At 40.0% G+C, this 115,302-nt stretch overlaps 1 protein-coding gene across 1 annotated transcript; it reads left to right on the forward strand.

Moving 5' to 3' along the window:
* The first annotated feature begins 5,355 nt into the window (after nucleotides 1–5,355).
* On the forward strand, nucleotides 5,356–91,501 carry SNX31 (sorting nexin 31). The gene is made up of 14 exons (XM_036741895.1): nucleotides 5,356–5,421; nucleotides 5,539–5,613; nucleotides 12,542–12,656; nucleotides 15,041–15,105; nucleotides 30,634–30,744; nucleotides 42,577–42,667; nucleotides 52,649–52,736; nucleotides 59,605–59,674; nucleotides 64,802–64,894; nucleotides 69,518–69,721; nucleotides 74,828–74,947; nucleotides 79,754–79,831; nucleotides 89,197–89,256; nucleotides 91,394–91,501. Exons 1-14 carry the CDS (start codon nucleotides 5,356–5,358, stop codon nucleotides 91,490–91,492), a joined length of 1,335 nt encoding a protein of 444 aa, XP_036597790.1. The 3' UTR covers nucleotides 91,493–91,501.
* The last annotated feature ends 23,801 nt before the right edge of the window (nucleotides 91,502–115,302 follow it).

Here is a 115,302-nt window from a genome sequence, read left to right on the forward strand (position 1 = left end):
GACAACAGATTTCTTCCAATTTTACAAGGGCAGCTAGTGGTAGAGAGACAACAGTTTTCTTTCAATTAAAGTGATTTATAGGGAAGCTTAACTTTTAAACATAACAGAGAGGAAAGTTAATCTTCAGGACTCATGAACGTCTGAACTTAACTCAGAGACAAAAACCATGGCTCGGGCAGTTACAGAATAGAATCAAATATCAAATCTAAGATCAATATTTGATTTTCTCATAATGCCTTATGAATCAGTCCTTTGATGCCTTTCCAATTGTATTGTCTTCAGCACAAATCTCCATTATATAGACTTCATCCAAGCTGACTTTTCTTTTGTTGTCTTTGAAGGGCCTTTTATTTGGTTGTCTTCAATGTCATTCCTATTTCCATTATAAGCCCCTCTGGGACTGTGAGGTCAGGGTGCAAGTATAGTGGTTCCACTATCCTTGAGAGACAAAATGGTTTGTTGTAAGTGTTTTTGCAAATTGTTTCCATTTTTTCTTTTCTTTTTAGTCTTCTCTCCATTTTCATCCTTGAATGCCCTTCAGATAGCTTTGCTTAGTTGAATATCTTGCCAAGTTTTCTTTATTTTTTTCCCCAGATGGTAGTTTGACATTTTATTTAACACAAATAAAAATGTGCAAAACAGTTTACTCATTTTCTTCACTCCTCAGTCAAACATTTGGATTAGTGATCTTGAAGGCTAGCTGAGCAGAGCTGGAGGAATTCCTATTCCAATTCCTAGAGGAAACATTGTAAGCAATATAAGATTTGTTGCACATTAAGAGTATTTCTAGCTCTTTTGACATTGCTTACCAAAAATTTCTTGTAATCTACTGGGCTGGGTGAAATGTGTCTTTTCTCCTTCTTGCTTCCATAATGAATGTTGGAAGGGCATAAAGAGCTGGCTCTTGAATGGTCTTCACATCCTATCTTGATTCTTCTTGTTTTCATCAGTGTCATTTGATCATGACATACAGATTTGACTGGCTTGAGATACACTTTTTAAATCCTTGACTTTTTTTAGGCTTCATGAAGGGTTCGCAGGTAACACTGAATAAGAAAAAAATGGGTGGGGTAAGTTTTCTTTAGACTGGTTTTATTCTTCACTGCTTTTCTGTGCTTGATGAGACAATTTTGCTTATGACCATCCAACATTCTTCTTTTTAAGATTTTACATACAAATTTATATTCTAAGCCAATGTTGCCTTTGGCAGACATCTTTCCCTTTTTGCCAAGTTAGTCAGATGTTTGTTGACTAAGGCTTTTTGGGAGCTTCTTTTTTTCCTTTAAATTTCTTTGGTATAACAATTTATACTTCTGGATGAAATTATGGTCAGTGTCAATATAATTTCTGTTATCCATTTCCCATTTTTGATAATTTGTTTCAATAGAAAAAGGATGTGTCCTTAAAATTAGAGGCCAATCCTGTTGCAGTTCTATATTGGGGGTACCACAGTAAAAGATGGCTTTAGCAACATTGTCCACTCTGAAAATGGTGCAAAACCTCTGGGTTCCCTTTGTTTTCCTCCCCAAGGCTGGTCAAGAAGTGATTCTCACTTTAGACAAATAAGCAGAAATATCTCCACTATGTCCTGTGATTTTCTGGACTAATTGAAGAGGTCCATTGCTAGTATTATTCTCTAATTCCTCAATTCATTTAAGACTGGGTCTCTGTATTGTATATGTATTTTCAAATTTCCAGTTAAAATCCACACACATGGGATCCCCCTGCCCCTCAAACAGAGGCAGCATGGCATGGTGGTTAGAGATCTGGATGGTGGATAGAGACTCCCCCCAACTCACATTCACAGTCTGGATCCACCAGAACAATGACTATTCCCTCAAGTTCTAAAGATAGTCTCTAGATTTATACATCCCCCAAACTATCATTTATGACCTCTCCCCCATGAGCTTACCTTTAAAATTGAGCCAGTAGATATATATATATATGTATATATATATTATGCATATATATATATTTCACACACACACACACACACACATTGACTATGTAACCCTAGACAAGTCACTTAATCAATCAATGTTCTAGGCAATTTGTCAAGACTCTAAGTTCCAAAGAAGGCATCCACCTGCAGGAGAATGAGTTTTCTCATTGAGCATTTTTCCCTCCATCAAGTTTCACTCACCCACCTACCTCCAACATTTAGCATTCTTCCATCATAGATATTATAGCTAAAAGAATCTTAGAGGGATGCCCCTTACTTGAGGTCTCCAAGTAAATTCTGAGTGACCACTCGTTAGGGAGGTTGTAGAAGAGACTCCTGTTTAGGAACCCATGAGACCAGATGGTCTCAGGGATTCCTTCCAATTTTGAGATTGTACAATCTAGTCCAACTCCATGAGGATTCTGAATCTAGAGAGGTTAAGTGACGCAGCTATTTGGTGGGAAGAATCTTCTTCTAATTTCCATTCTAGAACCTCAGCCCAGATTCTAGAGGTAAAGAACTTTTCAATTAGGTAGAATAAATTTTGGAATATAGACAGTTTTAACAGTGCCCCCCCGCCCCCCAAGCCCCATTGTATTTCAATTCAGTTCAGAAAGCAGTGCAAAGCACTGCACTAAGCTCTAAGAACAGGAAGATACAAACAAAAAGCAAAACAGAATCTGAATCAGCCACTCTCTCAAGGAGATTGAATTCTAGTGACCACCAGTTAAGTCTATGGCCAACAGTACACTGGCCCCACACAAAAAATAAGAAAATGGGGCAGATCATAGCCTGTAGTAACTAGAAAGGAAACTGTCTGGCAATATGATCTACTCCCAATCAGGTCCTTTTAGAGACCCTGACCAAGCACCGGGGGTAAGTGGAACTAGACCCAGCCTGATTCCTGGAGACTTCAAAACAAAGTAAGCTCCCTGGGACAGTAAGTAATTGTTATGGTTTTTGTTTTCTTGTTTGTTTTGACAACTAGTTTATCTAGGCCTTTAATAAATGCTTGTGGAACAAAGCCAAGGCAACCAAGATTAGAAGGGAAGAGGAAAGCTGGGAAACAATTTTTACAGCCAGTGTCTCTGATAAAGGTCTTGTTTCTAAAATATATAGAGAACTGAGTCAAATTTATAGGACTATAAGTCATTCCCCAATTGATAAATGGTCAAAGGATATGAACAGGCAGTTTACAGATGAAGAAATTAAAGCTATCTATAGTCATATGAAAAAATGCTCTAAATCACTATTGATTAGAGAAATGCAAAAGGCTAATATTAAAAAACAGAAAAATGATAAATGTTGGAGAAAATGTGGGAAAATTGGAACACTAATGCATTGTTGGGTGGATTTGTGAACTGATCCAACCATTCTGGAGAGCAATTTGGAACTATGCCCAAAGGGCTATAAAACTCTGCATTTCTTTTGATCCAGCAATACTGCTACTAGGTCTGTATCCCAAAGAGATCATAAAAATGGGAAAAGGACCCACACATACAAAAATATTTATAGCAGCACTTTTTGTGGTGGCAAAGAATTGGAAATGGAGGAGATGCCCATCAATTAGGGAATGGCTGAACAAGCTGGAGTATATGAATATAATGGAATACTATTGTGCCAAAAGAAATGATGAGCAGGTGGATTTCAGAAAAACCTGGAAAGACTTACATGAACTGATCCTGAGTGAAGAGAGCAGAACCAGGAGAACATTGTACACAGTTAACAGTAATATTGTTGACCAATTTTGATAGACTTAGCTCTCTCTGCAATACAACGACCTAAGACAATTCCAGAAGACTCATGATGGAAAATGCTCTCAACATCTGCAGAAAGAACTATGGAGTTTGAATGCAGATCGAAGCACACTATTTTTTTTCTTTCTTGTGGTTTTTCCCTTTTGCTCTGATTCTTCTTTCACAACATGACTAATGCGGAAATATGTTTAATATGATTGTACATGTATAGCCTATATCAGATTGCTTGCTGTCTTAGGGAGGCAGGCAGGGAGGGAAAGAGAAAAAAAATTGGAACTCAAAATGTTCTAAAAGTGAATGTTGAAAACAATAAATTGATTCATTTTAAAAAATTGTAATTGGACAAGTGGAAGCTAATGACTTCAGGACACGTTATGAAACAATAAAATAAATGCAAAAGATTTTTTAAAAAATGTTTGTTGATTGCATTGGACCTTGCTTGGGTTCAGGGGCAGTGTCTTTTCAGCAGCTCAACCCTAAGAACGGTAGAGAGATGAGGACTGTGTGGGTCAAAAGACCACTGACTCATGTGAAAAAAAACCAGAGGTGTCTCAGTTTCTCAAGGCAGGAAAAAAAAAACAAAAACAAACCAGAAGCTTTATTTGATCAAGTCTCCTGAGAATTGGGCATCTCTCACTACCAGGGCAGAGACAGCAGTGAAGAGAGGCAAGGGGTAGAAGACAAGCAGGGAGAACTATACCCGTGTACAAACAAGTCTAAGAAATCCCACCCCAGAGGCTGGACCCCGTCCCCTCCCCCCCCCATTTGCAGAGCCAAGGGGGCCTCACAGTCTAACCACGAATAAGTTTTTACCCAACACAAGCACAGAAACTACAGAATTACCTTATAGGGAAACTTTAATGCCAAGATGGCAGTTTGTAAGTAGGCTAGGAGACAGGGAAGAGGGGAATAGCATCCAGTTTCCCTAAAATCATATTATTTACAGGAAAATGAAACTTAGGCCTGGTGAGGTTCACATCCTAACTAAATTTGTACTATTTCTATTTGAATATTGCCTTGCCTGAGTTATTCATAGGGAAGTTTTCACAATCTTGTATTCCACTCATAGCTGAGGCAACATCTATAAATCTAAAGAAGGAGGGGGAGAAAGGCATTCCTAAAGGCTAAATAATCAGATTCCCACAGACTCAAATTTATCCAATTTCCCTTTTCTCTAAATATTGATTCTCAAACATTTCAGATATAAATACATATATATATGTATGTGTATATATATATACACACATATTCCCTGTGAAGCCTTCACACTTTATTCTCTCACTACCTCACACAGGATGGAAATCAGCATGCTCTCCACTTCTTTGCCCTGAACAACTGCCCAAACTGGTCCCTGGAGTTCTGATTTTTCAGGGGACAGGCACAACAGTCTTGCCAGTCTCAGACTCAGATCCCACCCCACCCTTTCCTTCCCAAACGCCCCTGGGACCGAGCCCAGAGAAGGAGGCGGTGCTTCAGTCTTGCCCGGTTTTCATCACCTGGGGCGTACGAAGGAGAATAAAGGTCCGTCCCGCCCTCCCACGGGCATGCAAAGCTTGCAGCTGGCGCCCAGGCTCCCGTGCAGCGCAAGGTCCCAGAGAAGAGAAAGAACTAGAGCCCCAGCCACTGCACCACAGCGGGCCAACTCCGCCAAGCACCATGAAGATGCACTTCAGCATCCCAGTGTCCCAGCAGCGGCTGGATACACTGGGGGGTCGCTACATGGTACGTAGATCCTGGGGCGAGGGTGAGACGGAAGCAATTTGGACGAGGTTGCCTGACTTCTTTTTCACCGCTAACGTGTCTGTCTGTCTATCTATCTGTGTGTCTGTGTGATTTCAGCTGTACTCGGTGTACCTGGAAGGGTTCCTCTTCTGCAAGGTGCGCTACAGCCAACTGCATCGCTGGAACGAGCAGGTGAGCGCTCGTAGGGAGCCACGGGGCTCGCGAACCAAGGGTATCGCCCCAAGGGCTAGCATCCAGTGTCCCAGAACACCTTCCTATAGTCCAGGAATCTTCAAGCAGTTTGGGACTGGAATTTGTCTAAGGGTATAGGACTCCCCTTAACGCCTTGGTGTGGGGAGTGGGGAGTTCTAGATGGGGAGAGAGGATATAGAGAGGATACCCAAGGAGCTCAAGAACTAAGGTGGATCACCAGCGGCTGGCATCCAGTGGGTCAGGGCAGCATCTCTTGGACCAGCAATCTTTGTGAGGATTAAACTCAATTACTAAAATATAGAACTCCTGCCTTCCCTCAGGGGAAGCAAGGGGTGGGTCGGGAAGGGGAAGCTTGGGGCTGGGATTGTCATAACCCAGCCGGCACGGTCAATTTACATTTACTGATACGGATACTAAGACCTAACAGTTCACCTTACTGCCTACTTTATCTGTGTGACCTGAAGAAAACCATAACTTCCCCAGGTCTCAGTTTCCTCATATGTAAAAGAGTGGCATGATCACAGATCGAGAATAGGAGACCTCAGAAGCCATTAATCCAATCTGGCTATTTTACAGATGAAGAAACAGAGGCAGGAGGAGGTTGTGACTTGCCCAAGGTCGTTTGCAGTAAATGGCAGAGGGAGATTTCAGTCTAGGTCCTCTAACATTCATTGACATTTATGTAACACTTTCAAGATGTACAAAGCACTTATATCCGCTTTTCCTCATTTAATAGTGTGAATGGCCTGGATGACCTCTCAAACCCACTCGGGTTCATCCTGGCCATCTTCTCCTGTCCAGTAAGTGAGTGTAAAGGGGTGTACAGGATTGTTCTATCTGGGTTAGTTAGGAAGTATTTGCATTAGGAAGAGAACTCAAGATTTCTGACTCTCAGGCCTGTGCTCTACTCCTGGGACACACCTCATTTTAAAGGCTTAGATTTCCCATCCCACCCACATCACCCCTGGAAGATATGCCCCTTCTTTAATTGAGCAGACTTCCTTCACTGAATTCTCTCCACCCAGATAATACAACCCAAAGCTGGCACCTTGTATACTTTGGTGTTTATCTTCCCTCTAAGAGTTCCTTAAGCTGGTTCCTATTAAACAGGTGTGTCCTTATTTTTTGTTTTCCAGTGGTCATATTCATAGTATACAAGTACTGGCAAGTATGAAAGCCCAAGCCAAAAAGAATGACTGATCCGGATGACATTTAGGCTCTTCACAATTACCTTACTTTGTTGTAAGGATGTTTATTTCTAGGATTAGGATTGCCCATCTGTCATTTTGTTTAAAAAAAAAACTGAATAAATTGAGGTAATTGATTAAAGGGAAGCATTTATTTTATTCTTGTATTTTGGAAGTCAATTTTAAATGCATTAGTATGAAATGTATTTGGTGATGAGAATAGTGGTGCTGTCCTTTGTGGTAAGCAATTTATAAATTGTGGATTCAGAAAATTGAAATATAGTTAGGTGCTTTTGACTAAGATGTGTATGACTGGTTCTAGGAATGTTTTGATGCCAATAATGTGAAAACCATATAGTCACTGAGAATGTGGGGTCAGATCAGTTCTCTACACATAGTAGGTGCTCAATGGTGTTTGTTGACAGAGATTTGGGTCACATAGTAAGGCAACATCCAAGTGTATGCCTGTAACGAGTTAATAGGATAATATGATGAGATAGGTTACCTTCAAGGCAGCAGAAAGGAAGCAGCTTGAAGAATTTCTGATTAGGTCTCTGCATAACCAGTAGCTTTAGATAAAAATTACTTGGGGGGTGGTTGTGAGGTCCCTCTTCTCCCATATGGAATCAAAAGAAAAGAGAGATGGTGAGTAAACCTTTACCCCACTATCTTTTCTAGCTTTTTCTGCTTTAGAAGCTCCAAATTAGGGATCTCTGGAATATTTAAATGGCCTTTAATGAATGATATTGGCCATGCTCCTTGTGGAGACTAAATGGATGTTAAGAGGTACCTAACGGTGGAGCCCAATTTTTCCAAGTGCTAAAGTGACAATATTCTTTGCAACATCCATCTTCCTTGTGTCTTGCTGGTATAAATTTCACCTCTTTCTATTCCTTCAGGATGCATGGTTCTTAAGTGGTATTTCAGAGTCGGCAAAACTGTCAGCACAAGAAATAAAAATTCAAATGATTCTTCCCTTAACATGAGATTTTAAAATGCCTTTCATTTTTACATAACAGTCATTTCTGAATATACCTCCAAGCGCTGGATGTGGACTCAGGAAAACATGAAAATTCTGTCTCAGACACCTGTTGACTGTGTGACCCTGAGCAAGTCACTGAACTTTTTTTTCAGTCTCAGTTTTTTCATCTGTAAAATGGGGAGTGATAATAATAGCACCTACTTCACAGGGTTGTTATGAGGGTCTACTAAAAATGTCCTGTAAACCTAAAAGTTCCACATAACTCTTTGGAAGTGACCATAGTATTTAGACACCTAACTAAATTGTTCCACCGATATGTACACATTTCTTTATTTGAGCCGGGGGAGTTCCATGCCTTTTCTTGAGATGGAGTTTTCTTAAGAAGTTATATTTTGGGGGTAAACAATAACTTCCCTTTTAACATTCAACATTAGTAATGGTTTCCTATTTGAGAATTGATACAGATGCTGATGTTATGTCAATCCTGCAGTTTGTAAAAGCAGAGGCAGCTTTTCCATAGCGTAATGGAAAAAACACTGGCCTAGGAATTAGAAGATCTGGGTTTCAGCCCCAGTTTAGCTAGTAACTAGCTGCATGACTTTAGACAAGTAACCTAATGTCTCTGAACTGCAGTTTCTTTCCTCATTTCCCTTCTTTTGTAAAAAGGATAATCTAATAGATATTGTCATTGAGTCATTTTTCAGTCATGTCTGATTCTTCATGACCCCATTTGGGGTTTTCATGGCAAAGATACTGGTTTGCCATTTCCTTTTCCAGCTCATTAGTAGGTATTTTACAAGGTCTCTTCTAGCACTAAAATCCAATGAAATTGACAAAATGAATTGACTTCAAAAATTACATGTAGAGAAGTGACAAGCAAAAAGATCCTAAGTTAATTGTGAACCATGAATCCAAGATGAGCATCTAATATTGTGACTGGTGTGTGTGTGCGTGTGTGTGTGTGTTAAGAGCAAGCATAATATTGATGATATTGGCTTATAGAAACAGGAGCATAATTCATGGGACATTTGGGGAAGCCTTCTCTCTAAATTTAGTTTTAGGTCTGTCTTTTTGTGAGTACTAGGTCTAGTTTTAGTCCCCCACAATCAAGTAAGATATTGACACTTCCAGCAGATGATGCTTTTTTTTTTTTAAGCATATGATGTTGATTGGTAGGAGGGTCATAATCCTCATACAAGATAGTTGGCTTAGCAATTGGACCCTACCTTCTCCCTTGCATAGCTAGACCCTCTATGTCATCCAAATTTGCCCATTTCTTTTTCTCTGAACAAGTCAAGAGAATTTCTATCCCTCTACCTTTGCTCAAGCTTTTCCAAACCCTTCTCAAAAATATCCCTCTCTCAATATATGTGCTTGTCTAAACCTTACTCCTCCTTACAGAACCACCTACTCTCGGAGATCTCCTTCAATACTGCCCCAACTCTTGGTAATTGATTCTCGTTCTCTTTGCCACTTGATGTCTGGACCAGTCATTCAGTATACACTACGTGTAATGTTATTTATCCTTTTATGTCTACATTCTATCTCAATTAAGCTTGCAAGTCTCTTTAGGATAGGAATCATGTCTTATGCTTCCTTGTGTTCCCAGCCCAAAATCCTATTATAAGAGAGATCATTTGATCATAGATGTAGACCCTAGTGGGGGCCTCAGGGGCCATCTGCTTTAATCCCCTCCTTTTATAGGAGAGGAAACCAAGGCCTAGAGACATTAAGTGACTTGTCTGAGGTCACATAGGTAGGAAGCATCAGAGGCAGAATTTAAACACAGGTCCTCTGTTTCCACTGTCCTGTGCCGCTTCTCCAATAAACTCAATAAATATTTGCTGATGATGACAGTGAAAAACTCTGTTTTCAGATGACGTGTTTTTCTGCAGTTAGCTCTCTCTCAGAAATGTGCTTCTGGTTACAAGGGGCGTGAGGTGAGCTGGTATGGATGGCTCAGGTGTTAGGAAATATAGAATGTAGGTTTGACATATTCCAATCCTTAATGATTTAACAATTGTGCTGCAGACAGAAAATGAGACATAGCATGATCCATCTCTGGTGCCAGATGGATGGTCAATAGGACACTCATAGCACATGTCCTTTTGATGTCAGGTCAATAGTACTATCTTCATACAAACAGCACAGCATCATATTATGGTTATTGAGCAGTGAGCCTAAGGTATTATAATGAGATTTCAGTATCCACATCTTTGTTCTTGAAAACCTTGCAGTAGAGACTGAGTTATATTGACAAATGTAACAAAAATGGTTTTCAAATGGTGAAAGAGCAGCTGTTTTCAGGGATCTTCTCAGTTTTGAAAGAGAGAATTTAAACTGAGTTCTGAAGCTAACTGATTCTTAGCTGAATATTGAAGGCAAAACCAAGGGTTCTTTTGAAACCCCTGAAAAATTTCCAGTTTTGAAAACCTGAAGAACTTGTAAAGTTAATGATTGACTTTTGACAAAGTGAACTGCCCAGGTATTTATAGCATGTTTGTCTTCCCACTCAGACCAATACAGTATTGGTAGTGGAGAGTGGTGCTTGGGAATCCTTTGATCAGCTAACCTAAGCAGTAAGACTGACTAGAAGGGATTTCAGGTTGGAACCAGTACCGGAATTTGAATGATTGTCGACTTAGCATCTGACCTCTCTGTCCCCCATGATGTGCCTTTGGCAGCCTTGCTCTATACCAGCCTGACAACAAGGCTGAATTTGCTGACGCATGCCCTATGTGCTGCTCATTAGATTAGAGTCAATTTGGGAAACATCTGTGGCTTTTATGAACAGATGCTAAGGCAGACAATTACCTTTTAAATATCAGTTAATCAAGAAATAATGGGATGCAAATAAGATGAGGATTTTTTTAAAATTTCTATTTGAATCATATTAGAAGGGTTCTTAATCCAGAAATTTCTAATCGTTTCCCCAGATGACCCTTGCCTCAAGTATGCAACTTTGGTCAGTTTTACTCCTTTCGCCTTTCATTTCCTTGAGTGTTCCTATAAAATGTGCTTCATTTTTATTTGTTTAATAGAAACAAAACCACCATCATGAAATCTGTATTTTGTATATTTAAGCCCAGAAGAAGTTGCAGGAGCCCTGCAGATAGGTTTAGCAAAAGTCATTCAAAATATCAGATCTCCTGAAATGGGGCACTGAGAGGTCAAGTGACTTGCCCAGGGTCACCTAGAGCAGGACTTGAATCCGGGTCTCCAAGGACACCCTGCTATCCATCATGCCAGGCTGTCTCGCTGACAGTTTTTTTTAATACCGTAGGCTTCTGTCTGATGACAGAGCATGGGGGCACTGTACATATGATACATAGGTCATATTTTTTCCATTTTAGTTCAAATTCTTGCCTGCATGCAGCCTAAATTATTTTATATCTGGCTTAAAATTTTGTTCAGTGAGACAGAAGTAGAAAAGATTTGAATAGGGGCAGTAGCAGCGGCACCACTTATTACCTGTGTGATCTCAGGGCAAATTACTTAACTTTTCTGGGCCTCAGTTTTCTTATCTGTAAAAGGAGGTGGGACTAGACAGCCTCTAAGGTATGACCTTCTGAGGTCTAGACTTTTGATCTTATGATCCATCCAGATCTAAATCTATGATTCTGTAATTCTACTCCAAGTTTGGTGTCATATCTCAGAGGTGACAGGCTGGGACCCTTCTCCTTCTCCTCCTCCTCTTCCCTAGGCATTTTGTGCATTTTTTCCTTTATTAAAAAAAATACAAATGCTACTTGTATCTAAGCTTTTATCAATAAATAAGAAAATGAATAAAGATGCAATTTCAGTTATTTTTATTTCTTTTTGGGATCCAAGTCCCTACATGATGCCATGGAGCTTTGTCGATGAGGGCCCACCAAGGAAAGCATTGATTGGATTTTGTTGTTCAGCTGTATCCAACTCTTTGTGACCCCATTTGGGATTTTCTTGGCAAAGATACTGGAGCGGTTTGCCATTTCCTTCTCTAGCTCATTTTACAGTTGAGGAAATTGAGGTGAACAGGGTTAAGTGACTTGCCCAGGGTCACACAGCTAGCTAGTAACTGTCTGAGACCAGATTTGAACTCATGAACAATAGTCTTCCTGATTCAGAAGCCAGTGCTCTATCCACTGTGCCACCTAGCCACCCTGTTTATTGGGTTTAGTAAAAATTATATTAGAGCACTTGTGCTTTTTTAGCTGCCTTGTAAGTGTTCTATTAGGCTGGGATGGGGGGAATTAAACTTTTGACCCCAGGTATACTTATGTGATCTGATGATCTTAAAAAAAAAACGAAAAGAAAAAATGAACTTGAGGAAGTCCAAACACCATCACTTTAATTTTTTCATCTAATAAAGGCTGTTTGTACATAAGGAACTTGCTGAGAAGTAACTAGGGTGAGGCAATGGTGTGTTGACTCAGGGCACTGAAATTTGGAAATTGTGAGAGCTTTTCTTGGTCATTTGCTAGCCTATGGCCCACCTGCCCCTCTGCTTCCCAAGAAGCAGCTAATCCTTCTGCACTGTAGAAACCATGCAATAACTAACCTAGGGCACTCTTATCTTCCTGGTAGCAGCAAATGATTTCCTCCTCCTTTTCCTGCCCCAGGCATAAGAATTACTAGTTATGACTCGGTGCTTGGATGAATTTTGCCCTGAGCTTATGTGTACTATTTTGTGTGGGTTTTTTTAAAACCTGGCTCGGAAGTGTACTAAATTTGAAGTCTTATTTGTCTGACCTTCCAGCTGAGAAGGGTCTTTGGGAATCGCCTGCCGCCTTTTCCACCAAAGTATTACCTTGCAATGACCACATCTATGGCTGATGAGAGGAGGGATCAGCTGGAACAGTATCTACAAAGTGGTATGTGTATGGATTTTTAAAAAGTTTTCCTTTGTGGTTGTTAAAATTCTTGCAAAGATGCTGTTTCCTCTCATGTGTGACCTGTTTGCCTATTAGAACATGAGTTTATTGATAGTACATACTGCTTCATTCTTTTCTTTGAATCCCTAGCATTTAGCACAATGCTTGACACATGGTAATTGCTTTGGAAGTGCTTACTCCTTCCTTCCTTCCTTCCTTCCTTCCTTCCTTCCTTCCTTCCTTCCTTCCTTCTTCCTTCTTCCTTCCCTCCTTCCTTCTCTCCTCCCTTCCTTCTCCATTCCTTTCTTTCTTCTTTCCCTCCTTCTTTCTCTTCTTCCTTCCTTCCTTGTCCCTTCTTTTATTTCTCCTTTCTTCCTTCCTTCCTTCCTTTCTTCTTCCCTCCCTCCCTCCCTTCCTCCCTTCCTTCCTTCCTTCCGCTTTCCAGGTGAGAGCCAGAGCAATGGAATTCACAGTAAATTTTAGTGAGGAAGAAAAAAGAAGGCTTTATACTTGCTTGTATTAATTATATTACAGAAGACCCCTGGAAAGCGATAGAGAAGTTGGATGGAGAAACAAGGAGCAACAACTTGAGCTTATCATTATCTCCAATAAAAATTTCTAAAGAACCTCCTGTGTGCAAGAAATACCTGCTGTGTGCTAGAAGCTATGCTAGGCACTTGGGAGGGATTCGCTGAATGATGAAATACAATCCCTCCTCTTCAAGCAGATTATAGTCTCTCTGGGGAGACGGCACAGACACAGAAAGATAAAGAACACCGTGAGCTAGCATATATCAAATTCAAGATCTGTAGTACCGATGTCAAGAGTAGCATGGTTTGTTGCTGTTCTTTAGTCATGTCTGACTCTTCCTGATCCCATTTGGAGTTGGCAAAGATACTAGAGTGGTTTGCCATTTACTTCTCCAGCTCATTTTATAGACAAGAAAACTGAGGCAAATAGGGTTAAGTGACTTGCCCAGGGTCACAGAGCTAGTACACGTCTACAGTGGGATTTGAACTTGGGTCATCCTGACTGTAAGGCTGTCAGGCTATCCACTGTACCATCTGGCTGCCCCTGGCATAGAATAGAGGAAAACTAATCACTGAGAGTGACAGGGGAAAGCCTCGCAGAGGAACTAGGACTAAGCTGGACCTTGAATGAAGGAGAGACATTAGACCAGTAGAGAAGAGTAGGGAGAACATTCTGGGGTTGTGGAGGTGGCTGGGGAAAGGTAAGTGTGGACGGTGGCATGTTTGGCAGTTCTATTCAAGTCACCAGTTTATCAGTTATCTATTATATGCCAGGCACTAAGGTAGGTGCTAGGGGTCCAAAGGCAAAAATAAAACAGTCCCTGCCCTCAAGGAGTTTATATTCTACTGAAGCAAAGAGAAATAGGGGGCAAAATTTGTCTGTCTGGACTGAAGATTTCCAGATAGTCATGGGAGATGGCATGGGATAACTCGGTAGGGGTTTCTTCTTGTTGTTCAGTCGTTTCAGTTGCATCCAACTCTTTGTGACCCCATTTGGGGTTTTCTTCGCAGAGCTACTGGCGTGGTTTGCCATTTCCTTCTCCAGCTCATTTTACTGATGAAGAAATGGAGGCAAACGGGATTAAATGACTTGCCCAGGCTCATACAGCTAATGAGTGTCTGAGGCCAAATTTGAACTCAGGACTTCCTGACTCCAGGGCTGGTGCTCTATCTGCTGCACCACCTTGTAGAATCAGTAATAACTGACGTGTGCAGCGCCTTGCATGTAGTAGATACTGAAGTATTTGTTGAGTTGAATAGAACATTGTAAGGTTCACAGAGGAACCAGGATGGTCCAGTGGAAATAACCCTGGCTCTGGATACAGATCCTTTCAGTAAGCTGTGCTTACTATCTGTGTGACTGGAGATTTTAGTTGACTTTCAGGCCAAACTTTCTTCATTGATAAAATGAAAGGATTGGACTAGAATGGTCTCTGGGGTCCTTGCCAGGTTTAGATTTGTGGTTTTAAGTGTCCTGTCAATACCCCTGAGGTAGGTAGTGTGTTATAATTCCCATTTTACAGATGGGAAAACTGATACTTGGAGAACTGAATTGGCTTGTTCAAGTGAGTGTTATAGACAGTGTGTGATTTCTCAGGTTTATCATTCCGGGAGACCTTCCTGGAATAGGAGGGCCTTGTACTTATATTTAGACAAATGGGATTGGGCTTAGCTGGCTGCCATGCTGGAGGTGACCCCATTCCTGCCAGAGCACCTGAGTAAAGGTTCAAAGCCTACATTGGAGTGAGATATCTAGGCTAGGATACAGTGTGAAATGAGAGCATTGTGGCCGGGCAGACCCAGGCTTCTCCCATCTTCCCATGCTAACCCCAATTGATGTCCATTATTTTCCAGTTCCCACGGATCCGGACATCTTGAGAAGTGAAGTCTTCATCCGCTTTTTTACAACACTCCAGCAGGTAAGTTGGACCTTCCTTAGGGAGGTAGCCAATTGCCTATGGATGTTGCCAATGATATGCTAGATCAGGGAGAGAGCTAGTTGTTAAATTTTCAGTGTGAGCATTTTGGAAATTAGGAAATACTATCGATCAGAGCTTGATTATCTAACTTTGATCAATTGGTCAATATTCATTAAGCATCTACTTTGTGTCAGGCACTATGCTAAGTGCTGGGGATACAAAAAGAAGCAAAAGACAATCCTTGCTAAAAGACGCTTACAGTCTAAAGCTGGAGACTCTGCAAATAAATACATGCAAAGATACGTATGTATATCTATATATCTATATACACAAAGATATACGTATATATACAAAACATATATATATATACATACACAAAGATATATATATATGTATTATATATGATAAATAAGAAATAATTAACAAAGGGAAGAAATTAAGAAAGGTTGTAGAAGGTAGCACTTAAGAAAATGGTAGAGAAAATAATAATGCTAGCTAATATTTATATGGTGTTTATTATGTGTCTGGCATTGCTCTTCACAATCATCATCTTATTTGATCCTCATGACAATCCTGGGAGGTAGGTGCTATTATTGGCCACATTTTACAGGTGAGGAAACTGAGGCAAATGGGTAAGGTGACTTGTCCAGGGTCATACAGCTAATGTCTGAGATCAAATTTGAACTCATTTCTTCCTAACCCTAGGCCTAGGCCTCTATCCACTGCACCACCTCGCTGTTTATAACGTAGATTAAACTTGAATAATGTTGTGATTACTTTTTTTTTGAGAGCCGGTTGTTAAACATTTACCCGCACATCATTGCGCTGAATCCTTTTTTTAAGCTGTCAGTTGTCTGTTTTCCTGGCCTGAAGAATCTCAACCCTTTGACGTACTTTATTTAGATTGGGAGAGAACTGAGTTTTTCTCATCTTTTTCCTCTTTGGAGCTGGAGATGATTGTTAGAAATAAAGAAATTTCACATAGTAGGAAGAGTGCTGGGGTGGGAGTTCAGAAACCTGGCTTCCAGGGCTGCTTCTGCTCTAACAGGCTGTGTGACTGTATACAATTCACTTTATTTTTCTGGGCCTCAGCTTTCTCCCCTGTGAAGTGAAGTGAAGGAGTTCCACTGAATGACCTCTAACATCCCTTCTCAACTCCTAACACTCTCTAATTCTCTGATCCTGAGAAAGGAAGGGATTCCAACTTGCCTGTTCTCTCTTCTCGAGTTGGCAGAGATCTTGTTCTGCCATCTCAATCTTTTACATCTCAAAGCTGTAGCACGATGAGAGCAAGTGTAATAGTGGAGGCAGTGTGGTTCAGGAGCCCTGGGTTTGAGATAGAGGACCTGAGCTCAAATCCTGCCTCTGCAACCTACTTTGGGCCACCACTGAACTTTTCTGGGATTCTGTTGATTCATCTCAAAATTTGAGAGTGGGGGGATGGAGGACTGGATTTGTTGTTGATTGTTGAGTCATTTCAGTCATGTCCAACCCTCTGTGACCACATTTTGGGGGGTTTTCTTGGCAGAGATACTGGAGTGGTTTGCCGTTTCCTTTTCCAGCTCACTTTACAGAGGAAGAAATGGAGGCAAATGGGGTTAAGTGATTTGCCTAGGGTCACACAGCTAGTAAGTGTCTGAGGCTGGGTTTGAGTCCAGGACCAGCACTCTATTCATTGTGCCACATTAGATTAGATGATTTCTAAATTACCTTCCAGCTCAAAGTCTATGATTTTATGTGAGAATTTCTGTTTTAGATGACCTATAACAATTAATATGGCCTTAGGGCTGTATCTGAGGCTGTTTCTACTGCCTCCCAGCTCCTCCTGCCTTTCTTTTGAAATTATCTACCATTTATACTGTATACCTCTTGTATGTACATAGTTATTTACATGTTGTCTGTCATTAGAATGTGAGCTCCCAGAGAACAGGGACTGTGGATTTGTCTCTCCTCGTATCCCTAGAGAGCTTAGTGCAGTGCTTGGCAACAGGGCTGAGGCATTGCCTCAGTCAAACTGAGACCTGGGAAGGACCTTCGCTTGAAAAGGCCAAGGTCCCCCACTGCATCCTGGGTCATCTCCAATCATCCTGGTCTATATTTGGCCACTGGACCTCGATGGCTCCAGAGGAGAGAGTGAGGCTGGTGACTTTGCACGGCCCTCCCTCACTTAAATCCACTTCACTTACACGTCATGGCATCACCTTCCTGATGTCATGGTCCTCTTTGAGAACGAAGAGCAAACAACCAGTGATTAGTAAATGCGGATTGAGTAAGTGAGTATACCCAAACTTAGATATTTAAAAACTGCCATTTCTAGGATCTGAAGGTTTTGAGAGGTGAAGTCTTCATAAGCTTTTTTTCGTGGCAATGTCTTGGCCCCATGATGGGCAGCCTTGTCATCAGACAGAAGGTGAGTTCCAGTTGAAAGGCATTTCATTTCCTCTCTGGGCTTGAGCAGCAGACAACACCACTCTCTTCATCCTTGGCTTCTGGCTCTCTCAGTAGGTCCAGACTCCACCAACTCTGCAGGCTGAGCACATTAGTCATTCGGATGGTATGTAAGGGAATGTTTTTCTGCCGGCCTCCGTGTGCTTGTCTGAATAGCAAAGAACTGAACTGACTACCACTACACAAAAAGCACAATTTGTCAGTGAGCTTGGGCCTCAGATTCAGGGTGGGGCAGGAGAAGAGGCCAGAGACACTAGGGAAGACAAGTGGGAGGTGTAGATAGCCACTCTACTTCCATGGCCAATGCTTCACTCCTGTCATTCCTCAAATGAGTTAATAAGCTAGGCCATGAACCCAGCTTTTAATTTATTAATTAGCTTATTAACCAGTCTTAGCCCAAATGAGACCAGGGAAAGCTTAAAGGGTTTGAGGAGCTGCTTTCGGTGAGGATTTCAAAAAGGATAAAGATCAGGAGGAGGGCAAGGGAGAAGGAAAGCATCCATTGAGTACTTTGTGCCCATGGGGTGATTTGTCATATAAGAGAAACACTACACATTTGTTTTCATCACTAGGAAAAAAACAAAAGGAGATAACAGCTGAGATTATAGAAAGCTGTGGGGAAGACATGGCTAAAGCTAGGCTGGAGTAGAATGGGGTAGTCACTTAGGGATGCTGGTGGGAGCTGGGAGCTAGCCCTGAGGCTCATCCTTGGGTATCATCAGAGGTAGTTCTAAACTCTGGGGGTGAGTGATTGGACATAGTAAGTGCTTAATAGGCTCCTAGATGGACAGCTGGGAGGGAATTCAGAGACCTTCCTCATTTTACAGAGGAGGAAACTGAAATCCAAATGCTTATTGGGTTGGATGGAGGTAGCTGTCAGTCTTTTTTTTTTTCAGTCTTAACAAGAATTTATTATGTGCTTACCATGGGCTTTATACTATGCTAGGCATTATACAATGACAAAAATGAAATGGCCCCTGCCTCCAAGGAGCTTACATTATTTTGAAGGAGATACATATGAAGGAGATATATACACAATATAGATCAGAAAGAAGAAAAAAAGTGTTACAGAGACAACTGCAATCTTACTACAGGAACTGTTAGGACCTGGGGCTGGGATTAGAAGAACTTGATTTCTTAGATTCAGTGATCTTGACTCAGTGTCACATGCCTTTGAGTTTGATAACCATTCTGGTCAAAGCTTTGAGATTTACTCCCTTCCTTCCTTCCTTCCTCCCTCCCTCCCTCCCTCCCTTCCTTTACAAAACCACAACAAGATGAAGAATCAAAGGAATTTTTAAAAATGAATAGGTAAGGGTTGGTGAACTTTGCCCAACATTGAAATGCAAGATAAGGTGGCTGTCGGTCTTAAGCAATCAACTGTTAGGTCCAGGGGTGGGTTAGGTAATATAAACAACACCAACACCAACATCTCCACCACCAAGAGCATTTATGTATCACTTACTATGGCCAGGCACTGTGCTAAGCACTTTAGAAATATCATCTCATTGGATTCTCACAACAACCCTCTGAGGTATAGGCTACTATTATCTCCATTTTACAGATGCGGAAACTGAAGCAAACAGAGTTTAAGTGACTTGACCAAAGACACACAGCTAGTAAGCATCTGTGGCTGGATTTGAATTTAGGTCTTCCTGATTCCAGACCCAGCACAGCATCCACCGAATCCTCTACCTGCCTAGGTGCTTAGGTGGCTATCACCCCGTGGGAATGGCTATTTAGAGAGGACAGGCAGGACTAAGTTTGGAAAAGCAAGATCCTGCAAGGCCTTAGGTAGCTGAATCAAGCCCATGGTGGATGAGAAGGAGCCTATGCTGGGGTCAGAGTGATAGTAGACAGTGGGTAGGACTTACATAGCAGTATGTTGGTAAATGTTTAACAGTTAGCTCTCCGGAGCGGGGGAATGTACATTGACATGCTTTTATCTTCATTAACATTTTCTCCTTCACTCTCTTAATTTTAGACAGTCAATAAAACAATAAATCAAGCCCTGATATGTAGCATTTACCAATTGCCAAGATATAAATGTTAGCACTGAAATTTTAACAATCTGTTCTCATGAGCTAGTTCAAGCTAGGTCCAGCATACCACTGAATTCATGATTTGTGTAAGGGGATACACTGAACAGAGAGTCACCAATCTCAGCTCCACTGGTTCTACTTTCATATTTTTGGCATGTTTGGTACATGGAAATATATGGTCTTTACTAAATAAGTGTTTGTTTGCCAAATAATTATAGGTCTGGCATGGGGAGCAGTTTTAGGGAGAGGGGGTTCTTAACCATTTGTGTGTATGTCTGGGACACTTTGGCAATCCGATGAAGCTGATGGACCCTTTATCAAAATAATGTTCTTAAATAATTGAAGGAAATGCAAATTTTAGTTAGAGGCAAATAATGATAAAGTTGTGATCATTTTTTCTCATCCAATTTAACGGACTCATTGAAATCTATCTCACAGACCCTAGGACATAGTTTCTAGGGCCCAAGCGATTGTCTTGTCTGTTTACGATGCTATCATTGATTTGGATAAAGGTACAGATGACATTCTTATCAAATTTTCAGATGGAACCAAGTCAACAAGCATTTACTGTGTCCCAGGGCTTGTATAATGTGCTGAGAATACAAATTCTAACAAAAAGTTCCTGCCCTCAAGGAGCTTACATTCTAATGGGGCAAGATAACACCCAGAAAGGCACTAGGGCATGGTGGTGAAATCCAGAGAATGATGGATGACTTGTGTGGATCTTTCCTCAAAATAGAGGAGGAAATCAGTAATGGGAAAGGGGAGTCTCTGGGGCAGAGGGAGAAAGGCATGTGTTCTGGTGCAGAAGTCCAGAGGATGAAGGATGGGAGAGATAAGTAGCAAACACAAAAAGACCTTAACAAACTATGACATGGGGCCAAATTGAATAAGATGAAATCTGATAGGATAAATGTTAAAACAAGTATAAACTTGAGTTCGAAAAATCAGCTTTGGGAAAGGAATGGCTAGACAGATGTTCATTAGAGAAAGAGCTGGAGGTTTTAGTAGATTGCAAAATTAATATTGAGAGTAAATAGTATGAGGCAGCTAGATGACATAGTGGATAGAATGTAGAACTTGGAGTCAGGATGAACTGAGTTCAAATCCTACCTCTGATATTTATTAGCTATGTGACCCTGAGGGCAGGTAGGTGGGGCAATGCATAGAGCTCCCAGCCTGGAGTCAGGAAGATTCATCTTCATGAGTTCAAATCCATCTTCAGACACTTACTAGCTGTATGACCCTGGGCATTTAACCCTGCTGTCCTCAGTTTCTTTATCTGAAAAATCAGCTGGAGAAGGAAATGGCAAACCACTCCAGTATTTTTGCCAAGAAAACCCCAAATGGGGTCACAAGGAGTTGGACATGACTGAACAACAACCACATGCATGCCCTTGTTTCTTTGCTCAATATGAGTATTTCCGTATGTTCAGGGCCCCTAGTTTCAAGGCCAGCAAATTTCCAGGATTAATCATGTCTAGGGTGAATGGGATTTAGAAGAGACACCGGTCAAGTCAGAGAGAATCACGTGTTTCTGTCTAGCTTGGTTAGATTAGCCTTTTCCTTAAGGTAAAATTCCCATTCTAACTAACCACAAACTCCTTTGAAACTTAAAGACAGAGGTCCCTACCCCTCTTTCTTCCTCCCTTTCCCCTTCCCCTTCCCTTCTTTCTTTTCTTCCATCCCTCCCTCTTTTTCTCTTTCTCTTTCTTCAGAGAAACAAATCTCATTTGCAAAGCATCTTCTTTGCTGGGGCCACATTTGTGTTTTGTTTTCTTTAGACTAAGTTTCTTTGGGGGCTCAGAATATTTAGTCTCTAGCTTATTGTTACATTTGTGTGTGTATATATGTGTATGTAATTCTGTTCATTTCATAAAGCACCTCAGGGTAAATGGAACCAGTGATCTCATTTTTAATGATTCCCTTTTTTGGGAGGGTGGAGGATGGGAGAGTAGAGGGGTGGATAGGAATCTGCCTATGATTTCATCAATGTTGGGACCTGCTGGTGAGGAACTCTCTCCAGTGCTTCAGCAATTATCTTATAACAGGATTTTCAAGCAAAGCCTTGCTGGGGGGCACTTTGAGGTTGATTGACTTGTATCAGAGATGGGATTTGAACTTGGGTCTTTCTGAGTCCCAAGTCCAGCCTTTAGTTACTACGCCACTTTTTTTTTAATTAGATTTTTTATTTTTATTTTACAGCACTCAGTTCTACATGTTCTTGAGTTTCAAATTTTCTTCCCTTCTCTCCCCTTCCCCCCTCTCCCCCAAGACATCATGTAGTCTGATATAGATTCTATATAAACCTTTACATTAAACTTATTTACACAATAATCAAATTGTAAGGAAGAATTATGACCAATGGAATGAATCATGAGAGAGAAGAAACAAAACCAAAGAAGAAGAGAAAAAAAAAGAGAGCAAATAGGTTGCCTCAGTCTGCATTCAGACTCCACAGTTCTTTTTCTGGAGATAGCTTTTTCCATCATGAGTCCTTTGGAGCTGTCTTTGAGCCTTGTATTGCTGAGGAGAGCCAAGTCTATCAAGGTTAGTCATCTCGGAATCAATATGTCTGTGGATGTGTACAATGTTCTCCTGGTTCTGCTCCTCTTGCTCAGCATCGTATCGTGAAGGTCTTTCCAGGTTATTATGATGTTCATATCTTCCCTATTTCTTACAGCACAATAGTATTCCATCACATTCATAACTGCACCACTTTTTAAATGAAAATATCCAGAATTTTCTGCAGTTCTCTTCCTTTCTTTCATCCCCTTTTCTGAATATAGTTCCTATTGAATTACTGCACCCAGAGTCTTTGCCCAAGGAAAGTTTAAAATCCTAAAATATTAAAGCTAAGGCTATAGACAGCATCTAGTCCAATATGTTTATTTGATAATTGAGAAAATTGTTAAGTGACTTGCTTAATCAGACAACAAGTTATTGGCAGAATTGACACTACAACCTAGTTTTCCTGACTCAGGGCTGGGTGCTCTGTCTACTTCTTGGAATCTATTTAATTTCCAATGCAAGTGAATATATAGTATTTGGACTGTCAAACTAAGGTGATTACTCCGACAGATAGGTGGGGCAGTGGAGTTCAAATCTGCCCTCAGACCCTAGCTGTATGACCCTGGGCAAGTCACTTCACCCTGTTTGCCTCAGTTTCTTCATCTGTAAAATGAGCTGGAATAGGAAATGGCAAACCACTCCAGTATCTATGCGAAGAAAACCCAAAATGGGGTCATGAACAGCCAGACACAACTTAACAACAACAAAACAACAAATTACTCTGATTGGAGGCTTTAACCACTATCTATGAATGAAGGAATGAAAAGCCAGAAGCAAAGAGAGAGAGAAAGGGGGGGGGAGAGAGAGAGAGAGAGAGAGAGAGAGAAGAGAGAGAGAGAGTGAGTGTGTTTAGAGGGAGAGTTGGAGTCTGAGCCTTTTTTTTAAGGCAATTAGAGTGAAGTGACTTGCTCAAGATCACACAGCTAGTAAGTGCCTGAAGCTGAATTTGAACTCAGCACCTCCTGACTCTAACCATGGTGCCACCTTGCTGCCCCTCTGAACCTGTTTATTAAGCTATTGTCTACTGTGAATTTTCTTTTGGGTTTTGAGTCACTGGGCAAAGTGAAACCATTAGCCTTGGAAAGTGACAAATTCTCCTCCATTTCAGTCAGTCAGTCTACAAAACACGTATTAGGTGCTCATTATGTGCCAGGCACTGTACTAAGCACTGGAGATCCAAAGAAAAGCAAAAACATTTCTCTTGAACTCAAGGAGCTCACATTTGAATGGGAGTGGACAACACACAAATAACAAGGTACATACAAGATATTCAGAATGGGTGGAGAGTAATCTGAGTGGCGGAGGCTCTGAAAGGTGATGTGTCCAGGAATTTTAGCTGAGTCTTGAATGAAGCTACAGAACTAAGAGGTTGAGGTGAGGAGGGAGAGGATTCCAGGCATCAGACAGGAGATAGAATATCTTTTGTGAGGAACGGCAAGTGGACCAGTGCAGCTTTGTGGAAGGGAGTACAGCATAAGAAGATTGGAAGGGCAGGGAGGGGCTTTAAAAGCCAACAGGATTTTTTTATTTGATGCTGGAGGTAATTGGTGCCACTGCAGTTTATTGAGTAGGAGAGTGATATGGTCGTGTAACAACAATGCTGCTTGCAGCTGCTGCAGGGGTGTGAGACCCAACAAGACCAGCAACAAGAGCTGCCAGCACTGGTTCTTTGATCTGCTTTTCTAAGGAAAGTAACTGTAAGGGGTTAACAATCTCACTTTAATCAAACATACATATGTCATTCACTTAGTTCAGGGGGAAAAGCCAGCACCCTGAATTTCAGAGAGAATGCAAGCAGAAATTACAAATAGAGACAATATAAACAGAGCAAACAACACAAACCAGTCTATCCATAGATACGTAATTACCAGAGAAGCACCAACATCTGGGTTTCAAGCCTGAGGGCTCCTAACAACCTAGTCGAATCACACACACTCTTCCAGTGAGTGAGACCCCTCCAAAAAATGCTAACCTCTGGGTTTCTACACCCTTTTTAGGGCCCTAAGGATTCACACCTAATCAGCAAAAGGGTATGGGCTTGGGGCTTAGCACCTAGCAAGACTTAATCAAAGGCATTTGATAACTTTAGCATTCTAAAACAGAAAACAGTAAAAAAAAAAAAGTCCTACCTTAATTAATATTACAGTTCAGACCTACCCTTTAGAAAAATCACAATGGTAGCTATGTGGGGGATGGATTGGAGAAGGGAGAAATTTGAGGCAGGAGACCAAGTTAAAGGCTATTGTAATATTTCAACTGAGAGGTGACGAGGGCCTTCTACACTATTAAGAAAATACCTTTTTTACGTAGAGAAATGTTATTAAGTTGTTTCAGCCATGCCTGATTCTTTGTTACCCCATTTGCGGTTTTCTTGGCCGAGATACTAGAGTGGTTTGCTATTTCCTTCTCCAGTTCATTTTAACAGATGAGGAAACGGAGGTAAACAGGGTTAAGCGACTTGACCCTGGGTCACACAGCTAGTAAGTGTCTGAGGCCAGATTTGAACTCACAAAGATGAGTCTTCCTAACTCCAGGCCCAGAGCTCTATGCACCAAATCATCTGGCTGCCCACAATGAAGAATACTTACATCCACATTACAGCTTCATCAAGGGTTTAAGGTTTTTCCTGTCTTTTCACAATCCTTCCAACATTAACGGATCCCATCTTTTACAATCTGCTGGGTATGAGGTGAAACTCCAGAGTTGTTTTGATTTACGTTTCTCTGGTTATTAGTGAGCTGGAGCATTGTTTCATATGGTTGTTAGTAGTTGGCAATTCTTTTTATTTTGATTTGCATTTCTTTTACAACTAGTGAGTTGTTGTTCAGTCATCTTTTCAGTCATGCCTGACTCTTTGTTCCCCCATTTGGGTTTTCTTGGCAAAGATGCTGGAATGGTTTGCTGTTCCCTTCTCCATCTCATTTTACAGATGAAGAACTGAGGCAAATAGGGCCCCAGGGTCTCACAGCTAGTAAGTGACTGAGACCAGATTTGAACTCATGAAGATGAGTTTCCTGACTCCAGGCTTGGTACTCTGTGCAGAGCACCACCCAGCTGTCCCTATGATTAGTGAGCTGAAGCATTATTTCCTATGGTTGCTAATAATTTGCAATTCTCCTGAGAACTCTTGAGATCTGTTCATTCACATGACATCATTTGACTGTTGGGGAATGGCTTTTGGTCATCTATGGTTCTGTTAGTTGCCTACATATCTTGGATATCAGATACTTATCAGAGATAATGAATCTAAGTATTTTTCTGTACAAGACAACTTTTCTTCTATATCCTAGTTGCATTAATTTTGTTTCTGCAAAAACTTTTCAATTCATGTAACTGAAATGATCTGTTCTATTTTTTACAATCACCTCTTTCCCCTGTTTGGTTAATAATTCACCTTCTAGCCCTTTCTATGAAAGGCACCTAATCTTGTTTCCTTCTGTTTTTTTAATAGTATGATTGTAAATATTCAGGTAACATTTATGTTTGAATATATCATGTCATAAATTGTAAGCTCTTAGCCTAAACCTAATTTCTGCCAGACTGTTTTCCAGTTCTCACAACAGTTCTTATTAATTGGGGAGTTCTTTTTAAGGTCATTTATATTTTTGAGTTTAATGAATATGAGGTTATATTGAGTTCAGTTGTTTCTGATTCTTTCTTGCCTAGACTGTTCTATTGATCTTTTCTATTTTTTTACTAGCATTAAATAATCTTGTTAGTGTTTCATAATATAATTTGAAGTCTAGAAGTGCTCTTCCCCCTTCGTTCCTACTCTTTTTTCATTATTTACCTTGATAGCCCAGCTCTTTTGTTCCTCCAAATGAATTTTATTGTTATGTTGTCTAGCTCTGTAAAGTAGTTAAATTGGCATTCCACTAAATCTGTAAATCTGCAAATTAATTAGGTGGTGTTGTCATATTTATTTTATCAGTGTGGTCCAGCCGTCAGCCCGGAATATCCCTCCAATTACTTGATTTCTTTAATTATTATTTTGTAATTAGAGCTATATAGGTATTGAGTAATTGACTTCCACATAGTTTATATATTTTGTAGTTATTTTGACAGGGACTTCCCTTTCAATTATTTTCTCTTGCTATAAAGAAATACTATTGATTTGTGCACGTTTATTTTGTAAGCTATTACCTTACTGAAGCTATTGTCACATTTTTTATTTTAGCAGTTGATTCCTTGCTCACTCACATTCTCTCCCTCTCTCTCCCTCTCTCCTTCTCTCCTTCCCTTCCTCCCCTCCCCCACTTTCTCTCTCTCCCCCTCCCTTTCATTTCCACATTGGTTTCCTTAGAAACTTACCCTGTTCCACACTTCAGTTTCTTTCTGTGTCCTCTATCAGTTTTGACTTCCCCTGGGGCTGACTTCCCCTGTAGAATCTTAATTCATGGGATCCTATCTATCTTGTGTCCTTAACCCTTTGAAATCTGCTCTTTGAAAATCCACATTATATGTCAAATTATGTCCAGCTTTCCTTTTTTCCCACTTAACAGAAATTCTAAGGTAAAATAATCATTTCTCCTCAAAGTTCCTGTCATCTCTACTTCAAAGACCCCTGACATATAGGCTTGGTTCTAGTCATGTTTCTTTGCATTCTCCAGACTCTATCTCCACCTCACCCTCCCTTTCTAGCTCTGGAACCATAATCAAATCTGCTCTGTCATGATCCCTGGGGGAGGGGGAAGGGAAGACACATTTATTAAGAATCTATTATATGCCAGGCACTGTGCTAAATGCTTACAAATATTTTCTTATTTGAGCCTTACAACAACCCTGAGGGGTAGATATTATTATGGGGGGTGTGTGTGTGTGTATGTGTGTGTGTGTGTGTGTGTATGTATACACACATACACATACATATACACAAATACACACATATATACATAATATACTGTTCCTTTTTATTTTCACATTATATATATTTTAAAAATTAATAATTATTAACAAATAATTTAATAATTAAAAATAAAATTAACATATTTTTAAAAACAGCTATACACACACAGCACACATTGCTTTTTTATTTGTCTCCCAGGCTCTTAGCACAGTACTTGGCATATAGTAAGGAATTAAGAAAGGCTTTTTCTTTCATTCATTCAAAGGGTAATTGTGTAACATCTACTATGTTAAAATACGACAGTGTTTCCCAAACCAAAGTATACTGTGGACCAATAAAATATCTAATTTTTCTATTTTAGACCTCTTGCCTTGACTAGGTTCTCTGTGTTCAAGGGTCAGGGAGGGAGGAGCTACAGGGGAAAGAGGCGGGTCTGGAGGAATAGAGATAGGAAACAGTCTGTTTTTAAAGTTTTGTGGGTTTTTAAGACATAATGTGAGTTTTGCTGAACAGCAAAAATCAGTGGTCTGCAGCCAGGAATTTGGAAATTATTTCAGAGGTGATGAGAAAGGACATTATATTTATAGTATGTATGTATTTGTCTGTATGTGTAACATAGGCCTGAATATATATATATGTGTGTCTGTGTGTGTGTGTGTGTGTGTGTGTGTGTGTATGTATGTATCTCTATAGAATGTTTTTATTTTTGGCCAACTCTTTAAGTTTAAAGGCCAGGAGATTCTGGCTCTAATAGTAGGAATATGACCCTGGGCAGGTTGCTTCACTCCTTGAAGCCTCAGTTTCCTCATCTGTAAAATGTATATAATACTATTTGTAAGGGTAAATTCAAAAACCTGTTCTGGCTTTGAAGCTAAGAATGCGGCAAGGCAGGTAGCAAAGACAATGACCTTGTTTCCTGGGCTTTGCTTTGTCTCAGTCTACAGTGGAGAAAAGAAGAGTTTTGGAGTTGAAAAATTGGAGAACCCTAGAGCTCTTGGGCAGTTATTGGGTGAAGAGCCCTTCTCCTTCAGCTATTTAAATAAGGAAGCATAGAGAATGTTTACCATAAACTAAGGTCTTTTCGATATCTCCCTGTCCACTGGCTACTCACCTACTGCCTACAAACACAATGTCTTCTCTACTCTCAAAAATACCCTCACTTGATCCTTCCATTCCTGCTAAATATTGTCCTAAATCTCTCTTCCCTTTCATGGCGAAACTCTTTGAGAAGTCCGTCTGCTTCCTTCCCCCTAATTCTCTGCAGCCTGGCTTCTGCCCTCTTCATTCAGCTGCACCTGCTCTATGCAGGGTTACCAATGATCTCTCTTTTGCCAAACCCGATGACCTTTTCTTAATCCTCATCCCTTGACCCCTCTGTAGCCTTTGGCCCTACTGATCACTTTCTCGGTATTCTTCTCTCTCTACATTTTCGTGATACTTATTTTCTCCTGATTCTCCTACCTGTCTGACTGATCCTGTTCAGTCCCATTTGTTGGATGTTCATCCAAGTCCTGCCGGCTGGTCACAGGCGTTCCCCTGAGGCTCTGTTCTAGGCTCTCCTCTTCTCTTTCTCTATTATTTCACTTGGTGATCAAGTCAGCTCCCATGGATTCTTCTCAGATCTACTTATCCAGCCCTAACCTCTCTCCTGACCTCCAGTCTCACATCTCCAACTGCTTATTGGACAGCTGAGACTGGGTATTCCATAGATATCTTAACCTCAACTTATCCAAAACTGATCTCGTTTCTTCCCAAACCCTCCCTTCTTCTTAACTTCCCTATTACTATCAAGGGCACCATGATTCCCCAGTCACTCAGGCTTGGGATCTAGCTGTCACTCTCCACTCACTGTCACCAGCCATATCCAATCGGTTGCCAAGGCCTTTTGATTTTTCTCCGCACAGCATCTCTCACATATGTTCCCTTCACTCCTTGGACACTGGCACCACTCTAGCATAGGCCCTTATTCTCACCTGGACTATTGCAATAGGTTGCTGGTTGGGTCTGCCTGCCTTTGGTCTCTCTCCCCAGTCCATCTTCCACTCAGCTGTCAAACAGATCTTCCTAAAGTGAGGTCTGACTCCGTCACCCTCCTATTCAGTAAACTCCAGTGACTCTCCAGGGTTAAATACAGATTACCTTTAGAGTCCAATATAAATTCTTCTGGTTAGCTTTTAGAGCCCCTTCATGACCTGGTCCCTCCTCTCCATTTTAATCTTCTACCACTCAATGACTCAGGGCTCCTTGCTGTGTCTTGTATAAGACACTCAATCTCCCTACCCCAGACATTTTCATTGACTGTTCCCCATGCCTGCAATTCTCTCCCTATGTGTCCTGGCTTTCTTCAAGGACCAGATAGAATTCCAGCTTCTATAAGCACCCTTTTCCTGAGCTCTATTCATGGTAGTGCTTCACCTCATCATTTCCAATTTATTCTGTATATATCTTGTTTTTGCATTGTTGCTTACGTGCTGCCCTACTCGCTAGATTGTTAATTAGCCTTTTTTTTATAATATCCCTAGCTTAGCACAGTGTCTGATACATAGTAGGCGCTGAAATGCTTGTCAATTTATCAATGGCTTAACTCAACAGAAAACAAGTCTGAGGGCATGATATAATGTGAATTAATTGTAATATCATTATTATCTTATGACAGAAGGAAGGAAACAAGTATTTATTCAGTGTCTGCCATGTTCCAGGCACTGGGCTACGCGCTACACAAATATCTCATTTGAACCTCACAACAACCCTGGGAAGCAGGTGCTATTATTAACCCTATTTTACAGTTAAGGGAACTTAGGTAGAAGTTAAGGGACTTGCCCAGGGTCACACAGCTAAGCATCTGAGGTGGAATTTGAACTTTGAGTCTTCCTGACTTCAAGGCTCTGTTTGTTTATTCCTAAAAGGCATTTCTTTCTTGTACTCAAGACTATTAGTAGTGATTAATTAAATAAAATCTAAGGACATTTTGTCTGGGATATTCTAAAAGGGATTTATGCGTCAAGGTAGGAGTTACATTAGGTCCTTTCTCATGTCAAGATTTTTTGAGGACTCATCCATGGTTTTCTCTGTTGCATGAGAGGGTTCATTGTGGAACTGAAGGGGAAGGTATGATGGGAAATACCTGCTGTGAAAACAAAAGGCAACGATAAAACTTCAATTTTAAAAATCAACAATGTAGCCCTTTTAGGAAACTAATGATCTTTATGCAATTTTCTGAATTTTTTCATTCTTGGTGCATAAAGATATTATCATTTTAGATTTATAAGTTTCCAGAAGGGAGAGTTTTGTGAATATTTATTTTGTCCTGTTCAGCACTTATTTGAAAATGTCATACACAGGCAGCCACTTAATAAATACTATTTGATGACAAAGACAAAAAAAATAACTTTTATGTAAAACACAAGAAGAAAAAAACCCCTAGAATCATCTATATCCTGTCATCCCTTACACCCATCACATAGAGTAAAACACAGCCAACAACCAGGCACCGAGCTTGTTTGCTTCCCACATGCCTACAGATGTGTCCTAGCTTGTGAAAGATGAGGGCAGGGGAAACTTAGGCACACAAAATGAGGGGAAGACTTTGTGAAGCTTATTTTAGTTCCTTTTTGGTTACAGGACACATTTAAAATCACCACCAAGAAAGTCTTTCTGGATGTATTTCTGCCCGATGGAAGGAGTATCAGAATTGAAATTCTAACCTCCGACACCGCGGAAAGGGTCCTAGAGGTAACTTGTTGCTACCAGGTACCACAGACTCATAATTTTGTAGAGGAAACCAAGTTTAGAAATAATCTGGTTGAGATGATATATTCAGTCATAATTTGTTCATGGACCTTTACTATATTATTTTTTCCCCCTCAGTGAGATATTTATTTCTGTTGGAAAGTCTGGATTGTCTGAGAGATTTGTGGTTATGGTCCATCACTAGGGAAATTTTCAGATTCAGTATTTGTGTCAAGCTCAGTTTTAGGGTCTTTTCCTTGATCCTCCCTCGAGCTGTTGTTGTTAGCCTGAAACTGGAACAGCCGATAAAGTGTCCTGAAAACAGCTAAAAGAAGAAGGAAGACTAGCTTCTCTATGCGCACACAAATGATGGAGTAATACTTGAAATAGATGTGGGAAGGGCTTGAGAAATCATAATCAGTATGTATGTGTACTGATATATGGATACGGAAAAAATAACTCAGAAAGATGGTTAACAGAGAAGAGTATGTGCTTTGGCTTGGATAGTAATGCACCAACCCTGACCATTGGATTTGACCACGATTTTGTCGCCTCTCTCTATGGTGACTTCGCATTGTTCTAGTAACTGTGTATAATGTCCTGTCTTTGCTCTTCTTTCTTTTTTTCTTTCTTTCTTTCTTTCTTTCTTTCTTTCTTTCTTTCTTTCTTTCTTTCTTTCTTTCTTTCTTTCTTTCCCTCTTTCCTTCCTTCCTTCTTTCCTTCTTTCTTTCTTCCCTTCCTTTTCTTTCTTTCCTTCTTTTTTTCTTTCCTTCTTCCTTTCTTCCTTCTTTCCTTCCTTTTTAACACTAATGATTAGAGTTTATTATAGCAATTAATGTTCCTATCATTTGAACTTACAACCAAAAACACATTTTATGACACGTAGAATCATTTGGATCAATATTATAATTAAGCATAAATGACAAGAGGCTCAAATAGCTATGATCGGTATTTTCTAACATGACCATGACATAGTTTTAGAGTTTTCTCTATTTTCTAGGATTCATAGTTAGTGCCAATGGTTTTAAAATTTTAATTTAACATTTTTCAATATACAAAAATCTATTTTCTTTCACTTGTGATTTTTTCGGTTAACACTTTCCACCTCCATCCCTCTCACCCATGGGGAAAAAAAGAAAAAAAAAACCAAAACCCTTGTAACAAATATGCATAGTTAAGTAAGACAAATTCCCATGTTAGCCATCATTTAAGTCTTATCATGTTCTTCTGAATTCTTCATATTTGTCATTCCATACACCTCGATAATATTCCATCAGATTCATAGACCATAATATGTTTAACCATTCTCCAATTGTTGGGGCTGTATTTTGTTTTCAGCATTAGCATGAATATTGCTCTGAAAGTTCACTTAGGTCTTTCTTGCAGTCAGTACCTCCTTGGTTTAATGGCCCAGTAATGGATTAAGGAAATATGAATGACTACATAACTTTCCTTGCATAATTCCACATTGTTTTCTAGAACGGTCAAACTAATTCTCAGCTTCACCAGCAGTGAACGTCTGCCTTTCTTCCTATAACCTCTCCATCTACGAGTTTTCTCATCTCTTAGCATCATTGCTAGTTCTAAGGGCATTGTTAAATATTATTTTGCATAAATGCACTTATTTTAATGGCAGAAAGTACTATTCTATGTGTTGTTCAAGTATTTATTTTGTGATGTCTCTTGAGTCACAATGAATGGTAAAGTCCTCTAGTGGTAGAGGACAGAGGAAAAACACATTAGATTTGTAGTCTAGAGACCTAGGTTCAAATCTTGGCTTTGCTTTGTTTGATCTGTGTATAAGTTTTTTCATTTCAAATCCATCATTTATAAACTGAGTTAGAGTAGGTAATCTCTCAGCTTCCTTAGAGCTGTAAATCCATTGATGCTATGTTAATAACCCACGGTGGGCACCATGAAGGGGACAGGAGGGAGGCAGTTTTGAGACTGTGCCTTCCTTGGGTGCACAAATGCTGAGTTCCAGCCAGGAGTGAGATGTGAAGTGCTGAAGAAACATTTAAGAATATAGACTGGTGTATGCAATTCTAAGGAAAAGACAGTACGTGTAAGTAGCATGGGGCATTCTGTAACTGTTTAGGTCAGGGGTGGGGAACCTACAGCCTTGAGGCCATATGTGGCCTTCTAGATCCTTGGGTGCAGCCTTTTTTTTTTTTTTTAATTTTATTTTATTTTAGACTCCAGGGCCAGAACACAAATACAGAATAAAGGAACAAAACATATCATAAACTTAAATACTGAAACTTAAATACAAGGTAAGAAAGAAAAAAAAGCATGTTGTGTGCATAGCAGAACGTAAGAGAGGATTCAAAATATATAACAATAGATTTTCATTTAAAGAAAGCCTATATGATAAATAATACACGTTGTGTTGAGAATTGTCCATCCTTTCTTTGCTTCCTTGTGAGTTTCCTTTTGTTCTGTGCTGTGTACTTTGTTCTTTTTTTCCCTCCCCCTTACCCCACCAAGGCTACAGTAAAGTTTAGATATGTTTCTCTATAGTTATAGATATATACATACACATATACATATATGCATGCATATATAGACATATGCTTTCCCAAGCATATTCTACTCTTCATCTTTGTTTTTATATTTGTGCATATCTCTTGTTTTCTATCCCTCCTGATTCCTCTACTTTACTTCTACCAAGTACTTTGCCCTCCTATTACTCGACTACCCCACTCCAAGGATCCCTCCCCTAACCTCCCATTCCCATAAATCTAAACACCCTTCTATACCCCCCTTTTACCTATTCCCTCATTCTCCCATCTAAAAATCCCTCTCTTGTCCTTTCCCCCATCTCTATACTCCTACCATTTTATTTCTTCTAAATTTAGACTTTTATACTCTTCTAAATATATATGTATTGTTCCCTCCTAAACCCATTCCCGATGAAAGTAGGTTACTAGAACTACCAACCCTCCTCCCCCATCTAATTCCTCTGTATTCTTTTTTCCTCTTGTACCTCGTTTGTATAAAATAGTTATTCTTTTTAGCTGTTTCTAAGTGGTTTTACTTTTTAAATTCATATCTTAGTCAGGTTTACCCCCCTCTTTCTTATGAGCTCACCAATTATTAATAAGAATATTAGACATACATTTTACATTATATAAAAGGTAAACAGTCTGTCCTTATGAATCCCTTATAGTCAGTCTTTGGTATGTACCTTATGTTTTCTCTTGGTTCTTGTATGTAGAATCTTCTATTAAGTTCAGGATTTTTTTTTTTTTTTAACAAAGCCTTGAAAGCCTGAGAGTTTGTCAAATGTCCATTTTTTTCATTCAATATAATACTTAAATTTGCAGGATATGATATTTTTGGCCAGAGCCCCAAGTCTTTTGCTCTTTGATATATTTTGATCCAATACCTGCAGTCCTTTAATGTCTCTGCTGCTAGGTCTTGCGTAATTCTAACTGTGGCACCATCATATTTAAATTGTTTTTTTGTTTTTGTTTTTGTTTTGGCAGGGCAATTGGGGTTAAGTGACTTGCCCAAGGTCACACAGCTAGTAAGTGTGTTTGAGGCTGGATGTAAACTCAGGTCCTCCTGACTCCAGGGCCGGTGCTCTACTCACTGTGCCACCTAGCTGCCCCTTTAAATTGTTTTAATCTTGATGCTTTTAATATTTTATCCTTGAGCTGGGGGTTTAGGAATTTGACTGTGATATTCCTGAGTTTTCCTCATAGGATCTCTTTTAAGTGGTGTTTGATGGATTTTTTCTATTTCTACTTCACTGCTTTGTTCTAATGCTTCAGGACAATTTTCTTTAATTATTTCTTGTATTACAGTGTCAAGATTCTTTTTTTGGTCATGAATTTCAGTTCCTCCAATTATTCTTATGTTTTCTCTTCTTGATCTATTCTCCAAATCTGTTGTTTTTTCTTATAAGATGTTTCACTTTCTCTTCTATTTTTTTATTATTCATGCTTTGTTTAATTATTTCTTGATCTCTTATAATTTCGCTGGCTTCACTTTGCCCAATTCTAATTTTCAAGGTGTCATTTTCCTCCTTAAGATTCTGGATCTCCTTTTTTAATTGGTTGACTTTCCTTTCATAACCTTCTTGTTTTTCTTGGATTATTTTTATTTATTTATTTTAGTTTTTCCTCCATCTCTGTCATTTGATTTTTAAAATCTTTTTTAAGATCTTCTATAAATTCTTTTTCTGCAGGTGACCATTTGATGTTACTCTTTGGGGGTTTCTTTACTTCAACATCCTCCTCTGAAGATGAACCTTGGTCATCTCTGTTCTGTAATAGCTTTCTGTGGTTGGCTTCTTTCTCCTTTGCCTGTGCATTTCTTCATGGTAATAGCTTGATTTTTGTAATCACCTCTAGCCCTGGGGTATGGGAAATGGTGCCTCTTGCCTCAGATCTTCAGTTCTGCCCTCTTGCCTGGAACCAAAGTCAAACCTCCAACTTCCTGTAAGTGCCCGTAGCCAGAGACTTTCTGCCCCACTGCGTCTGTGCATTTATCAGGTGTATGCTGGTTCCTTCTTGTCCCCATGGCTCTTTGCAGCACAGCTGGGCCTGGGATTCCTCATCAGCAGAGGTTCTCTCAATCTTCCTGGGCTCAAACACACGACTCCCCTCACCATCCTGGGATGAAAAGTTCCAGTGGCTGGGGCTGAGGCAGCCTCTCAAACCAACTAACTCCAGGACTTGCTGCTTGTTGTTTAAGCGACTTGTTGTTAAAATGGAACCTAGCCTGGAGGTTTTATTCTTGACAAGGACCAAACCTGGTTCTGCGGTTTTTCTTCAGATTTTCTCCAACTGTCCCAGAAAGATCCTGGTTGTGCCCTTGTTCTTCTTTGTCTCCACCCACACTTTGTTCACCCTAAGGTGCTATTTTAACTCTTTTTGTGGGGAGAAAATCTTAAGAGCGTGGAATTTTCTGACCTACTCTGCCATCTTCCTGGAATCCTCTCAGGTATGGGGTTTTGACTGAGACCAAGTTTTACAGAACAAGTCCTTTTCTTAAGGGGATTTGTTCTGTGAAGTTTGGATTCAGTCAAAGGATTGTATTTGAGGACCTAGAGAGCCACATGTAGCCTTGAGACCCAAGGTTCTCCACCCCTGGTTTAGATAGAAATGACACAAAAGTTATTGAAAGTTCATTTGTAACTGTTTTGGGCTATAATCAAAATGATTATCTGATAGTTTTCAGGGAGTTAATGTGGTACATGGAAAGAATATTGGATTTGAGGTCAGAAATTCAGAGTTCAAATCCAGGCTCTGCTATAAACTTTCTTGGTGACCTTGGACAAACTCGTAGCCTTTATGAACCTCAGTTTCCTCATCTCCAAAATGGCAGGGTTGAACTAAATATTTCTGGGTTCCCACCAATGGTGAGAATGGGGTGTTCCCACTTACTCAGTCATTCAAAAAATATTAATCAGGCATCTGCTATGTGAATAACATTGTGCTAGGAGCCTGGGAATTGAATAAGACCAGGACACTATCATCAAGGAATTTTTATCTCATTGAGGAAATAAGAAATATACACATGAAATGCTAAATAACAATATGTTTCTTTTTTTAAATTGTTTCTCTAAATGCTTATCCTCCCATGTATATACAAACAAGATATATTCAGGATAAATTGGGAGTGGTGGGGCAGGAGGAAGTAGGCCATGATAAGATATCTTTCTTTCTTTCTTTCTATCTATCCATCTATCCATTCATCCATCCGTCCATCCATCCATCCATCTATCCATCCTACTTGCCTTATAGGGTTATTATGAGGCTTAAAGGAGATATAATATATTTAAATCACTTTGTAATCCCTAAAACACCTTATAAACTCTCCCGCCTTCTTCCCCTATTACTGTAGAGGAGATCATCATCCTGCCATTTCCTGAGGCTCACAACCTAGGAGTCATCCTGGACTCCTCATTTTCTCTCAGCCCCTGTATCCAAGCTGTTGCCAAGGCCTATTGATTTTACCTTTTCAGCATCTCTAAAATATGTCTTCTCTCCTCTGACACTGCCACCACTCTAGGGCAGGCCCTCCTCACCTAACTCTTGCATTATCGAAATAGTCTGCTTGTGGGTCCACCTGCCTCAATTCTCTGCCCACACCAATCCATTCTCCATTCAGCCACTAAAGGGATTTTCCTAAAACATGGGTCTGATCATGTCAGTCCCCCTTCTCCTTCAACTCCAGTGGCTTCCTATTGCCTCCAGGATCAAATCCAAAATTCTTTTGCATTCAAAGCCCTTCATAAACTAGCCCCCTCCTATCTTCCCAGTTCTTTTTTCCTACATAAAAATTTTAAAATTTATTTTATTAAATATTTCCTAATTACAAGTAAAAATAATTTAACATTGATTTTTTAAAACTTTTAGTTCCAAATGTTCTCTCTCCTGTCCCTTCCCCACCCCTTGAGAAGGCAAACGTTATGATATTGGTAATACATGGGAAATCATGCAAAACATATTTCCATATTAGCCATGTTGCCAAAGAAAACTCAGACAAAAAACAAAAACAAGAAAATTAAAGAAGACAAGAAAGTATGCTTCAATCTGCATTCAGGTTTCATCAGTTCTCTTCCTGGAGGTGTATAGCATTTTTCATCATGGGTCCTTTGGAATTATCTTGGGTCATTGTATTGATCAGAGTAGTTAAGTCTTTCACAGTTGATCATTATTACAGTATTGTTACTGTGTACAGTGTTCTCTTGGTTCTGTTCACTTTGCATCAGTTCATGTAAGTCTTCCCAGGTTTTTCTGAAACCATCCTGCTCATCATTTCTTACAGCATAATCGTATTCCATCACAATCATATACCATAGTTTGTTCAACCATTCCCCAACTGATCTTCCCAGTCTTCTTACACCTTACTTCCCAAAATGTACTCTTCAATCCAGTGACACTGGCCTCCTGGCTGTTCTACAAACAAGACACTCCATCTCTTGGCTCCAGGCATTCTCTCTGGCTGAATGTCTGGGTCTTATTTCTGAGATAAAAATATTTTTCCTTTTTAAAGGTCATTTTTAGATCATTCAATCAGCAAGCATATATTGCATTTTATTAAGCATTTACTATGGGCCAGGAGTTGACCATATGAAGGCAGAAAGGAAATAGTTTTTGCCCTCGAAAATCCTATAATCTATCATGGGAGGTAATATACAAATAGAGAAGCATAGACAAAATAAATAGAAGGTAATTTGAAGGGGGGGGGCAGAGGGAAAGCACAAGGAGCTTGGGAGAGATCCAGTAAGGCTTCATGTAGAAGGTGATGCTGAAGTTTGAGTTGTGAAGGAAACTTGGGATTTTACAAGGCAGAAGTAAGGAAGCTATGCATTACAGGCATGGAGAAAGCTAGTAAAAGAAGTAAAGTGTGTGTGTGTGTGTGTGTGTGTGTAAAAACAGCAAGAAGGAGAGTTTGGATTTTAGAATGCACAGAGGGGAGTCATGTCGTAATAAGACTGGCAAGGAAGGCTGGGACTAGGTTTTTAAGGACTTTAAATCCCAGAGAGAGGAGTCACTTAGCTCCATACCACCACTAGGCCAGACCAATTTAAACAGACACAGCAGTCCTCATCCTTATAGGACCTTATAGTCTACATTCATAGAGACAGATAGGAAGGGTACTTAGGCATTCTAGCTCACTATGACTAAGAATGATGCCACAGTGGATAGAGCACTGGCCCTGTAGGACCTGAGTTCAGATGCTTGACACTTACTAGCTGTGTGACCCTGGGCAAGTCACTTAACCCCGATTGTCTTACAAAAAAAAAAAGAGAGAGAGACTGAATGGTGCCACATTACGTTAACTCTGTGTACAAGCAAAGAAGGATGTACAAGCAATTTGGGGGAGGAAGCTGAATCAGGACTGACCTAGAAGGAGGCCCCAGCATATCATCTGTGAACCCTTATGGGATCTTGGATTATCCTTTTCTCAAGGAAAATGAGAAATCACAACTTCAATGGAAATTTGAAATCTCCACCCCAAGAAAACACACTCACACCAAGACAAGTACTTTATCAATGAACAGCCCTGGATGTTCTAACATTGAAAACAACTTACTAGGGCAGATAAAAAAGGGATTAGATTGTTTCTGTTTGGCTCCAACATTGTGGCCAGATCTTCTTAAGAGCAGAGCTATAACTAGGGTGGGACTTTATTCCAGAGCACAGAAATTTAGAATCACTCATAGCACTTATACTTCTTGAGTAGCCCAAGAATAATTGAATATATCACCGAGTTGGCTGGAATAATTAGCCCAAAGGTGGACTGTACTTTTTCTTCGCTGGCTGTAACACCTCATATGAATCCTCTCCTTCACCTTACTCCTACCCAATGCTGCACATGATGCGATGGCCTCAGGTCTCTCCACTCATGGGGGTTGGTGCCTTTTGGGTCTCTTTCTCCCAACTGGCCCAACTAAATTGGTCTTAAAAAGTGGATTTTTGGATTCTTTTTGCTCCCTGTCCCAGGCCATATTTTGTAAAACTTGCCTTAGGTATGAAAAATGTTAGCTACAGCTCTAAGTGAGGCAACAGTTGCTGATTCAACACCAACAGCAGAACTAAAATGTTCCATTTAGGTATTTTTACTTTGGGGTAACTTTCTTAGTAATGTTTGTGCTCTGAAATACTAGCCAATATTTCTTTTTGAAGTAAGGCATTTAATGGCAATGTGTTGAGTTTGAAATGTAAGAATACTGAATAATCATTAGTGCTTATTGAAAATTATTGGCAAGCATTTATTTTCAAGGCTGTGCAGGGTATACCTATTCCCTCCAAGCTCCCTACTAAGATGGTTTTCAGATTAGGGGAACCTTCGAAACAACAACAACAAACAAAAATGATGACATTTATCATTACTATGAGTTTCTATTTATATAAAGCAGGAGTCTGCCCTATGGCCCTTAGGCCAGATCTGACCAGCCTCCTGCTTTTGCATGCCCCAGAGAAGAATAATTACATTTTAAAATAAAAGTTTTACATTTTTAAATAAAATGGAAAAAAGCATTCTTAGTTCTCTAGCATAGTCAACTACATTTGGCTCTCATTGCTGACCCCTGCTATCTAGCTTTACATTTTTCAAAGCTCTCTACAAATATTATCTTATTTGGTCCTTATTGTTATAATATAATATAACATAATATAATACCCTGACAGGTAAGTGCTTTGTTATCATTTTACAGATGAGGAAACTGAGGCTGAGAGAAGTTAAATAACTTGCCCAAAGTTACACAATGAGTAAGTATCTGAGGCAGAATTCAAACTCAGGCCTGGCTGACCCCAAGTGCAGCACTCTAACCACTTTGCTACCTAGCTGCCTGATGTGATAAGGATCCCCTTTAAAAGTTCGGCCTATTCAAAGAAGCTATGATCCTGAGAACTCAGAGCAAGCTGACAAAGTCACCAGCACTTTACTAGAAACCAAGGAGAATAACCCTGGTGTCAAAATATGCCAAAGATTTTGCTGCTAAAGACAATGGAGAGAAAGAAATATCCAAAGACTCTACCAAAGAAAAGGGAGAAATAAATGGAGGAACATTTTATGGCAGCATGAATAGTAACTGCTGAGAGAAGGCATCTGATGTATATTCTGAGTCCTATTGACATCATTCAAGCTCTTTCTGTTGGTTTTAGAGTAATTGAACACAAAGGACAAACAGTAATTTAGGTTGAGTGTCACCCATCTGTCTGGTGTCATGGGTTTTAAGTGAGGAAATACAGTTGATAAATGCTCTATTACTGAGCTCTTAAGAGTGCCAAAAGCTGGCCAATAGCAAATTTATTTAAAATGGCAGCCACTTGGGGGGAAAGGAGAATCACAGAATTTAGAACTGAAAGGCACCCCAGGAGTTTTTAAGCTTAGGCCCATGGACCTCCGGGGGAGGTCAGTAGATAGATTTCAGGGGGTCTATGAATTTGGACAGGAAAAAAATACATTTTTGTTTTCACTAATGTCAGACTGAAAATTTATCATTTCCTTCAATGATTTTAAAACATTCTAAGAAGGGGTCTGTAGGTTTCAGCAGACTGCCAGAGGGGTCCATGATGTAAAAAATAAAAGAACCCTAATCTAGTTGAACCTTCTCATTTTACAGAAGAGGAGATTGAAGCCTAAAGAGGTAAGTGCTTTGCCCAGGATCATGCAGGTAGCAGGTTGCAAAATCAGGATTTGAACCCAGTTTAGTATAAAGTCAGCACTCTTTTTACAACTCTGTCTTTTGCTGGTTATCTGTTAACCCTAGCTGCACATGGGTGAGAGTGCGCATGTGTGTGTGTGTGTGTGTGTGTGTGTGTATGTGTGTGTGTGTGTAGTCTTATGATTTCATCACTGTAGGCGACAGACAATAAGCCTTTATTAAGGTACTATGTGTTAGGCACACTGTTTAGCACTGGGGATACAAATACAAGTACACAAGGTGCTTACATTCTGATTGAAGAAAACAGCACACGGAAGGGAGCTGAAAATGAGAGTGAGAGGTGGTAGTGAAGTCAGGAGAGTCAGAAGCAGAGCCAAGAAGGGAGACAAGAATGGCTGGCCCGAGCCCCTCCCCAGAATGGAGTCCCAGGGAGGAGCTCAGCTCACCAAAGGAAGAAGGGGATTAGAGGGGCAGAGAGCTGTACTAGGGAGAGAAGAAACTAGGCATGGAGGAAGTTCCAGGATGAGGAGGCAGCTGAGGCAAGGTGGCAAAGTCCAGAGAATCAGAAACAAAGTTGGGATGGGAGCTCCAGTGAGAAGCACACTACCAATAACTTCTGTCCTGCCACTAGACTCTGGAAGACAGAGTAAGGCTGACCAACTCACTCAGAAATCAAGATACCACTCATACCTCAATATCATGATGTCATTGGTCTTCTTCAAAAATGAAGGACAAACAACAACCAATGAACCAGATTTGTAGCTTAACAGAATTGCCTGAGGCACTCATAGCCTAAATTCCTTGTCCTCAGTTACACAGCCACTTAGAGTCAGGACATGAACTCTGAGGACAGCTCTAATATAGCATTCTGCTTTTCACCAGTCTTTCTTTCTTTTTTTAAATTAAGTTTATTTATTTTTAGTTTTCAACATTTACTTCCATAAGTTTTAAATCTTCTCCCACTCCCTCCTCTCCCCCTCCCCAAGACAGCATGCAATCTGATATAGGCTCTACATATACATTTCTATTAAATATATTTTCACATGAGTCATGTTGTATAGAAGAATTAGAGTGAATGAAAGTAACCATGAGAAAGAAAAACATAAAGCAAAGCAAAACAAAAAAAATAATCTGCTTCAATCTGCATTCAGACTCTATATTTCTTTTTCTGGATGTGGATGCCATTTTCCATCATGAGTCTTTTGGAATTATTTTAGGTCCTTGCATTGCTGAGAAGAGCTAAGTCTATCAAAGTCAGCATCACACACTGTGGCTGTTACTCTGTACAGTGTTCTTCAGGTTCTGCTCTCTTCACTCAGCATCAGTTCATATAAATCTTTGCAGGTTTTTCTGAAGCCTGCCTGTTCATCATTTCTTATAGCACAATAGTATTCCATTACATTCAAATACCACAACTTGTTCAGCCCTTCCCCAGTTGATGGGCATCCCCTCAATTTCCAGTTCTTGGCCACCACAAAAAGAACTGCTATAAATATTTTTGTACACATTCACCAGTCTTTCAAAGGTAGATTTTCACAGGGAATGGGTGCTATTCTATACTGGAAAGTATGGATGACACATGAGTAATAAAGTTGATTAAGTGTGGTATTTGCCTACTGAATTTATCAGTAGCTGAAACTATGTATTAGTCTGTAAGTACTCGTTATTGGCAGGAAGCTCCCAAACATGGTATTCTTCTTTTTCAGATTGTATCATACAAGACAGGACTGTCTCGGGAGCTTATTGGGCATTTCAGCTTGTTCCTGATCCAGTTCCATAGTGATGGTGCCTTATCTGGTAAGACATAGACAGAGATAGGATACAGGGTCTCTTAGGAAAACAACAGCATTCAAACTCAGTTCATTCAAATGTAAGCTCCATATGTGTGGGGATTGTTTTACTCTTTGTAAGTGTTATTCCCATTGCCTAGGACAATGCCTGGCACATAATAAGTATTTGTCCGTTAATTAACATGGTAGTAGTGGGGTGGGCAATCAGTGTCAGTGTCTTGACACCCTCTCCGACCTCTTTTCTCAGCCCATAGAATTAAAAGAAGTTAAGAGTGATATGGGAACTACCAATGTGGATTAGTCGGGACTTAGGATACCACATCATCCCCATGGCTACAAGTTCATTAAAATCTTAACCACTGACCCCAATGATCAATTTGCTAATAAACATTTATTTAGCACCTTCTGTGTGATAGGTTCTAGAGATACAAAGACAAAAATGCAACAGTCTTTGGGAACACTACAGATGCTTTTTTTTTGTCTCTAGCCCGTCCATTGTTCTACCCTGGTATGGGAATATGTAATGTGTTTTTTCTCTTTTATCAAGGTCCCTATCATATATAATAGAGCACTAGACCAGATGCAAACTGGTCTTTATTCTCTTCAGCTGATTTCACAGGATCTGAGCTGGGAGGGACCTCAGAGGTAATCTAGTTCTCCCAAAGCAGGAACTGGCTCTGCAACATCTCCAGCAAGTTACCATACAATTTCTGCTTTGTGGAGACAGAAACAGAGAAAGTGTGCATTTGTTAAGTATTTACTATATTCCAGGCACTAAACTAAGTGCTGGGAATACAAATTCACGAGAGAGAGAGAGAGAGAGAGAGAGAGAGGGAGAGAGGGAGAGAGAGAGAGAGAGAGAGAGATGGGGGGGAGGGGGGAGGAAGGAGAGAGAGGGAGCCAGCAATACATTTCCCATCACTAAGAAATCAAACCTTTATATTCTCCTTCCTAATTCCCTTATGTGTTTCCTCCTTCTATCCAGGTAGTCTATATTATACTTCCACAACAATACCACTTCACAATCTGCCTTCACCTTCCATTCTCTGTCTTTGCTTTCCATTTCTATGTCTTTTAAAACTCTAAGTTGGTCAAAGAAGTCCTTGTCCATTGATCATCATTCAATTCCTATTCACAGTATTTTCCCCCCATCAGGTCACAGGTTTCCTCATATAAATGTATTTTATTTGTATAAAATACTGGTCCATTACTTCTGTGGTCTTTTCTGTTTCTTTGGAATGAGTATGGCCTTTCAGAACCATATTCTATTCCTAAATCTCATAGGGAGTGTCAGTGATACTTATCCTTTACTTCTTGACAGCTCACCTTGTTCATGATCAATACTTTGGATAGTAGATATAGACATTATGAAACCATGGCTTTTATTGCTGGCACTCTCGGGCCCTGTATCCTGTGCCTTATTGGTGTTCTTTCTTGATTTTACTTTGTCATCTGGTTTGGGAGATATACCTTGGCAATTGTTTGATCATCTTCCCACTTCGGTTTAAAGTCATTTCGATTAGATTCACAGCTCCAGGAAAAATCTTGTTAACTATCTCTGATTGGGTTGACTCCGTTCTGACCCAAGAAGCTATCATTCCTTTATCCATTTATGAAGAAAGCTTGGTCATGTCATTGAATTACACCATGTTATAGTTTCTGCTTGTTTGTAAACCAATGATGAGAGGCAGTATGGCGTAGGAGGCAGGTGGCCAGCATGAGAGGTAGAAAGACATGAATTCAAGCCTTTACTTGGACACATCCTGGCTGTGTGACTGACCATGTACAAGGCTTCCTACGTCTTGAAGCCATTGGCATCTCTCTTTGACTAGAAGGTGCTGATCTGGGGCAATGAGTACTGAGCAGGTATGAGTTTCAGAGTTATTGTCATCTTGCAGGAGCATGAGTTTCTGGACATCATGAAGTCCAGGGGAACAGCTGGGTAGTAAACCTTTTATTTTCTTTTGGGTGTTTAAATTTTTAAAGTTGATATGGAGGGAATTTTCTTACCCAAACCATCAAAATCATAGGTCTGGGCCAAAAAAAAAAGTATTTGGGGGAGGAAGAGAAAGGTTAGTGGAAATAATACTTATTTAACCTTTTGAATTTTGGTGAGATGTCCTATGTCAAGGGCTTTATGAAAGGATGCCCAGTAACAAAGAATAATTAATGTAGTGATTTTTAATAGTATTATAATAAGTGTAGACCCCTGCTTTTTGTTCAACTGTGTGTTCGGGAAATGTATCACAAAAAAATTTCAAAGAGCAAATTAATACCCCTGTATACCATTTTTGTTACCTCAAAGCTTGCAGCTACCCCTTTGTTGTGGGTGTTAATTAATGCAGCTATGCAAAGCTGGAAGGAAGTCTGCTGTGAAGTGCCACAGAGATATCCTCATGTAGCCAGGTTCTGTTCAACATTTTTATCATTCACCCAAGTCTGGGCTGGAAAAGGCACAACTAAGTATCTACATGGACACTATGCCTGGTCTCTAAGTGAGAGCCAGCTGTTAGCTGTGTTGCTAACAGTGTATGGCTCTGTGGTCTGAGTAAAGTCATTTAGTCATGCAAGGCTTCAGCTTCATCTATAAAGTAGGTAGGACACCATCTCACTTACACAAATTCTAGGCTTTCATTGAGGATCGAGGGATTAGAGGTTATGATTTCGGGTTTGATTTGAGGTTACAAAGAAGAAAGAGAAGGAGAGTAACAATAGATTGGGATCAGTTGAGGGAATTGCAGAATTCACAAACATGGAAGTGTTGCATTTGTAGGTGATGGCAAGATTGAGGGTATGACAGTCTTTGTGTGGCTGAAGTAGAGTAGAGGAACAGTCATGTAAAATGAGTAAGTTGAATTGTGAGCAAAAAGTCTTTGAGAGAGTATCAATATATATGCAGTCAATCCTCACCATTTGCCCATTTAACTTTGGAGACTTCAAGCATTTGCATGATTTTTTTTTAGTAACCTCATTTTCACTTTCCTGTTGGCAGCCCAGCACATTTGGGGCTATTTGCAATAGAGAAAAAAATGAGAGGCATGGTGTGTGCAAGTTTGTGGAGCAGCTGGTGTCCTACTAGGCACTTCAATGGTCTTGTTCACTTACAGTTGTAGAATAAAGAGCTCCCGGCCTATTCGTTGCATATTTTCATTGTTTACCTTTAAAACTCAAGTTTTGTGTTGCAGTTATGCCCTGAAGCATAGTGCAAGTCCTTTGGGCTCTAAGGTGATATTGAGACCTCACCAGTTAAAACATCTTTTGACAGCAGTGACTAAAGTCCCAGCAATCTCTCCCTTGGTTTTCAGAGGAGGGCTAAGGTAGAGAGGTTTACAGCATTATAATATTATAATAATGGCCTCACATCACCATTTGACACAGTTGAAGGTAATAAGTTAAAAAATGTTTTAGTTTTAAGAATTTTATTTACTGTACAGTACTAGGTGCTAGGGACAGCTAGATGGCACGGTGGATAGAGTGCTGGGCCTATAGTCAGGAAGACCTGACTTCAAATCTGGCCTTAAACACTGACTAGCTCTGTGACCCTAAGCAAATCACTTAATCCTGTTTGCCTCAGTTTCCTCATCTATAAAAATGAGCTGGAGAGGGAAATGGCAAACTACTCTAGTATCTCTGCCAAGAAAACCCCAATAAAGTCACGAAGAGTCAGACAGGACTGAAATGACTGAGCAACAGCAATAAATTTATGATACTGTAGATTTCATGTGTTATGAAAAGTGAATATTGTCTGAAATCAATGTTTGTTTCTTTTAAATTGAGACGGTAGCACAAAAGGCCACAGAATTCTAACAAATTACTAATGCAAAAAAATGTTTTGCATGTTACCAGTTTTATTTTGTGTACTGCATTTTATGGGTTATTCCATGGTTATTGTGTTAGGAAAGGTACATATAGTCAGAATTAATGCCTTGTTGTAAAGAATTGTATGTAGATAAGTGTATTTTCAGCAATATCTAGCAAAAGATTACTGTTTTTGGTGGTCAAGGGAATCTAACCCCCTATTTCCCATAGGTTCAATGTATCAACATTCATGTTTACTTTCGCACCATTTTCTAGGAGCATCACCCCTGTGAAAGTTGAGGATTGACGGTACATCCTCACATATGCAAGTTTGAGGGCAGGAGTTGAGGAGGAGAAAAAAAACCTGTGGTTGCTAAATCCAATGACCTTTTTTCAGTTCTCCTCCTTCTCAACCTCTCTTCAGGCTTTGACATTTTCAGCTTTCCCTTCCCCCTTTGTACTCCTTTCTCTCTAGATTTTCAGGATACTAATCTCTCCTCACTCTCCTTCTCCTTATCTGATTACTCCTTCTCAGTCCCCTTTGCTGGATCTTTCTCCAAGTGATACCTGCTAACCATGAGTATCATACCCACAGGCATCTGCCCTGGGCCTTCTCTTCTTCTATTCCAGGGGTGGGGAATGTGTGGCCTTGAGGGTACTTGTGGCCCTCTAGATCCTTGGGTACAACCTTTTGACTGAGTCTGAGTTTTACAGAACTTTTATTTTACTATTGCTTACTATTATTTACAGAATGATTTTATTAAGGGGATTTGCTCTGTGAAGTTTGGATTCAGTCAAAGGGCCGCACTTGAAGACCTAGAGGGCCACATGTGACCTCGAGACTGCAAGTTCCCCACTCCTGTATGTATTCTATTTCACTTGGTGATCTCTTCAGCTCCCATAGATTAAATTATTGTCATTATATTAATGATTCTCAAACTTTCTTATCCAACCCTAACCTCGTTGCTGACCTCTAGTCTTGCATCTTCAATCTCCTATGAGACATTTCAAACTGTATGTTCTGTGGATATCTTAAATGCAACATGTTCAAACTAAACTCATTATCTTTGCTCCAAACCATCCCCTCTTCCTAATTTCCTGGTTGCTGTTGAGGTTATCACTATCCTCCCAGTAACCCAGGCTCACAAGCTAGGTACCATGCTTGATTCCTCACTCTCTCACCCCCTGAATCCAATCTATTGCCATGTTCTGTTGATTCTACTTTTGCAGCATCCTCATATATCCCTCTTTCTCTTTTCTGACACTTCTGCCATCCTAGTATGGGCCCTCATCACTTCATGCTTGGACTATTGCGATAGGCTGCTGTTGGTCTGCCAGTCACAAGGCTCTCCCCATTCCAGTTTGTCCTCCCCTCAGCTGTCAAAATGATCTTCTAAAGCACGTCTGACCATGTTACACCCCCCCACACACACTCAATAAGCTCCAGTGGCTCCTTATTGCCTCTAGGATAAAATATAAAATCCTCTCTTTAACTATCAAAGCTCTTCAAAACCTGAAACCCACTCCCTACTTCTTGTACATTACACCTCTCCTTCCGCCAATACTGTGTGATTCAGTGATTCAGTGACACTGGCCTAGCTGCTCTTCAATGAAATGCTCCATCTCCAGATTCCAGGCATTTTCACTGGCTGTCCCCCATGCTTGGAGTGTTCTCTGTCATCATCTCTGCCCTCTGGGTTTCCTAGCCTCCTTCCAGTCGTAACTAAAATCCCACATTCTGCAGTGCCTTCCCTTTGTTGATTTATACCATATATAACTTGTTTGTACATCATTGTGTACATGTCTCCCTCATTAGACTGCGAGCTCCTTGAAGGAAGGAAATAAGCATTTATTAAGCACCTAGGTGGTTCAGTGGTTAGAGCGCTGGGTCTGGAGTCAGGAAGACCTGAGTTTAAATCAGACATTAACTAGCTCTGTGACCCTGGGCAAGTCACTAAACCTGTTTGCCTTAATCCACTGGAGAAGGAAATGGCAAACCACTTCAGTGTCTTTGCCAAGAAAATCCTATGAACAATAAGGTGCATGAGGTCACGATGAGTCAGACATGATTGAATAACAGCATGCACCAGGCACAATTTACAAATGATCTCATTTGATTAAAAGAACAATCCTTAGAGGAAGGCGCTATTATTATCCCCATTTTGCTGTTGAGGAAACAGAGGCAAACAGAGGTTGAGTGACTTGCCCAGGGTCACACAGCTAAGGGTCTGAGGTCAGATTTGAACTCAGATCTTTTGGCTCCAGAACCAGGCTCCACTGTGCTACTTCTCCCTTGTGAGCAAGGACTGTCTTAGGCCTTTCTCTGTATCCCTATCACTTAATACAGTGCCCGGCACATAAGAAGATGCTTAAAAAATGTTTGACTTGACTGATTGAGATGCATAAAATCAGAGTTGGAAGGAATCTCTGAGTTTATCCAGTCCATTCTCATCTATAACTTTCTCTAGTGGTCATCTCGCCTCTACTTAATGACTTCCAGGGATGGAGCATTTCCAAGGCAGCTCATTCTATTTTGGATAGCTCTACTTGTTGAGAAAGTTTTCCTTATATCGAAATCTGCCTCCCTGTAATTTCTACTTTGTTGTTTAATAGTTTTTCAGTTGTGTCCAACTCTTTATGACCCCATTTGGGGTTTTCTTGGCAAAGACACTGGAGTGGTTTGCCATTTCCTTCTCCAGCTCATTTTACAGATGAGGAAACTGAGGCAAACAGGGTGAAGTGACTTGCCCAGGGTCACGCAGCTAGTAAGGGTCTGAGTCCAGATTTGAACTCAGGAAGATGAGTCTTACTAACTCTAGGCCTGGTGCTCTATCCACTGCACCACCTGACTTTTGGGGAAAAGCAGTACAGGTCAAATCCCCGTTCCACATATAGGAACTTCAGTTATTAGAAGACAACTACTACATGTACCCTTTCCCCCAAGCTTTTGAGGTAACCCACTTCCCTTTTCAACGTTGAACATCTGCGATTTCTCCAATTGATCTTCCTGTGGCAGAGTTTTGAATCTTTTCCTGATTACAGCTTCCTTTCTCCTAATAGTCTCTAGTTTATCAAGGCTTCTAGGCAGCTAGGTGGACCTGGAGTCAGAGAGATCTGAATTCAAATCCAGCCTTAGACACTTATTGACCGTGTGACCCTGGGCAAGTCACTTAACTCCTGTCTGCCGCAGTTACCTTGTCTGGAAAAATGGCTAATAATAGTAACAACCTTCTAGGGTTGTGAGAATAAAATGAGATATTTGGAGAGTGCTTTGCAAACCTTAAGGAACTCTAAGAATGCTAGGTCTAATAATAATTGTTATTAAAATGGAATAGCTGGAACTTAAGCACAGTGCTACAGATACATTTTGACCCAGTCAGGCTGTAGCAAGACTATCTCTCTCACTTGCCTGGTTCTGGACCCAAGTCTCAAAGCCATCCTGAGATCACATTAATTTTTTTGACAGCCACGTCACATTGTTGGCTCATGTCTAACCACAACCCTTAGGTCTTTTGAAAACACATAAAATACTTTACAGCTCCATCTCTTATACTTGAGCAGTCTTTTTTTTTTTTTTAACTCAAGCTCAGGAATGTACATTTATCCCTATTCACTTTCATCTTGTTAGCTTCAGCTTATTAAGATTTTCTGGCTCTCAGTTTTGTCATCTAGTTTATTATAATTTCCCCCAGCTGTGTGTCAAAACTTTATTGCAAATAGGGGAGAAACTATGAAGAAGTAGTTTATTTTCCCTTGTGACAGAGTTGACTTGGCTAAGGAATGGGGAATTCAAACACGCCTCACTTCCTATGACTAGCCAGTCAATTAGTCAACAAGCATTTCTATTTCTGTTTCTATTCTATTTCAACAAGCACTTTCTATCTGCCAGGCAATGTGCTAAATTCTGGGGATACAAAAAAAAGCAAAAAGATAGTCCTTGCCCTCAAGAAGCTTGAAGTCTAATGGGGAAGACAGGATACAAATAACTGTACATAGAAGCTATACAGTGCAAATGGTCATCTCAGAGCAGCTGAGGAGTGGGGGTTGGGGTGGGGAGAGAAGACCAGGGAAGTATTCTTGCAGAAATAGGACTGGGGCCGAGATTTAAAGGAAGCCAGGGAAACCAGGAAGCAGAGGTGAGTAGGCAGAGCATTCCAGGCAGGGGGACAGCCGGTGAAAAGGCATGTTCAAGGAAAGGCAAGAGGACTATCATCTCTTATTGTGTGTGGAAGTAGATGCAAAGGTAGGAAGGGACCAGGTTGTGAAGGGCTTTAAAAGCCAGTCAACCTGGAGTTGGAAAGACCCGAGTTCAAATCCATCCTAGCTGTATGACCCTGGGTAAGTCATTTAATGCCAATTGCCTCCAAATTAAAAAAAAAGGCAAGCAAAGAATGTTCTATTTAATCCTGGAGGTGAGAGGGATCCGCTGCAGTTTATTGAATAGAAAGATAACATGGTCAGACCTGAGCCTTAGGAAAATCAATTTGGCAAGTAAATGGAGGGTGGACTGGAGTAGTGTGGGGAGAGACTTGAGCCTGGGAGACCAATCACAAGGGCTGTTGTAATAGACCAGGAGTGAGATGAACCATGGCGGCAACTTTCCAAGCCTGAGATGTATGAGAGAGATTAGAAAGATAGAAATGACACAATTTGGCTGTTAATTGGATATGTGCAAGAGAGGAGTCAAATATAACGCTGAAATTGTAAACCTGGGAGGGTGGGGTGCCCTTGGCAGCAGTAAGGAAGTGTGGAGGAAGGAAAGGTTGGAGGGGAAAAATGATGAGTTCTCTTTTGTACATGTTGAGTTTGGGATACCTAGGAAACATCCCGTTCGAGCGGCACACATTTATATATGGCGCCTTAAGGTTTGCAAAATGCTTTACAATTATTCATTCATTTTATCATCCTCACAACCCTGGGAGACAGGTGTTGTTATTCGCTGCACTTTACAGATGAGGAAACCAAGGCAGACAAAGGTTAAGTGACTCACCCGGGGTCATAACCCCTGGTAAGTGTGTGAAACCAAATTTGAATTCTGGTCTTTCTGACTCTAGGTCTAGCACGCTAACAACTTGGCGCCACCTAGCTGCTTTTTAAGATGTTGGAAAGGCCAAATAGGATGTAAAGTAAGACTGGAGCTCAGGAGACAGGTTAGGATTAGACACATAGATCTGAGCATAGAGGTGATGATGGAACCCATGGGAGCTGATGAGATCAATAAGCCGAGTCCCAAGATTCTGGTCAACCACTTCCTTGACCATTGGGCAGGCTCTGGAACTCACTACCTTCCTACTTACAGTCTTCCTCTCCCCAGCTCAGGGTCAATCAAGGTCAACATTAGCATTGTCTTCAATAAGAGTGTGACAATTTCTTACCTTATATCTTCACTCACAATCCCAGAAATTATTTTGTATATGTCATTTATTTAATTTTCTTTGCATGTATTGCTTCTTCTCAACAAAATTTAAAGCCCCTCAAGGGCCAGGATGCTCTCATTTATTTTTCTTTTTAACAACATTGCCTAGCACAATGTCTAGAAAATACTTAATAAATTCTTGTTAAACTGAATTGAACTGCAAATTTAATAAATATGCCACCTGTGCTTTCATCAAAGTATTTGACTTAAAAAACCAAAAACTTGAATAGCATGGGACCAAGGATAGAACTTTGGTGGCCTCCTAGAGACTTCAGACAGACTACACTGACTTTAATCTGTTAGCATTCTATATCTAGTTGGTCACCCGCTTCCAAGTCCATCCAACTTGACTGTCATTCAGTTCATATCTCCCCACATTGCCCTCAAAGACATAAGAGAATTCGGCAAATGCTTTGCCGAAACCTATGTGTGTTATTCAATTTGACAAATATTTATTAAATTTCTAATATTTTTAGGTGCTAGGGATACAAGAAGACATTACTTAGTTCTTGTCCTGGAGTTGCCTTAACTCTTTTCTGTCTGTAGGATTCCCTAGACAATCTAATAAACTAGAGTCGATTAGTCTAGTAATGCTGTCAGTAAAGGAAAAAGTAAAAAAAAAAAAAAAGCATTATATGAACAAGATTATACTACAGTTGTTTATTTTTACAATAGCAATATTATTTTATTTTGTTGTTTTGAAAGTGTGGGGGAGTCTAAGAAAAATGTAGGATGTTTTAACCAGGTATTTTCCTCCCCTACCTTTCTCTTTAGTAATGAAAAAAATGGCAGAATTTGAACTCCCATATGTGAGTCTTCAAAGTACGGAAGTGGAAAACTGTAAGGTTGGACTTCGAAAATGGTGAGTACAGTAATTGATTATGGACAACTCTACAGCGTGGAGGTGGCCGGGACAATCTTTGTATAATTATCAGAGAACTGACCTTAGAAAACACCTAGTCCAACTTCTTTGCTTCACAAACGAGGAAACAGGGGTCCACAGAGGTTTAAGTGACTTATCTAAGGTCACCCTGGCAGCATTCTTCTGCCTCCAGATTCAGCAGTCTCTTTCTGCTCTACTGGTACTGCCTGGATGCTACAGCCAGTTCATGTTCCCCAACTTGTGAGAGAGGGACAATTTTAAGAAATTAGAAGAATAGCTAGCATTTATGTATGACAGCTAGGTGACGCAACGGATAGAGCACTAGACCTGGAGTCAGGAGGACTTGTAGGACACTTACTAGCTGTGTGACCCTGGACAAGTCAATTAACTCTGTTTGCCTCAGTTTCCTCATCTGTAAAAACAAGCTGGAGGAGGAAATAGCAAACCGCTCCAGCATCTTTGCCAAGAAAACTCCCAATGGGATCACAAAGAGCTGGACGTGACTGAAAAATGACTGAACAGCAAAAGGCATTTATATAGTGCCTACTATGTGTCCGGCACTGTGCCAAGTACTTTACAAATATTACTTCCTTTGATCCACACAACAACCTGTGAGATATTAATCAATCCCCATTATCCCATAATCCCCTATTATCAATCCCCATTTTACATGTGAGGAAACTGAAGCAGATAGAATTTACACACAGCTAAGAAGTGTCTGAGACTGGATTTGAACTCAGGTCTTCCTGACTCCAGGCCTACTGCACCACTTAGTTGTTTCTAAAGCAACCAAGATTTAGAGGGCTGACAAAAATTACAACTTAATTTCAGTGTAATTGGTTTCCTTTGTGATCTGACGTATTTTCTGTTATGCACTTAAAAGCATGATTGTGTGAAGGGATCTGTAGGCTTCACCAAACTTTTTCCAACAGATCCTTATATCCCATCATCTTGAAACCCTCCACTCTCCTCCTTGTCCTTTTCTGAGTGTTCTCCAGGTTGGTAATGCCCTTATTGAAGTAGGGTATCCAGAAGGAAACAACATTACTCTGAATGTGGTCTGATCCACAGAATACTGTGGATTTATCACCCCCTTAGGCACTGGTGCTTTTCTAAATTAATGTAGCAGCAGATCCCATTAGCTTTCACTACTGCCATATTGCCGTGTTGACTCATAGAGATTGCAACCATTTTGAAAATGGTTTCATTTTGTGACAGCAGTTGTCATTTATGTATGCTTTTTATAACACGAGGCCGACTCTCAAGTCTGACCTTGACCTCAGTGAAATCAGATTGAGCTGGTTTCTCCACCTTTAGTTAGTTCTCTGTCAGTTGAGCACTGCATTTCTGTCAACCAGTCAACAAACATTTATTAAGTAGTTACTATGTGCCAGGCACTGTACAGAGCAAAAAGAGGGTCCCTGAACTTGAGGAGTCTACATTCTGATGGAGGAGTCAACATGCAATAATTATGCACATATGAGATGTGGTCGGTGGAAACGGAAGGTAATCTTGGGGAAGGTGATAGCTCAGTGTAGGGAGGGCTTAGAATGGCCTCTTGCAGAAAGTGGGATTTGATATGGGTCTTGAAGAAGCTAGGGAAGCTGGAAGGTAGGTTAGGAGGCAGAGAATACCATTCATGGGGGATGGCGAGGGCAAAGGTACAAAGTTGGAGGTGAGTGTGAGCGCTAATGAGTAACTGGGTCATAGAGTGTGTAAAGAGGAGGAAAGTATGAGAAAACTGTCAAGGTAGGAAGGGGCCAGGTCTTGAAGGACTCTAAAACACAAACCGAGGACTTTTTTTTTCTTTTTTTTTTTAAGTGTCTTGTAATTAGTTTTTTATTAATTTATTTATTTAACATATTTAGTTTTCAGCATTGATTTTCACAAGAGTTTGAATTACAAATTTTCTCCCCATTTCTACCCTCCCCCCACTCCAAGATGGCGTATATTCTGGTTGCCCTGTTCCCCATTCAGCCCTCCCCTCTGTCACCCCACTCCCCTCCCATCCCCTTTTCCCTTCCTTTCTTATAGGGGAAGATAAATTTCTACACCCCATTGCCTGTGTATCTTATTTTCTAGTTGCATGCAAAAACTTTTTTTTTTGTTTTTGAACATCTGTTTTTAAAACTTTGAGTTCCAAATTCTCTCCCCTCTTCCCTTCCCACCTACCCTCCCTAAGAAGTCAAGCAGTTCAACATAGGCCACATGTGTATCATATATATAACCCTTCCACAATACTCATGTTGTGAAAGACTAACTATATTTTGCTCCTTCCCAACCCATCCCCCTTTATTGAATTTTCTCCCTTGACCCTGTCCCCTTTCGAAAGTATTTGTTTTTGACTACCTCCACCCCCATCAGCCCTCCCCTCCATCATCCCTCCCTTTTTTTTATCTTCTTCCCTCTTCTTTCCTGTGGGGTAAGATTCCCAATTGGGTATGTATGGTGTTCCCTCCTTAGGCCAAATCTGATGAGAGCAAGGTTCACTCATTCCCCCCTCACCCGCCCTCTCCCCTCCTCCCACAGAACTGCTTCCTCTTGCCACCTTTATGCGAGATAATCCACCCCATTCTATCTCTCCTTATCTCCCTCTCTCAATATAGTCCTCTCTCATCCCTTAATTTGATTTTATTTATTTTAGATTTCTTCCCTTCATCTTCAACTCACCCTGTGTCCGCGCTCTCTCTCGCCCTCCCTCTCTTCCCCTCTCTCTCTCTATATATATATACATATATATTTTTATATACACATAGATATATACATACACATTCACCCATATATATACATAAACATATATATATATATGCATATTCCCTTCAGCTACCCTAATACTGAGGTCTCATGAATCATACTTGTCATCTTTCCAGGTAGGAATGTCAACAAAACAGTTCACCTTTAGTAAGTCCCTTGCAATTTCTTTTTCTTGTTCTTTTTCTTGATTACCTTTTCATGCTTCTCTTGATTCTTGTGTTTGAAAGTCAAATTTTCTATTCAGTTCTGGTCTTTTCACTGAGAAAGCTTGAAATTCCTCTATTTTATTGAATGTCCATGTTTTGCCTTGGAGCATGATACTCATTTTTGCTGGGTAGGTGATTCTTGGTTTTAATCCTAGCTCCATTGACCTCCGGAATATCGTATTCCAAGCCCTTTGATCTCTTAATGTAGAGGCTGCCAGATCTTGGGTTATTCTGATTGGGTTTCCACAATACTCAAATTGTTTCTTTCTGGCTGCTTGCAGTATTTGCTCCTTGATCTGGGAGCTCTGGAATTTGGTGACAATATTCCTGGGAGATTTCTTTTTGGGATCTATTTGAGGAGGCAATCGATGGATTCTTTCAATTTCTATTTTGCCCTGTGGCTCTAGAATATCAGGGCAGTTCTCCTTGATAATTTCTTGAAAGATGATATCTAGGCTCTTTTTTTGATCATGGCTTTCAGGTAGTCCAATAATTTTTAAATTTTCTCTCCTGGATCTATTTTCCAGGTCAGTGGTTTTTCCAATGAGATATTTGACATTGTCTTCCATTTTTTCATTCTTTTGGTTCTGTTTTATAGTATCTTGATTTCTCATAAAGTCACTAGCTTCCACTTGCTCCAATCTAATTTTTAAAGTAGTATTTTCTTCAGTGGTCTTTTGGACCTCCTTTTCCATTTGGCTAATTCTGCCTTTCAAGGCATTCTTCTCCTCATTGGCTTCTTGGAGCTCTTTTGCCATGAACTGGTCTCAGGCCATGGAAGAGCTCAAAAAGAATTTGGAAAAGCAAGTTAGAGAAGTAGAGGAAAAATTGGGAAGAGAAATGAGAATAATGCGAGAAAACCATGAAAAACAAGTCAATGACTTGCTAAAGGAGACCCAAAAAAATACTGAAAAATACACTGAAGAAAACAGCACCTTAAAAAATAGACTAACTCAAATGGCAAAATGGTTCAGAGCCATTTTTTATAGGTTTTTGGAGGGACTCCATACGGAGCTCACACTAGTCCCTGCTTACCAGCTGCCATCTTGGCTCCGCCCCCTATTCTCAAACCGAGGACTTTTATATTGATCCGGAGGTAATACAAAGCCACTGGCATTTATTGAGGAAGGGGACACTCAAGGAGAGAAGGGAAATTGAAATGATCAAATAATTAAAGGGTAATTTTTTTTTTGAGGCAATCGGTATTAAGTGACTTGCCCAGGGTCATTCAGCTAGTAAGTGTCTGAGGCTGGATTTGATCTGAGGTCTTACTGACCCTAGGGCTGCTGATTTATCTACTGTGCCACCCAGCTGCCCCAGGGGTGATAATGAAGAAGTCACTAGTATCCCTGAAGAGAGCAGTTTCTGTTGAATAATGAGGTCAGAAGCCAGATTGCAGAGAGTTACAAAGTAAGTGAGAGCAAAGGAAGTGTAGACAATTTTCTGAAACAGTTCAGCCAAGAAGATGAGGAGAGCTATAGTATGAGAGTGGGCATGGTCACATCGAGTGACGGTTATTTACAGATGGTGGAGATATGGCATGTTTTGAAGGCATCAGGGAAAGAGCCAATAATAGGAGGAGATTGAAGGTTAGAGAAAGTAGGGATGAGAGAGAGGATGAGACCAAGGGTGCATGTAGAGCAATTGGTTTTGGAAAGAGAAGGGCAACCTCTTAAGGTAAGTTAGAAATGAAGGAGGAGATAGTGGGGGAAGGTACCTGAAGGATATGAAGTGAGGACAGACAAAGAGGGAGCCCTTAGTGAGTGGCCTCCATTTTTGATATGGGATATGAAACGAGGTCCATATGCACATATTTCATTGCTCTCTTCTGTTGTATTTTTAATTCTGTGGTCTTTAAGAATGGATATTGCTCAGAAGAAGCATGCAAATGTTATAGCTCTTAATGAATATACTTCCAAGAACTGGTAGCAGGCTGTCTATCTTTCCTCTGAGAACCAGGCAAGCTAAGTGCAAAGAAGTTCATCACCAGAGGTCTGGCCATCATCAGGTGGCATGGAACTTGGGATGGGGTTGGGAAGTGAAATCTAGCTAATGAAACAGTTTAGTCAGCGTAATGACAACATGGCTAGTGACTGCTGTCGAGGTGTAAGACCCAACAAGACCAGCGACAAGAGCTGCCAGCACAGGTTCTTTGATCTGCTTTTCTAAGGAAAGTAACTCTAAGGGGTTAACAATTGCAGTTTGATGAAACTTACATATATCATTCCCTTAGTTCAGGGGAGAAAGCCAGCACCCTGAACTTCAGAGCAAATACAAACAGAAATTACAAGCCTACATTGTATAAACAGAGCAAATAATACACAGAGATCAACAGACAGGCCTCTGTCTGTCTGACCAAATCATAATAGTTACCAGAGAAGTATCAACATCTGGGTTTTCTTTCTTCAAGGCCAGAGGTGGGGGGGGAGCTCCAGCGGCTGCCTAGAGTCTCCACACCAACACTCTTTCAGTGAGTAAGAGCTCCAAACAAAAACATTAACCTCTGAGTTTATATACCCTTCTTAGGGCCCGAAGGCTTCACATCTATTTAGCAAAAGAGGCTTTTATACCTGGGGCTTAATACCTAGTTAGCAAAAGGGTGTAGGCCTGAGGCTTTGCACCTAGTAAGACTTAATGAAAGGCACCTGATTACGTTAGCATTCTAAAAGGGAAAACAGTAAAAAAAAGTCCACCTTAATTAATATTACACTAAGGTATAGGGAATGTTGTCATCTGCACCCATAGAGGAAGCATCCTCATGGGGAAATTGTAGATTATTGAGGTACTAGAATAATTTGTTTTTCAATGAGCTCTTATTACTACTGATAGGGTGAAGGGGTTAGATGTATGATTTGGTTGGTCTAGAATAGCAATTCTCAAACTTTTTGGTCTCATACCTACTTTACACTCTTAAAAACTATTGAGGACCTCAAAGAGCTTTTGTTTATGTGGGTTACAATCTATCAAATATTTACTATATTAGAAATTAAAATATCTTAATGTTATTATGAAAATAGTTTTGGCTTCGTGGGTCCCCTGCCACACTTTGAGAACCTCTGGTCTGGGAAATTCCCCAGGAGAAAACCTCCAATGTAGATCAGCAATTGCCTCGCCATTTATGAAATTAGCCTTACCTAGGGCATAGACAAGGGACTTTCCCAGGATCACAAAGTCAGTACATACCGTGGAGGCAGACTCTCTATCCACTATGGCAAGCTATCTCTCCTTACTGAATATCAGCAACAGTAAAACCTTTGGAGTTATAACTCTTGAAGGAGAAAGGGGAAATAAATGTTTTTGGAGTGGGAGGACCTGGGTTCAAATTCTGCCTTAGTTACTCTTAGTTACCTCTATGATCACTTCACCTTGTCTGAGTCATAAGTTTCCTTAGCTATAAAATAAGAGCATTGGACTAGTTAATATTATTAATAATAATGATAATAGTAGCTAGCATTTATGTAGCATTTGAAGGTTTGCAAAGTGCTTCCAAATATTATTTCATTTTATCCTCACAACTATGGTGGGAGGTAGGTAGTAATATTATTCTCATTTTTCAGAGGAGGAAACTGAGTGATCTTATAATCCTAACCCCTGTCTCCAATCAGTACCTTTCTTATTTTTGCAACTTTAAATTGTATTTAGATGAAAAAGATGGAAATATTGCTCAATTTTTCGAAAGTCTAGATTCTCTTTCCAGGAAGATTGTCTGGGAGGTCTCAGTCTCTTTCCAATCTCCCCTTCTTTTTTTTTCCTCACCACCACCCCCAACCCCTATCCACATATTCTTCAATTTGATTTTTGATTTAGGAAGAAATTATTCCTCTATATTCTGTTGCTCTCCACTAGCCAAGATTTAGAAATTAATTTATTGCTTTTGAATTATTCAGGTATATGGATCCATCCCTTGACTCCATGCTTATGGACTGCCGAACTGCTGTCAATCTGCTGTACGGCCAGGTAAAAGGACATCAGCATTCTGAGTTTCTGGATGTTCTAAGGACACCCTTAAGACAACATTGGCCAGGCATCAAGCATTTATTAGTGCCTGCTATGTGCCAGACACTGCGGTAAATGCTGGGGATACAAAGCAAGACAAAAACCCCAACAATCCCTGCCCTCAACGAGCTCACAGTTTAATGGAGGAACAGCATGTGAACAACAATTACAAAGAAAATATATACAGGATAAATTAGAGGTAGTCTCAGAGACAAGGCACCAAGATGGCGGCTGGGGGGGGAGGCTTCCTACAGAAGGTGGGATGTTAGCTGAAATGTGAAAGAAGTCAGGGAAGCCAGGAGGCAAAGATGAAGAGGAGGGACAGCCAGCGAAAATACTCAGTTTTCAGGAGATGGAATGTTTTGTGAGAGTAACACCCTGGGCATCAGAGTACATGGAATAAGGTGGAAGAAGAATTGAATAAATAGAAAGAGGCCAGGTTATGAAGGGCTTTGCAAGCCAAGCAGGGTTTTAGTAGCAAATATTATCAGATCCTTCAGGTTGCAGTCAATGAAAGAAAAGATAAACTCAGAAGAAATTGCATAGTTTGTTCTTCCTCCACTTTAATAAGAACCTTTATTGAGTTTACAATCAGTTCCTCATCACCAAGGCTAGTGGGAGATGAGAATGAAAATTGTTATTCCTCAGATATCATTTGAGGATCACCTTCCTTTCCACTCCCCACACCAAGCAATAATTACCCAGCTAAAAGAAAAACCCCAAAGGCTAAAAGACTAATTGCTTTCACTTCTTCCCTCTTCTCCCATTAGCACTTGGTGAAAGTTCTAATCAGCAGAGAAATCACCCAGAAGATGAACTGGGCAACAGAACGGAAGCGAAATCTATGTAATCCATGTTATTAGCCCCTAAATAATTACGGGTTGATTTTATAGCATGTTTCTTCCCTCCTAACAAATCTTCATTAGTGGTGGTTCCCAAGCTGTCTCTGTTTTCTATTTTGCTACCCCATTCATTCCCTAGTGCCTCAGTCCTACCCACATGTCAGATCTCAATGGCTAGCTATTCATTTATTTCCATCGATGTCTGAACTTCCAAGGAAAGTTATGATACCTTCTTTGCAGATCTGTGAGAAATGTTTCCCAGTCCTTTTTTAAAAGCCTGTGTTAATGACAAGGTAGTTCTTTTCATAGCTTTCAAATAACCTAATGCTTCTGCTGGCTGTCAACGAAGTGTCAGTCCACTTTTGTGGCATGATAGGGTGAGAGACACACTAATGACACTTGTTTCCTGGTGACTTTTATTTGGTCTGATACTCAACACCTAGTTGTACTTGTAGTTTTGAATAAATTAAGGAGGTAGGAGGTAGAAGGAGAGGGTGAAGGGCCCAACTATTAGATTAGTCCTTTGAAAAATGTCTTCAATTGGAAAATGTATCATAGTAATATATATTTACAGAGTGCTTTTAAGGTTGCAAAGCTGTTTACATATGTTATCTCAACTCACAAAGGCCCTGAGAGGTAATTGCTAAGAGCATCATTATTCCCCTTTTATCAAGGAAAAAACCCAAGCTAAGAACTGGTCAAATGAGTGTCTCATGATTACACAGCTATTAAATGTCTGAGGTAGGATTTTAGCTCAGTTCTTCCTGATGTTAATGACAGTGCTCTGTCCAGTGCTTCTTAAACTGTGTCTCCACCCCATATGGGGGTCGTGAAAAATTGGGCAACAGTAAAAGGTTTTGGAACTCGCAATGACCAAAAATTAATTAAAAATCAAACTCAGTTGAGGATCTTAGATGTTTCTGACAGCTCTTGGCTTGCCCATGTTGCATCTGGCACCTTCACTGCAGCCTTGGTTCTGAACACAAAGCATGCACTCTTTGCACTGTGCATGCCCTCAGGCCACACAATGCCAGCCAACACTGTGGAAATTTGAAAAGGAGTCCCCAGTGGAAAAAGTTTAAGAAGCCCTGACCCTAGGCTATGCTTCTTCTGACCATCAGCTCTTAATCACAGGCAGCAGGATGGGATAGTGAATGGAGAATCAGAGTAGGTATGGGGACACTTAAGGTCAAATCTCAGTTCTGCCATTTACTAGCCTTGTGGAATCTTGGGCATGCGCCCAACTCTCTGGACCTTGGTTTTCTCACCTGAGGGGTCAATTAAGGGGCTTGTTCTAGAGGGACTCAAAGGGCTTCTCCTATTCTGAGTTGCTATAGACTGGAAGTGCTACTCTGGGTGTAGATCTAGGGTCAATGGGAGGATTTTGAATTCTCCTGCTCACTAAAGGGAAAAGTTCCTAAGAGAAAAAGAAGGTATTGGCACTGAGCATGGGGCTTTGTCTATCAAGTGCTTAATAAATATTTATTGGATTGAATTTCTTAGACAGATGTTAAAACCTGGGCCGTCAAAATCGTCCTTCTGAAGCCCTTCTAAAATATAAGTGAAATTGTCAGTTAAAAGTTTATTTTTATTATTAGCATATTCATTTTAAGTTAAATTTATGGAAGAATAGAGGTCTTTATAATCAATTTAGAGAGCATAATCAAACTTGGAACACATTTTAAAAGATTGTAGAGGTTTGTAGTTGTTGCATTTTTAATTTTTTTAAAACAAATTGTTGGTCATTACTGTGACTTATTTCATGAATTCTTAGTCAAGAACAGGGCTGGGGAACCTGGGGCCTTAAATCCTTAAGTGTGGCCTTTTGACTGAATCCAGATTTTACAGAATTTATTCTGGTCAGGAGCATCCTGTCTCCTCATTAATTCCTTCTCCTTATAAAATTATTCCTTTGGGATTTAGAGTTGGTTTTGTGGCATGATTTCCACATAGAGAATTCAAATGTAAAATAGTTGTATTTTTTTGTTGTTTAGATGTATCCAATTCTCCATGACCCTGTGAACCATAGCACACCAATATTGTCCATGGGGTTTTCTTGGTAAATATTGGAGTGGTTTGTCATTTCCTTCTCCAGTGGGTTAAGCGAAACAGAGGTTAAGTGACTTCTCCAGGGTCATGCGGCTAGTAAGTGTCTGAGGGAACATTTGAACTCAGGTCTTCCTGACTCCAGGCCTAGAGCTCTATCCACTGAGCCACCTAGTTGTATTATAACTTGTTTTTATTTATCCTCTTTGTGTAATGTGTGTGCCCGCGTGCATGTGTGCATGTGTGCAATGAATGTGTATGAAGCAGAATGAGTAATTATGGTGAATTTTCATTTTTATTGTCTCAGAGTCAAGAAGACCTATAGGTTTAAGTCCTGTCTTACCCTATGTCACACAGCTAGTAAGTGTCTGAGGTCAGATTTGAACTCATCTTCCTGACCCCAGGTTGGGAGCTTCATCCATTGGGTCACTTGGCTCTCCCCAATGTGAGGTTGACCAAGTACTTTATATAGGCTGGTGCTATTAGTAGCTAACATTTATATAGCTTTTACTATGTTCCAGATGCTGAGCTAAGTGCTTTACAATTATTATTTCATTTTATCCCCACAGCAACCCTGGGGGATAGGTGCCATTATTATCCTTATGTTACAGATGCGGAAACTGAAGCAGACAGAGGTTAAGTGACTTGCCCAGGATCACACAGCTAGTAGATGTCTAAGGCAGGATTTGAACTTGGGTCTTCTTGACTCTAGGTCTAGCATGCTGTCCACTATACCACTTGGGTTCTTTAGTATCTGTATTTTCATCACAGACCACCGTCTTTTGTCCAGTGACCAGGCTCTCTCTATTCATTAGAGTTGGCTCTCAAATGATGAATTTTCCTCTGAGAAAGATCTCTCTAACACAGATTGCCAACTGATCTGTGACTTGCGGAGTTAGAGAAAACACCCCCAACATGCTTTCCCCAACCGCTTACCCATGCCTGATTTTAAAATTACAAAGTTATAGGTAACACAATGACTCGACTTTTCCCTAGAGTGTAAATGACTGTTAGCAGCCTCAGCCAACATCTGTTGTAGCCTGTAAGGATAGGATATAGGGACCAGATATCTAGGGGGATGTAGTGAGGTATGAGACAGTGGGGCTTGCCTTCTAGTAGGGGATGACAGGACATAAGCATAAAAGACAAATCATACATAAGACAGTCACATACACTGACAGCGAAGCAAGTGAATGGTGCAGAATTTTATAAAAAGAATATCATATTCTAGTAGAGGGTGTCTCAAAAGTCTCAGTGCAATTTTAAGTTGTTACAGCTTACCTTCTATTTTGCTAACGTGCTCCTAGGGGAGCAGTCTTTTGTGTGAGTCCATCCATGGATTAGGGTGAAAAAGGATGGGCCTGCATATTGGAAATTTGGAAATGAATTACAAAGCATCCATTAAACACTGACTCTGTGCCAAGGGCTGTGCTAAACATTGTAGATACAAATAGAAAACCGAAGGTAGTCCCTGCCCTCAGATGCTCAAATCAGAGCACACAACAAACACATAGGAGGCAATGGTAGCCAGGAATGGGGTGTTATGGTTGGGATGGTTATGGCGCTGGGGATGGACCTTTCCAGTAGCAATGACAATGATGATTTGATTATAGTTCCAGAATTGGAAGAGGGTGGGGATGGCGCCAAAGCCAGGGGTATATGACAAGGTAACTGGCAAGAGGGTAGTCAGGGAATAAAGTGGACCATGTAAGGGACTTACAAGATTGGGGGGTGAGGATGCAAACCGACCAGGGCAGCAGTTCTAGAGCTGAAGGGGAAGACATTTGGCAAGAACAGGACAGGAGTGGTGGCACTCACCTGTAATGCACTCACCTGTGATCTTGGAGAGGCTGGGCCTGGAGGATTCTTCTATTTTGCTTAGGCATATTAGATGGCTGGACTAAAGTCAGCATTGATAGATGTGGTAAGCCCAGGGGAGATGTGTGGGTTAGGGAAATCCAGATTACCTAAGGAGAGGAAAATGCTCACATCAAAACAGGTTAAAGCTTCCATACCAATTAGACCCCTGAGCCTCCAACCTGGGAGATTCAGTCTTTAAAAAAAATAGAGGAATATGGTAGGGTCTTTTGATGGAGGATACTGAGCAAAGGGAGCCAACTAACATTCCATTTCTCAGCATAATTTGAAAGACTTTGCTTTTAGGGAAATTGCTCATTTTTACAATTTAAATTGTTTTCAGGCAGTTCAGGAAATTGAAAAAAACTGGGCCAAACCAACACCGGAGCAAAGGCAGGAATTAGAGGCCTTGAGGAAAGCAGGAAACCAGACAAAGGTAAATTCCATATCAACTTAAAAAAACCCCAACAATAACAACCTATTTGAATAAGCCTTAGGCAATTTACCAGAATTGAGGCTGTTTCTGGATTTTAATGTATGTGGTATTAAATGGGGCATATTTAACAGATGGCAAATAACCTCTTTCACTGACTTTTAGTGTTCTATTACACTGTATTTTTCCGCTATTTAAAGCATCAAAGAGTATGAGTGGAACCTATTTTATATAATAGATTATAGAATTAGAGTAAGAAAGAACCTTAGAGGTGATCAAAACCAGTCCCTTTAATTTACTGCTAAGGAAACTGAGGCACAGGGAAGTTAAGTGACTTAGCCTGGGTTATATAGTGTATGAGAGAATTTGAACCCAGAGCTTCCGATTCCAACTTTGGGTGATCTGTTCACCATGCCATGCTGATATCGTCTGGGAAGCTGGTATATAAATCTGATCACCTTTTAAATAAAAAATGAGACCTCATTATTTAAAGGAATCCTATGTGAATTCTGGCATATACAGAAGAATTCTTTTAAAATTTGAGTAATTATTTCTTGATTGACCTGTTTTATGGGTTATGATTTTTGTATATGAGTGGGCTTTAAGAAATCCCAGTAGAGAAAATGTGCTCATGAAATGGTAACGTACTTTCCAGCCAAGGCTTACTTAACACTGTACAGAGACAGACGTTTCTCTGGGAAGCCTCCAAAGCAAAGCCCTCCAAAGTAGGTCAGATTCAGAGAGGGCCTGTGTCAAAGAGTCCTCTTTCCTTCAGCAACCACGGAGTTAACTGGAAACTCCACAGGTGGCCAAATGGAATGATTTGCTCCTTTCTGAGTTTGAAGAGTCACCAAGAAAAGTAAAAATGCAGGCTTCTCTTGAGATTCTGTAACTGAAATAAGCATATTTTAAAATGCTTTAGAAGAATCTATTGGAGGACAATTTGGTGTCTAAATAAATTCTTCCCCCCAACCTGCTCTGTCAGTGATTACCCCCCTGACTTTTTAAAAAAACTTTATTTATTTTCAAGTTTCATGGATGTCTTTTTCTTTTACTTCAGATTCATTTCCTTCTAAAAATTTTCAAAATTTTTTGTTTTGAATTTAAATAGCAAAAAGTATTTCATATCCACACACATACATAAACACACATATAAGAACAAAAAAAAGAGATTTGTTTTTGGAACAGTAACGTTCCATTCATGTGGCTTACTTTTAAAAAATATTTAAAAAGCATATTAAAATTGTACTGTTTGTCTATGCTTCCTTCAGACTTCCTTCTCTTCAGGGCATTTTAAAAATGTTTTAATGGCCCTCTTTTTTTCTTTTTATATCTCTATTGCTACCCTTCTTTCTCTTCTCCACCCGCTCCACAAAAAACAGAGAATGAAAAAAAACCCAAACTCTTGCAACAAATAAGCCAAGCCAAGCCAAATAAATCCACACAGAGACCATGTCCAAAAATGTAAGTTTCAGATTCGCTTCCAAATACATCCCTCCCCTCTTCCCTACTCAGCAAACCTTTCCCTGTAAAATACAATTTTATAAAAAGGAAAAAAGAAACTTACATGATAACTTTATTATATATTTAAAAGGAACAGCAAGTTGTCCATAATAGATTTGTGGTTTCATGTGGAATCATCTTTTTTATTATGCTATGTTATGGAAATGCTTGTTTTATTCCATAAGTTAAAAACTAAATAAATAAGTAAATGTTTTTTAAAAAGATAATTTTACAAATTAGTTCTGTAAAACCATCCAGTATATTGACTATACCTGACAATATATGCAACATTCCATACCCATAGTCTTCCTACTGCTTCAAAAAAAGGGGAGGATGTGTTTTCTTATCTCTTTTGGGGGATTAAGGTTAGTCATTGTAATTATGCAATGTTCAGTTTCATTTGTTCTCTCCATGTATGTGGTTGTGGCGTTGTTCAGTTATTTTAGTTATATCTGACTCTTTGTGACCCCATTTGGGGTTTTCTTGGCAAAGATACTAGAGTGGTTTGCCATTTCCTTCTCCAACTCATCTTACGGATGAGGAAGTGACTTGCCCAGGGTCACACAGTCAGTAAGTGTCTGAGGCCAGATTTGAACTTCTGAAGATGAGTCTGCCTGACTTCAGGTCCAGCACTCTGTCCACTATGCCATTGTCGTAGTGGATGTTTATATTGTTGTCTTGGTTCTGCTTACTCCACTCTGTATCAGTTTAGTTGTCTTCCTATGTTTTCCTGAATTCCCCATATTCATGTTTCTTACTAATGATCCTCTTTCCAAAACCATTCTGGATCTGGTTAGCTTTGGGTTTCTTTTCGGGGGTTGAGTCACTTTCAGCAGCCTCGATATGGGATCACTTGGGACTCTGAACATTGCTAAATAGCAGTTCTAAGCCTAGTAGGAGAGTATGTGTGCTCATGCTCATAAACCTGACATGGTACATCTCCACAGAAAAAGAGTGAGAAATCTTGAATACTGAATCAGTTCAAGAAACTCAAAATCATCAAGTCCTGGCCTTCCATAATTTCAGTTTTCATGCGACGTGGAGTCTGAGGCAGGTGAAGGTGAGGGAGAGGGTGAACCTTTAGGGAGAGAAGCCTTTGCAAAGCAAACTTCCTATGGGGACAAGTGGTCTTATAGAGAGGGTATATGTAAAACCAGCATTTTACAAGCCTGTTGATCTTTCAGTATACCTCATCGCTGCTAACTATCATAAGAGATACAAGGAAGGCTCACTTCTCTCTCTCGCTCCTTTCGCATACACAAAGATAGGTACATTCAATTTTTTGAGAGAAGGGAGGAAAGCAGAGAAACAAGATAGGATGCCAAAAGGTTAAGACTTACTGGTGATTGAAAGTGGGGGGGTGAGGGAGGGGGTTACTAAGGAGAAGGGTAAGAGGGAGAATTAGTTTTGATTTTGTTTCATTTTTTAAAGGAAAAATACGACATCAGAAAAAAAGAGAGAGAGCACACTTTTGGCCAATGGGGACAAGGATAGCTTGTCAGAGATTCCCTGAAAATTGTAGACTTTGTAAAGCTATATCCTGAGCAAACTATATACTGGGGCCTATCAACATAGAACAAATGAAGTTTTCTGTTTTGAAATAAAAGTATCATTTTTGTGTATGTGTATATGCATACACACACATCCTCACATTTACACATGCAGGTGTGCTTGTGCAGGCTGGGGATGTGGAATCTATTTTTCTTTAAATTAAAACTTTAAATTTAATTTGTCATATCATTTGCACCTGTAAGTTAAGAATGTCAGACGTCAACAAACATTTATTGAGTATCTAATTTATACAAGACACTGTTATGTTAGGTGCTTGGGGTATTAAAATAAAATAAGATGTGGTTGGTACAACCTAACAGTGCCTTCAAAAATTGAACTTTTCAAATAGGATGATCTGGTGTGCTTTCCACATGTAGGCTCTTGAGATCTCTCTGTCTCCATTTCTGTCTGTCTGTTTCTGTCTGTCTCTGTTTCTGTCTCTGTCTCTCTCTGTCTCTATCTCAGTCTCTCTCCCTCCCTCCCTCCCCCACTCCCTCTCTCTCTTTCTTTCCCTGTCCCCTTTCTCCCTGTCTTCACACCAACTCACTCCTGCTGAAATTCCATTTCCAAGATCTACTTCTCTGCTATCATCTTTAAAAAGCAGCCTTATAGGGCAGGCATCCTGGTTAAATGTTTAAACACTAGCTTTCTGTGTGTATGGGTGTAGAATGCACACAAGACATACTTTCAAGTTTGATCTGCACTGTTAACACTTTCTCCATCACTTTCTTAAGTTTGGAAGATCAACAAAACAAAGCATCAAGCCCTGATTTGAAGCTGATTTCTGAGGTGTAAATGCTCACACTGAAAAATGAACAATTTGGCTCTCTCAGGCCAGTAGGAGGTGGTTCCATGATATCCTTGCCACGCATGTCTGGGAAAACAAAATATTCTATTAGCTTGAAGAAATTAAAAATTTTCCCCGGTGTAAAATTTCTCCCTCAGTTCTCTCACAGAGTGGAATTTTAATTTTTTTCATTTTTTTCCTCTCAGTTATCCTTGTTTTTAATCTAGTCCACTGCTTGCCACACAGGACCCGTACAGTGAGAGCTCAAGAAAACAACAATGCTTTGTAAAAACTTGGCAAATGGGCATCTGAGAACTCGTCAGTCCAGCCTGACTCACCTTTATTTGCCAATAAACTCGTCTTCTCGTATGGGGGAAGTAAGAGGAAGGTGTCCGTTATGAAACTATATTTAAAAATCTGTTATTCAGAAGAATACATTTGCCCTGTGGTAGTTTCACTTGTTATCCTTCCAATACGTCCATCAATATCACTTATCCTCTATTTCAAATGATCTATTTTTTTATTTTTCCCCTTTTCCTGATGGACAGAGTACCAGCCTCGTAGACCTGACTTTGACTCTCACCTCCGAAACTCACAGACTTCTACTTTCTGATCCTCAGTTTCCTCATCTGTAAGATGGGAATGGTATCTGAGGTGCCCACTCTGCAGGATCGTGGCAAGGCACAAATGAGGCACTGTACGTAAAGCACTTGGCAAACTTTTTTTTTTTAACAAGACACTCAATAAACAGCAGCTGTTGTTACTGCCTCTCTCATTCGATGCAGTTTTTGGAGCTGGTCCAGCAGGTGCATCACTACGGATATGTGCAGCTCGATCCCTGTACCTGTGATTACCCAGAACCTGGCTGTGTGGCTGCTGTGTCAGTAGGCGGCCATGTGATCAGCTGCTGCATAAAGCTGCCTGGCAATCAGACGCAAGAGGTTAACTTCAAGATGTGTCGGATAAAGTCCTGGCAGGTCACCTTCCTTGTAAGTATCTTCTTGACACCTTGGTGCAGTGGATGGAGTCAGGAGGGCCCGAATTCAAATCCTGCCTTAGACGCTTACTAGCTGTGTGACCCTGGGCAAGTCACTTAACCCTGGATCGCCTCAAAAAACAAGCAAGCAACAAATCAAACTAAGTGGATTTAAAGTACTTATGATTTAAAATTCAGTGCCTTGCCCCCACTTCCCTACTGAGGCAGATCGGAAAAGGGAATCGGCATTTCAGGGACGTATCGTAGGACCATACAATGAATGCTAGAATGGACCTTAGGGGTCATCTAGGCCAACCCCTTCATTTATAGATGTGCAAACTGGGGCCTAGAGGGACTTGCCCAAAGTCACGCAGCTAATAATACCAAAGCCAGGATTTGAACCCAAGTGTTCTGACTCAGAATCCAATGCCTCCCAGAATTAAGAGCTGAAATGGACTTGAGAGATATGTTCTAACCTAACCCTCTTGTTTTGCGCATGAGGAAACTGAGGTACGGTAGACCAGTTAAGCACAGTTGGGGTTTTCTCATTTGACTTGGTAGCTGGGTGGTTCAGTGGATAGAGCACCTGGCCTGGAGTCGGTAAGACCTAAGTTCAAATTCGACCTCGGATACTTACTGGCTCTGTGATCCTAGGCAAGTCACTTAACCTCTTTTTGCCTGGGCTTCCTCACTACAAATTGGGAATGATAATAGCACTCACCTCCCAGAATTGTCGTAGGGATCAAATGAGACAATAACTGTAAAACACTGTGCACAGTGCCTGGCACATAAAAAGTGCTATATAAATGTTAGCTTACAGTGAGCCAAGATAATGCCAAAGAACCCATGGTGAAAAATGCTATCCACTGCCAGAAAGAGAGCTGATGAATGCTAAGTACAAATTGAAGAATGCTTTTTTCTCCCCACTGTATTTTTCTTTCTTTCTTTTCTTTTCTTTTTTTTTTTGCAACATGGCTAATGTGGAAATATGTTTTGCATGATTTCACATGTATAATAGGTATCATATTGCTTGCCTTCTCAATGGGTGGGGGAGGGGATGGTGGGAGAGAGAGACTCTGGAACTCAACATTTTTTAAAAACAATGTTAAATAAATTTTAAAATTAAAAAATAAACTAAATTTTAGCATTTTTATTTTCCCACTGCCAATCATTTATTTAGTCAGTCAACAAGCATTTTACTAAGTGCTACTATGCACCAGGCACTGTGCTAAGGGCTAGGGGTATACAAGGAGGTGACAGTCTAAGAGAGAGACAACATGGAAACAGATATGAACAAATAGTGTTATATACAGGATAAATTGAAGATAATAGAGAGAAGTCATGAGCACTAAGCAGAATTGGAAAAGGCTTCTCATAGAAGGTGGGATGTTAGCTGGAACTTGAGGCAAGTCAGGGAAGCCGGGAGGAGGGAGATGAGGAGGGAGAGAATTCCAGGCATGGGGGACACAGCCAGTGACAGTAAGCAAGGGAGGGAGATGGAATGTCTTGTTTGAAGAACATTAAGGAGGCCAGTTTCACTGGATCAAAGACCACTAAGGTTTAAGAAGAAAAGTAGGAGGGGACCCGCTTATTAGGTAATAAAAATTTCCTGGTTACAAGACTAAAATATGCTCCAGGTGCCCTAGCTACTGGAAGTCTGGCAGGCATCCTTCCTGTTATTATTGTTGTTCAGTCTTGTCCAACTCTCTGTGACCCCATTTGGGGTTTTCTTGGCAAAGATGCTAGAGTGGTTTGCTATTTCCTTCTCCAGCTCATTTGACAGATGAGGAAACTGAGGCCAACAGGGTTAAGTGACTTGCACACAGCTAGTTAGTGTCTGAGGCCTGATTTGAACTTATAAAGAGGAGTCTTCCTGGTGGTGCACGGGGGCAGAACCAAGATGGCGGCTGGAAAGCAGGGACTTGCGTGAGCTCCCCTCCAGGTCCCTCCAAAAACCTATAAAAATGGCTCTGAACAAACTCTAGAAGTGCAGAACCCACAAAATAGCAGAGGGAAGCAGGGATCCAGCCCAGGACAGCCTGGATGGTCACTGGGTGAGGTCTATTGTGCACGGAGTTGGGAGCGGAGGGGAGCGGAGCCCAGCGTGGGCAGCAGCAGGACCAACCAGACCAGGAACCGGGCAGAACAGGCCCTAGTGCCCTGAATCAGTGAGCTGTGGCAGTTGCCAGACTTCTCAACCCACAAACACCAAAGACAACAGAGAAGGTTAGTGGGAAAACCTGTGGGGGAGAGAGTAAAAAGAGTTCGCTGTTTGGCCACCACCCCGGGGCCAGTGGGGGTGGTTCAGCTACAGAACTACAGCTGCAGTTGCTTCCTGCCCCAGGCCCACCTGGTGGGAGGAATTAAGTGGTGGATCAGAGCAGGAGTGCAGAGCCAGCTTAAGGTCTGAGTCAGGTCCAGGTTGGTGGTTCTTGGGGAAGGAAGAGTGTTGGCATGGCAGAGCTGGCTGTATAGAAATAGCTCTGAAAACAACAGTGCATCCACTCAAGCTTGGAACAAAGTACTCTTTACTCTACAAGCAGTCACACCCTGACGAAAAATTCAAGGGTCAAGTAGGTTGGCTGGGAACATGGCCAGGCAGTGAAAACGCACTCACATTCAGTCTCAGACTTTGGAATCTTTCTTTGGTGACAAAGAAGACCAAAACATACAGCGAGAAGAAGTCAACAAAGTCAAAGAGCCTACATCAAAAGCCTCCAAGAAAAACATGAACTGGTCTCAGGCCATGGAAGAGCTCAAAAAGAATTTGGAAAAGCAAGTTAGAGAAGTAGAGGAAAAATTGGGAAGAGAAATGAGAATAATGCGAGAAAACCATGAAAAACAAGTCAATGACTTGCTAAAGGAGACCCAAAAAATATTAAAGAAAACTACACCTTAAAAATAGACTAACTTAAATGGCAAAAGAGCTCCAAAAAGCCAGTGAGGAGAATGCCTTGAAAGGAAGAATTACCTAAATGGAAAAGGAGGTCCAAAAGACCACTGAAGAAAATACTAGCTTAAAAATGATATTGGAGCAAGTGGAAGCTAGTGACTTTATGAGAAATCAAAATAGTATAAAATAGAACCAAAGAAATGAAAAAGTGGAAGACAATGTGAAATATCTCATTGGAAAAACCAGTGACCTGGAAAATAGATCCAGGAGAGATAATTTAAAAATTATTGGACTACCTGAAAGCCATGATCAAAAAAAGAGCCTAGATATCATCTTTCAAGAAATTATCAAGGAGAACTGCCCTGATATTTTAGAGCCAGAGCGTTAAAATAGAAATTGAAAGAATCCACAGATCACCTCCTCAAAAAGATCCCAAAAAGAAAACTCCTAGGAATATTGTTGCCAAATTCCAGAGCTCCCAGATCAAGGAGAAAATACTGCAAGCAGCCAGAAAGAAACAATTCGAGTATTGGGGAAACACGTTCAGAATAACCTAAGATCTGGCAGCTTCTACATTAAGAGATCGAAGGGCTTGGAATACAATATTCCAGAGGTCAATGGAGCTAGGATTAAAACCAAGAATCACCTACCCAGCAAAACTGAGTATCATGCTCCAAGGCAAAATATGGACTTTCAATAAAATAGAGGACTTTCAAGCTTTCTCAGTGAAAAGACCAGAGCTGAATAGAAAATCTGACTTTCAAACACAAGAATCAAGAGAAGCATGAAAAGGTAAACAAGAAAGAGAAATCATAAGGGACTTACTAAAGTTGAACTGTTTTGTTTACATTCCTACATGGGAAGATGATGTGTATAATTCATAAGACCTCAGTATCAGAGTAGCTGAAAGAAATATGCATATATATATATATAAGTATATATATGTGTGTGTGTGTGTGTGCATGTATATAGATACATATGTGTGTGTATGTATGTACTTATGTAGATGTATATATGTGTATGTATATATATGTGTATATATATGTATGTGTGTGTGTATATATATATTTTGTGTATATATATATATATATATATATAGACAGAGGGCACAGGGTGAGTTGAAGATGAAGGGATGATATCTAAAAAAATAAAATCTAATTAAGAGATCAGAGAGGAATATATTGAGAGAGGGAGAAAGGGAGAGATAGAATGGGGTAAATTATCTCGCATAAAAGTGGCAAGAAAAAGCGGTTCTCTAGGAAGGGAAGAGGGGGCAGGTGAAGAGGATTGAGTAAATCTTGCTGTCATCGGATTTGACCTGAGGAGGGATTACATACACACTCAATTGGGTGTCTTACCCTACAGGAAAGAAGGAAGAAGAAGATAAAAAAGGGGGGACAATAGAAGGGAGGGCAAACAGGGGGAGGAGGTAATCAAAAACAAACACTTTCGAGAAAGGACAGGGTCAAGGGAGAAAATTCAGTAAAAGGGGATAGATTAGGAAGGAGCAAAACACAGTCTTTCACAACATGAGTGTTGTGGAAGGGTTATACATAATGATATGCATGTGGCCTATGTTGAATTGCTTGCCTTCTTAGAGAGGGTGGGTGGGGAGGGAAGAGGAGAGAGAATTTGGAACTCAAAGTTTTAAAAACAGATGTTCAAAAACAACAACAACAACAAAAAAGTTTTTTTATGCAACTAGGAAATAAGATACACAGCAATGGGGCGTAGAAATTTATCTTGCCCTACGAGAGAAGGGAAAGGGGGATGGGAGGGGAGTGGGGTGACAGAAGGGAGGGCTGACTGGGGAACAGGGCAACCAGAATATACGCCATCTTGGAGTGGGGGGAGGGTAGAAATGGGGAGAAAATTTGTAATTCAAACTCTTGTGAAAATGAATGCTGAAAACTAAATATATTAAATAAGTAAAAAAAAAAAAAGAGGAGTCTTCCTGATTCCAAGCCCAGTGCTCTATCCACAGCACCACCCAGCTGCCCAGGCATCCTTCTCCTCTCCCTCAAAGCAAACAACAGACTTCCCTACTGCTTCCAGCGTTAGTGAGACCTCTATCTTGGATTATCTGAGAAATCTCTCAGTACCTTTCTAGTTACTAACACTGTCTGCTCTATTCTTGAGGAAGCCTCTTCTGATTACATGGCTAATTTTTGAAAAAGCATTTCTCTAAGCAGGGTGGTGAACAATGTCATCTTTTGTTTTCCTTAGGGATCTTTGCTGGAGGAAGAAGATGGTCCCCAGCAAACCCTCAATCAGAACCTGGAGCTCAGGTTTCAGTACAGTGACGGCAACAACAGTTGGCGGTGGTTCACCATTTACACCAAACAGGTGAGAATGCTATAGAAGAATGGGCTGAAAGTCACTGATTGGAATGTTACTTGCTTCACCAGGGTAAACCGAAGAATAACAATTAATAGCTTAAACTTGGTGCCTTAAAATTTTACAAAGAGCTCTACAGACACTGCCAACCTTACAGAGTTGTTGGGGAGGAAGATCGGATAAGATGATGTTGGTAAAAGAAATTGTCGGTAGGCACAATGGAAAGGGGGCTGGATTTGGAGTCAGAGAACTTGTGTTCAAATCTTGGCTTAACTTGTTAAATACCTGTTTGACCTTGGGGCAACTCTCTTCGTTTGTCTTAATCTCAGCTATAAAACGAGAGGGTTGGATTAGGTAATCTCTGATATCCCTTCCAGGTCTAAACCTGTGTTCCTATAAGTTTTATTATCCCCACATTGCAAGTTAAGAAACTGAGGCACAGAGAAGTCAAGTCAATTGCCCAGTGTCACAGAACTAGGATCCAAACCAACCATGATTTTCAAACTGAGTTTGTGTAGGGCATCATAAGGAGAGGGTGAAGATAGACCTGTGTCTTTCTGTTTGAGCTGGTAGCAGGACTGTGATTGTGAATTCTAGAGCTTATTAATTCCTTAGATGCCAGTGAATGAGTTCACTTAAAATTCAAGTGATAGAGCCAATGTTGTTTCCCTGTAAGCCGCTGGAATCTTAGACAAACTATATCGGGGTAAAGTTCAAATTGAATGAACCAGGACTTTGTAGGTTTGATTAGGGGGTACATGCTGTATTTTGGGCAAAGCTGGAAGAGTGTGAGTGTTCACAGGTTACTTGTGATCGATGGGCCTAACTCAGGTCCTTCTCATTATTGTTGATTTGGTGTTGGAAGGAAATGAGGCACTTATAGGTCATTCAACAGTTAATAAAAGGATGCTTACTTAATCATAGCATAAAAAAGATATTCAGCAGGACACTGAAACACTCAGCTTGGGTAGACATGGCCCCCTTGCCTCTATATGGAAATTCATGTGGACAGCAGGCCAGGGTGTGGTGACTCTCAAGATGCTGGAACATCTGCCAAGTATGAAGGGCCCTGACTCCTTTTGATGCCCTCAGGTTACCAGGAAGCTATGTCAGTATGGTCCAAAGACCACCAGGATGCTCCCCCAAAGGAGGCATGGTCTGAGTCAGAGCCCAGTAGATCACTCAAGGCCCTGGGAACAGCTCTGTCACTTGTCAGAGGGGAAAAATAACTTAAGTATGGGAGAAGGGAAACTCTAGTCCCTATCCCAGTATTTATACCTAATTTTGGACCCTCACCTTTTCTTGAGGTTTTTTTTTTGAGGGGGAGAAGGTTATTCTTTTGGGAGAGATTTGAAATATAACATGAACAAAACCCTGAATATACTGCAATCATTTGCAAAACTTCAAGGGAGTTTCCAAATTTTTGAAAGGCTGTCATGTGGAAGAAGGATTATGCTGTTTGTTGCCCTTGGCCCCAGAGGATGAAACTAGGAGCTATGAGTGGAAGTAACAGTGAGGTGGGTAGAGGGGAAAATTTCCTAATAATTAATGCTATCCAAAGATTCATTCACTCATCCAACAAACATCTGTGGAATGGACTTTCTTGGAGGTAGTTAATTCCCTGTCACTGGAGGTCTTCCAGCCCAGAGTGGGTGAACATTTGTCTGGAATGTTGTAGGAGGGTGTTAATGCTTCAGATGGCACTCGGGCCAGATAACCTTCGAAGACTCATCTAATTCGAAGATTCTGCAATCTGGCCAAACTGAAATATTTATTTTAAACTGAGCCTTGAATAAAAGTTTTTTTGAAAAATGGTGAATCTGATGGATCTAACACCGGACCTATATGTTTTCTAAAAGCTTCTGAAATAGAACATTAAACAAATCTTTGGATTGATTTCCACTTGGCTCGTGCCCCTGGTTTTCATACCTCAGCCAGGAGGAATGTCTTTGGACATTCCCGTGGGACCCCAAGCTCTGCTTCTTTCTTCTTCTAGCACCGGTCATGGGAGTGAGAAAATATATTCAGAAATCCTTCAAAAAACATAAAACGCTAGACAAAAATGGAAAGTTTAAAAAAAAAAACAACAAAAAATGTAAATGGGGTTTACCTAAAAGATGAAACTCTCTCAGGGAAAGTATATGAGGATCTGCAATATCCAAATTTGAAGGGCCTTAGGAGTGACATAAAGATGGACTTTGTAGTTAAACCCCCACCCTGGAATGCTACAACAGGAGTTACATTTTATTATGATCTTTTAATCCACTGGCAAATGAATTTAGGCCAACAAAGAAGATTATAGCAAACATTTTTCTTTAAAGGATTTTAAATCAGGGACTATTTCCTTTGAGATGGTGGGGCTACTCACACACTCTCAAAAGTCTATAGCTTCAGAGAACTAGAAAGGACCCCCGTGATCCTCTCAGCCACTTGAGGGCCGGGACTGCTGTTGCCTTTCTCTGTATTCCCAGTGTTTAGCACAACATCTGGTGAACAGGAAGCACTTAATAAGTGATTGTTGACTCGACTGGACCTTCGAGATCATCTAGACCAGCCCAGTCATTTTATAGATGAGAAACCTTATATGTGCTTCTTCTTGTTGTCTGTCCTTCATTCTAGAAGAGGACCATAACTTCAGGGAGTGATGCCATGACATACAAGTGAGTTGGATCTAAGTGACAGAGGCAAGAAATCCTTCAAAAAGTATAAAATGCTAGTTAAAACAGGGAAAGTATTAAAAACAACAACCACAAGAAGTAAATGGGGTTTACCTAAAAGATGAAATGCTCTTAGGGAAGACCTAGAAAGAAGAGGTTTGCTCAAGGTCACAGAACTAGTTACTCACTGAGCTGGGGCTCAGATCCAGGCATTCTGATTCCTAGTTCAAGTACTCCTCCCATTACACTTGTCTGCCCCCGGGGAGTAGCAGAAACATAGGCATGTGTACTGTCAATGCAAATGAAGAGTTGAGATCTAAATCTTTCTTCAGTCGCTGGAAAGAAATCTTGTTTTAATATTTCCCCCCCTCCGTAGGCATTTGTAATGATTTACCCCATGGAGTTAGGAACTGAATGTAGTTAAGATCAATGTTATAATAGAATCTCATGTCTTTTGAACACTTCATCTCTTCTCCCAGGTGCGGATCCAAATCTTAGGTTAAATGCAAAGCGTTGGGCGTTCAGGGAGGTGGGGAGATAGAGGATGTTTTCATGTATTATATTCTTGTGAAAATCAAGGGCGATGTTTGAAAAGTGTAAAAGGATTGCGTAGGCGGTTCAACCTCAGTACCTACAAAGATGTCAGGACAGATGATTTATTTGTAAAACTGCAAATGAGTTTTTTCAAGTCTCTATCTTCTGGTTAATGCATTTTGGGCAATAATGGGCAGGCAGGGGAAATGCTTTAGGAGTAATGGAGGCCTTTTCCTCGTCTATGTAGTCTAACCCTGATGACAAAGTTATTTTAGGGTCCAAGGGTCCACATTGGAAGGGGAAGGCAGACTGTGTTAGAAAGGATGGTAGAATACTTAACTGCCCCACTTTCCTCCCTTCTCTGTCCCCTAAAACCGAAAGATTTGGAGAATCCAAAGACTATTTTCCTGTGTCTCCACAATTCCTTTCCTATTTTTCTCCCTTTCTCTGTTCCTAGGAAGTAGTCCATAATGATAAGGCCAAGAGTTACAGCTGTCTTCAGCCAGACAGCAGAGTACACCTGGACACACTGTGTACAGGGACAGGGGCACTAGAGTGATGCTGAAGAGGACTGGGGTGACGGGAGTGAGTAGGCAGAATGAGGAAACCCAGGTGTTTTGGAACAAGCCCCAGGACATATGCCCACCTATGGCCAGGCTACATGGTCCTCATGTATCCAGGAAAGATGAGTGGATAACCCGTGTGCTCCATTGGTACCCATATAAAGTCACATCTTGACAAAAGACCTCAAGACAATGAATGGATTGTTTATGGAGGATTTATGGAAGAAAATGGACAAGAGCCTCACACACTTGTGTGGGTGGTGAGAGAAGGCTTTGTCTTGGTAGTCATAAAATGTTAGCCCTAGAAGGGACCTTAGAGGCCATTTAAACTAAACCCTTCATATTATATAAAGAGAGGAAATTGAGGCTCAGAGGTAAGGTGATTTTCATAAGGTTTTGTTCTATTAGTGGTGGTACGGCATGAGGGAAAATTACAGACACTGATACCATGTATAACCACTGAAGAAGTAGCAAAGGAAGAAAACAAAAAGTGAAAAATAAATTTCAGTTGGGTAAAAGTAATACCAGCATATTAATATGAAGTGTAACATCTTATCAGTAATACCTAATTACCACATAATACAATAGGTATTATGTGTATTGTTAAATAGGTGCCAGATTAACTTCAAGGGAAGTTTGATTTAATTACAACAGTAAACTGGACAAGATGTGGCATTCTTTGTTTGTGGCTCATGTAACATGGTTGGCAGCTCTTGCAGCACACTCATCTACATTGCTATAGCTTAAAAATAAGAAACATTCTTAGTCAGATGGCAGGGAAGTCAGGGGAGTTTAAGAAGAAGGGGCTTAGCTATGCAAGATTGGCTGTCTTTTTGGTCTGTTGTTGGATTTTTGACTGCATGTATGTGTTTGTAGTTAAGCAAATTTTGGCATGTTAGCTTTTAAATAAAACATTTCTGGAAATTTTAAGAAAGAAATCTCTTCTGGGAAAAATAATATTCAAATTGAGAACAACATCTGTATTGTGGTTCAGAGAAAGGGAGAGAATTCATGGTTTAGTATTTTACTGAGCAAAAGATTTTATTTATGGGCTTTTGTAGGCTTTTTTGCTGAGTAGCTGCCTGAAAAAGATGATATCGGAGAAACTGATGAAGCTAGCTGCAGAAAACCCAGAAATGGTAAGTATTTTTCCTCTGCATATTGTTATTTTCATTTGTAAATGGTACTGCCAGGCCAACCTAGAGTTCAAGGACCAAGGAATCTAATGGTCCAGAAAAGATAGAAAAGATAGACCATACACAGATGAGATCTTTCTCTTCTCTCTTTGGAGCTTGTTGGGTACAGTCTGACAGAGTGACAAAAAGTAAAAAAAAAAACAAAAAACTATCTTTAAGACTCAAACTATACATTTTCTTAAGAGAATAATAGTCACACAGTTTGCTGAGAGTACTTTAGCCCTCTAATGTTGTTTAGTCGATTAGTTGTGTCTGACTTTGTGGCCTCATTTGGGGTTTTCTTGGCAAAGTAGAGTGGTTTGCCATTTCCTTCTCCAACTCATCTTACAGGTGGAGAAACTGAGGCCAGCATGGTTAAGTGACTTGCCCAGGGTCACACAGCTAATAAATATCTGAGAGGCCAGACTTGAGCTCAGATCCTTCTGACTCCAGGTCCTACACTCTATCCATTGTTCCACCTAGCTGCCCTCCAGATTCCATGCTGTTTTCTCTATCATATCCAAAACCTAGGTAGGAGATTTTTTTTTTTGACATGGCAGGGAGGTATAAAGGACATGTATCTCTCAGAAGGCTTTAGGATGGGTCTTCATTCAGAGAGGCAAACTTGCTCCTTATTCTGTCCAGAGATGGGGCAGCTCCAAAGGCTTCTGGGGGGACCAATATAGATTTCTTTAAAAAGCCCAATCCAAGACAGGTGATAGATGATAGACAAAAATTTATATAGCTCCTACTAATTTATATAGCTCCTACTACAGGCCAAGTACTATGCCAGGTGCTTTACAAATATTATCTCATTTGATCCTCACAAAAACCCTGGGAAATAAGTGCTATTATCCCCATTTTACAGTTGAAGAAACTGAGACAAACAGAGGCTAAGTGACTTTCCCAAAGTCACACAGTAAATGTGTGAGGCAGGATTTGAACTCAGATATACTTGACTCCAGGCCAAGTGCTCTAACCGCTGTACCACATGGATGGATGGATGGGAAGAAATAAAGAAAGAAATAGCATGATATCCCAGGCACTATGCATCTCTAGAAAGGTTTTAGATCACAAGTATCCTGGAGGGGCAGCTGTTTGGCACAGTGGATAGAGCACTTGCCCTTGAGTCAGGAGGACCTGAATTCAAATTTGGCCTCAGACATTTGTAAGCTATATGACCCTGTGTAAGTCACCTAACCCCAGTTGCCTCCAAGAAAAAGAAAGTACCCTGGAAAGTGCTATAGGAAGGGCCAAAGTAGAAATGAAAGTGAGGTAGGGGTCCTGTCTTGTGGAAGACCCCACTCCACAGGTATTCTCAGCCATTTGACGTAACCATTGTGCTGAGTCAAAAAGTTACTGACCGGATGAAACCTATATGATAAATGTTTTTCTCTTAATGTAAAATTAAACTTCAATTTCCTGGCACATACCTCTTCTAAAAAGTATATTAACTCTTACCCTAAGAGATGATACTCAGCTAAGAATAGATCAGTTTAATAAAATTTCTTATTTCGATTACTTTGGAATCATTCTGGAACTCTTATTATTCTGAATAAAACTGTAGTTTGATTTTTTAAATTTCCTAATTAAGGCAGATTAAGATAACCTATTTTTGGTTAGCAGTTGTAGCCAAATTTGTAGAACTTCAAACTAATTTTTCTTAAATATGCTACATTAGCTATAATTATATATATGTATATATGAACTATATACATATATATTATATAAGATATAATATATAATTATATATACATATATATAATCTTTTTCTCCAGATTTAATTTGATTGAATAGTAAAAGGATGCACACTTTTAACTTAGAACTGATTTTTTTTTAAGTGGAATTGTCTACTATGTTTCTGAAGGAATTGCTCTTTGATGGGTACCTACTCTCTTTCCTCTAGTATTTCTCTTCCTTGAGAAAAACAGTTGAAGTTCACAGATTCAGGGCATAAAAGATGGGAAGCTTCAAGTATGCAAGATCACGAATAGCATGGTAGCTTTGCTAGAAAGAAGCCAATTAAACTAACAAAAGGGTGAAGGAAGCTTATTTTAAAAGAGTAATAAAATCCAACCTGACAAGAAGGATGGGAGCACTCAGGTTCCAAACATGGTTCCAAACATTTTTTTTTTAATGCCATTAACTGAAGTGGGCCCATTAAAAGGGAAAAGTACTTTTACCTCTGGATGACCGTAGGCTCCAGGTTAATGCCGGAAATACTCCTATACTTAATTGCTAAAGAGCATCATAAACAGAATGGAGATGTTAATGATATATTTAATTTATTTCTTTTAGAACTCTGGCTACAAGAGCCAATGGGGTTACTGCATTCCTTGTATTTACATGTGAAACAAAAGGACTTGTAGAATGTTGTGATTATAAGTGAATGGTCACCTGCTTCTGTACTGGCGAGCCCAGAACAATGATGGCACACAGTGTGAGCTTGATCGATGTTGATTGAATTGAAATAAATTATTGTGTGGTTTGAAATGTGGAAGGTATGGGAGGCACTATGGTTGGCTCAGTGCTAGAGTGCCGTATGTGAAAATCAGAAGACCTGGGTTCTAATTCCTGCTCTGCTACTTATTACCGGTGCGACCTTGGGTGAGGTACTTGGCTTCTGTTTGCTCATTTGTACAATGAGGCAGTTGGGTTAGATGACTTCTAAAGTTCCTTCAGATTTTAACTCTCTGGTCCCAGGGAGGGTGTGTGTGTGTGTGTGTGTGTGTGTGTGTGTGTGTGTGTGTGTTCAGGCACCTTGGCATAGTGGAATAGTGTACTAGTAAATTAGTGTACCATTAGTAACACAGGGTTCAAATCTTACTTAACTGTGTGATCATGGTAAAGTAACTTAACTGCTCTGAGTCGATTTTCTATTCTGTAAAATGGGGATGATAATATTCAGAGGTGCCTACTCATAGGGTAGATGTGAGGCTCAAATGAGATAATGTATGTAAAGTACTTTGTAAGCCTTCAAATTTTATAATATACATATATGATATATATGTGTGTGTATATATATGTCATTTCTTATGTATACATGCACATATATTAGTAATCGCTTTGTTTTTGTTTTATCCTAGTTGTAAATATTTAATCTATGGATGTCTTCATTTTCTAAAGCCTTTCATTTAATCTCTCCAACCTGTGAAAGACAAGGCAAAGTTCAAGGTTTTTTATTTTGTGGAGTCTTTCTGGGGCCCTGTCTATAAGTACCTGCATAGCTGAGAGGCCTGGCAGGGACAGAGTAGATGACTCAGTGGATGTGCTTCTGTTATTATTGGTATTTCTAATTCCCTCAACCTCCATTCTTTCTTCCAAATTAAACTTTTTAATTGCTCTAATGGAACTCTAAGGCTTCATCACAGACCAGAGTTGGAGGGACCAAGTAGTTCGGTGGAGTTTAAAGTAACCTGTGGATTGATATTGCTGCCTGTGGCTGTATGGCTGTAATATTTATTTGTATCTGGACAAAAAGAACAAAAAATGGAATTTACTTTGAATTAGATCATTAAGGAAGAAAATCTACATTGGTCTTTTCATTGTCCTCCCTCCGGTAAATGAACCCTACCTAGTAGGGTCAGTCAGTAAGCATTTATTAAGCCCCTGTGCTAAGTGCTGGGATGCAAATGAGAAAAAAGAAAAACAGTACCTGTCCTTATGGAGCTTGCAGTCAAACAAGGGAAGGTAACACAGCTAGGTGGTGCGGTAGATAGAGCACCAGGCCTGATATCAAGAAGACTGGAGTTCAAATATGTGTTCAAGCTGTGACCCTGGGCAAATCCCTTAACCTGTTTGCCTCAGTTTCCATAGCTGTACAACGAGCTGGAGAAGGAAATGGCAAACCACTCCAGTATCTTTGCCAAGAAAACCCCAAATGGGGTCACGAAGAGTCAGATATGACTGAAGACGACTGAGAAACAATAACACACAAAAGGAGGCTGAAAAGCAGCAGTAGGAGGAGGCATGGTGGGAAAGTCAGAGAAGTCCCAAAATAGAGCCACCAGGTGAGAAATGAGATGTTCTGAGCTGAGCTCCCCCCTTAAGTGGGACTTTTGGACTTCATCTCTCCATCTTCCAGAGGGACAGGGGTTGGTGATGATGAAGCTGAGTAATAACACTGACGGGATCCTGCTGATGAGGTTTTCCCAAAAATGAGCTTCCTGGAACATAGTGGAGAAGTCAGAGAGGAAGTGATTAGCATCTAGAACAGTGCCTTGCCCAAAACAACCACTTTTTAATAAAGTCATTTATTTATTTTTCAAACACGTATTCTCTCTTTCTCTCCTATGTCAGTAAATGAGACAGAAACGGAAACCCTCACGACAAACTTGCATAGTCTAGCAAAACAAACCACTTCCAAAAATAAATATCTCATTCTGAGTTTTAAATATATCACCTCTCTGTGAGGAAGTGGGCAGCATCCTTCGTCTTCAGGTCTTTTGGAATCACGGTTTATCATTGCATTGATCAGAATTCTGAAGTCTTTTAAAGTTGTTTTTCTTTATAATATTATCCTAGTTCTGTTACTTTGCATCCATTTATAAAGGCCTTCCCAGTGCCTCTTTGGTCATTTTTTTATGCCACAATACATTACATCCACATATTGTAATTTGTTTAACTATTCCCCAGAAGGTGGAGATTCTCTTATATATCTTGGATATGAAACCTTTAAACTTCCTGCAAAAATGCTTTCCCAGTTACCTCTTTCCTTTCTAATTCTAATTGTGCAAAAACTTTTTGACTTAATTTTATGTAAAGAAAATTGTCCATTTTACCTTCTCTATTCCTTGTTTGGTCATGGACTCTTCCTCTATCCACAGTTTGGAAAGGTAATTTCTTTTTTGCTTTTCTCATTTGCTTATCATGCCACCTTTTATGTCTAAACCGTGTATTTATTTGGAGGTTAAGATGGTATACATTAAGAGATGTTGGTCTGTACCTAATTTCTATGAGACATTTTTCCAGTTTTCCCAGAAGTTTTTTTTCTCAAATATTGAGTTTATACCCCAGTAACTGTGGTCTTTAAAAAAAAAGTTTGTTGAATTTAATTGTATTCTACCATTTTTTAAACTTTTATAACATTTATATACACTCATTCATTCAATAGATAACCATATGCAAAGTGTGGCCTTTGGGCTCATAGAATTTACAGTTTATTAGAGGAATTAGTCACATACATAAATGATAATAAAATAAAGTAAATATTAAAATGCAATAATAGGAGTACAGAATAATATATAAATTCAGAGAAGAAAGAATACTTCTAGTTGGAAGGATTAAAGATTTCCCAGGGAGAAAGGTATTCTAGGGTGAGGGAACAGCGTATGCAAAAGCATGAAGGTAGGAAACTATAGGCCATGTGCTCAGAACTTTCACATTGTATTTTGCAGCAAATGAGATGACAGATGTAAAGACTTTACAAACCTTAAAGTGCTATGTAAATGGGAGTTGTTATATTTATTCCTGAACAAAGCTTATACACCCTACTAGGTTATAAATTTTTATTTCCTTCATTGTTTAGTATATTGCCCTGTAGGTTCTCACTACAATTTTGCTGAATTCAATTTTTAAAATTTTATTTTTTTGTGCTGAACTTTAATACCTGTCCCCCTCCCCAAAGTATTTCCTTAAATCTGGAAGAATACAAAAGAGTATGTGAAACTGAGTCTCCATTTCATTCTGCTTGCTTAAAAAAAAAAGGTTTACTTTCTACAAGTTACTTTTAAAATGTCCTGTTTCTTTTTTCCTATTGCCTGGGGTCTTCTGGCTAACAGTTTTGGGATGAAAGAAGTAGAATACTATAATTCATTGCTGGATTTCTTGATCATTATTCTATCTGTTGTGAATTTCAGGTTTTTACTGAAGTAGATATTCAGGAGCTGGATGATTTGCCTTCCATTCAGGTCCATCTTGGCCAGAAGTCCTGAAATCAATTTAATAGAACTCAGTTTTCTCCATTTTGCAGTGTAGCTTATAATTTAAAGATCTCGGTGAATTCAGGAGCATTTTTTAAAGTAAGAACCAAAGTATACCATATAAATATGTGCCCCACAAATAAAATAAATCTCCATTAAGTACAGATAAAACCACTAATTGAATCAATGGGAAATAAAGGGAAAAGAAGGAATTTAGTATGGTTTTGAAATTAATCAGTTCAGTTACCTTTAGATAATGTGCTCGAAAAGTAAATCTTAAACTATTTACGAAGAGGAACCTAGGTGGTACAGTGTATCTCTATCTGGGCTGGGAATCAGGAAGACTCAGCTTCTTGAGTTAAGATCTGATCTCTTGAGATACTTAATAGCTGTGTGACCCTGGGCAAGTCATTTATCCCTGTTTGCCTCAGTTTCCTCATCTGTAAAATGATCTGCAGAAGGAAATGGCAAACCACTCCAGTATCTCTGCCAAGAAAACCCCAAATAGAGTCATGAAGAGTTGGACATGACTAAATAACAAAATTTATGAAGAGATCATTAAATTAGAAGTTAAAGTTAAATGCGCTATAGAGAAAACTAAATACATTGCTAATTATTCTCATAAGTTAACCATTTCAGGAGTATTGGAATTGTAATTAGAAAAAGGAAAAAGATGGTATTCCAACTGTTCCAAGGCTCAAGCCAAGGATCAGGAGTAAACACAGCCTGCAGCATTTTCCCTTAAAACCACATTCTTAGAACGATTTTTTTATCGATTGGCCTTGATTGTTTTATAGTTATTTTCCTTCCTTTCAGATACCAGCAGCTTTTCCTGCTAAAGTTACCATTTTTTCTACTCTATAGTTATTTTGTTCACGGGTGTACTGTTAAGTGTTTTACAGCCAGCTCTCAAAAAAAAATGTACATATGATATACTTTTAAGTTTAATCTGCATTGCTAACATTTTCTTACATCACATTTTAAAGTCTAGACAATCAGCAAAAATAATAAATCAAGCCTTGATTTTGTTGTAGTCTTTGCCAGTTTCTGGGATGGAAATGCTTTTACTGGAAATTTAACAATTGGCTCTTTGGAGCCAGGTCCAAGCTGGCTCCAGCACACTCCTGGGTGTATGTATCTAAATAATAACATGTTGTTTCCCCATTGGTATGTGCACTCCTCGAGGGGAGGGACTGTGTTAGTGTTCAGTACTTAGCACAGTGTCTGGCACATAGATACTTAATAAAAGATTGTTGATTGGTGGATTCCCCAAGGGAAAAGAGCTCGAGCTTAAACTTGAATTTCAAATATGCACATCGATCCACACCAATTACTTTAAAAAAAAAATAAGTGATTCACTCATGAAATGCTGAGAACACAAAATTCGCACAGACATATTTAATGGGACGACAGCGGACGTTTCAAGGGCCCCTGAAGATTAGCAAAGTGCTTTACAGGCATTTTCTCTTTTGATTCTTCCTATAATAACCATGTGATATTGCTATGTCCATTTTATAGAAGAGAAAACTGAGATTCATGGAAATTTAGTGACTGGCTCATGATCACTAAGTATCAGAGGAGGACTTGAACTTGGTTCTCCCCTGCCAGCAGTATCACAATGCTTCTCTTTTAACGAAGAAGAGGTGTTCCTTGGATTTCTTCACTTATAATTTGACTTTTTTTGAATATTGAACTATATTCTAAATGTACAATTGGCACCTAAAGACACATAGAATGGATGATTTTATGAACTTGAGAATCAGTCCTATATCAATACTCACCCTGAATCCTCTTTTTAAAAGTCTAGCTATTTGTAGGTCAGGTTTACCTAAAGTGGGATATGCCTTTTTTTCCCCCCTGGAAAATTGCAAGGAGTAAGATATTACATTTTTTCTGTTCTCCTCTCTTATACCCCCCAACTTTCTTTCCTCTTTATGCTGGGTCATACTACTGAGAGGGAGAAGTCCAAAAACTTTTTTCAATTTTTCTAGGCACCCATTAAAATTCTTCCTGGAAATATGAGTAGTCAGCCTTCTTTATTATTTATTATTTGTTAATCCCACCCAATCCAGAAAAGGAAATAACACAGTTCTGTTGTGTCAGTGCATAACACCAAAGGAGCAACTTTTAGATGGCCAAGAGAAATGGCCAGAATAGTAATAGCTAGGGTTTTGTAGCACTTTAAGGGTTTGCTGTATAATCCTGAGCTTTTCCTTTTCCAGCTCATTTTACAGATGAGAAAATTGAGGCCAACAGGGTTAAATGACTTGCCCAGGGTCACACAGAGGGAGAGAGAGGAGAACAGAGGAGAAGAGAAAGAAAGCTAGTAAGGCCAGATTTGGACTCAGGTCCTCCTGACTCCAAGCGTGGCATTCTATGCACTGCGCCACCTACCTGCCCAAATACTGACAATTTTAAACTTATTGAAATGTCAAAATAATTGAATATCTCAAAAACATTTCAGTGGCTGTAATTTTTTTTAAACAAGGGGTAATCCATATTATTTTGAAATGCTTTTTCATGTGTGTAAAAAACAATAAACAGAACTTATCTTTTCTTCTCAAAAAAAAGAAAGGAAAATATAAGAATCCTTATTTTTGTCCTGGCATTCTCTAAAAGCCTTTATGTGGAGGGTGGCTTTGGAAGGTTTTACTTTACCTGTGATATCACTGGAAGAGAGAACACCCAATGAGAACCTCCCTTTATCAATGAAGATCCACACTTTCTCTGTCCCTTAGGGTCTTAGAGTTCTCTGGGGCTTGGAGAGGACAAGTGACAGACAATGTATGTCAGAGTCAGAATCTGAACCCAGATTATACTAACTTTTGAGACCATTTCTCTGTGTATCAAACCACACTACTCCCACCCAAAGTTTTCCTTATTTATATAATGTGCACAGGTCTATGTGGCTGGTCAATTTAAGTCTCTTGTTGGTAGTCACTTCATTTTGATAAATGCATTTCTTCAGCTTTGTCTGGCTTTTATTCAACCCAGACTGGAACTCAGTGGATTTCTTTAGGATTTCTAGAATTCAGAGGAATTCTGATTCACATAAAGTTTCTCTCCTTCCTTCCTCCCTCCCTCCCTTCCTCCCTCCCTTCCTCCCTCCCTTCCTCCCTCCCTTCCTCCCTCCCTTCCTCCCTTCCTCCCTTCCTTCCATTCCATCTCACAGGCTCCAGAATTTGGGAAATCTACCTAATGTGGACTTGAATCTTGCTCCATCTCTTTTTAGGAATTTCCAAATTAGGGGTAACAGTACGTGTCATATTCAGGTGCCACTGCTACCTGGGGCCTGTGGCAACTGTTAGATTACTATGGAAGGGGAAATGTGTCCATTAATTAAATGGATTACTTGTGTGCTAGTTTGCTCTGAGAGACACCAACTAATATCTTACTAATCTATTTTAGCAGATTGAAGTCCCCCTGGAACAAGGCAAAAGTAAGAAATCCTACCATCAACAAAGCCAGGTCTGTGAGTGAAATTATGTAAGCAATAACCATTAGGATTTGGATTAATCTGCCATTTTTAATAGTATTCAACCTCCAAAAATACACCATGAATTCTGTTTCACAGATTTCTATTGGTTAGAGACAGTCCTAGAGCGTTATAAACCACAGTGTGGAGACAGGGAATTTTATTATTGCACACTCTACAGGCAGAAAATGAAGAGGACAGTCAGTTGTTAGTCATTCCATTCAAAAAGCTTTATTCATTTGGTGTTTCAGCCCCCTAGCCCCTCATTCTGTCTCTGAAATCTTTTGTGGGCTCTGTTCAGTACCTATACATTTCCTAAGTGTATGATATGCACTTTATAAATGTTTGTTGAATGGACTGACTGAATGGCTTGCATTGTACAATATAATATTATTACTCTTGTGAATACTATCCTTGTAGGGAATTCCCAGCATGGGAGCAGCTACCCAAGTTGAAATTTGGGCTCAGACCCTTACTAGCTGAGTGACCCTGGGCAGGTCAATTAACCCTGTTTTCAGTTTCCTTATCTGTAAAATGAGTTGGAGAAAGAAATGGCAAATCACTCCAGTATCTTTGTCAAGAAACCCCCAAATGGGGTCAGGAAGAGTCCCACACAACTGAAATGACTGAACAACAACCACCACCACAGATCCCAGCCAGACTTTGACAAATAAATGAGTCCTTGGGAATTGCCTGAAGTGGTGAGAGATTAAGGGACTTGCCCAGCTAGCAATTCCTTCTGAATCATATCAATGGATCATAGATGTAAAGTTGGAAGGAACCTCAGGTCATCTAGTCCAATTCCTTCATTTTTTAGATGAAGAACCTGAGATCCAGGTTGATCCTTGGCCAAATGGTTCTGCCCATCTTCACTTAGTTAACATTTGAACCCAGTTTCCTCTGGCCCCAGAGCTAGTACATTTCATCCCATGGGTCCTCCAAGCTCAACAATATCCTATCCAATTCACCACAGTGCAGTTGCTTAGGTTTGTAAAATACATTTTTGAGCATGTTAGGTCTGTGTTGCAGTTCCTACAATTAACCTACAAGCCCATACTGTCCCTCCCTAAGATTACCCTAAGTTCTCACAAGCTCTCCTCTACAAATAAAAAAAAATAATATTCCAGCAAAAGTAATTACTGATGTATTACCTAGTATATAGGTGCTCCCTAGAATAAATGGAACAAATGATGACCTTTTATACTATAAGACCCTTTATACTATAAAATGTGTTTTGCTCTGTGGTTTTTATGAGTGAGATGAACACTTCAGGTGATTAAAATCTACCTCCATTTAAATCAGTCTTTTACCTCTGTCCCACAGAGAGTTCCTATTATTTGGGTTTTGCTGATGCGCTCAATTTGACTCTGCATTGATTTGGAAACATCCATTTTGTCTGGGTTTTTAAAATATGAATTTCATGTTGTTTTCCTCTGATGTGTGTTTCTACAATTACCATAGTGTGGAATTGGCCCTGTTCCCTATTTTCCATGACCCCCATCTTCTCCCCCAATACACAGATGCATATTTAGGCAGCATCAAAATGAAGGGCATGGATTAGAAAAGGACAAGAGACACCTGCTCCAAATCACAGGCGACGGTGACAATTTCTTGAGGGATAACAGATCTAATACAACACACCTGCCTCCTTGTATTTTGAGATAAATATTCCTGCAATAATTCATTGGGATTCCAGATAACTAAAAAAGGGGTTAGGATTAGACGTGTATAAACTAAGATGAGCCTTTTTAGTGTATGGCGTGTAATGCTGGTCAGTAACCTTTGAAGACATGTTTTTAAACTCATATAGACAGTTAAATGGGATATGTGTGTATGTGTTTGTGTATTTGTACACATAGGCCTACAAAAAAGAGAGTTGTATAAGAAGGGAGCTTACTAGCTGAGGAAGGGCTGGCAGTGCCCTCTTTTTCATAGCTTTTTCAGATTCTCTCATTTGGCAATATGACACCATTCAAAGCATGAGTGGAGTAAAAGGATCCCTGCTTCTGCAAAAGTAATTTTTCTTTGTCCCTTTTTTGTGTTGATTTGAAATCAAGAAGATGTGCCACAGTTATTGCTTTCTTGGTGCTTTTGCTGACATAAATAATGTGTTCAAGTCTTTGTTTGCAGATAAACTGTTTTGATTTTCCAACAAGAAAAAGCAAGATTTCAGTTAAGTCAACTGAAGAGGACTGTGTGTTTGAGACTATAAGGGAAGAAGATCTTTGAAGAAGAAGAAAAAAGAATCAGCATTTCCACTTTCTTCCTTTAAAGTAAATCACTTGAAACAGCAGACTGTGTAATAACCAAAGGTTGGCTTCACATCACCAGTGGAAGAAATTTGACATTTTTGACATTTAGATTAAAGTTTTACTGTTCAAGTTGGGGATTATAACTCTGTAAATCAGAGGATGAGAAAGAAACGGGAGCAAAATTTGCCCAGATTTTAAGGTCAAGCAGCAAACCTGTGTTTGGAAACAAATGTATACTCCATTTCCCCCCTAAAACAGATATTTACCTGCCTTTACAAAGCCTTTACTTCAACTGCTGATAGGGTGGGAATTCATCCACATATCACAATAAGTGAACAGCTGTAGCTGGTAAAATTATCAAGTTAAAGAGGGGCCCTAGTAGAATTTAGATAACATTACCAATCTGCCTGTACCATAAGCATGGAGGAAATGGAGAGTCACCTGGTTTACTGTTTAGGGATGAAAGAAATACTTGAACTTTAAATGGCTGGATTATGAAGGGATTGGGGAGTGGGTAGAAAGGCTCAAAATGCCGTCTTAGCACAACTGCTGTTGTGTTGAAGCTTGCTAGCTTGTGCACCTAAGGGAGAGTCTGAATGCATGATTTACCCTCAGTGAAGGATTATGGTAAGAACCTACCCTCCTAAGGAAGTGGGAAACATGGGAAACATCAGTGGACTTCACTGATCTGCCCACAGAACTATGGGGAGGCATGATTTAAGTTATTATTTTGATCAAATGCCTTTTTTTGCTTTAATGTCATTCCGAAGCCTACCGATATTGCTGTGGGGCATTCTGAAACAAATCCATGGGCCCTCCTGGCAGTGTGTTTCTGTGCAATTGTGATGGTGTTCTTTAATTCAGACTAAGGATTTAAGAACTCAATAGAAAATTGATCTTAATGTTGGAAATGGGTGATTTGAAAACCAGAGGAGGCCTCATGGTTTAAGTCAGCTTAGAAACCAAATCTCTCATCCCCCTCAAATAGGCATGGTACACTGCTGGTCCTTTTTCTGATCCATTTCTAGTAAATTAAAAAAAAAAACAAAAGAAAACATAATTACTAACATAATTCCATGATATGGAATTAGGACCATAGGAAGGGGAAGAGCTAGATATACATAGAGAAATTTTGTTGCAGGTTTCCTATGTGCATAAAATATTGCAGTGTGCCTTTGGGGTTATCTAACTGGTATAATGCTAAAAATATGAAATGTGTAACATTGAGTTTTGAAGTTGTTGATAGATATTCTACTTATTCTCTTTTGTTGAAGTATTTTAAAGTTCATGAATAAATGTCTACAGCAATGATTTCCAGTGTCTTAAAACAGTTTACAGTTTTGCTATAGTATTTACAAAGGGAGTATGTCTCTGTGTGTTTGTGTCTGTGTGCATGTGCATGTGTATACAAAGATATGTACACACACACACACATATAGAGAGAGAGTATATAGAGTGCATATACTATAGTCTACACAAATTATATATATGGATATATACATGCATAATATGTATACATGTGTGTATATGTCAGTATATCTGACACCCTAGTAGATAATCAACTGTATTTTTATGAAATGGAAATTTCTCTTATTTTGCCAATTTGCTAATGTCTAGGCAATATTTTTGACCTGCTATTGTTAGGGTAATAATGTAATGGTTAAACTAAATGGTGTCTAAGATCTTTTCCAACTTTGAGATTCCATAATTGTAACAAATGTACTTTCATTATACATTGTGCTAAGGATTAGGAATACCAAAATCTATAAGATACAATCTGCACTCAAAAAGCTGACAATTTAGCTGGAAAGACGGAACATATAGAATCTTCTCCCTCTCTCTCTCTCTCTCTCTCTCTCTCTCTCTCTCTCTCTCTCTCTCACACACACACACACACACACACACACACACACAATACCATAAGATAGCACATGCCAACTACCAAATGAGTGTATGGGTATTAAGTATTATAGAAATTCAGAGGAGAGGAATGTTCTTAAAGCCGGGTTGTCAGAGAGGGTTCCAAAGAAGAGAAAGACTTGTTAGGCCCTGAAAAAAAAATGAGTAGGATTTAAATAACAGGAGATGGCAAGGAAAAATGATTATAAGCTGGGAAAAACACATTTTTCTGCCCAACAAAGAAAACTCCCCAAAGCATTAGGTTCAGGTAGTTGAACTAGAAACTCAGTTGTTGCTGCTGTTGAGTCATTTCAGTCATGTCCAACCCTTCTTGACACCATTTGAGGTTTTCTTGGCAAAGATCCTGGAGTGGTTTGCCATTTCCTTCTCCAGCTCAGTTTTACAGATGAGGAAACTGATGCAAACAGGATTTAAGTGACTTGCCCAGGGTCAGACAGCTAGATTTGAACTCAGAAAGATGAGTCTTCCTAACTCCAGGCCCAGCGTGCTATCCACTGGGCCACCTAGCTGCCAGGAACTTGGTGCTCAATAAATGATAATGCCTTGCATTTCAATTGTCATTTTTACATTAAAAAGTCTCATGCAAGGGGCAGCCAGGTGGCACAGTGAATAGAGCACCAGCCCTGGAGTCAGGAGGACCTGAGTTCAAATCCAGCCTCAGACACTCGACACACTTACTAGCTGTGTGACCTGGGGCAAGTCACTTAACCTCAATTGCCCTGCCGAAAAACAAAAGCAAAAAGTCATATGCAACAAAGGTGGGGAAGTTTGTCCCCAATTTACAGATGGGGAAACTGAGGTATAGAAAAGTTGAGTGACTTTGCCCAAGATTATTCTTGTCAACCTTTATTTATTGATACTAATTAATAGTGTTTGGGGATATAAAATTTCAAGACACTAAGAATAGTCACAAATACCACAAGGAAAGAAAATGTTTTAAAAATGAAATATGCTCCTTAGTGTAAGTCAAGTAGATGATACCAAAAAAGAAAAGTCACAGAAAAGGAAGCTGAAAATAAAAAGGCAGAGAAGTTCAACTAATTTTTAAAATTCCAGATAAATTGATATTCACGTGGGAAAGGGACTCCTAATAAACAGCCCCTCTGCAATTAAAGATGAGATTTCATCCCGAAGGATATTATTCATGTGAATTTTTTCTGGATTAAAGACTCTTGTGTTTGGGATAGAAAATCCTACACTACAGCAGTGGGAAGCAGCTTTCTTTGCCATAAGTCTTGGGTGAAGATGGAAATACAACTGTTGGGAGGACAACGGCCATTATTCTCTCAGTGCCGCGGCAGAAGTCTGACTTGAGCTGCACACATACACTCAGTCCTGAAAAACAAGCCAGCTGAAATCTTGAGATTCTTTTTTAAAGGTAAGCTAAAATTTCATAAGGACAGCTAGGTGGCAAAGTGGATAGAGTGCCTAACCTGGAGTTAGAAAAACTCATCTTTCTGAGTTCAGATCTGGCCTCAGATACTTCCTAGCTGTGTGACCCTGGTCAAGTCACTTAACCCTGTTTGCCCTCAGTTTCCCCATCTGTAAAACAAGCTGGAGAAGGAAAGGGCAAACCACTCCAGTATCTTTGCCAAGAAAATCCCAAATGGGGTCACAAAGAGTTGGGCATGACTGAACTTTAAAGTTTTATGTCTGATGTCCTTTTAAAGTCCAAAGTATACAAAAGGTAATTATCTATCGACACATAAATATACACATACATAATGTGTGGACACACATATAAATACACACACATACAAATAGATGAGCATACAAATTTCTGTGGATTTGCTACATATGTAGATATGGTACATAATATTAATAACAGCTATCATTTACGTGGCACTTAAAGGTTTGTAAAGTATTTAACGTACATTATTTCTTTTGAGCCTCACAACAATCCTGGGAGGTAGGTGCTCTTATGCCCATTTTACAAATGAGGAAATGGAGGCAGGCAAAGGGTAAGTGTTTCGCCTACAGTCACACAGCTAGTAAGTTATCTGAGGCTAGATTTGAACTCAGTACATCCAGTACTCTATCCACTGTACCACCTAGCTGCCTCATCTTTGTTAATGACCTACCCATCTTTTTTGATCATCCATATCTGTGATAACATTTCCTACTCTAGTTCTGTTTTTAATAGTTCCTAATTTGTTCTGCGCTGTAGCCTTCTCATGACCACCATGTCCCTCCGAGTGATACTAATTTTTAATTTTTCTTAGACTGCTACATTCTCTGCCTCACAGCTATATAACAGTAGTAGACTATTAGTATTGAAACAATGGGCCTTTGTTTCTTGGAGGATATGGGAATTATTAAAGTAGCTTTGTAATTTCCCAAAGGCAATTCCATCTGCTGGCCTCCATTTTAATTCTAGGTACTACTCTTCCATTTGCAGTACTTAAATATACAGATGTATACACACTGATGAATGTGCTCTATAAATTGTCCATCTAATAGCATGTCATCATCTGGGCAGTAGGCATTCTTCATCCACTTGTGTTTTTTTCTGTGTAGATTTTAAGGCTTAAACTCTTGAGACTGCAATATTCCAGGACTCAATGAAACCAATACCATGTCATTCATAGACAGGAGTATCTGAAGGGTTCCACCCTCCATAGAGAATCTTTCCCCAACTTGGACTCTGCATTAGAGCTCTTCCATGAAAGAGGCAACAGTTTTGGTGAGCATACATTTGCCCATTCTATTTCTCAGCTGGGATTAATGATGAGTGAGTCATTGAACAAGGTTATTTCTGTTATATCTTTCAAAGAATCTTGAATAATTTTACTGTACGAATGGGAGACATATTAGAAGAAAAGAGTCTGCAGGGTAACATTTTGTTCTGCCAAATCAAATTCTTTTTTGCTCATCAATAAACAAGCAAATTAGGATCTAGTATTCTCTATCATTTGTGTGAGGATAAAGATGGAGTCTACTGTGTAATATTTCTGGGAAAAGCCTGCCTACTAATACTTTTATTCAGGATGCCATTGATTCATTAGTCTCTTAAAAATTTGTATAGATGAGATAATTAGGTATATAGGTCATATAGGTTCACTCTAAGGCCTGGTCACACTAAGTTATGAGAGTGCCTTAGTTTTTTTTTTTTTGTTTGTTTGTTTTTGTTTTTGGAGGCAATCAGGGTTAAGTGACTTGCCCAGGGTCACACAGCTACTAAAGTATCTGAAGTTGGATTTGAACTCAGGTCAACCTGACTCCACGGTTGGTGCTGTATCCACTGTGCCACCTACCTGCTCCAAATTCCTTAGTTTTTAAGGGAAAAAAAACTAGGTTAAAAAAATTATGAGAAGCCCATAGCCCTGAAAAGAAGCTTCTAAACTTAATTAAACTTCTCAACTGTACTTTGTTTTCAACTCACTTTAATATAGTTAAGCATTTCTTTCCATATTGACCAGATTTGCAATCATTTTCCAGCTAAAGAAACAGAGGACTGAGACAAAGGAGTTTTCGTTAGGATTAGACCATAGAGTCAAAGGATAAACCTGATCCATCTGCCTCAGATGCTTTTTTGAAGGGTGATGGCTCTAGGTAACTGCCTTTGCTTTCCTTGGAGGATACTAGATCTTCCAATGATTTTAAGATGCTGACTGCAGTGATTTTGTACTGTTTGTTCACCGGGTTTGGTTTTCTGGAGTGTGGGAATATAAAGTTGGCTGTCTTCATAATGGATTTTCCATCTGTCCACGGGATTGCATATGGTAATTGATTCTGTGTTACGGCCAGCAAAGCCGGCCAGGGTGAGAAGTGTCTGAGGAATAGCAAGCTAATATGAAGGAAAAGGAGCTGGCCTGCATTTGAGTCAAGGTGTTTTTCCTCCTGCTGGGAAATTAACACCCGCTAGATATTCACAAGCATCTCTGTTCCATAATCTTGTCTATTTGGTAAGGGTGTAAATAGTCATTACCTGTGTCCCATGCAAGGACATTTCATAACTCTGTTTTCAACGGAAGAAAAACAGTGAAGGGAAAACTGCAACTGGTAAGCATCTCATACCTATTTCAAAAACCAGCCACCTGGGGACTCAAGCTATTGAAAAAAGCAACTAAATGTTGAATTGTTTCAAAAACACTTTTGAACCATACCTGGTGGTACAGTGCCCCTTCTGATAGTGCACAAGTCCTCCAACAATTATGCCTCCTTAAGCACAAAGGCAAAACAATTAACATGCTCACCGCTTGTACATTATTGCTCTGAATTGAACAAAAATGAGGTAGTTACATACCTTCATTCATTTTAAGGGGCAGCATGGTAGTGTAGACCGAGTACTGATCTGATAGTAAGATGAGGGTTCAAATCCCACCTTTGACACTCAATAGCTATGTAATCAGGGGCAAGTCACTGATCCTCTTTGAACTATAGTTTACTTACCTGTAAAGTAGGGATAGGGCAGGTAGGTGGCATGGTGGATGGAATGTTGGCCCTGGAATTAGAAGGACCTGAGTTCAAATCTGGCCTCACATACTGACTGGCTGTGTGACTCTGGGCAAGTCACTTGATCCAGTTTGCCCCAGTTTTCTCATCTGTAAAATGAGCTGGAGAATAAAATGGCAAACCATTCCAATATCTTTGGCAAGAAAACCCCAAATGGGTCATGGAGAGTCAGACACAACCAAAATGACTCAACAATAATAACAGCAACAGAGTGTGGATAACAATACTAGTACTACCTGTCTCATAGGGTGGATAATGATGATAATAATAAAAAATATCTAGCATTTATATAGTGCCTACCACATGCCAGGCACTCTGCTTAGCCCTTTACAAATATCTTTAAAACAACCCTGTGAGGTAGGTACTATTAATCATTTCCATTTTATAATTAAGGAAACTGAGGCCAACAGAGGTTAAATGACTTGTCTAAGGTCACACAGCTAGTATGTGTATGAGGCTGGATTTGAACTTGTCTTCTTGACTCCAGGCCCAGAGCTCTATCCATTGTGTCATCTAACTGCCTCTATTATATGTTTTACGGTTTGAATAAGATAAAGTGTGTAAGGTTCTTAATAGTATTCTTCATTGACTGAATGCATCCCCAAATTCATAAAGCTGGAATTTTAGTTAGGGTGAATGAATTTCCATCAACTAGAAGAATCAGCTCCCTTTTAAATAATCATATATTTGTGTTTTTCCACTTTGATGCCCCTGTTCTTACTCAACTCTCTCCCATGTCTTCAACTACTACTTCTGTCTTTCCCCACCTCCACCTCTCTCCCTCTTCAGTGAAGAGAGAGAGGTACCTGTGGGTCTGAAGGGATAAATGGTGAGCATGGAGTGAAGCTTACTATGACTTCAGTGCAAGACATACTGTAAAAGAGATTACCTAGGAGACATTAGTGGGAAGCTAGGTGGTACAGTGGATAGAGTGCCATGCCGGGAGTCAGGAAGATGCATCTTCATGAGTTCAAATCTGACCTCAAACACTTAAATAGCTGTATGACCCTGAGCAAGTTACTTAATTCTCTTTGCCTCAGTTTCCTCATCTGTAAAATGAGCTCTCCTGCCGAAGGAAATGGCAAATCACTCCACTGTCTTTTCCAAGAAAACCTCAAATGGGGTCGTAAAGAATTGGACGTGACCGAAACAGCCGGACAGCGACAGGAAACATCAAAGTATGATCAGAAGAGGCGATTGGCCAGTAATCTGTTCGGAGCGATGTCTAATGAGCTGAGTGCAGTGGTGTTATCAACACTGAGAGGAAATGTTTTGTAATGGAAACAACATTGAATTTGGAGTGAGGGGACCTGAATTCACATAGCCATAACAATAATAATAGCTAGCATCCACTTAGTTCCTCAAGGTTTGCAAATTACAGATATTCTCTCATTTTATCTTTACAATAATTCTGAGAAGTAGATGTCATTATTATCCCCCATTATATTATCCCTGTTGTAACTGTTAAGGAAACTGAAGAAGCAGACAGAGATTGTCACTTGTCAGGGTCACACAGCTAAGTAAATATCTGAGTCTGTATTTGAACTCAGGTCTTCCAGTCTCCAGATCCAGTGCTCTGTCTAGTTCTAAATGTGTTATCCTACAACTTATGAAAAGGCCCCAGGTATATTTGTTAGAGTGCCTATGTAGGAGCAATTGGAGTCCTTCAGTATTTGGGGTGCGACCCTCTAGGGAAGAAGAATGGCACAGGATGAGATGTTACAGATGTGATGGGATCTACACTGCCGAAGGGAGTACCCACCTCTTTGAGATCACAGAGTCATTGAAAACCAAGGTGCCTATGGCCAGTCTTTGCCTAATGAGAATATGTTGATGAGGAGACCTGAGGGACTAACCACACTATACAAACCCCCAGAGTCCTGCTGATTTGGCCACCCTTTGGACCAGAACACAAAGCAGTCTTTTAAATAGCTGTCACCCACATGCACAAGGTTAGTAACAATGATGCTGGGCAACAAGTATAGAATGCTGGCCAGGGGATGGGCTGGGAAAAGTGTCTCTGTGTTGCTGTTGCTTGTTTGTTGCTTTGCTTCTGCCAGCTGGTATACTTCTTTGGATTTATCTGCTAAATAACTTATTGTCAAGAAATGTTTCTCATTCTCTTTGCTTAAACTCATCTGCTAAGTTACTTAGTTTAGAAGCCATTTATGTCATTTACCCCATCTTCTCCTCCCTCTCTCCCTGCACCAGGGCCAAAAACAACAATTTCTGTTTTTACTGGCCAGGAAAATCAGTAGAAAGGACCGTATTAGTCAAGTTGTTGGGAAAAACAGCTGTCAAAGTGTATGGCCTCGTTCTCTAGAACCAGGCGGGGGAATGATTCCACATCCCACCCTAACCGACCGCTACCACTCTCTGGAAGAGACTGCAATAAAACCACAGGAAAAAAATGCCAGGAGGGAAGGGGGAAAAAGATGATAAACTTGGCTTTGACTTTCTTGACCTTTTTTAGGGAATTTATAATTTTTAAAGGTTTCTAATGCTTCCATGGAAGCAATTCATCCAGCAGTTTTCCCTTATATATTGAGATCATAATGTGGTGACAATTATTTTATTACCTTCTAAGAACTATGGGCAGCTAGGTGGCACAGTGGATAGAGTACTGGGCTTAGAATCAGAAAGACTCATCTTCATGAATTCAAATCTGGCCTCATATACTTACTAGCTTTGTGACTCTGAGCTTAACCCTATTTACCTCAGTTCCTCATCTGTAGAATGATCTGGAGAAGGAAAGGCAAACCATCCCAGTATCCTTGCCAAGAAAGTCCCAAATGGGATCACAAAGAGTCAGATGTGACTGAAAAGATTGAACCACAAGATAGAACTATAACTAGGGCAAAGGGTGACTAGGAGCCGGCAAGGATGCTACTATTTAGAGGGTGCTGACGTCACTGTACCAGGGCGTGCTGGTGGCTGCCCTCTGACCCTCCCCTTCCCCACAGTAGGCAGTCCTTCAGGTTGAAAGTATATACTTCCTCCCCCGGTGGTCACGCCACAGAGGAGCTCTCCCGGAGCCCTATTATCCGATTCTTCTTAGCCCTAGGCACAAAATTTCACAGTTACAGCTGGGTTGTTGGTTGAAGCTTTTCAGTAGCCACAGAAATAAAGAAAAATACTTCCCTATACAATGCACTCTTTCAAAGATATTGGGAATGCAGGTTTTCAGATTTACCTTTCAGTTTTGCATTGTTTTCAATAGGGTGACAGTTTAAAATACTTGGGTATACTCTGTCCCAGTAATCATTCATTCGTTCATTGAACATTTGTAAAGAATTCTCTAAAGGCAAGGCAATGTTATGGCTCTATAGTTATAACTCCTAATTAAGCAGCCCTTCATTCAATCAAAATTTATTAAATGTTTTTTCAAAGCTGTATTGGGAGCAGGATCATCAGAGTTCTTTCCCATGGCAAAAAAAAATAATAAAAAATTATTTCTTTTTTTTTTTGAAGTTTAAAAAATATACTTTACTTTTCATTCAGGCTCCATCACTTCTTTCTCTGGAGGTAGAAAGCATTTTTCATATGTCCTTCAGAACTTGCCTTAGATTATTGTATTGCAGAGAATAGCTAAGTCATTCACAGTGGATCATCATATAATATTGGTGTTACTGTCTACAGTGTTCTCCTGGTTCTGTTCGTTTAACATTTCTTCAATATATATGTCTTCCCAGGTTTTCTGAAACTATCCTGCTTGTCATTTCTTTTTTTTAATCTTTTTAAAATTTATTTATTTAACATATTTAGTTTTCAGCATTGATTTTCACAAGAGTTTGAATTACAAATTTTCTCCCCATTTCTACCCTCCCCCCCACTCCAAGATGACATATATTCTGGTTGCCCTGTTCCCCATTCAGCCCTCCCTTCTGTCACCTCACTCCCCTCCCATCCCCTTTTCCCTTCCTTTCTTGTAGGCAAGATAAATTTCTATGCCCCATTGCCTGTGTATCTTATTTTCTAGTTGCATGCAAAAACTTTTTTTTTTGTTTTTGAACATCTATTTTTAAAACTTTGAGTTCCAAATTCTCTCCCCTCTTCCCTTCCCACCTACCCTCCCTAAGAAGTCAAGCAATTCAACATAGGCCACATGTGTATCATTATGTATAACCCTTCCACAATACTCATGTTGTGAAAGACTAACTATATTTTGCTCCTTCCCAACCCATCCCCCTTTATTGAACTTTCTCCCTTGACCCTGTCCCGTTTCCAAAGTGTTTGTTTTTGATTACCTCCACCCCCCCCCTTTTTTATCTTCTTCCCTCTTCTTTCCTGTGGGGTAAGATACCCAATTGAGTATGTATGGTATTCCCTCCTCAGGCCAAATTTGATGAGAGCAAGATTCACTCATTCCCCCCCTCACCTGCCCTCTCCCCTCCTCCCACAGAACTGCTTCTTCTTGCCACTTTTATGCGAGATAATCCACCCCATTCTATCTCTCCCTATCTCCTCTCTCAATATATTCCTCTCTCATCCCTTAATTTGATTTTATTTCTTTTAGATATCTTCCCTTCATCTTCAACTCACCTGCTGTGTCCGCTCTCTCTCTCTCTCTCTCTATATATATATATATTTACATATATATATATAAACACATACATATATACATACATGCACATTCACTTATATATATATATATATATACATAAACATATATATATGCATATTCCTTTCAGCTACTATGATATTGAGGTCTCATGAATTACACACATCATCTTTCTATGTAGGAATGTAAACAAAACAGTTCAACTTTAATAAGTCCTTTATGATTTCTCTTTCTTGTTTACCTTTTTATGCTTCTCTTGATTCTTGTGTTTGAAAGTCAAATTTTCTATTCAGCTCTGGTCTTTTCACTGAGAAAGCTTGAAAGTCCTCTATTTCATTGAAAATCCATATTTTGCCTTGGAGCATGATACTCAGTTTTTCTGGGTAGGTGATTCTTGGTTTTAATCCTAGCTCCATTGACCTCTGGAATATTGTATTCCAAGCCCTTCGATCTCTTAATGTAGAAGCTGCCAGATCTTAGGTTATTCTGATTGTGTTTTCACAGTACTCAAATTGTTTCTTTCTGGCTGCTTGCAGTATTTTCTCCTTGATTCGGGAGCTCTGGAATTTGGCGACAATATTCCTAGGAGACTTCTTTTTGGGATCTATTTGAGGAGGTGATCGGTGAATTCTTTCAATTTCTATTCTGCCCTGTGGCTCTAGAATATCAGGGCAGTTCTCCTTGATAATTTCTTGAAAGATGATATCTAGGCTCTTTTTTTGATCATGGCTTTCAGGTAGTCCAATAATTTTTAAATTATCTCTCCTGGATCTATTTTCCAGGTCAGTGGTTTTTCCAATGAGATATTTGACATTGTCTTCCATTTTTTCATTCCTTTGGTTCTGTTTTATAGTATCTTGATTTCTCATAAAGTCACTAGCTTCCACTTGCTCCATTCTAATTTTTAAGGTAGTATTTTCTTCAGTGTTCCGTTGGACCTCCTTTTCCATTTGGCTAATTCTGCCTTTCAAGGCATTCTTCTCCTCATTGGCTTTTTGGAGCTCTTTTGCCATTTGAGTTAGTCTGTGTTTTAAGGTGTTGTTTTCTTCAGTGTATTTTTGGGTATTTTTGGGGGTCTCCTTTAGCAAGTCATTGACTTGTTTTTCATGGTTTTCTCGCATCCTTCTCATTTCTCTTCCCAATTTTTCCTCTACTTCTCTAACTTGCTTTTCCAAATCCTTTTTGAGCTCTTCCATGGCCTGAGACCAGTTCATGTTTTTCTTGGAGGCTTTTGGTGTAGGCTCTTGCACTTTGTTGACTTCTTTAGGCTGTATGTTTTGGTCTTCTTTGTCAGCAAAGAAAGAATCCAAAGTCTGAGACTGAATCTGGGTGTGTTTTTGCTGCCTGGCCATATTCCCAACCAACTAACTTGACCCTTGAGTTTTTCAGCGGGGTATGACTGCTTGTAGACTAAAGAGTTCTATGTTCCACGTTTGGGGGGGATGTGCCAGCTCTGCCACACCAGCACTGTTCCTTCCCCAAGAACCCCCAACCCAGACTGGGCTTAGATCTTCAGCAGGCTGTGCACTCCTGCTCTGATCCGCCACTTAATTCCTCCCACCAGGTGGGCCTGGGGCTGGAAGCAACTGCAGCTGTAGCTGCCCCACCTCCGCTGCCCCAGGGGCAGTGACCGAACCTCGAACTCCTTCCACTCCCGCAGCTTTTCCCACTAACCTTCTCTGCAGTCTTTGGTGTTTGTGGGTTGAGAAGTCTGGTAACTGCCGCAGCTCACTGATTCAGGGTGCTAGGGCCCGCTCCGCCTGGCTCCTGGTCTGGTTGGTCCAAGCCGCTCACACTGGGCTCTGCTCTGCTCCGCTCCCAGCTCCCAGCTCCGTGTGGGATAGACCTCACCCAGAGACCATCCAGGCTGTCCTGGGCTGGAGCCCTGCTTCCCTCTGCTCTTTTGTGGGTTCTGCAGTTCTAGAATTGGTTCAGAGCCATTTTTTATAGGTTTTTGAAGGGACTCAGCAGGGAGCTCACACTATTCCCTGCTTTCCAGCCGCCATCTTGGCTCCGCCCCTCCCCCCCAAAATTATTTCAAAGATAGTTATAGTACCAACTGGGAATGACCTCTTTCCTTCTTATTTCCTCCCTTGTATAGGTCTACCCTAAGCAAGAACTTCAGTCTGAAGCCTACCTTCTCCTCATGAGGCATTCTTCCTCCACTTGGTGACCTTAAAGTTTATAGGAGACAGATAGCATTATACTTGAGTTTCATATCCACCCTCCAGTGACTCCATGTGCATCCATGAAGCTTAATCTTTGGTAGTAAGTAACTATTGCTGTTGCTGTTTCCAACTCCATTCCTGCCAAGTACTCCCTGTCAGTCTGGTAGTCTGAGCCTAGCATTAAAGTCACCTAGAATTATAAGCTTGTTCTCTTTTGGCACAGTGATGATGAGGGTCTCCAGGTCTTCATAAAGTTTTTATTTGACCTCATCAGGGTTCATCATGGTGGGAGCATAGGCACTGATGATGGGGGCGTGGAGTTTTCCTGCAAGTGACAATTGCATTGTCATGAGCCTGTCATTCACTCCTTTTGGCAGGCATACAAGCTTGTTAACTAGATTAGTTTTGATTGCAAAACCTACATCAGCTCTACAGTGCTCCCCTTTACTGTGGCCACTCCAGAAAAACATGTATCCAGCTCTAACTTCAGTAAGCTGGCCTTCACTTGCCAGCCTTGTTTCACTCAGGGCTGCTATTTGGTTGCGATACTTGCTGAATTCTTTTGCAACAAGAGCTGTTCCTCTTTCAGGTCTACTGGATTTCAGGTTGTCCATAAGTGTGCACACATTCCCTGTACCTATAGTGAGTGGAATCATCTTTGCAGAAGATATATTTGTGATATATGTATATACATGCACATAAACACAGACATGTATGTGTGTATACAGCTATATTGTATACATATATGCATGTATGTATGTATATACATGTATCATAAAATCTATATATTAATATATGTACATATGTTGTTCAGTCATTTTTCTGTCGTGTCTGACTCTTTGAGACCCCATTTGGGGTTTTCTTGGCAAAGACACTGGAGTGGTTTGCCATTTCCTTCTTCTGCTCATTTTACAGGTGAGGAAACCGAGGCAAACAAGGTTAAGTCACTTACCTAAGATCACACAGCTAGTAAGTGTCTGAGGCTAGAGATTTGGACTTAGGAAGATGAGTCTTCCTGACTCCAGGCCAGGCACTCTATCCATTGCACCACCTAGTTGCCCCATTTGTGTGTGCACATGTGTGTGTGTGTGTGTGGGTGTGTATACATATATATGTATATACACACATATTTGTATATGTATGTATGTATATGTGCTGCATTGGATAAAAGGTTGACCCAGAAGATCTATAGTCTCCCTCCTAGTGCTGTGATTCCCTGAGTGGGTAGAGAGTCACCTCTACTACTAAAATTTTTGATATGTTGGGACTCCTTCAGACTCTAGTCAGGAAAGGGTCTGGGAAACAGGGGTTGCCTCTTTATTACGTCCACATTGTTTTGGGTCAGCAGCCAATTAAAAGTGTCATCATGACTGATAGGAAGAAATGAGAGGATATCTCCACTTTACTCTGAAGTGGGAAGAAGGAGAAGTGCGTCCGTCATGCATCCCCAAGTGATACACTCTGATGCTCCTCTAATGCCTCATCTAGATGTGAAGGTGGCCCTGGTTCTCAAAAGCCCCGACAGATTCTTCTTCTTTTGATGCTAATCACAACCCCTCAGTAACTTAGAGGGTGGTCTTCATCCCTCCTCTCTGGCCATCTCTTCCACATCTTCCTCACTCGTCCTTTAGCAGCCCACACCAGAGACCAAGCCCTAAAATTCTGTCTTCTAATTGATGACTGCCTTACCTGGACCACTATTTTGGGAAAGTCCCAGCTATGCTTTACTTTCTTCTTTCCCCTCCAGCCAACTCCTCCACAGCCTCCTGTTTCACTGCCTTCATGAACCTCAGCCATTGTTCCTGTATGGGTGTGTCAATCTATCCATTTACTCCCCTGTGGTCCCACTCACTATCCCTATAATTTTCCAGACCAAAATGTCCTTCTGTGGGTTGTCTCCCCAAGCTCCTTGAGTGAAGTTGCTGTCTTTGCTTTTGTATTTGTATCTTCGGTGCTTAGCAAAGTGCTTGGCACATGGCAAGGGCTTAACAAATGTCTTTTCATTCATTCTTCAAGAGCTGTGCTTGGAAAATTCATCATCCTGAAGCCCACTTAGTAAGGAGCTTTCTCAGACTTAACTAGGCTGGTCCCTTCCATTTATTTATTTTTTTTTTAGATTTTTTTTGGAGGGGGGAAGACAGGGCAATTGGGGTTAAGTGATTTGCCCAAGGTCACACAGCTAGTAGGTGAGTCAAGTGTCTGAGGCCGGATTTGAACTCAGGTCCTCCTGACTCCAGAGCCAGTGCTCTACTCACTGCTCCACCTAGCTGCCCCATGTACCTTCCATTTATGCTTACAACGTACTAATGGTACATCATCTCCTCAGAACCTCGAAACAAGTCTATGAACAAGTACCATTGCACACACTTTACCCATAAGGAAACTGAAACTCACAAAGATAAAGAGACCGGCCCAAAGTCACAGAGCCAGCTGTGATTTCATGCGTGGAAGACGTTCTCAGTGTGGAAATTTCTAACAATGCAGCAATTCAATAATTTCTCCGTAGTTTATAGTTTTAGAGAGTCATATGGGGGCCTATAAGAGTAAGGAATATACACATGCTCACATAGCTTGTATATGTTAGAGGCAGGACTTTAACCTAGGTCTTTCTTGAATCCAAGGCCCATAGTGTTTCTCCAGAAATAGTTAATGACAGAAAAAAGACTTGAAACCAAGTCTTCTTTTTACTATGCTGTCTTAGGATCTGAGAAACTGGTTTTATGATTTCATTAGGGTGCATATTCCCTTCATTGCTACAGATATCAACAAGCCATACCACCTTATATCTTGGAAGGCAGCATGTTATAATGGATAAAGACTGGGATTTTGAGTCCTTTTTTCAAATTCTCCCCTCTGATAGGCCCTAGCTATGTGACTTTGGGTATATTACTTACCCTTTCCTCATCTGTAAAATGCCCGTGGTAACAATACCCAGAGTATCTACTTACTTAGTTGTAAGGCTCCAGTGAAATGTAACCGGACTTTTTGAGCATGCCCATATCACCTAACACTGAAGTACTCAGCTTCTGGGAAAAAACATTTTGCATTTCCTTGCTACGTGAGTGGAAGTAGCCTCCTTTGTTCAGGAAGGACTAGCACCTCCAGTTGAGGGCTTGCCCAGGCCTTTTCAGGGCTGCTCATCCACCTTTGGTGTCCACCTCTCAACCAACTCTCATATGTGGTTCCAAGAAGCTATGGCGTGTGCAGCAGCCACACCCTGGTAAAACCATCTCAGCAGACAGGTTGAGGGTAACCAGTGGGCTTCAAACCTGTCGGTGAGGTAAGGGGATGTCTACTCAAAGCAGTGGAAAGGGTAGATAAGAACAATTTGTTCTAATGGCCATGAAGGCAGCTGATGTAGACACTGTGGATTTCTTAGAGTTTTTGGTCAGGCATTGAAGAAGAAAAGGGAATCCCCTGTATCCCGGGTAATCGCCAGTCATCCTGACTTTTGTCTTGCCACTGGACTTTGAAGACTCTGGAAGACAGGGAGGCTGATGACTTTGTGCAACTCTTCCCCACTTAAATCCAATTCACTCAAGAGTCAAGACATTACTCCATGACGTCATTGGTCCTCTTACAAAATGAAGGAGAAACGACAATCAGAATAGACGGCATCTTTAAAAGCACCAGACCTGGACAGTCTCACTTTCTTTGCTATTTGGCATCCAGAAAGGGTGAAGGTTACCCACAGTATGAGTCGCATGATCTGAACCAGTGAACATAGAACAACTAACTCCTCTATCTCTCCCATTTTAGGCCCTTTGGCCCTGAGAAACAGGCATGAGGTTTCTGTTTGTTGTGATTCATTTGTTCCCAGTTTCAGGTGCAAAAGGTAGAATCTCCAGTGGACCTGGAATCATCAAGCCATGGTGACCTCAGGGTCAAGATTCCTGGCTGGATGTTGCAGCCCCCAACCTTGTAGAGGAGCCCTGGGAAGCCAAGTTGCCTGAGACTTAAAGCCAAAGAAGCTTTGGACTTGGAACTTGGCACTGAGCTAAGCAATGAAATGAATTCCCTTCCCCTCCCTAGAATATGAAGGAGTTAGGGGGGTGGTGATTATGCCCCATATGTTGAGGGATATGTTTGTATGTTTATTATTACACCCTTGTAGTAAATATTCCTTTGTAAAAGCTAAACCCACTTTTAATTGTTAAATGGAACTGGGGTGGATAAAACGCTCCTAAAATCAGGGAAACACCATTAGGGTGGGTCTGAAGCCAATGGCAGAGAGTCTAGACACCTCCAAACCTGCTTAAGAGGGGTGAAATGTAACATACCTGACGTTCGAGCTGTGGTGGGGTAGTCACTGTTACAGAGATTATGTCTATAAAGTACTTTGCAATCCTTAAGCTGCCATGATAATGGTAGGTATTATTTTCATCCATTGTGATTCTTATCCATATCTTTCTGCAGTACCTTTCTAGAAGGTTAACCAACATTCTGGATGGCTTCCTTTGTTTTTTTTTTTTCAATATCTTGTAGATACCAGTGTGGCACCAAGGCTGATATATTCTTTTCTTTAGCTATAGAACTAGATCACCCCTTTCTCCACAGATCTTTTAGGCTTCCTCTTGCATGTGAGACTTCATTGCCAATTTGGTACAGCCTACTTACACCCACTGTTCTTTATCACCCAAAGTTTTTATTCTTCTTAGATCCTGGAGTTGCATAATTCAAAACCCAGTAGTGTTACTAGGGGAATACTGAGGCTAACAAGATGAGCTTTTGTAGCACATGGGAGACAGTTGAGAAACTTATCCTGCAGGTGCAGGGACTATGCATTTCTGGCCCCCAATCTGACTGATTTACCAAGAATGGTTACAATGTGAGAGGGAGCTGCTGCCTGCTGAAAACATCTGCCCAGCACCAGGCTTAGATGAGGGATGATGAGCATGTGAGAACCCTTGCCAGGAATATGTCTCCCTCTAGTGGCCATTCATTCAATATTAGAACTCTAGAATGTGACCAGATCTCTAATCCAACAGATTTCCTTTCAAATTCAAGACCTGGAGAGTTTGGAAAGACACTGAATTCTGACTGTCCTACCACATCTGCTTTCTGAAGAGAGAGAGCCATTTCCTCTGAATAGGTGCTGTAAGGCTTACAAACACTGCTGCTGCTATTCTGAATCTTGACTTTTCTACATGGTGCCTGGATACAAAAAGTCTTTGTGCTGTTTTTCAGGGATCAAGTAGAAATGGTGCCAGAGGGGCCCTCTTCTTTAAAAAGGGGAGAGTTCCAGACACTAATGAATGAAGATTCAAACTGTAGCAAATTTAGCCAAGAAAAGAAGGCTGCTTTGGACAATGTTTCCTTCTCCTAAAAGCTAGTATTGTAAATGTCAACACTTTATCTTATGTCCGCGGCAGAGCTTTGCTTTTTTTTTTTTTTTAAGACTACATTCACACAAAGCTCCCTAACACCCTTCATCTTCTTGGAATTATAAATTACATGTTTACCATTTCCCAGTTTGTTCTGGAAATGTGTGTAAAGATTGGAATTAGGGCTCAACAGGCTTAGTTTTTGCTTTGAGAACTGTTTGTTTTGTAAATTTTTAAAATCAGACCTGTAATTTCATTGAAAATTGTCAACGTCCAGTGAAGAAACTTCTACCAAAACAGATCAGCAACTAACCCATTTAGTCTTAGGGAGACAGCTGGATCACTGAGTATTTAAGTGAATCGGCCAGGGTCACGGGCGGCCAGTCTATGTCAGGTACTTGTATGGAGGTCTTCTTTACTTTTTCAAGGCCAGCTCTGTATCTGGTGCACCACAGTGCCTCTTTTGTGTTTTTGTTTTTATCTTGAGCATTTTCTTTTGATTAACTAAAACATTAGTTGTGCGACTGTGGGTAAGTCATACGACTTTTGTGGGTCTCGTTTCCTCATCTGTAAAATGGGGGACATGATATTTGCATAAGTACCTTATGGGGTTTTGTGAGAAAAGTGTTTTGAAACCCTTTAACACACTGTATAAACATGAGTTATCATTATTATTACTTTTTAAGTTACATATTGCTTTTTAAAAAATTTTTTTGAGGGGGGAAGGCAGGGCAATTGGGGTTAAATGACTTGCCCAAGGTCACACAGCTAGTAAATAAGGCAAGTGTGTGAGGTCAAATTTGAACTCAAGTCCTCCTGACTCCAGGGCCAGTGCTCTGCTCACTGAGCCACTTAGCTGCCCCTTAAGTTACACATTGCTAATGTCATCTTTGAATAATTTTTTTTTAGTCTGCTTCTGTCTTAAAAAGTTCCTATGTAAAAGACATTTCAGGTGTTGAAAAGAGTCAACAACAAGCCTTTATAAAGTACCTACTGTGTTCCAGGCATTGTGCTAGATTCTTTCTTTCTCAATTTCTATAGCATTTATCTTTACTATAATTGTAAACTGCAAATGAATTGCCAGTCTCTAACAATGGACACCAAGGAAATCACAAGTCTGGATTCTCCCTACTGCCACACAAAACATCTCACCACCACCAATACTACAAAAAACACCGTAAAAAATAACTCTCAAATATACATTATTTTTTTGCTTTTCAATATTGTTTTTCGTATATTAGTCTTGTTTTTCCACCTAGACAATCATTTCCTTCATGACAAGGATCATGTTCTTTATTTTTGCTTATCCCCAGAACTCAGCACGATGGTTGTCACATTCAGTACTCAAATGATATTTCTTGGTTGATTGGAACAAATCACCATTTTGGTATCTTGCCCTATTGGTTTGGGGGGGCCCATCCGGCTATATGTCCTGCCAGGACACTAGCTTGGCATGACTCCACTGGAAAGGTTGCTTCTAGTTTGCTCATGTTCAGAGTTAAACCAGACACAGGATTGTCATCAGTACAAAAGGCAATCAGCCATCTGTAACAACTGATTAGACTGACAAAATGTATTGAGCGACTGTTATGTTAAACTCTGTGTGTAAGCACAACACAAGCTACAGTTGCAGTTTTTAAGCTTCTTGCAAACCAGTAAAACAAGATGAGTAGATAGCGTCTAACTTTCTCTCTTTAAAACAAGAAAAGAAAGAAAGTTTTATTGAAAGTTGCTAATCCTCATGCTTGTTTTTTCTTAAGTCATTTTTCAGTCATGTCCAACTCTTTGTGACCCCATTTGGTGTTTTCTTGGCAAAGATGCTGGAGTGGTTTGCCATTTCCTTCTCCAACTCATTTTACAGATGAAGAACTGAGGCAAACAGGGTGAAGTGACTGGTCCATAGTAACACAGGTGGTAAGTGTCCGAGGAGAGATTCAAACTCATGAAGATGAGTCTTCCTGATTCCAAGCCCAGGGCTCTCTACACTGTACTACCTAGTTGCCCTTCCTCATGCTTCCTCTAATGTAAATCTTAGTATCTGGGTTGTACAGCAAGAAGCATTATTATGGTCATATTCTCCATTCTCAACAACCCAATTCAACATTTATTAAGTGCTTATTAGGTTCAAGGATGTTAAGGGCTGGGAATGATAATACCTAGCATTTATATAGCACTTTAAGGTTTATAGAGAGCTTTACTATATACTATAATATATACCTATACATATACACATATGCATACACATATACACATATATATACACATATATACATACACATATACATATACACATATATACATATACATACATATATACATATACACATATATATCTATATATCTATCTATATCTATCTATATATCTATATCTATCTATCTATATCTATATCTATATCTATCTATATATATATATATCTTAGCTCATTTGATCCTGACAAGAATCCTTGGAGGCTGGTGCCATTATCACCCCCATTTTACATATGAAAAAACCGAGGCAAGCAGAGGTTAAGTGACTTGCCCAGGGTTACAGAGATAGGGAAGTGTCTGAGTTAGGGTTTGGTCTTCCTGACTCCAGGTCTAGTGGTCTATTAACTTTACCACCGAGTTACATGAGAAAAGTGAGATAGAGGGAGAAAAAGGGATATGGTGAGAAAAGAGTTCCTACCTCAAAGAATTTACATTCTAATGCAGGGAAACCAATATATTCTCAAGTAAATAAATACAAAGTAGATGTAAAATAACTTAAAGTGCTAATAACTGGCCTCAGCAGGAGGTAGGATCCAAGCTATGACTTTATATGATGTAGTAGTTCATAAATGATTATTTAATTGAGTCAAAACTGAGGGTCTTAAATCTGCAAAGTATATCATTACCTCATGGGAATCGGTCAAGAACTACTGAGGTGAATATCATGGATGACAAGATCCTTATATTTGTAACCACAAAGGAGTATAGAGCTCATTTTGTCTAACCCTTCTCATTTTATAGACAAGGACTAGAAAACATATTCTATAGGTATGACCAAGAAATGTTATGAGGTACCATTGCTATATTGAGGAAGAAGCATGAAAATTCACTGCAACAACTTTTAACATAATTGTAACTGACATAATATAGATATACGAATATAAGGCACTTGCAAAGTCTTAATGTAGTTTTAAACTTTAATAGTTTAAAATTTAATACTAGCTTATAGTTTAATGATAGTTTTAAGCTTTAGTAGCTTGAAATAGCACTAAGACTTTGGGGACATAGTATATATATATATATATAAAATAAATTTGTATGTAAAATATATACATACATCTACAAATATATTCACACATCGCTTTATAGGAGTTCTTAACCTGGGGTGTATGAAATTTGGTTTTTAAATATTTTGATAACTTTACTTCAATATAATTGGCTTCCCTTGTCATCCTTTTATGCATTTTCTTTAATGCATTTAAAAAAAAAACTATTCTGAGAAGGGGTCCATAGGTTGCTGGAAGAGTCCATGACACAAAAAAAGATTACCAAGCTCTTTCTTCACACTCTCATTTGAGCCTTACCAAACCCTTGTGAGGCAAGTACCATGTGATATTATTATAATGTCCTCTATGGCAAGATGAAGACCAAAGTTATGGACTTTTTTTTTGGCCTAATATAGTTCGACTCTAAACTCGGGCAATAGAGCTTCACACCACAATGTGAAAAGGTAGATATGATTTTTGCTGTGTGGCCAACACAATTCAAGTATAAGTCATATCACAACTTCCCATCTGTCTTTCCTTAATCTCCTTCACCAGATCTTCTCCCATGAGGATTTACAGGAAATTTTAGGGTCTCTTTCTCCCTTCTAGGAAGACTATGTACCTTGCCTTCAGTAGTTGCTTAATAAATGTTTGCTGGATTTATTTGAATTGAATTGTGTCATCATCAGTAGTGCATCTATTATGTAAGACACTTTTATTAGGGGTTGAAGATACCAAGATATGGTTCCTGTCCTCAGGGAGTTTATAATCAAGTTAGGGAGAAAGGGAATATACACGAAAAAGACATATAATAATACAAAGCAGCAGATAATTCCTTTGGACTGGAAATTACTATAGGAATTCAGAGGCTGGAGAGTTCCCTCAGGACTGGGAAAAGGATGAGACTTGACCTGGTAAACTACCCATTGTATATCATAAGCAATATTTTGTCTTAACTGAATAAATTTTTCTCTGAGACCTATTTTTAGGTTAATATCACAGGAGTTAGAGATAGGATCTTACAAGTCATCTAGACCAACCCCTTCATTTTATAGATGAGGAAACTGAGGCCAGAGAGGTTTAAATGGCTTGCTCTAGGTTACACAGGCAGTTAACTGTGTCAGAGACTCTAACTTTACATAGAGGGGATCTCTGCACAGGGATGAATAGCTTCCATTCAAATTGTCTCAGAAAGATTCTGAAGATCTCCTGACAAGATAAGGTACTGGACACTGAGGTCCTTTCTCAAGCTAAACTGCTAAGCATTCAAACTGTACCACAGAGAGCACAATTCCAAAGGGCTGACCACATTGTTCCAATGCCAAACATGTTTGCGTAAACTATTTTATGGAGAACTCACAAGGCAAGCGCTCCTATAGAGGTCAGAATCGATAAAAGAACACTCCCAAGGGCCAAGGGCTCTTTAAAGAACTTTGGAATTGATTGTGAATCATGGGAGACAGTGGCATAGAACCACTCAGCCTGGCATGCCCACATCAAAGAAGGCACTGTGCTCTATGAGCAAAGCAGAATTGCAGTAGCTCAAAAGAAACATGAGATGCATAAATTTAGAGACATGTCCACTCCAAATCTTCATGTGAACTGTTTGTACCTGGTGGGGGAGCCTCCCAAACTGGTATTGGTCCCCAACCTAATAATGTCATCTTGGAGAAGGAAGGACAACCACCATTTGTCAACAGGTTCTGTGAATAGCAAGTGTCTTAGAGCTTGTGTGTCCTAAGTTCAAATCTCACAGTGGAAACAAACATTAAGAAAGCCATTCAACATATCAGTGCCCTCAAGCTACTCTCTAAAATACTACATTGGTGATCAGTTTCTCTTCTGCTTTGATAAAGTCTCTTGGGGGGAGGGGAGCTCCCCAGAGCTGTTGAAGTTTGATTATTTACAAATAAAATAATCATTATCACTTTTGTTTTTTTTTTCTGGCTAAAGGAGTTCCTTTTCAGAGCTTCATGTTGTCTCCCCGCTACACGCTACTAAGGTGTCAGTCTGTCGACTAGCATTTATTAAGCTCTCACTGTATGCCAAACACAGTGCAAAGCACTGGGGATGAAAAAGGCGAAAGACAGTCCCTGCTGTCAAAGAGCTCAGTCTTGGGAGTGGAT

The sequence above is a fragment of the Trichosurus vulpecula genome, chromosome 1 (assembly GCF_011100635.1).
Source record: "Trichosurus vulpecula isolate mTriVul1 chromosome 1, mTriVul1.pri, whole genome shotgun sequence".
Taxonomy (NCBI): domain Eukaryota; kingdom Metazoa; phylum Chordata; class Mammalia; order Diprotodontia; family Phalangeridae; genus Trichosurus; species Trichosurus vulpecula.

Excerpts from the sequence above, each read along its gene's own strand:
- SNX31 (XM_036741895.1), top strand. The coding sequence starts at position 5,356 with ATGAAGATGCACTTCAGCATCCCAGTGTCCCAGCAGCGGCTGGATACA. Across the intron at positions 5,614-12,541 it reads TGCATCGCTGGAACGAGCAG|CTGAGAAGGGTCTTTGGGAA; the intron begins GTGAGCGCTCGT and ends CTGACCTTCCAG. Across the intron at positions 59,675-64,801 it reads TCAATCTGCTGTACGGCCAG|GCAGTTCAGGAAATTGAAAA; the intron begins GTAAAAGGACAT and ends AATTGTTTTCAG.